The sequence below is a fragment of the Artemia sp. Qi Xiang Cuo genome, chromosome 3, assembly GCF_049724085.1.
Source record: "Artemia sp. Qi Xiang Cuo chromosome 3, ASM4972408v1, whole genome shotgun sequence".
In the NCBI taxonomy this organism is placed as follows: Eukaryota; Metazoa; Arthropoda; class Branchiopoda; order Anostraca; family Artemiidae; genus Artemia; species Artemia sp. Qi Xiang Cuo.
In genome coordinates this window covers 83,814,996-83,922,711 of record NC_142796.1, presented here as the reverse complement: position 1 = coordinate 83,922,711, position 107,716 = coordinate 83,814,996, and the positions used below count along the sequence as shown (strand labels likewise).

General features: G+C 35.3%; 2 protein-coding genes across 2 annotated transcripts; both read left to right on the top strand.

The window, feature by feature from the left end:
- Nucleotides 1–11,871: 11,871 nt before the first annotated feature.
- On the top strand, nt 11,872–57,774 carry STUB1 (STIP1 homology and U-box containing protein 1). The gene is made up of 6 exons (XM_089086671.1): nt 11,872–12,104; nt 25,655–25,853; nt 38,255–38,382; nt 44,744–44,857; nt 48,073–48,246; nt 57,558–57,774. The coding sequence occupies exons 1-6, from the start codon at nt 11,961–11,963 to the stop codon at nt 57,681–57,683; spliced, it is 885 nt and encodes a 294-aa protein (XP_088942797.1). The 5' UTR covers nt 11,872–11,960; the 3' UTR covers nt 57,684–57,774.
- An 8,142-nt stretch (nt 57,775–65,916) lies between these two features.
- viaf (viral IAP-associated factor) lies at nt 65,917–92,276 on the top strand. The gene is made up of 5 exons (XM_089087182.1): nt 65,917–65,953; nt 66,091–66,174; nt 79,578–79,939; nt 88,570–88,778; nt 92,015–92,276. Exons 2-5 carry the CDS (start codon nt 66,169–66,171, stop codon nt 92,149–92,151), a joined length of 714 nt encoding a protein of 237 aa, XP_088943308.1. The 5' UTR covers nt 65,917–65,953; nt 66,091–66,168; the 3' UTR covers nt 92,152–92,276.
- The last annotated feature ends 15,440 nt before the right edge of the window (nt 92,277–107,716 follow it).

Genomic DNA, 107,716 nt, shown 5'->3' with positions numbered 1-107,716 from the left:
GAAAGTATAAACACAAATTAAATATTTGATATATAATGATATTAATTGTTGAAGGATCTAATAGTTCAAGATTTTATTTCACTGTAATTTCATCTTCATTTTCAGTGCTATAAGAACTGGAAAAGAAAATATTTGTAATATAATTCCTTTTCAGTGAAGTGCCAATAACCCAGTAGGCCTTAGGTTTTTGAAATTAAGTAAGGGGGCAGTATCCAAACTCTTCTTTATAGTGAAAATATATTCGTCTTGAACACTCTTAGAAAGAACTAATAAATTAAACTGAATATTTGATGTATAATGATATTAATTGCAGAAAGTTCATCTGTACAAAATTTTGCTGTAATTTTAATGTTTATTTTCAATATTAAGTACAAAAGAAAATATTTGTAATATAATTTGTTTTCAGTAAAGTGCCAATGACGCAGTAGTTTTTAGACTTTTACTGTGAATAAAGGAGGAGATACCTAAACTCTTGTTTGTAGTGATTTTTGTTCATTTCAAGATTGATATGCATACTCAGCTTAAGTGTCACTCGTTCTAAGAATTACTTATTCATTTATGTTAGTATCTATTAAATGTTTGTTTACATTGATTGTTTATTTAATTGCTGTTTGTTTTGGGTTTTATTTATGCTTCAATAGCAAAATATTTTTTTCTGTTTTAAGCTTGATTTCCATATTCAATTTAAGCATTGCTCGCTTTATGATTTGATTATTCATTTATATTATAACTTGTTGTATGTTTTTTTGCTATGATTGTTTATTTAATACTTCGGTAGCAAAATATTTTTTCAGTTTTAAGCTTGATTTGCATGTTCAATTTAAGCATTGCTTGCTTTGAGATTTATTTATTCATTTATATTATTACTTGTTGCATGTTTTTTTGCTATGATTGTTTATATAATTTTTGCCTGTTTTGGGTTTCATTTATTCTTTAATAGTAATTTCCAGTCGTTTTGAATATGAATTTTAACATGTATTTGTATCTGTTGACCTTAAGTTTAAAATGGTCTTTATTTTTCTTTGAAAAATTTCTTTTTCAGAAAGTTTTTTAATTAGTGTTTCCTCGTATTTGATTGCAAAAAATTCCAAGTTTTTAAATATTCCTTATTTCAAAATCAAACTTTTTTTTCAACATCAAACGTTCATCAAAGCATCAAAACTACTAGCAAAGTAACAATGTCAAAGTAAAAAAATAACAAAGTAAACAAAGTATCAAAGTAACAATAAGCAACTTGCATAACTTACAGCCCTTGCACCATAAATCGATGTCGCCACATAAATCACAAAATCCAAGTATTGACGCAAACAAAGTGTCAAATCAACCATAAGCAAATTCTGTTACTCAGAATCATTTCCCCAGGGCTGGGGGCGGATGGTTCAACCCTTGAAGCATAGCTATTTGGCCTTTGAACTTTTTGAAAAAATGGCAATCTCAATATTTTGATCTGATGCCCTTTGAAAAAGTGGGACTTGGGATAGTTGCCCATTGATCACTTTGACTCTTAAAAAAGAAGTAGAAGTTTCATTTTACGATCAAATGAGCCCCCTCAAAAGTTAATACGACTGTCCTTTCACAAAAACCTTATATTCTACAGTAGAAGCTTTATTATGTAAACGATGGGCAGCTAGTCTAACTTACAAACCATTCTACCAGGATGGGGGGGGGTATTCAAGCCTGGAACGTTAGCTGTTTGAGATTTAACTCAAAATAACTCAAAATTTTGATCGGAAGCATTTAGAAAAAAAACGGCGTGGGAGGGGGTTGCCTACCGTCCGATTACTCTTGACTCTTAAAAACGGAGCTAAAATTTTCAATTTAAACCTAATGGGCCTTTTTCAAAGTCTACGATTACCCCTTTGATAGAACCACCTCTGGAGGGAAAATAAAAAATATTTGAGCTATATGAGATTTATTCATTCATCTATGTTTGCACCTGTTATCCTTATGTTTGTAAGATAGTTAATTTTATTTTATATTCGTTTGGGGTTTTGTTTATTCTTTATAAGTAATTTCTGGTCTTCTTGAGTTTTAAGTATAATAGGGATTAATTTCTTTTGGTCCTAAGTTCGTTATGGCTCTTCATTTTTTTCAGAAAACTTCTTTTTATTCAAGGTTTTCTTAATTAACAATAATAAAACATTGAAGCCTTATGGCCTTTGCTATAAGCAAAGTGAATACATGCCTCTGATAAATCATACTTGATTTATTCACGCAACGTTGAATGGAACGAAAGAATAGCTTAAAAAAAAGAGTGGTTAGACTATTTCAATTGTTGACTCAGAGACAACAAGATCATTTTGATTTGACCATTATCGGATTTTTTGTGCCACAGCAATTTAGCATCTATCGCAAAGTATGTATTCCAACCTTATTTTAAATATGGCAGTAATTTTGAGCATTTTAGAATTTTCAGTTTGACAGAATTTCTGGGAGTAATTCGATAGCCAATTCTTTAGCTAGTTCTTATTAAATTATGATTAAACTTATTAACTTTATTCTAGTTATTACAAGACTTTACCTTGTTAAAGTCTTTTGGGTAGGGGGGGGTCCCCAGTGTAATTGGCATAAAGTAGAAAAATTTATTTTATACAGTGGGAGGGGGGGAGAGGAAGAGGTTGGAGACCCATCCCGGAGCGGAACTTCACTTATCTTCCTTGTTTCCGATTTAGGAGATTAGACACTCTTCGGGCTGTAGAATTTTAGACCGCTCGAGTTCTGGAAGACGTTAAGATGCTCGAAAATACTTCTTTTAATTATTGCAGGATTGATTTAATAGATTGCGGAATAGTGAGCCCTCTGACCCATGATTTGGGTGAGCCCTAATTCATAATATGCAATTTTGATTAATTTGTCCGTGTTCAGTGCTTTTATTATTCTATATATTTATACTTTTATACTTTTATCGCATTGCGTTCAATTTTGAGCATTGCGATAAAAACTGAAACCTTACCGTAGTCACTGGTGGGGGAAATCCCCCCCCCCTTACATGGATAATTAAGCAGCCACAGAGAAATTAATACAAATAAAAATAATGAAACAAGAGTAAATTTTGATATATTCTACCAAGGATAGCCAGAATATGTGATAAGGAATACCTTATAGTGTTTATTTTTATATTTTGTTTTGTTTTAATTTTCTTGTGTGCTTTTCGGGGGGCGTAATATTTTTCTGGGGGCTCATCTATAATAGCAAGGTAAGATAAAATTTAGCATTGGGGCTGTGAGGGAGTAGACAATACGGAATTGGACCAGTTAAAGATAGAAATAGGGCCACAACTAGCGATAAGGAAAGAATTAAAGAGAGATGGGCAGAACATTTTGAGAATTTGCTAAACAAAGATAGAGTTGCAGGTAAAGATATAGAGGAAAATGAAAAAGTTTGTGATACTTTGGATGTGAAGGAAGATTTGTTTTGCAAGGAAGAATTAACAACAGTACTAAAAGGATTGAAAAATAATAAGGCTCCAGGTGCTGATAGGGTAGTAAATGAGTTTCTTAAATATGGTGGCTCTGAGGTTAGAAATAAGTTACAGAAGATTATGAATATGATTTTTGAAAAAGGGGAAGTACCAAATGATTTTGGGAAAACCTTAATTAAGCCAATTTACAAGAAAGGTGATTATCAAGGCATTAGTCTGGTCTCTGTAGGTAGCAAATTACTTAGTAATATGATACTTTTTTGACTGAGACATGCCGCAGACAAAGTTTTAAGAAAAGAACAGTGCGGTTTTAGAAAAGATAGAGGATCCTTCGACCAGATTTTCACTCTTAAGATAATAATTGTTAGGTGCCTGAGTTGTCAAACACCTTTGGTCCTTAGTTCTATAGATTATGAGCAAGCGTCGATTCTGTTGATAAAAGAGCTTTAGCAAAGGTTTCATCCTTGTATGGTATACCAGACAAATACATTAAAGTGATTAGTGCTATGTACGAGAATAGCACTGCTGTGGTTCAGGTAGAAAATGAGGTCAGCAGCTGGTTTTGTATTAAATCAGGAGTTAAGCAGGGGTGTATTCTATCTCCCTTTATATGTATTATTTTGATGGATTTTGTATTAAGGAGCACTGGAAAGGCAATGGGAGACCACGGAATCAAATGAGGAGGAAAAAGTCTCCTTGACTTAGATTATGCTGATGATTTAAGCATCGTAGAGGAAAGTATGAGCAAAATGAATGAACTTTTAGAGGTTTTGCGAGTTCGTGGTGCTAGAATAGGTTTGAAAACTAATATTAAGAAGACTAAGTCACTAAGGCTAGGAATAAGTGAAGATGAAAAGGTGACGTTGGGTAATGAAAATATTGATCAAATGGGTAGCTTCCCTTATCTTGGTAGTATTATTAGTAAAGATGGTGGGAGCAGTGAAAATGTTAAAAGTAGATAGCCAAGGCTCAGGGTGTTTTTTCACAATTAAAAAAAGTTTGGAAGAATAGGAAGACAAGTCTACAAACCAAGATTAGAATAACCAAGATGACAGTAGTTAAATATGGCTCTCAAGCATGGGCGCTTCGAAAAGCGGATGAAGATTTGCTAGACGTTTTCCAGAGAAATTGCTTAAGGAATGTTCTGGGTATTAGGCTGACTGACTGTATTTCAAACGATAGGCTGTACGAAAAATGTGGTTCAATACCGCTCTTTAGGGCTATAATGAAAGAAAGGTTGAGATAGCAAGGGCACGTTGTGCGGATGAAGGATGGCAGATTGCCGAAAATTTTTCTTTTCGGCCAAGCGTTTAGGGCTGAACGGAAAGCAGGTCGTCCTCGTCTGGGGTGGGAGGACGTCATAAAAAAAGATTTAAAGGAAATGGGAACTTCGTGAGAGGGTTTAAAAAGGGAGGCTTTGAATAGATTGGGATAGAGGAAGAGCGTGCGGAGCTGTGTTGACCTCAGGCGGCTTGGTGCTGTGGTGAGATGTTTGTAGTAGTAGTAGTAGTGTGAGGTGATGTGAACTCCACAGGCAAACTTATTAGATATTTCAAAGTTTTTGAACAAAAAAGATACATCAAAATTTGACTCGATATCAGAGGGGTTAAAGAAGTACAGAATAGCAGAAATTTAATCAAGAGGGAAGCTGACTACCTTCCAGTACCTTTTGGCCTTTATAAGGAAACAAGAGCTTTCAATTTACTGTCGAATGAGTCTCCTCCCGAGTTTGTAAGTTTGGAGTTCTTTCATGTGATATACCTTTCCAAAAGTACCGAGGGACTAACTATACATTAGAGACCTAATTTTGATTAGCCCCTTCCATTTGAAGAGGGTGGTAAAAAGGCGTTTGGCAGTTTTTTTGTCCTTTTTGGGCTGCATTACATGGGAAACAACTTTTTTTCTGCATTGGGGTCCTCTTATTGCAAAGTTTCATATAATTCTCAGGCCATTCAAAAAATATCGCCCTTTTTTTAGCCCCTTTTGTTACAGGAGGCACCAATTTCAAAGAGACAAATTTTGAAATAATGTTTTTCACATTATTCCCCTTGGCCCAAGGACTAACGGGTGTGTTTTAAATTGATCAGGGAAAAAGAGTTGATGGCTTATTTCAGGACCCCTAGGCCCTCCCTCTTTCCACAACAAAACGCTTATGATTGTTTTTACCATTTAATTTATCCTTGTAATTGTCACGCTACTGGACTCCCAAAATCATGCCCCCCCTTTTCACTTTTAACATCTATAATAACGTATATAATTGACAGTTCGTACAATTTACGGCCCTTATCAGAGAAACTATAGGTTTTTGTTATCCTTGGAAGCAAATTTATTCATATTTTCAGCTATTCGGAACAAAATGGGTACATCAAACGTTGATCAGATGTCCTACACTGGTAACAAAAACACTGGATGTAAACAAAAGATTCTAGGATGGGAGCTGGTTGCCCACCAATCACCTTTTATTTAAAAAAAAGTTACTAGAAATCTTAGTTTCCAAAAAAAATAAAAAATTAGGATCGGTGCTTGTGAATATGTTACCGTAAATGTCCGAATTTTGTGAATGTCGACATTCACCGATGAATGTCCGAAATACATTTTTATTCTCCTTAGGTTTAGTTGGCGTTGCCAGTCAACTTTTTCAGTTTTATGCAAGGTTTGATGGTGACAGGTTAAGTTAGGTTTGTAACCCATTTCCGAGATTTATAACCTAATTTAATTTAACGTAACTTTAACTTTTATCGTCAAAGATGGTACAAAACTGAGAAAGCTAATTGAATCCAAGCGGAGAAAAGAGAATTTCTGACATTCACCGAAGAATGTCAACATGAATCAGATTTCGGACATTCACAGTAACAAATATACTGTCTCTTTTGGCCTTTAAAATAAGCACTAAAACTCTCAATTTCCGGTCGATTGGCCATTTTCGAAAATTCTAAGACCACAAGAAGGGGGATCGGTTGAGGAGGGGGAACCCTACTATTCGAAAAAAAATACTTGTTTTAGGGTTAAGAGTTAGTTTTAACTGTCATAATAAAAGAGTACACCAGAAATATATCTTAAATAAAGATGAATTCAATATCAATTTTTACTCAACCCCCCTCTCACTTGCTTAGAACTTACTCTATACTTATCTGGAGGCTGAACGAGATTTAAGGTGTTTTGGCTTTAAAATACATTCTTTGAGGCATCTGCCCCCTCCCCCAGAAATATGATACACCACTGGACTGCCAAGATAGAAATCCTTTTTTTTCACTTTTAATAGCCATATATCTTTGATTCTTAAAAAATGAACTAGACCTTTCAATTTCTAGTCAAATGAGCCCTGTCTGAAGTTTATACGAGTATATCTTCCATAAGAACCCTATATGCCCCCAGGGCGTAACTTGCAAAGACTTTCCCCAGACTCTGGGGGGTTGTGCTGACACCAGAGTTTTTGTTATCTGCCTTTTAACTATTTATAACAAAATAGCTACCTCAAAATTTTTAACTGGTGCATTTGGGAAAAATGGGCGTAAAGGGGGGGGGTAGTTGTCCTCTGATCTCTTTTGACCCTTAAAAATTGAGGAGGAATTTTCACTTTTCAAACAAATTTGCCCTCTATCAAGTATATACGACCATCCCTTCCATAAGAACCATAATTATATACCCCCAGGGCATAACTTACAACGCCTTCCCCCGTTCCCTGGGGGGTTGTGTCGACATCAGACTTTTATTAACTAACCTTTTAACTATTTCTATCAAAATGGAAATCTCAAATTTGTATTGAATGCGTTTGGGGCGTGGAAGGAGGGAGGCTATTTGCCCTTCGATCTCTTTTGACTCTTAAAAAGTGAACTAGAGCTTTCACTTTCCAAACAAATGAGCCCTCTCTGAAGTATATACGAGGATCCCACTCATAAGAACCATATATACCTCCAGGGCATAACTTACAACGCCTGCCCCCGGGCCCTGGGGGTTGTGTCGACGCAGGAAATTTTATCTGACCCTTGCACTATTTTTAATAAAATGACTATCTCAAAATTTTTATCGGATATATTTGGGGGGAAAAGGATGTGGGCGGCTAGTTGCCCTCTGATCACTTTTGATTCTTAAAAAGTGAGCTAGAACTTTCAGCTAGAACAATCAGCTAGAACTTGAGCTAGAACAATCAAGCGAGCCCTCTCTGAAGTTTTTACGAGGATCCCTTCTATAGGAACCATATTTGCCCCCAGGACATAACTTACCAAGCCTTTCCCCGGGCCCTGGGGGCTTTTGTCGACCCCTGAGTTTGCGTTATATGATCTTTGAACTATTTTTAACAAAATGGCAACTTCAAAATTTTTATCGGATGTATTTGGGGGAAAAGGGCGTGAGTTTAAGGCCTATAGGCTGGCCGGTACCTATCAATCTCTTCCCACTTACTCCTACTCTCTTCTGCCCATTCCAATTCATTTGATGAATCAGTCCCTTTTCTATCGATATCTTCATTGTGCTTTAGTGATCACTAATCAATTCTTCTCTTCTTTAATATATCAATAGACGCCTTAAACACCTTTCTATCAATGTGCCAAGACAGATTAGAATTCAGGATTTCAGTGTAGGTATTTGGTATGTTAGCCGTCTAGCAGAGGCACTTAAGGGAAATAGTCTCCACAGTCAGTGGCTGACAATCAAATAATACATGCTGGATAGCTTTCTCAGTTGAGAAGCAGACACGGCGTAGAGGGGAATGATATAAACTTCCAATTAAATATCAAACTATTGAGAAGAGGGGCACCTTATTTCAGACGGTAATATAGCATTGTATGCAATCTAGTTTGAAAGAGAGACAAAAACAATTTACTTTGATTAACATTAAATCTTTGCTTAATAATGTCTCGTGGACTGAAGTCAGAGGGAGGACTTCTGTTTAACAAAGAAGCCTTGGCTGCTAGTAAATCAGCGGCATCAACATATTGATGTCTTTATGGCTTGGAACATCTTGGAAATAAATCTGGTTGCCTTTGGCCTGAAGGTTCCGAAGCTGTCTAATAATATTGAATAAGTCTTTATCATTGGCAATTCTATTAGTTTCTTTGAGCAATAGTATTGCGGATTTGAATTCAGAAAGGCATAGAATATTTTCAGCTACAATGCTATAATTTATAAGAACATCTAGGGCCAGGCGAATGGTACATAATTTGGCGGACAAAATAGAAGATCCCAATAGAAGGGGTGAATAAAGGTTAGGGTCCAGTGATGGGATAACAACTCCTGCTCTAGTTCTCTCACCCTGGAAAGATCCATCACAATCGATTTTTCCGTGATTAGGGTACAACTTTGAAATCCGTTCAGCCAAAATAGTCTGGATCTCGTGATTGGGAATTAGGTTTTTAATAATCGGAATAAGTTCTGCTTGACTGATAGGTGAATTCATCTCCCAAGGCGGAGTGTCGGTATAGGGATATGCGTAAAGGAAATATTGACTCCAATTTGAGACTTGCTGATTCCAAGATGAATGGGCATTAGTGCAAGCTGACTTCAAAGCAAAGGTATGTTTATACACAACATGCTTGATTCCATAAGCCTGAATTCACGAGAAGTATTTCTTCCTTTGACCGAATGTTCTTTCACTTAGGGAGATCAAACCAGACAATTGTTTTAATTTAGAACGAAGAGTATGCTTATGCAAACTTAGAGCAATTTAAATAGCAAAATTTTGTAAATATTCCAGTGTCTTAAATCCAGATGGGGGACGAATTGAAAAAATTGGATACCGTATCCTAGATTAGAATGGATGTATAATTTAGTAAAAGCCCAAGATATCTTTAGGGCGGTATTCCCATTTACTTCCAGCAATTCTCTTTAGAACGCAATGTCTCTGAATGATCATGGGTTTAAAAAAACTAATAAATACATTTATGTCATAGCATTTTTGAATTTATCCATAGGCCAAGTAGCTTCACTGAGTTGCAATATGGGATCTCACTAGAAGAAATTTGAAGTGGATTGGGGGGTATCTCTTGAACAATTAGTAAATATGACGGCTTTGGTTTTACCAATTAAAATTGGGAAACTAAAAGCTGAAAATATTCTCTGAAATCCTTTCCAGTCTTCCAAATAATCAAATCATCTGCATAAAGGCCAAACAATGAATGAAATAATTGAAAATCTGAGAGATACAAATTGAACAGAAGGGGACTCAAAATTGCTCCTTAAGGAAGACCTCTGGTGATGGGACTAATCTCTCCTCTAGTCTAATTAACTTGAACACAAAAACTTCTATCACTTAAAAAAGACTTCATAAAACTTATGAAAAGGTAAGGAAAATCAAGGTTAATTAAAAGATCATACAGTTTATCGTGGACTACATTTCCATTTGCATCTGACCAGTCAAAGAGAACTGCCATTGTGACATATCTGGTTTTAAGAGAGTTACAAACATTAATTTCAAGGCAGGAGATGTTATCTACAGAGCTGTGTCCTTTTCTAAAGCCTGTTTGTTCACTTGGAAAGAGATTATTAGTTTCAGCAAACCATTCAAGTCTTGATGGGATAAGCTTCTCAGGGACTTGCCTACTGAATTATAGTGATGTGTTGATTATTAATGCATTTTAGTTTTACTTTCGTTTGTCCTTTTTTTCTTTCTGTTTATTTTTCTTCTTTTTCTTTACTTGGGACATTTTTTTTTTAATTAATCCAGCCTAACAAGTGGATGCTTATATTTTTTTCTTAAAAATGGGAAAAACTATAAATTGCTTTCACGCGACAAAATTAACTAGTCGTCTCTGACGAATCGTCTCTTACTAGTCTTAAAATCTCAACTAGTCGTCTCTATGACAAAAAAATCAATAGGAGAATAAACAATTGACTCATTCTGAAGATGTGCACTACATAACTAAATCCCAAGCCATCTTTTGTCGGAAAATAGAAGTAAATACCATTTAAGACTCTTTCCACATCAAAGACTTCTTAGTTGATCTTTTGGGAGAAGTCGTTTGCGCTGAGACAACTTAACAAGATAAATTATAAAAAAGTTTAGTGTGACAAAACTCATAAAGGCAAGCTTTGGATTTAAACCCGAGGGCTCTGAGATAAGAAACTTTCACTGGGAGGATTTAAAAACAAATTTTGTAAAGATTAAAACGGTAATCCTCATAATTTGTGGCTTGGCCTATGCTCTTTTGTTTTTAGTTTACAGAGGGTTCTTATTAACTAAGATTCTTCTATGGAACCGGTTCAGTAAGGTTTCAAATAATAATAATGATATAATATTAGCCTCTGTACATAACAGAAACACACTAAGAGGAGTGTGAACAAAAAGGAAAACGAAAAGAACACTGATAAAAATTACACACAAATACTGACAACTTAACTTCTAACTTCAGTTCATCCAAGTTTTGAGAAATCTCAAAGAACACCGTACTGTCCGAAAATATAAATATTGCATTTTAAGATACCGATAAAATGTTTGCAGAACCAAAAGAACAACGATCGGATTGGCTTCTTTATCAAAGGCGGAGAAAAGTTTCCAAAAAGTTTCCCAGAACTTTCAACTAAGCTCAATAAAATGGCTATCTCAAATTTTGATTGGATGTGTTTGGGGAAGTTTCCAAAAAGGTGTCAAAACAAAACATGTGGCGCAAAAAAAGCGTTTCTTGTATAATTATACAAGTAAACTGCATCATCAGTCTGGGTTGGGATTTGAATGAGTCCTTTTTGAAGTTTTTACGACAATACTTTCTATAAAAACATTATGTGCCCCCGGGGCAAAACTTACAACCTTAGCCTTGAGGGCTGTGGGGGGGGGTGTCATCCTCCAAGACCTAATTCCCAGAACTTTCAACTAAGCTAAATAAAATGGCTATCTAAAAAATTTTATTGGATGTGTTTGGGGAAGTTTCCAAAAAGGTGTCAAGACAAAACATGTGGTGCAAAAAAGCGTTATATAGCCGCGTTATAATTGTGCAAAATGGTTCCTGATTAGGGATTTATTTTTATATAACCAAGTATAAACCTATTTCTATCGTTTCGTCAAGTAGTTTACTTGACGAAAGGGGGGGGGCAAAATAGGCTGATCCAAAAAAAATTATTAGGGGGGGACGCAAAATAGGTTAATCCGATAAACTTGCAGTAGGAGCATGTTTAATTAACGCAAACTTGAGTTAATTAGCTAAATTACACCACTTTAGACTATGCTAGGGGCCCCCCCTCTGGATCAGCCACTGCTTTACGCCATTATCTTCCCCAACTCTTGACATATGGTCATCCCTGTTTCTAATTTTTGATTACCTATTGTAAAAAAACTGTACTTTAATAATTATTAAAATACATTCATTTTTTCTTTTTTTAAAACAGTGACCGAAATAATAATAGAAAAGCAACACAATCATTCATTTGGCAGTCAAGGATTTTTTCTCCCTTATTGAATTTTAGAATTTTATTTACACATTCTCCTTCGTTTCCTATAAAAATAAACTTCCAGAAATGCACCAAAAAAGAAAATGTTTATTTTATTTATAATTGACAGTTTTCGCAAAATATTTGAACGAATCATGTCAAAACCCTGAAGCATAATATCATGAAAGAAAAGGGTCCCAAAAGTGAATCACCTAAAAGAAAAAATGTTAAAGATATGAGTGACAAGGACTTGAAAGAACAAGGGAACAGATATTTCCAGCAGAGAAAATATGAGGATGCTATTTCCTGCTACTCAAAGGCTATTGTAAGGAACTAGGCCTAGGCTATATCCCAGTTTTTCATTGCATTATGCCCTGTTTTTGTTTCAGTTCTCAGGAAAAAATGGCAGAGATAAGTTTTAGGTGGGGTAATTTTCTTTAATTTACAAATTTGTACATATCCTCATAGGCCAAATTTATCTAGGAAGAAAGTGAATACATCACTTTTTGCAGTTTAACATTGACTTATGATTAAAGTGAATATACTACTTGATGCCTCTTTTACGCTCTTTACAAATAAAATAAGCCTAATAACTTCTGTCACAAATTCAAATTTACCCACCCCCACCCCCTAATGTGCAAATATATACCCTGAGTTGTAGCCATAAAAAAAGTTATCAGTACTAGTTAACTTACAGGAACAGTGCCTCTTACTAGGATATCATATCCTGTTGTGGTACTCTCTAATCTTGGCTCAACATAGCCTAGTGCACCTTATGCACAAAGTCATAGCCTAACACTTTTGTATGTTATTTATTATGAATAAACACTTCTTTCTGTAGATGCTTGTCAAGATGGTTTTTGAAGCTGTTTAGAGTTGGTGCTGAAACTACTTCTTTGGGTGACAAGTTTCAGTCTTTAACTGCTCTAACTGACCAGAAAGAAGATCTCTGTCTAGTTGATGCTGTTTGTTTCTGGATTTTTTCAGAATTACCCCTAGTATAGACATTAGTCTGACTACAGAAGAATTTGCTTTGTTCTATCTAGGTCCTTTCTTGATTTGTAAATCTGGATCAGGTACCCTCTTTTTCTTCTATAGTTTAGGCTTGGCTGCTTCATTTGTTTCAGGCACTCTTCATATGGCATTTCTTTTAGTCCAGGGAGTTGTTTGGAGGCATGTCTCTGCACCTTCTTGATTTTGATAGTATTGCCAATGTACAAGGGACCCCAGACTATGTTTCCATACTCAATGGTTGGTTGCACAGGGGCTTTGTAGAGTCTGGTGAAGGTTTTAGTGTCTAAATACCAGATTATACCAACCAGCCTGCTTGCCTTATTTGCAAAGAGATCTGTGTGTTGGTGGAATTTCAGCCCTGAGTCTATAAAGATCCCCAAGTCTCTTTCACAATCAGAGTTGTGATGTGACTAAGACAGTGTTTGGTTTTGATAATGTAAGGTTGTCATCAATGTCATGGATAGATGGCTCTTGTGCCGTTGAGGCTGCAAGTCATTCTATCCTAGTTTAACTTGTTCAGTGCCTTGAAATACTCCTCCCTTTGCAATGAAAGTGGTATTAATCAAAACTGTATTAATAGTGCTATTCTTTGTGACTGAGGCTGCTGCTGAAAACTGGATTGATCAATGCAAAAAAGGTACTTTCATTTCTTTTGCTGTTTTGGCGCCATCTGTCATAGCCACACTTGTCACACTGAGAATTTATAAAAATATAGATGACGTTCCCTTTGTTTGCAAGCGAACAAAAAGAGGATGCAGAGGTGGCAGAAAGAAATTTAAGATTGACATGTTAGTCACCTACAGATGATTGGCCAGCCAAAAGTCTAAGGGTGAGAGTTGTTTAGTCTCAATCCTGCGAGTGAGCCTACTGCCCCAGCTGATTCCTGACAACAATGCTCCTACCAATGATTTTGGGTCTGATTGTCCTCCAGTATTATTGCTGCAGGTTCTCTCTTATAAACACCAACTTCCAAACTTACTTCTGAGCAACATCCACTCACTAACAAATAAAGTAGATGAGTTAGATGTCATTCTACATGAGAATAACATCCATATCGCTGCAATTACTGAAACATGGCAGCTCAATTAAACAAGTGGAAGGTCGGCTGGTTACAAGGTTTTCTTGAACACTAGAACAGACAGGATTGGCAGAGGTGTTGCCCTGTATGTATGCAATGATATCCCCTGCAAATATTTAGATAACTTCAATGACCCTAACCATGAAGCAATCTGGGCATTATGCAAGCCAAAACATTTACCACGAGATGTCTCTTGCATCATTATTGCAAGTATCTACTATCCTGAAAGTGCCAAGAACAGAGAGCTGTTGGTATCCTACCGTCAGTCTATATTAGACACATTACATCAGCAGTATAGCTGCCTGGGCTTCATAATAGCTGGTGACTTCAACCAAACAAAGAAACAATGGCTTGCTAATACTCTGGGTATGTCACAAGTGGTCAAGATACCCACCCATGTGACCAGGAGCACCCTTGACCTTATTCTTACAAACCTTGCTCCATATTACAAAGATGTGTCTTCAAATGGGCCATTGGGCAAATCGGACCATCACACTCTGCTGATGAAGGCAAAAAGTGAAATCAGGAAGCTTAAGAAAATAAAAGTACTCCAGAGACCTATTACAAAGTCTGCTATTAATACGTATGGAATGTGGGTTGGTACTCACTGCTTCAGCAAAGTATACAATGAAAGCGATGTCAACAGGAAAGCAGAAATATTTCAGTCCCTACTCTATGACAAATACTTAGAAGTTTTCCCGGAAAAGCAATTTGTCATGAGCAAATCTGACAAGCCCTGGATCACTCCAAAAATAAAACAGCTGATTCGCAAAAAAAAACACTGTAAGGCAGTCAAGTGGTGATGCAACGTTGTTATGATTATTAAGAAACAAAATCGTTAGCCTTTGTCGCGAGGCAAGAAAGTCCTTTGGAAAATCCCTTTCAGACCCTGAAATAAAAAAGGATCCCTGTAAATGGCACCATCTAGTAAGGCAGATTGCTGGAAAAACAGTATCATCCAGTATCTGTATTCTGAATGATGATGGGTCACTTGTGAGTGCAAATGATGTCAACAATTACTTCACTGACATTTGTACATCCTGCCCCAACTAACACTGAAATAGAGAATCTACTGTCAATATGCCCTGACAAAGGTGAAATCAAAATAGTTGAGTATCAAGTTTTCAAAGAGCTGAACAAGTTGAGTCCATCCAGTAGCTCTTTTCCTGAAGAGCTGCCTATAAGGTTAATACGAGAGTTCTCTCTCTTCCTGGCCAAGCCACTTGGACACATCATCAGAGAATGTTTTGCCCAGTCAACTTTCCCGTCATGCTGGAAATGTGCATTTGTGTGTGTTATACCAAAGATTAAAACACCCAAATCTTGCAATGAGTTATGACTGATATCAATCACATCTACCTTTGCAAAAGTCACCGAGTCATTCATCCTGCGTGAATTGCTCAAGCAAACGTGGGAAAACATAGACCATTACCAGTATGGCGGCCTCAAAGGTTGCAATACCTTGATATACCTCGTGCCCCTAGTTGACATTATCTTTAAGTGGCTTGACAAGGGCAGTACCTTCATCGACCTAGCTCTCGCCAATTTCAGGAAGGCATTTGACCTGATTTGTCATCTTATGGCAGCAAAAAAATGCAAGCAATGGGTGGACAGAAGCGGTCACTTGCATTAGTGATGAGCTTCTTTCAGGACAGAATGCAGTGTGTATTTCCATTGTTTGAAGGTGACTTGATCTCATACTGGTCTAAACTTACCTGTGGAGCCCCTCAGGGTACAAGACTTGCTGGTTTCATATTTATCTCCCTCATCAACTTCCTCCTTCAGAATTTCGAAGAGCAACTCAAATTCGTCGATGATTTATCATTTGTCCTCAAATACCTCGTGAGAGAAGGTGTAATTGAACGTCAGTTCAGCGAGACCCTTCTGACATCCTTCTCTGAGGACTGTGAATGTTACAAGCTGACACTGAATGCAGATAAATCAATGATCCTCAGGTTTTGCCCCTTAAAATGTGATCTGGAATTCCTGCAAGTCCCTTTCCCTGTTGTTTCATCTGCAAAAATCCTCAGAGTCACATTATCGATGGACTGCACATTCACTGAACACATGGAGAAGGTTATTAAGGCTGGCAATGCATCACTTCAGACCCTAGTCCTGATGTGCAGGTTTGGCTGCGACACTTAAACCCAAAAAAATGCCTATATTACGTATGTGAGACCTCTACTCAAATACGCCATTGCTGTCTGGGGACCTTTTGTCCAGAGCACCCACTACCTTTGCGATGACCTTGAATCTTTGCAGAAACGAGCTGTTAACATAATTGTTGGTAACAGAAGTGACGACTACAACAAACTCTTGCAAGAACTGAACCTTGAATCTCTCAGCAACAGGCAATTATCACTGATCATGTCCCTCGGCAAGTCACTGCTATCTTCGCCCCATCACAGACTGATCCTCCCACCCGATGCTCCTGTTAACCAAAGAACCAGGTCCCAGTCAAAGCTACAACCCCCGGTCTGCAGGACCAACCGCTACAAAAACATGTTTGTCCCCTTTTTTGTAGAAGCATACAACAAGACTTAGTGTTATTTGTATTCACGTGTTAGTGTTATTTGTATTTTTTTTCCGTATTGTTGTAAAGACGACATAAATTAGCCATGGCTACGCTGTTCGATCTTAATAAACCTATGTCTATGTCTATCTTTTTTGGTTTGGGTCCAATCCATAATGTCTTACACTTTTTAGCATTGAAGCTTAATCCTAGGCTCTCAAGATTCCTATTCAACATGTTAATATTGCTCTACAGGATGGTTACATCTTCTGGTTTTGCCACTGGCCTGAAAAGCTTTGTGTCATCTGCAAAGAGCTTGACGCGGCTGATGATACCCTCAGTTATGCTATTTATGTGGAGGATGAAGAGTAGTGGCCCTATTACGCTCCCCTGGACAATACTACTTGGTACACTAGCTTTTGATGACAATGTGTCTTCCACTTTAACAATCTGGCTATGGTCAAGTAGAAAGGAAGATATCCTCAAAATCATCTGCTCACTTATATTGAAGGTACAAAGTTGTGAGAGTAGAGTGCTATGGGGGACTTTGTCAAAGGCCTTTTCAAGGTCAAACAAAACCACCAGAATACTCATGCCACTTTCCAGGGCTGTTGTCCGCTCATCCAAAACTTCCAGGAGCTGGTTTGTGCAGTTGCTTCTTGGCATGAAGCCAAACTGTTCTGCACTAATCAGTTGGTTTTCATATACAAAATTCATAATCTCATCACTGACTAATTTTTTCCATAATCTTGAAGAGCTGGGAAGTTAGGCCTATTGGCCTGTAGTTGGAGGCACTGCATTTGTCCCCCTTCTTATGTGTGGGAACAACATTAGCTTGTTTTCATTTAGCTGAGACTATACCATGCTGTAGGGATGTATCAAACAGGTGAGTAAGTGGCTCTGCAAGTTCTTCAGCAGCAATCTTCAGCCACCTGGCTGCTATACCATCAGGCCTGGATGATTTGTTTGGATTCCATTTCCCTGAGTAGTTTGAGCACATCACCTTGCCCAACCTTGGTTTCCTCCATCTGGGGTCGATTTGTTGGACTTACAGGGTTGTCAGTAGTAGTGATGGCTGCTAAGGATTTGGTAGTGTATACTGAGCTAAAGAACTGGCTCAGTGCTTCTGCTTTTTCAGCTGGGGTGGTGGCTTTATTGCCATTTTCTTGCTTCATGTCAGGGATTCCAGTTCTACTTGTGAGCTTTTTGTTGACATGTTTCCAAAAAAAATTTGGGTTAGTTTTCCCATACTGGCAACATGCTGTTCCTGCTCCTTTTCAACTTTTCTGGATTCACTGCAGACTTTATTGCTAGCTTGTCAGTATGCTTTTTTGTTCTCCTTGCTCCTGAATTTTCTTAATTGCTTAAACTTCCCTTGTTTAATGTTATGTTTAATGTTGCTTCATATTGGGGTCTGATTTTGGTAGAATTTTGGGGACTGTTTTCTTGCTAGTGACTGAGCAGCAAGCAAATGCTGTTTTGATGATGTCAGTGACTAGTTGTAGCTGATTGTTCACATCATCTTCAAGCCTCATGCATTCCCAGTCTACACTTTGCATCATGCTCTTGTGCTTAGCTGCATCTAACCTGGTTATGGTCTTCTGTGTATATTTATTTGGCTTTGCTGAGTTTAGTCTAATCTCTGCTGATATGCTGCAGTGGTCAATCCTCCCCAGGGGTGCTGTGACTGCTATTTCAATAATTGTCTCAGGCTGGTTGGTTAGGAACAAATCAAGAATATTTTCTTTTTGGCCATCTCTGGAATGTGTTGGCTCTTGGATTAATTGGGACAGGTGGCACTCATTTAGCACATCTTTAAAGAGATGGGTGTCCACATCTGCAGCAGTCCATGTTAATTCTGGCAGATCAAAGTCACCCACAATGTACACTGCTTGTTCTGGAATTTCCGCTTGCCTGGTCAATTCTGCTCTTATTTCCTCAATGGCAAGTTATTATAAAGTGGTTAAAAACATATCACTAGTTAATAAACAAGTTGTTCAAGAGTAACATATTCCGAAAATACTAATTTATAGTAATTCAAACCTCATTTATTAGACAACTTGGTACTTGTGTATTATATCCCACACACAAAAGAAGTAAATTTTGGTTAATGCTAATGAAATAAAATAGAATGAAAATATCAAAGTTTAGCAACAAATTTGGGCTATATATATGCACATTAGGAGGGGGTGAGGGGTAAAGCACTGCATATATTAAATATGTAACCTAACCTAGGTACCTTTCCCTCCCCCCTAAATCCACAAAAACAACAGTTTAAATATTGTAAACACAATAAGAAATCACACTTTGCAATCCATTTATCCATTGCAAATACCTGTTTGACTGGTTTCCTGTAGTACTTCCTTGTACAGTCTATAGTGCTGTATAAGATATAATGCACAAGTACCAGCAACTCAAATATAAAACGTTTCAACCATTTCGTACCATTTCAAGCTTTTCAAATACCATCAACAAAAATAGCACTAAATTTTGCTATTTAAATCTTTACTGTTGACAATTCATGGTATATTCCAATTCAGGGTATATATTTGCACATTAGGGGGGTGGGTGTGGATAAATTTGAATTTGCAATTAAATTGATTTTTATATTTGTAAAGAGCATAAAAAGGCATCAAGTGGTATGTTCAATTTATTCATAAGTCAATAATATGAACTGCAAAAAATTTACCCTTTTTGCCTTTTTTTGGTCAAGGTCTAGAATAGGGTCTATTGAAAAGGGAATATGTTAATAAACAAATTTGTACTTTATAGTATACATAATAATTGTAGCACATGCATTATGACTACAGCTACACTATACTTGAATCCCAACCTCCTCTAATGTGCAAATGTGTAGCCCAAGTTATATATTTCCCATGCATTCTGCCAAAGCTTATCTTTTCTGTTTCAACCCATATACCCATAAATTGAATCATTTATGACAAAATAAGAACAAGAAAAACAAGAGAGACACATTGGTGTATGTGTTGGAAATATATGATTTGGGCTATATATTTGCACATTAGATTGGTCAGGGTAAAGTATAGTAGAGCTGTAGTCAAAATGTACTATCTACAATTGTTCTGCATATTAGCCTATGCAGTATGAATTGAATTCCTAACATGTTCTCTTCTCAATAGCCCCTACTCTAGACCTCTAGCCCTTTTATTGCACTCTTTTCAAATTCAGTAATCACCTCTGAAGAAAATTTTAATTTGAGCTCTTCAGCCTTAAAGGGGATCAAAACAGCTTATTATACCTAATGGCAACATTATAGAGTTATGGCTCTTCCAAAAAAAAATATTATAGACAAAATTAGTGTTAACCTACCATTTGATTCCTTATTTTAGCCTATGCTCTTTACAAACATATGCCTTAAGCCATAAGGCCTGTTCTATTGAGAAAGCTTTTTTCCAGTTCTTCCTTCACTTTCTAATTTTGCAGATGTTTACTAGGGATTGATGTTACCTTTAGTTAAATGTAAAGAAATAGCATAGGCAAACTCTTCTTGTTTTATTAAGGAATGATTCTAGTTGAAGAATGATAAGAACTTACCTTAAATTGCAGTTTGAAGGCATCTAGCCTTTGGTTAAAAACATCAATGGATTCAGCAGTAACTGTTACATTAGGTATTTTTTCCAACTGCTGACAAATCATGATAACTAGAATTGATTGCAAATTCTAGATATTGTAGAATGCTTGACAAGTTTCAGGTGACATGTAGTCCATAAACTGGGTCCAAAAGTAGGGAATAATGCTGGGAGAGTATTATCCCTCAATAAATTGTAGACTAAAATGGCATCCCCTCTGTTTCTCCTGTAAACAAGTGTAGAGGGATTGAGCTTTGATAGTCTTACAGGGTAGGAAAGCTCCCACATGCCAAATATTGATTTAGTGACATGTCTCTGCACATCTTCAAGACCTTTTATGTCTTTCTTTAAAATACAGGGAGACAAGAGACATTTCAACTTTAAGCTCAGGATGCACAAGTCTCTTATATAAAACACTGATGACTTTAGAGGAATGAGTGGAAATAGTATGCTCAATTAGTTCCATGGTTGAACTAGCCCCAGCAGTAGATCTCTTAGCATGAGTGCTGAATTTTAGTTTATTGTCAATAGTGACACCAATATCCTGCTCATTATTGACAGAGGAGAGTGGGTGGCCTAGGAATAAAATAAGAGCAGCAAGGATTCAGTTTGCCAAAGTAAATGATATGGCACTTGGCAATATTGAATTCAAGAAGCCAGACCTCAGCCCATTGACCCAGCAGTTAAAGATTATTTTGTAACAGGACAAAGCTGAGAAGCTTCAGGAAGCTCCAAGAAGCTTCAGGCTGTCGCATAAAGAGTTGATTTGCTGCTGATAATGGAAGGAGCATCATTGATGAAGATATTAAATAGTGTAAGACCCAAAACACTTCCTTGAGGAACTCCACTCAGAACATATGTAGAGGAAGAAAGAATGATTACCAGAATCATCAAATAACTGAACACACTGAGATCACAAATAAAGAAAATCAAAGATCCAGAGCAGGGATTTCTCTTCATTGACTGCATGTAGTTTAGTTGCAAGTTGCTTGTGACACACTTTATCAAAAGCTTTAGAAAAGTCAAGCAGAATCATGTCAGCACTCAGCAGGCACCCCCATATCAAGCAACCTGGTGATGTTATCATACAATTCAAGGAGTTTGGTGTCAACAGATCTTCCTAAATGAAAACCATGTTTTGAACTGTGTAAAACATTATTTGCTTCAAGGTGTTTGACAACTACATAATTGATTATTCTTTCAAGAACTTGTAACAACTGCAGATATTATGCCAATGGGTCAATAATTTTCAGCAAGGTCCTTTCTACATTTTTTAAATATAGGAATGATATGTGCGGTTTTCGAATCCAGAGGTAGTCTGGAAAGATTTAACAATAACTTGAACAGCTGGGAAAAAGGTTGACACAAAACTGTATGACATTCATGTATGTTACATGGGTGAATGCCATCTGGACCAGCAGATTTATTCAGCTTGAGGGATGTAAGTTGTTTTAGAACCAGTGTGTCAGTAGTCAGAATTGATTCCATTTTATTTGATATATCATATAAAGGAGGTGTGGGATAAACAATACTGGAATTGGAGGAAAAAACAGATGAGAAATATTGGTTGAAACTTTCAACTTTTAGCTCAGGATCAGCAACTGATTGACTATTGTGCAGGATGTCTGGGACTGTGCATCTGCTGCTACATTTTTGAGTGGCATAATGCCAGAAATATTTAGGGTTATCCAACTCCTTTATTTGGTTGGTTGTTTGATTACAGAAAGATTTGATAATTTTCTGTGGTCTTATTTTTTCTATAGCAATTCTATGCTTGATGTTTTTTGTTGATTAGCTTACTTACTTTGGAAGTTAAAAAAGGTAAAGTTTTTGCCTGAAAATTTCTGGTGTAAGACTTTTCAATATTCAGAATTTCCATTTTTACATTTGACCAACTCTCATCAATATCATCAGTAATAAGCTTTTCCAGTTGCAAGTTTTTCAGAGTCTAGTTTATAGTTTACATATTTTTGTTGCTTAGAAGAAGGTTGTTTGGTAGGCTGACAAAACTCAGAAATAATTACTACATGGTTGCTCTTACCAACAGGTGTGGCTATTACATTCTTAATAAGAAGGTCAAGGTTACTTTGAGTAACCAGATCAAGAGTGTTGGAGACTTGACCTTCCCTGAAACAAGTTGGTTGTGATATTGTTTGACAGAGGGAATTATCAGAGAGGGCAGACAAAAAAGGAGAATCTCTATTACAAAAAAAAGATCCATCAGTCCATTGGATTTCAGGAAGGTTAAAGTCACCCAAAAAGACAAGATCATAGCTGGCAAAATTGGACATCACATGAGATAACATGGCAGCCAAATTAGGTTCAGAGTCCAAAACACAGTGAACACTGGGGCTTCTATAAACAACTCCAACTACAATTGAGATTGTTTGATTGTTTGTTTTTATCCACACAGATTCAATTCAATCAGTAGTTAAAGAATTAAAATGAATGAGACTTACCTTTAGTCCATCTCTTACACATAAGCACACTCCTCTGTGGCAAAGTAAGGAATTCAGATTAGAAAAGAATTGGTAACCATTGTTTGTGATTTTGTCAGGAGATAAGACTGACGAGGTGTTTTTGGTGAAACTTCTGTAATTGCTTCAATATCTACTTCTTCTGATATCATACAAAAGGAAAGTTCAGAGAGCTTATTAGGGAGGCTATCAGCATTAGAGCTAAGGAACCTCATTCCTTGTTAGGTAGGAATCTGAGAGGATGCAGGACTGGTAAAGTTGTTGGATACAGCATTATGATATCACAAAGAAGAAACAGCAGGTGAGCAAGTTGTTGCAGAATAAAGAAGAGAAATGTCAGCATCAGACAAGGTAACATTATTGTGAACACTACTAGACAGTTGAGGGACAAAATTTGGTAATGCAAGTCCATAAACATTTAAACAACTAACAGGGGTAGAAGGAGGAACATACATTAGTGGGACCTTGGAGCAGTCAGGGGGGTTGCTCCAACTAGCAAGTTTTTTTTAATGATGGCACCCTTATGAATTATCAAATCTGCCTCTCTATTAGCTTTTCTGTGTTTCAGCTCCTCAACTAGAGTCTGTGCTTTATTTGATCTTCCTTTGGACTATCACCATAGAAACTGATTGGTCTTTTTGTTTCAAAAAATGTCTGTATTATTTTCTTTCTAAATTCAGTTGATGGTACTGAGGAAAGGATAGGAGGGGGGCAGCTAACAGAGGGTTTCTGGCTATTTGAAAGTCTTTTTACTTTGGCTGGGGGGTACCAGTGTCAACTCCATAAGTGTGTAACAGATAATTATACAAGAAAACTGCATCATCAGTCTGGGTGGGGATTTGAATGAGTCCTTTTTGAAATTTTTACAACAATGCTTTCTATAAAAACATTATGTTCCCCTGGGGCAAAATTTACAACCTTAGCCTTGAGGATTGTGGGGGGGGGTGTCATCCTCCAAGACCTAATTCCCAGAACTTTCAACTAAGCTCAATAAAATGGCTATCTCAAAATTTTGATTGGATGTGTTTGGGGAAATGGTACATGCAAGAGTGGGGTTAGTTACCCTCCAATCACTTTCGACTATTGAAAAGGGCACTAGCCTTTTCAATTTCCAATTGGATGAGCTCCTTTTGAAGTTTCTACAACAACGATATCTAAACATGATGTTCCCCCTGGGCATAACTTACAACCTTTGCCATGGGGACTCTTGGGGGTTTGTCATCCTCAAATACATAATTTCTAGCCTTCTCAACTATGTTGAACAAAATGGCTATCTCAAAACTTTGATTGGATCTGTTTGGGGAAAGGGTGGGCGTGAGAGGGGGGTTAGTTGTCCTTCAATCACTTTCGACTATTACAAAGGGCACTAGCCCTTTGAATTTCCAATCAAATGGGCCCTTTTTGAAGTTTCTACAACATCACTTTCTATAAAAACATTATATGCCCCCAGGGCATAACTTAAAACCATTGCCCTGAGGGCTGTGGGGGGGGGGGTCGTCATCCACAAAGACCTTGTTTTCCAAAATTTTCAAACAAAAACTTTGATTGGATGTATTTGGGGGAAAGGTGGGCATGAGAGGGAGGTTAGTTGCCCTTACATCTCTTTTGACTATTAAAAAGGGCACTGGCCCTTCAATTTCCAATTGAATGAGCTCCTTTTGAAGTTTCCACAACAACGCTATCTATACAAACCTGATATGCCCCCTGGGCATAACTTACAACCTTTGCCATGGGGACTCTTGGGTGTTTGTCATCCTCAAATACATAATTTCTAGACTTCTCAACTATGTTGAACAAAATGGCTATCTAAAAACTTTGATTGGATGTGTTTGGGGAAAAGATGGGCATGAGAGGGGGATTAGTTGCCCTTAAATCACTTTTGACTATTAAAAAGGGCACTAGCCTTTTGAATTTCCAATCAAATGAGTTCCTTTTTAAGTTTCTATGACAAAGCTTTCAATAAAACTCTATATGCCCCCAGGGCATAACTTATAACCCTAGCTTTGAAGACTGTGGGGGGAGTGCCTGCTTGAAGACATAATGTCTGGAACTTTCAACTGCGTTAAACACAATGGCTATATCAAAATTTTGATTGGGTGTGTTTGGGGAAATATTGGGCTTGGAAGGGGTGTTAGCTGCCTTCCAATCACTGTTGACTATTAAAAAGGGCACTAGCCATTTCAATTTCCAATCGAATGAGCACTTTTTGAAGTTTCTACGACAATGCTTTCTATAAAAACCTTATATGCCCCCAGGGCATAACTTACAACCTTAGCCCTGAGGGCTGGGAGGGGGATTGTCATCCTCAAAGACCTAATTTCCAGAACTTTCAACTACGTTGAACAAAATGGCTATCTCAAACTTTTGATTGTTTGAGATAGCCTCAAATCAAAATTTTGAGTTGAAAATCAACTATGTTGAACAAAATGGCTATCTCAAAATTTTGATTGGATGTGTTTGGGGAAATGGTGGGCATGGAAAAGGTGTTACTTGCCTTCCAATCACTGTTGACTATTAAAAAGGGCACTAACCATTCCAATTTCCAATCGAATGAGCCCTTTTCGAAGTTTCTACAACAACTCCTTTAATATGAAGTGCCCTGGTATGGAAAAAAATAATACATTGTGCCAACATTGTTCTTTACTTAGGCAGTGCTATTGCGCTGCCTATAATACTTTTTCTGTTGCAGGAGGATGGCCTAAAGGAGGACTCAAGTATTGCCTTATGGGTGTGAAATTCTCTGTTTTAATGTATAAATACTACAGGTTGACCAAACATACTTTTTTTTTTAAGTCATAGGCAAAGAATAACCTTTCCCACCTTATTTCATAAATCGAGCACTTTCTAACTTGAAGCTTGAGAGGCGGATTGCAGTAAGTCAGTACTGCAGACAAGCACTAGAATTAAATTTTGACATTTTAGCCCCCCCCCCCTGATAAATCGTTTGAATCATTAGCTTAATTATGGGGGTTTAGGGGTTGGCTAGTATATACCGGGTTTGGTGGGAATGTTGCATCCATCAAATTCATCAAGCATTACATTTATAGATATCAAATTTCACTTTTCTTGAGGGAAGGGGGGGGATTTCTGGCTAGAATTTTTTCTCTTTTCAAGTATTATTTCATCAGTGTAAAGTTTTTCTTTTTCTTAATGTGTAGGTGCTTCAAGTCAAATAACCTTATTTTTATTTTATTAATGTTTTAGGCAAAGAATAACCAGTTTCCACCTTATTTCACAAATCGAGCGCTTTGTAACTTGAAACTTGGGAAGTGGATTGCAGCAAGTCAAGACTGCAGGCAGGCACTGGAATTAGATTCACTCTTTGTTAAGGGTCATGTGTTTCTAGGTCAGGCCCTTATGGAACTTGAACAATTTGATGAAGCTATCAATCATTTTCAAACTGGTAAGTCACTCATTTGAGCTTTTCAGAACAGATGAAATAACTTCACTTTTATATTTTTCCATTGTCATAGCACTTGGTAATCTTTAATGTATATAAAGAAAAGCATCTGAGATAATACCCTGTTATTTAATTAATATCAAAAGCCGAAATAAATTTTGGCTTTTGAATGGTATGAATTTCTACCTGAATTATTGTTTTTTTTAAAAGCAGTCCCAGGTCAAATAAAAATACTTGCTCATTCTTGGTTACTTAAAAATGAAAAAAATATGAACATTAAGCAAAGTGAATCTTGCAATCACTTTGCTACCATATATGTGGATAAGCTATGTAAGCAAAAAAAATCAATAGATAGAAAAACAGCAGAACTTTGAAAACGAAATATACTTTAAAAGAAAATATAAAATAAAACAAAATGTAAATATAAATTAAGTGGAATAATGTAAAATATCAATAAAGTTAGTATAATTTTTCATATGTTTGTTAAATTAAGAGAAAATTACCAGTTATTCATTCTTCTTAAAAATTAATGGTGGTTTCAATTTCTAATTGGGACTTGTTAAAGGTCGTACAAAATTGTACAAAAATTGCTTGTACAAAAGCTTAGTTTTAAAAGTTTATTTGTGCGAGATAAGATAAGAAACTTGTTAAGAAAAAAAGGCTATAGCAATAAAGGAATGTCTAATTTGCGCTTTTTAGTATATATAAAGGAAAAGAAAAAAAGTGATTGTCACCAACCAAACACTGTTGCTAATGTAATAAACACTAAATAAAACCCTAAAATATTAGAATACACAAAAATAAAATCATTTTCAACATAATAGCAATGACATAGTGACAATCGACATGTCCTTGTGCACTTTTATTTGATATTTAGATTTTGCATCCTCATCGTACAGAAAAGAAGGTCGTAGAAACTTGGGAAAGGGTTCATTCGATCATAAATCAACAGTTTTAGGGCTCAATTTATGGCACAGACCAAACAAAGGATAACCTTATGCCCTTTAAACGGCAGAAAGAACTCCGAAGCCATGGGATCTCACATCACATAGAATCTCATCAAGATAGCCATTTTGATCGAAACACTTAAAAAGTCCAAAGCATGGGTGTTTGGGGTGGTGATCTAATTCCAGAAGGGAAGGGCGGCCACAAAATTATGCACATAGTCCGTGTAAAACAGAGGCTTCATTGATAAATTTCTTGTGCTTTTTAACAGATGAATGGTACATATTCCACTGCGTTGAGCTCAGAAACACACAAAGATTTTCATTTGGTATGACTGGAGAGTCCAATGTGAGGCTATACCCGGCTTACGCCCAATCCCCATCCCCTTTGACTAACAGTGCATACGTTATATGTCTGATCTCCTGAGGCCACAGGGCAATACGCTCTGTCATCACCTTCTTTTGATCAATGGTGTGTCCACTCTGTCTCCAAACATTTTTGGCCAACAATGTATACGCTCCATCTCTGACACCCTTTGGTCACGGTACAAAAACTCCATCTCCAACTCTCTTTGGTCAACTAGGCTTGCGCTCTGTCTCTAACCCCCTTATTCAACCGTGTATGTGCTCCGTCTCTGATCGTTTTGATAAACGGTGCGTACGCTCCACCTCCAACGCCCTTTGGTCAACAGCGCTTACGAGCTGTTTATTATTCAAGGTAGTCGGGAACAAGGAAATCAGGTTAAGTTTGCATTGTTTATTTTGCAAAAATAATGATTTTGTTCTATAACACGGAAAGATTTACTGAAAATAGATTGCAAGATTTTCCATCCACAAAGAGAAAAAGTGCTTATTTTGGAAAGTCTAAAAACTACTCAGCGTCTTGACAATCTAATCAGATGGTGGAAAGCTTCCTGTATGGAGCATTCAGTGATTCAGTGATACCTTGAGTGATTCAATATCAACATGATTGAACATTCTTAGGCTTCATATTATTGAGCATTCTCTAGGGCGTAAAAATATAAAGCAACAATATTAGTACATATAATTATTACTCCGTCCAATATTGCTGGTAAATAATCAAAGTACTAAGCTGTATGAGGCCTAAACAGCTGCCCCTTCTTCTCTATCCCACTTTCCATAGCTTCACTCTCTATTATCTCCTGAAGTTGCCTCTAATATCCTTGTTTATTTCTGTTGCGTATATTCCTCTTCTTCTAATAGAATAGAATATGATTTATTGGCTAAAATAGCACAAAAGCTAGCATAAGCACGTCAGAATTACCATAACAAAACAAATGTTACGGGATAAACATAAAACAAAAAATTGAATCAATAATAAAACAGATGTCAAGGGAAAAGTTATATCAATTATTAAAATAGGAAACAAAATAGGGGACAAAAGAGTTTTTGTATCTCATGGTCAACATTTGGGGATACAGGTCCAGTTGGGTATTTGGAGCTCTAAGAGCATTGCGCCTTGTATTAGTAAGGGTTGGGGGATTTTCTTTAAAAGGAGGGAGAAAACGTCAATGATAGTCAGAACTAAGGCAATTGTGACCAAAGTTCATGGTAAGGATGTGACGTTGTGATTCCAATGTAATAAGTTCAAGTCTAGCCAAACCTTCATCGTATGTAGCATAGGCCGTCCCCAGTATAATTTTTATTGCTCTTTTTTGAGTACTTTTAATTTTAGAACATTGGTCTTTGGTCAACCCAGGGTGCCAGACAGGGCAAGTGTATTCCAGACAGGGTCTTATATAAGAACAGTAAATTATTTTAAGGTTTTGGATTGATATGGAGAAACGTTTGAGAAGAGAGAAAGATTTAAGGAGAAAACAACCTGACTTAAATAAGTGGGAAATGTGGGAATTCCATTTAAGGTCATTGTCCAACTGCACACCAAGCAGTTTAACAGTATTTAAATTTGGTATGCAAAGGTAATTATTGGTAGGGGGTATATTTATTAAAAAAGAGAATAACATGAAACTGCTTTTGGGTATGCTTAAGTTGAGTTTAACAGTGTCCAGATCATTTTTTAAATTGTTAATTAGTGAATCGAGTGTATAATTCAAAGTATTAGATGTTTGACAAAGGTTCAGCAATGTCAAATCATCCGCAAATTTAAAAGTGTTGTCAAAACTTGGTAAAAAATTATTAAAAACTATTAAAAAAGCTAAGGGACCTAACATAGTCCCTTGAGGTGCTCCACAGGAAATCGAGGAAAAATCTGATGAATCCCCGTTAGGGAGGACTAAACATTGCTCACGGCCTGACAAAAATCTAGCTAACATACGTAAAACAAAATCTCTTGCCCCTAAAGCCCTTGCATTATCTATAAATGTCTGATGATCCAAATTGTCGAAGGCTTTGCTAATATCAGCAAAAACAGCCTCAACGTATGAACTATTCAACCCAAGATGCTTGAAAATAGTATCAAGTATATAAATTAAGCAATGCGTGGTGCTATGATTCGGCCTAAAGCCAAACTGATTTGGGTTGATTTTAGCATGAATATCGTAAAAAAGGAAACGGTAAATAAAACTTTCAAAGATTTTAGAGAAAATGGGGGTTTTTGATATTGGTCTTAAGTTAGAGGGAACTTTTAGGGGCTTAGTTTTTGATATAGGAGATATAATAGCTCGTTTAAAACAAACTGGGAAAATACCATCTACAAAACATTGGTTAAAAATAGCAGGTAGAGGTACACTTAAATACTGGGCACATTCCACAATCAATTTAGTAGGGATATCACCTGGGTATACTGACTTATTTGTATCAAGAGTTTCGAGTTTAAGTTGAGTCTGATGAATTCCAATCACAGGAATGTCATTCACTGCACTCTTGGCCGGCATATGCTGGAGTGGTGGGTAAATTTGACAAATTGAAGCAAAATGATCATTTATGACATCCGCACCCACTGGGTCACCATTGCTGTCCAGTAAGAAAAATTTTGAAGAGACCTTTCCCATGAGATCTTGGACACTTTTGTGGAATTTCTTAGGGTCCGAATACAATAATTATTGAGCACGTGCGCACCATGCTCCGTTCTTGCTTTACGGATTTCGCTAACAACGATGTTTCTAAGCTTTCGAGATTCTTGGAAAAATCCTTCCTTAAAGAGTTTATCTCGTTCATTTATTAGGTACAAAATTTTTTATTTATCCACGGGTTCCAGTTAGATTTGCGAGTAACATTTTTCACTGGAAAGGTGTCACAATATAACTGGAAAAGTTCCGCTGAAAACTTAGAAGCCATTTCATTACCACTGGTAAGACATAGGATATTGGCCCAAGATTTGGAACTAAGTTTTAATTTGAAATGGGCAACCTTCTCGTCAGTAATGGGTCTATAAGAGTAACTGATAAATTGCTTAGGGGGAAAGGAAGATAAGGGGGTCCAAAAGATGCATAGATGGTCACTTGCTCCTAATGGAGGGGCCACTTTGGGGACACAGTAGTAATCTTCAATGTTGGTAAAAATTAAGTCTAGGGTTTTATCACCGCGAGTAGGCGACTTGACCACTTGATCAAGGCTAAGAGCAGAGCTAAGCCACTTTTGGTTTAGCTCATTAAAATCACCACATAATGTAATTGCAGCATAAGGATACTTGCAGCAAATTCTGTCAGTATAAAGTTGCAGATATGCCGTCAGCTCCTTCTTAAATCCACTACGCGGAGGGTAATAAATAATACAAAAAATCATGCAAGATACTTCTTTTGGGAGGTTTTCGGGCCTGGTCAAAAGCAATATAAATTTGTTTTTGGTTTTTTTAAATATTTCGTAAAATCAAATAACCCTATTCGGAAGGGCGGACTGGCAAAAAAAAGCTACTTCCCCATCATGAGATAGAGGGATACCATTTTTGTCTAACCTAGGTTTAAAATGGGAACCATAACTTGTAATCGATCAAAGTTCTTCAGTTGCAGACCATGTTTCAGTAAGGCAAGCAATATCTATCTGGTTTTTATCAAGATTAATTTGAAATTCCTTCATTTTATTTACCAGTGACCTTACATTTGCTAGAAGGATTCTGGGAAAGGTGTAGGAGGAGCAGCTATGTATCAAACCAGGGTTTCTTGATTTGTTATTGTAGACTTGTTGTAAGTTCTTGGGTTCATTTGATGTAAATAACGGGACTGAGGAGATGGACTGATTTGGCAATTTAAATGGGAGGGAGCTGGAACGTAACATGGAGGTCTTCTGATTGGGTTTGTTCAGTGCTTTTGATAATTCGGATTTCTGTTGCTTTTGAGGGCTGGTGGGAACAGTGGGCTGGTGTGGCGAACTTCGTTTTTTGGCTGCTCAATATTCATAGTGATAATACACGGGAGAGAGTTTGACAGTTGATTATAACTCTTTCCGTTATTATTAAAAAGTTTTTTGAATACACCATAGCCATGATTCAAATGAATTCGGTCACAACCAAAACAACAACCACTTCAAAACTTAAAACTATCTTTCTGGTGTAATAGTTGGCAGTTAGAGATTTTACTCTCACCCCAAAAATTAAAACTCTTGCAAACAAGTAGATATTTCCATTTTTTGCCTTTTTTGCAAATATCATTCCAGGCGAATTTGCATGCACCCTTATGTGCAGTCAGTTCATGACCGCTTATCTTGATTGACTTGACCTTTAGTTCGCATTCATTAGTATTCAACTTCATGTTTTCAAGGTCAGATGAAATCTTAATTATGTTATCTCCAAGATAACTGATTTTTTGAAAAATACTAGTTTGCCTCATCACTTCTTTGTTACTGGAAACAATTGCGTATTTATCCGGGTGGGATTTGTTAATGATAGTTTCCTGATTTTGCTCCTCATTAACATCAGACGACTTTGGAGGGATTTCATTTGGACGTGACTTAAGGTCCATGATTGCAGATATTTCCTTGCTTATTAATTCTAATTTATCTCTCATTGCTATAAGGGAAAGAAGTGATAAGTCCGATAGGGGATTAGAACAACAATTGTCACAAATAGTAGTTTCCGTCTGGCAGGAGGCATTAGATTTGTTGGCTTCGAGGTGGTCATTATTACTTGAAAGGTTTGGAGCTAGAGGGGGCGATCGAATTTCTATCACAATGTTTGCCAGGTCATTGCTCGATAGACGATGAGGGGGAGTAATTGGGAGATGCTGGGGTTGACTGGAACAAGTATCAGCAAAATTATCTTTTTTGGACTATCCTCGTTTAAACTATCCTTTTTCGCAGAACAATCTAGGCTTAGTCAACTTTTAGTCCATTGGAAACGTTCAATTCCAGCACATTGTTCGTGGAAGTATGATCCAAAGTCGTTGCATATCAAACAGTTTAAAGTTGCCCTGCAGCGGCATTCGGGGCATACCCTCCTAGTCATTCTTGGGGTTTAGGATAAAATGAAGTTTAGTTTCTAATTAAGTTCGAACATAATCCTTTTAATTCACACCTGTTCAAAAACTGGGATTTAATCCTTTTAAAGAATAAATATGTCTTAACAGGTCAGAGACTGAATAGCAACTGAGTTAATAAACAAGGATGTTTATTTCTATGTCTATCTTTAATGCGTATATTCCTCTTCTTCCAAGTCCTTTTTGACTGCGAACAAAACCCACGCATTGGTTACTCTACTCCTTATATCTTCAGTATACCCGCCTTCCTTGCTAATAATTTTACTTTGGAACATGCATCTAGAACGATTTTTGCTTTCCTTCACTTTTTTTTCTAAGTGTTGCTGTAACTTGTGTTTGTTTTTATGATGAAGTCAATATTTTCGACCTACAATCCTCATCTCCCTCCTCTTTCTCTCAACAAATGCGTTTTTATCCTAAAGAAAAAAGGGGTTCTGTAGGTAATTGCGTTAAAAAAAACCCTGAAAAATCCGCCCTTAGTGTGGAGAGGGGGGAGCCTGAAGTGTCCCCTTTTTACGTGCATGTGTTCCTGTTCAAGGAACGCGTGGACAAAGAGTCAACACCAATAATTGCTTGCGCCAACAGCTAGACACATCTTTGATCAATCATTCAAGGGAATCGGTATGTTCTGTCCAACGATTTTGTTATAAACGAGGTGTAGCTCTGCCCAATCCCTCTGTAATCCCTTGATCCAGGTATTGTGTCCGTAAAGTTACTACAAATAACTGGTAAGTGTCCGTAACTCTAAGCCAGTCACTAATCTGGCAGCAGTCGCGTTATTTCATACCACGAGTACCTGCAGCCAAAATTTCTCCATTTCTGAATCAGAGAAAGTAGGTTTCCGATCCTAATAAGAGGGTACTTGTTTTTATGAGTGGATCCTCAAGACAAGTGACTCTCCCTTCGTTCAAATTGATGTGATTTTTTTCAAAACGCAAAACGGTTCACTTATAGCGGATGCAGGGAAATCGGGAAAATGTTCCACAGAAACCGCCGTTGCCACAGCAACGTGGCAACGCCGTTGCCATAGCAAAAATGTTCACAGCAGCCGTTGAAACGCATAATATATTATGCAATATTTATACAGTATATGCATTGGAATAGGCTAAATTAAGTTAAATAAAGAAACTTATTAACAATTCTTATCTTCTATATTCGTTTCCCTGGAAATATCCCCCCCCCCAGGCCTTGAGGATTAAAATCTGGTATTAATAGAATCTGAACCTCATATTCTTTGTCAAATATTGAAGGAAACTTCTGATAGAAATGATTAGTTTCTCAGTTACTTGGAGCTTACGATTTTAAAAAGCTTTCAATTCAAAATAACAGGTGTGGTTTTCAACAGCTCAGTGGAAATATTTCAGCGCAGCCATTGTGACGCATGAACTTGCAGCAGAAAAAGGGAGGAAGTTTGACGAATCAGGCTAAAACGGCCGGTTTTACATAGAATCGTATCAGTGGGAACCCAGGCTATTTCTTATTATAGAAATTACAGTCATAGATTAATTTAGAAAATGATGAATTTTGATTAGGTCGGCCATGCGGCACACTCTTTGGCTACTTTATAATAAATTTACGTGATCTGCCCATTTTGTTGTTGTTGTGAATTTAACCCAAGAAAATCCTGTGCATCTGCCTGAGTATACATTATATTTATATAGTTATATATATTTATATATATGATATATATATATATATATATATATATATATATATATATATATATATATATATATATATATATATATATATATATATATATATATATATATATATATATATATATATATATATATATATATATATATATATATATATATATATATATTTATATATCTTTTGTTGTTGATTATGTATATATATATATATATATATATATATATATATATATATATATATATATATATATATCTATATACTGTTGGATTGGATATATGATATATATATATATATATATATATATATATATATATATATATATATATGTATGTATATATATCTGATGTATATATTTCTGAAGTTGCTGAAGGTGTATTAGGGAAGAAAGCTAGAACTGCAGCTAAGAATATTAGTAAAAAAGCTTTATGTTTAATAGAAAGGTGAAAGGACTTGTACAAGAATTATCTGAGTGATAGATCGCATGAAAACAAAAGAAATGTAAAGAAAGTGGAGAAAGTATTGAAATATGAACTAAGGAGCTGTGAAGTGGAGGCCATGGATAAAATTGCCGAGGATTTAGAAGATGCAGCTAGACGGCATAATAGTAAAATATTGTACTGGCACGTTAACAAATTGAGAGGTAGCAGTCAATCCGGACTTGTCCCAGTTAAAGATAGGAATGGGGTGGCAATTAGCGATAAGGAAAAAGCTAAAGCGAGATGGGCCGAACATTTTGAGAATTTGCTTAACCGAGATAGAGTTGCAGGAAAAATATAGAGGAAAATTAAAAAGTTTGTGATGCCTTGGATGTGAAGGAAGATTTATTTTGTGAGGAGGAATTAGCAACAGTACTAAAAGGATTAAAAAATAATAAGGCTCCAGATGCTGATAGGGTAGTAAATGAGTTTCTTAAATATGGCGGCTCTGAGGTTAGAAATAAGTTACTGAAGATTATGAATATGATTATTGAGAAAGGGGAAGTACCAAACGATTTTAGGAAAACCTTAATTAAGCCACTTTACAAGAAAGGTGATAAAAGTGAGTGTGGTAATTATTGAGGCATTAGTATGGTCCCTGTATGTAGCAAATCACTTAGTAATATGACACTTTTTAGACTGAGAGATGCAATAGAAAAAGTTTTAAGAGAAGAGCAGTGTGGTTTTAGAAAAGGTAGAGGATGTTTCGACCAAATTTTCACTCTTAGGTTAATAATTGAGAAGTGCCTAAGTTTTCAAACACCTTTGGTCCTCAGTTCTATAGATTATGAGCAAGCGTTCGATTCTGTTGATAGAGGAGCTTTAGTAAAGGATTTATCCTTGTATGGTATACCAGATAAATACATTTAAGTGATTAGTGCTATGTACGAAAATAACACTGCTGCGGTTAAGGTAGGAAATGAGGTTAGCAGCTGGTTTTGTATTAAATCAGGAGTTAAGCAGGATTGTGTTCTATCCCACTTTATATGAATTATTTTGATGGACTTTGTGTTAAGGAGAACAGGAAATGCAATGGGAGACAACGGAATCAAATTGAGAGGAAAAAGTCTCATGGACTTGGATTATGCTGATGATGTAATCATCCTAAATGAAAGTTCGAGCAAATTGAATGAAGTTTTAGAGGTTTTGCGAGTTCAGGGTGCTAGTATTGGTTTGAAAATTAATGTTAGAAAGACTAAGTCACTAAGGCTAGGAATAAGTGAAGATGAAAAGGTGACGTTGGGTAATGAAAAGATTGATCAGGTGGGAAGCTTCACTTACCTTGGTAGTATTATTAGCAAAGATGGTGGGAGCAGTGAAGATGTTAAAAATAGAATAGCCAAGGCTCAGAGTGTTTTTTCACACTTAAAAAAAGTATGAAAGAATAGGAAGATAAGTCTGCAAACCAAGATGAGAATATTAGAAGCTACTGTGATAACAGAGGTCAAATATGGCTCTGAAGAATGGACGCTCCGAAAAGAGGATGAAGATTTGCTAGATGTTTTCAAGAGAAATTGCTTAAGGATTGTTCTGGGTACCCGGCTGACTGACCGAATTTCAAACAATAGGCTATACGAAAAATGTGGTTCAATACCGCTTTCTAGGTCTATAATGAAAGAAATGTTGAGGTGGTTAGGGCATGTTGTGCGGATGAAGGATGACAGACTGCCTAAGATTGTTCTTTTCGGCCAACCATTTAGGGCTAAACGGAAAGCACGTCGTCCCCGTCTGGGGTGGGAGGACGTCATAAAGAAAGATTTAAGGGAAATGGGAACTTCGTGGGCGGGTGTAAAAAGGAGGCTTTGAATAGATTGGGGTGGAGGAGGATCGTGCGTAGCTGTGTTGGCCTCAGGCGGCTTGGTGCTGCGATGAGTTGTTAGCAGTATATATATATATATATATATATATATATATATATATATATATATATATATATATATATATATATATATATATATATATATATATATATATATATATATATATATATATATATATATATACATATATATATACATACATATAAATATATATATATATATATATATATATATATATATATATATATATATATATATATATGTAGATATATATATATACGTATACATATAAAATTTATATAATTAAAAATCGTATATATTACCGTGATAGTCCGAAATCGGTGAATGTCGACACTCACCAGCGAATGTTGACATTCACTGGTGAATGTCCGAAATATTTTTTTTCTCCCTTGGATTTAGTCAATGTTGCCAGTCAATTTTTTCTGGTTTGATGCAAGGTTTGATGGTGACAGGTTGGGTTAGGTTAGGTTTCTAACCCCTTTCTGATATCCCCGTGCTTTTCCAAAGTGTTTGAAGGCTTTATCTGTGAATATTTATATGGAGATATTGAAGCTAATTTAGACCCTCGGCAATTTGCTTTCAGGCCTGGACATAATACTACCCACTATCTCGTTTGTTATCTTGACGACCTGATGAAACCTCTCGAGAAGGAAGGGACACATGCAGAAATCCTTCTCAGCGATATAGTAAAGGCGCTTGACAGCATCCAACACCTGATAGCTATTAACCGAGCAAAACAAATGGGTGCTCGACATTTTCTTCTGAGAATGGTTGCAAGCTTCCATCACAAACAAAACGAATATGTTTCGCTCATGCAGGATGAAGCATCCAAATCCATAGACATATGGTGCGGAGCACTCCAAAAGATAGAATTAGGACCATTTATGTTTTCTATTGTTTTTAACCACGTCCTAGAACAAATACAAAGTCGCTGCAAGTTTTCTGACGACCTGTCAAGCTTATCATTCCCCGCATTAGCATCCCCAGCAGAGAAAATCATCACCTCATCAATATATTCCCAAATAAAGCATAATCCTGAAAATCTAATTCTTACATTTAGTGAAGCCAAGATCGATATTCTACGTATTAGCTTTTTAAAATCTATAATTCCGTCCCAAGAAGACACTGGACTTACAACTAAAGATAAAATAAAAATCCAAGGAGTAATTTACAGAAGCAACCTGAAATGGGGTCCACATATATAGTTTATCCTCCAAAAGGCTTCCCTATGCCTAAAATCCTTTGCTTGCCTAACGCGGTTCAATATCCGAGTTTCCATTATGCGCAGTCTATGCTGTATGCATGTCCGATGGCAAACCCAGTATGCTTATCCCGTTTAGCACCCAGGTCTAACGGCCATCCTAACCGAAAAGCTTGAAAAGATTCAAAATCGGGCTCGCCAAATAATGCTTGGGGAAAATTATACATCCTTTGAGGACGGCCTGCAGAAACTGAGGCTTCAGAAACTATCTGAAGGGCGCCACGATCTCACGATGCGTTTCGGAAAAAAATGCCTAAGCTGTGATGTCCATCGCAAAATATTACCAGATTTCCAGGAATCACAGATCAGTCGGCCAAAAACACGCAGAGGAGCCCTCACTTCGTCGTGCAAACTCCTTTGTCCCCCACCCTGAAAGGCATCAAAAAGGTTCCTATCATCGTTTGTTCCATACTTTGTGAACCACTATAATGAGGAACTAGTTGAAAAGGAAATCTATAAAAAGTTGTGAAAAAGTTTATTTATTTTTATATTTATTTATTTGATCTCATGTGTTATATTTTCTTGTTGTTTGACGTCCGCTGCTAGCTATAAGCTATTATGGAAATAAAGAGTTATATATATATTTATACCCTAATTTAACCTAACCTAACTTTAACTTTTACCATCAAAGCTTGCGTAATACTTAAAAAAGCTGATTCGCCAAGCCAATTGAATCCAAGCAGAAAAAAAAAAAATCGGCCATTCACCAGCTAATGTCGAAATTAACCATATTCCGGACATTCACAGTGGCATGTATAATAAAAAGTAAAATATATAATATTATAAAAAGCAGTCAAAAGCCGTGTTTATTCTAACCTTTTTTGTGCTTTTAGCTCAAGATTTAGCACGTGATCAAAAGCTTCTGTTTGGTGATGATATTACGTCGCTTATTAGAGAAGCGAGAAAACGAAGATGGAATGTGTTAGAATGCAAACGGGTTTCACAAGAAATTGAACTTCAGGTAAATTGTCCAACTCCTTGTTTTCCAAAATGCTGATTTGTACATAACATCAATTGTTACTTTCTATAAGAAGATGATAGAAATCAGCGACCTAGTAAGGTCTTCTGATACACATGGTGGAATTTCAACTTGTCATCTACCCCCTTTTTTGGATTCATTTTTACTAATTGTTAAATATACAATTAACAAAACTCATTTGGAGTGTTTTATTATGATAAAATATTATTATTATATTATGAAAACAAAGAAGTGAAAGGAAAAGTAAATTGTGCATTTTAAAGAATTTGATAAAGAAAATAGACGGTTTTATTTATAAGGTAACCTTTATTTATTTTTCTTTACAAAGGTAACCTTTTAAATTTAAAAGTTACTTATTTTAAAAGGTAACCTTTATTTATTAGTTTATTTTTATGACAAAGGTTTTTATTATAAGGGTAAAATAATTAAATAAGAAGTTTGCAAACAAAAAATTGAATTGTAAAAAAGTAATTCTATTTTTTGTATAATACATTTTTTATTAATTTTGTTATATAAGTCTTGTAAAATTGTAATTAACTTAGCATATATTGTAAGCTTTATTAATAAGGATTTAAAAATAGACCCCATTTCAAATAACCTGCAACAAAAAAAAAAACCTGTTCTAATGAGCAAAATATTATGCAGCTTTTTTTTTTTTTTTTTTTTTTTTTTTTTTTTTTTTTTTTTTTTTTTTTTTAAGAGGAAGGGCAGAAGTTTAAAAGGAGAACTTGAAGATAGCTTGACTTTTTTTTTAGATGTTTCCTATTTTTCCAAAGTCAGACAAATTTCCTCAGGATCATAGCTTTACATGGGTTTCGTTATACTTAATAAATTTTGTTCAAATTTTATTAAATTTATAAATAACGTTATAGATTTTGTATATTTGGAATCACCATAAAACGTCAATTCCCTTTATATAATGATAGTTTTCAAAATTCTGTTTTTTTAGAGTTTTTGGTTCATATTTGACCAAGTTGCTCCTTACTTACAGTCCGTTACCATGAAGTATCTACCTGAAGATCAACTTTACTTTTAAATTCCTATGCCAAGGACATTGACAACAAAATCTGGTCATTAGAACAGGTTAAGGGAAACATATGCAACCTTGAGCATTAAAAACTTTTGGGTAGCAGTGGACACAAAGCCAAAAAAAGAAGCGTGTTCCAAGAATTTAAAAAAAGTTAAAAGCATACGTCACAAAACAACTTAAGAAGGTATCTTCTTTTAAGGTGTAGCTACCTTTAGAATCAACAGAGCGTTGATGTTTGAATTTTTACGCACTAAAAGCGTTGCCAGATTTAACGAATAAGCTTTATTTATACATTTTCACCATTCAACGTGGCAACACTGACAAAATGTGAAACTGCACTTAAAACTTCATAATCCGGATCAAGCAAAAGGAAAACCTTGCAGTTTTGAGGTATTAATAATGCTAAATAGAAGGTTTACTGATCAAGTGAGAAAAGAATTCGATTCATATTTATTATTTTCTTTTTCCGAATTTTCGGAAAGTTTGGAAATCGAAATTGGTTCTGTCTAATGTTGTTGTCTTCTCTTAAGCTGTGGCTAAAAGATATATTAAATAAGAAATTCTTATTTAAAAACACTATCGTAAGCAAAGAATAGTGTGTAAAAATTACGAAAAAAGTCAACACTGCAGTAAATCAACTTTATAGTATCATTTCATGAATCAACTTTACGGACAATGTAATAAAACAAAACTGTAAAAATGTTTCGAAAAGAGTAATGAAGTCCTACTATCTGAATATTCTTCCGTACCAAGAATAAGAAATACGTGTCTTTTTCTTCCCAAAAGTATCAAGGAATGATACGACTATATTAATATACTCACTTGAAGTTAATAAAAAATTACTAATGAAATAACACGTTCAAAGTTCGTGTAGCCTTTTGTCCAATCTAGATAACTAGATATCTAAATCACTATTCTCTACCATATATAGCTGGGTTGACTCTGGCTGAGCTTACAGAGTCACGCCACTGACTCCCGTCTTAAATCAAATACCTGGCTATGACACCAGGAATATAGATATATATATATATATATATATATATATATATATATATATATATATATATATATATATATATATATATATATATATATATATATATATATATATATATATATATATATATATATATATATATATATATATCCACAGTTTCCATTGTTCAAATTGAGATTTAAATATCTAGTATACTTAGGTCATGACTTTGGGAAAATTTTTCTAGTGCCTTATTTCGATTTTTTTTTTTTTTTTTTTTTTATGACGTCACATTCATATGGCATAATGGCTTAAGAAAATATAGTTTTCCTTATAGTTTGGTCATGCCTTTTATTTTTGAGGGTTATAAAATAAATTATTTAATTTAATTAAAAATAATAATAATAATTGCCAACAAAGTTTATAAATAAAGTTTGGCAATGATGAAAAGTCAAACTTTAGCGTAAAAAGCGAGGGCCGAAAGAGGGAAAGCTCCCCTCATATGTGAAATAATTTCTGTTTTTATTTTTTTAACATTTTTCTTTACTTGGTATCTATTGTTTTCAATTTTTTTTTTCAGTTTTGGTTACTGCTTGCGTATTGTGCAATTGTGCAACGTAATTGTGCAACAACAATTCTTTTTTGTCTCCATTTTAGCAAAGATTTTCAATCTAATAAATTTAGTATTATGTGAAGAATATACAAAATTATCAAGTTGAAAGAGTTTTCTAAAGCCCTTTCTTTCTCTTTCTAATTAATGTTTAAAAGATTACTAATAAGCATTTTTCTTGCTTTAGGACATGAACAGAGAGAGAGCAGTTGGGAATAGGGGAAGATAAGAGCTCCCCTCGTATGTGGGAATCGTAGTTCGGAATCGGGGAAGTAACTTTCGATAGTAGCCTGTACCTTAAAAAATAAAAGTGGGCGGAAAATCAGTTAACAGTAAGCTAAAAACATGGCATCAAAGAGCCTAATAAAATATAGTTTTCCTTATAATTTCGTCATGCCTTGTATTTTTGAGGGGTTTTGAAATAAATAAATTAAATTCATTAAAAATAACAATGTACATAGGGAATTTTCAAAGGGAATGGATCTACTTTTTATTTCGCTATTTTAGCAGTTTGACCCTTAAAGTTAGAATGCGTGTTTCTGGTCATTCTGTTTCCTCTGTTTGTGTTTACAAGCCTGCTTAGCGCAATCAGACCTCTTAACTGAAGGGCTGGGCACACGTGGCTGATTTCGGGAACTGATTTCCAAATCAGCGCCGATTTTAAAGGAAAGCGGCGTCGATTTGAGCTTGAAAAATTTTCTAGTTATCGGCGCCGATTTACAAATCGGCGCTGATTTTCATCATGATCATCACAAAAAAAAATAGAGATACAAATAAATAGTCAGCCAGAGGTATATGTGGTGAAAGACCCCACTACTGAGCTTAGAATCAAACTGAGAACTAAGCTGAGATCAATCAAGTAACTATTAATAAACTTGAGTTGACTATTTGTGTCCATGATTTTTTGTTTTGAAAATTTTGCGCAATAAATGTTTCTTTCAACGACATTTTTCTTACCGCTATCGTTTGTCCACTGATGCTCAGGGTTGCCACCAGACCAAAAAATTTCGTACCGTCCAAACTCTTAAAACGTAACTTTTTCGTAACTTTTGATAGGAAAGTCTCTTTTCAAGGCTGGGTGCACTAACTTTGTTATGAAAGGTGGTACTTAAGGGGGGGGGACATTTTCTGCCTGTATAATTTTAAAAATATACTTTCCCGTAATCTCATTAAAAATCCCCCCTCATAAACAATAAGTAGAACAATAGGAACATTTTTATATAAGACACTGGAACGCAACTTTAAATGAATATTTCGACCCTATATCCAATGGCCGTCCTCAGCAAAACAAATGAAGAAAAACCAATATAAAAGAAACTCACATTAAAATTCGAATATATTAAAAGAAATCAACCAATCAAATTCTTACTTTACAATATAAAAGAAAATGAAAGAATATTACAAGTGAGGATGCCATCACAAGATTCGACACAACGATGAAATATATTTATACAGTTATATATGGGACCTCAGAATGTGTGGGGGGTAAAGTGTCAAAAAAGTGACCATGATACTTGGAAAAATTCTAGCATGAAATCAAAAATTCCCGCTCAACTAATCCACCCCCTCCTCAATGCTTGGATATAGCCTTTGTTAAAACCAAAAAATGGCTCATTTTTACAGCTTCATATATTTTTTTAATATAATCCGTTCATAATCACCTGTAATGAGACAACAATGTGTCTCTGATCCGAGCTTATGTCCAACCACTCAGAAGGGGAGAGAAAACGCCGTACCCAGAGGGGGGAGGGGGGGGTTCACCCCCCCCCCCCGAAATTTTTTTTTCTCTTTTAAAAACGTAAAAAAAATGGATTTAAAAAAATTTTTTATGCGGTTTTTAATTTTTTTTTTTCAAACCCCCCCCCCGAAAAAAAATATTGTGTAAAAACCCATCCAAAAAAATCCGGGGTACGGCCTGGGAGGGGGGGGGGTGAGGTTTTTAGTGTTGTTACCCGAAGAATAATACATATAGCCTATAATCACATATTTAAAAAGAAATTATGAAGAAAATAGCTTCATCCATTATTTACCTGTTTTTATGAAAAATTTTCCTTCCTGGCTTCAGTTTGTTAATTTTCAATATAATTTCAATATCACTGCTTGCAGAACAAGAGTCAAGTTCAAAACCAACTGATGAAAGTTGGTGACTAACTGAATTTTGGCACTTGTCTCTAAGCGAATGATAATCTTTGCTCGAGAGAGAATGTTCTTAACTTAGTATCCAAAGTGGGTATTTTCTCATTCGAATAGCCGAGTGATTGTGTGATAAGACTAAATGACCGCGATTTGAAAGAATGTCAATACTCATATCAGTGTAATTAAAATAGGAACAGCGAATTTTTTCACAGGGGGAAAAATAGATTACTCAGAAAATGTGAAATTTTTTCATCATTAATTAAAAGTGTAACATAATTGTACCATAAATTCATAAGCATAACAAAAATGTAACGTTTTTAGGACCGTAACGTAAAACGTACCATAATATTTAAAACGTACCAAAAATGGTACGAACTTAACCTTGGTGGCAACCCTGCTGATGCTGAAATCAGTTCCCGAAATCAGCTACGTGTGCCTAGCCCTTGAAGGTCACTGGCTAGACTCTTGCAGTCATTGAATTTGTCATTTGAATATCTTTCCCTAGTCGAATTTTTCCTACGTTGTTCATATGAATGGCGTAACAAATACTTTTTACAGTTATAGTAAATTTTGGTGTTTGTGCTAAACATTTGAAAAAGCACATTAAAATGATTTGCCGATAGTATAGAATGATTTGTCGGTATAAATATGAAAAAGGCTTGCTGAATAAAATAAATTAAAATTACATGTCATGACAGCACTGTTCACAATTCGTTTGTTTTGAAAAAAAAACTGTCATTCTAATCATCGAGTGAAGCTTGGTCTCATGTTACTATTAACTACGAGCTACGAAGCTTGGAAGTCCTATTTAGTCTTTACCCTTCTAACTCTGTCCATCCTGAGTGTCTACTTTTACAGACATAATTTACAAAACAAACGAATTGTGAACAGTGTTGTCAACAGCAATACCATTGTGCAAGGAAGAAGAACTTGGATCGGATATCCGTTTTCTAACGTTCCGTTATTGTGTTAAATTAAAAATTGACTTTCTGCACACCGCTTTTACCAATTACATATGTAGACAATAATATATTTACATAATATACCTTTTTAGAGCTAATCTCAACATATATATGCGTATCCCAAGATCCTAATCTTAGGGCCGAAACCCCAAGGAGAGGAAGGCCTGTTTTGTATTCTGCCTTCTAACCCGGCACTCCCGAGTATTCACAATTACAGACATAATTTATAAAGCAATAAAAGAAAAGGTATCAACAGCAAAGTCATTGTACTATTGAGAAACATTTACTTCAGGTACCCGTTGTTGAGCGTCACATGAGGGTTTTAAGTAAGGGATTGACTTTATGTTAATAACATTACTAATTCCATCGGTAGTATATTCATTTGATATACTTTTAGGGGCGATGTTTAATACGGGTAATGTACTTTTCCCAAAGGGCAAGTTTCAGGATTGAGCTTCCAAGATTTTGGGGAGCGGCAGACCAAGGTTCTCTCCTTTTTTGATACCAACGACCTTTTGAAAATATGCCTTCTAACCCGTGTGGCACTCCTGGGTGTTCAGAATTACAATTCACTATTGATTCATGTTATAGTTTGCTAAAATGCATTTTAACCTTTTACTTTTTTTCAGACATATTTGAATCGCTTGATTCTTGAAGATAAGGATAGGCAGATTGAGAATATTCATAATGGAAGAGACTATAGTGAAGTCCAAGATGAAATTGCCTCAATGGAAGAAAAAAGTGTAAGTTTTCCACTCAAATTACATTAAATTTTAATTAATTCGTTTCCCTCAAGTCACCGACTTTTTTGTATTTTCTTCAAAATTACAAGATTTGATAGGGAAGCGGTAAAAACACTTGCCTGTGGTAACCTAGGTTCTAATCTTAGATAAGACACATTTTTTAAGGAACTAAAAATGGAATTTGAAATCAAAATGATTGCAATTGGAAACCGAGGGGGCATAGTAGTCAGATATTTAAAGTGTATAAGTGTGTGCATAAGAACTAATATTATTTGATGTTCACACGCTGACAGATACTTGCGTCTATAGCCGTCAAAGTGGAGTTCACTATGTTGCATGACGGCAAAAGCTGTCCAAAATGAAATGGTCGTTTTTAGATTCTACGGCTATTGCAGCACAAATGTGCATTTATCACCGTACAAGTAGAACCTCAGTGTCATGTTTTGAAAACTTTTTTTTAGGTTGAAGCTCCTTTAGGTTGAAACCCTGTTATACCCACGTGGTTGCTTTCCACCAGCTTCATTGTGCACGTGCTTATAAAACCAAGTGCAAAACACGTGCGACCAGATTTTTTATTGAATTTGTAGTTGTTATTGATGTATTTTTTGTGTATATAATTACAATAGTAAGTATTTGTTTATTATTGATGTTACACATTCAACAGAACAAAAAATATAACAAAATCCATTCTAGGTTACATTGCGGTTCTGGCCTAAAAGATGTGGTTCTGGTCTCTTTTGCATACGGTGTAAAATCTTGGTTAGCCCTCTCCCCTGTCTCCCAAAACTTTTCAGGCCAAATTTTACCAAAATCTCGTTTATTGACAAAATTTGCATTTATTAATAAAATTTTCTATTTAGCTAAATCTGACTTTTGTAGAGGGAAAGAGGCAAGGCTAAGACGCAAAATTAAATTAATAATTTGTAGCAAAATTTAATTAATAATTAAATTATTAATGATTTAATTAATAAATAATTAATAATTTAATTAATATTTTCGTTTTTCTTAAATATGGTGGCTCTGAGGTTAGAAATAAGTTACTGAAGATAATGAATATTTTTTTTTGAAAAAGGGGAAGTACCTAAAGATTTTAGGAAAACCTTAATCAAGCCACTTTATAAGAAAGGTAATAAAAGTGAGTTTCGTAATTATCGAGGCATTAGTCTGGTCTCTGTAGGTAGTAAATTGCTTAGTAAAATGATACTTTTTAGACTGAGAGATGCCGTAGACAAAGTTTTAAGAGAAGAACAGTGCGGTTTTAGAAAAGGTAGAGGATCCGTCGACCAGATTTTCACTATTAGGTTAATAATTGAGAAGTGCCTGAGTTATCAACACCTTTGGTGCTCGGTTTTAAAGATTATGAGCAAGCGTTCGATTCTATTGATAGAAGAGCTTTAGCAAAAGTCTTGCCCTTGTATGGTATACCAGACAAATATATTAAAGTGATTAGTGCTATGTACGAGAATAACACTGCTGTGGTTAAGGTAGGAAATGAGGTTAGCTGCTGGTTTTGTATTAAATCAGGAGTTAAGCAGGGTTGTGTTAAGAGTTAAGCAGGCTCATCATCATTTTGACAGGATTTTTTTCTTTGGGGGGGGGGGCATTGGATTTTCCTAATCATGATTTACCGCGGGCCTATAGTCGCCAGAGCCGCTACTGCCCCCCCCCTAAAAACCAAACAAAAGTAAAACAAGTTGAACAGCTGAGATCGCTTTTTTTTCCTGGGGGTGATTGTATCAAACAAGTACATGTACTAAGAGGGCCCATTGAACGAACATTTAAATATCAAGAACACTTTAAGTTAAAAAGAAATAATATGTCTCAGAAAAATGCCACATTTTTTTCCCTTTTCAAAAATAATAATTTGGTGTAATTCATAAAATAATGCTTACATTGCAACAAAGTCCAGAGGCTATATCCTGTAAGGAACTAAACACAATGTAGCAAAAACAGTTCAAGTAAAATAAGAAGAGAAGTGGAAGGGGGGAAGGGAAGAGAAAGGAGATTAACTTACACGGCCACAGGCACTTAAGCCGCGCAAAAACGTCAAAACATTCAGGCAAACACACTGCCAGATGCCCCACCCCCCTCCCTACAAAAAAAAAAAAAAACAACTTGAACAATGTATCAAATTCATAAATATCAAAACAGTGCAATTCCAACAATTACCGGAATTCTGGTCGGATATATTAGACGTTTTAGCCTATTCGGTAAATCAACCCATTCTAAAGAGGCTCTACATACTTAATTCTAAGTCTTGATTTAGCCTAGTAGTAATAACCAGTGGTTTATATATCAAAACACAATGTATAATTACGTAATAATAAAGATGATGCACAAGTAAAAACAATAAAAAACACAGGCAATAACCTGTGATAATGATTATCAAAGCTGTATCAAGGAAGGGAGGGGGGGGTACCAGGTTCTAACCCCTCCCCCCCCCTGCCGTAATTTTTATCTGGTTTGTAAAAACATAACAAAATTACATATAAACACATTTTTGGTGTGGTTTGAAGTTTTTTTGTACCCCCCCCCCACCACCACCAATTCGACTGTAAAACCTATCTGAAGTGGTAATACTTGTGTCCTAAGTGTATTCGCGTCCTAGATTCAGTTGGTTTCCTAAAGTTTAAGATTGTGTGGTAATTTTTTCAGGATTGATATTTCGGAGGACTTATATCCCAAGCTAAAGAAAAATTATAGGAGCCATATTTATACATCCTTAAAATACTGTAGCTTCTAATAGCCACTATAATGGCATAATCCATCCCCCTCTCCACACTCTTTTAACAAACTAAACAATTATTTACTTCAACAATACTAGTCAAATAATTTAGGGCCCACCTTCGACTAAAGCCCCATTGATCAAACTGTTATCCGAAATGTGATCAAATACTTCTTTACTAATTCAGCTGTAGAGCTAATTTTAGCCGCAGCCAAAGGTGGTAACGCCTGTGTCCAGAATTTGCTCGCATTTTTTTTTTTTTTTTTTTTTTTTTTTTTTTCAATTTTGCTATAAAACGAATTTTAGCCAATAGGTAACAAATAGGTAACACTGTGACCGAAATGTGGTCGTATTGTTTTTACTAATTCTACTATAAAACCAATTTTAGTCTTAATCCGAAGAGTTAACACTCGAATCCGGAATGTAGTCGCATCCTAAATTCGCTTTTGTCCCTAAACTATTCTGAAGATTTTGTGGCAATTTTTTTCAGGATAGATATGTTGGGGAACTTGAGGCATTGTTCAGCAAGGTCGATGAACGTCGAATGAAAAGGGATGTTCCCGACTTTTTGTGTGGAAAGATAAGTTTCGAAATTCTTAAAGACCCGGTGATAACCCCGTCGGGTATCACTTATGACAGGAAGGATATTGAAGAACACTTACAGGTAAGGGGGTTTCCTTTATCATGCTAGTAAAGAGCATACTACATATTATAGTAACCGTGAATTTGAAAAGGCCTTTAAAAAAAACGTCAATTGAGAAAAAGTTTTTATTTAAATGTGATTCAGTAGTGATAATTATGATGTTGGTTTATCTCAAAAGAAAAAAATTATTGTGAAAATTATTTTTGAGAAAAAAGCTTTTAATTTCTCAAAAATGGCGGCAGATGAAAAGCGCACCATTGGAATCACCATGTAAAAAATTAGGGACTTTGAGACCGCATCTTGAAAAACAAGGAGGATCGCTTTTTGTATGGGCAGTGGTGTCCCCCTGTCCCCGTTTTTTTTTTCTCTATTTTTTGCTATGTCAAAAAAAGCTAAGACGGCCAAGGAGGTGTCAAGGTCAGTTAAAGTTAAATCCAATTGGTTGAATTGGTTAAGTGGAACCTTATGTATTCAGTTATACAGTTTTGCCAAATAAAAAAATGTGAGGGAAAATTAGCAATAAATAACCGACATATGGCACCAAACAGCTTTAGGAGGTGTATCTTTCTTTGGCAGGGTTGTTGTTTTTGGGAATTAACAGGTTGTTAGTATCTGAGTTTTTGCGGCTGAAAAGCGTTGTCAAATTAAATAAATTAGTTTTGATTATTTAGTTTCACGGTTCAACGTGGCAACACCGATAAAATGTGGTAGTGCCCTAAAAATTTCCTTACTTTGAAGCAACCAAAAGAAAAATCCCGTTTTTCCAGTATGAATAGACCTAAGATAGACCAAAGGTGCAAAACATGTTTTATTTTATGTCCTTCTATAGAACTGGCCTTCCAAGCTTGAACTCTTCACTAAATTTGTAACTAAAATTAGCTCAGCTCTTAGTAGCTCAGCACAATTGTTACTTTCACCTTTTCGGTTCACTGGTGAGCACAGAATTGGGGTTACTAATATTTAGCGGAAACGTATTGATTGGGTGAGAAATTTTAAAATAAGATTATAATTGATTAATAGTAATTAATATAATAATTAATTAATAGATTATAGACAATATTTAAAGGACATCGTTAGTGCGTTTGAACATACCGATGCCACTATTTGATGTACCACTGTTGGATTTCAATTGAACACGTGTTTGATTTCATGTACAAGTTAACATTTTTGGAAACAAGCACTGCATTTGAACATTCCAAGACTACTTATCCGGCAAGCCTGATTACTTATCCTTAGCGTTTCGTGAGACTTAAATGACGTGAGGAAATAAATCTGGAAACGACAAACGTCTATGGCGTTTCTTTTTTTTTTTTTTTTTTTTTTTTTTTTTTTTTTTTTTTTTTTTTTTGATTGGAGGACCAGGACAAAATCGAGAACAGAAGATATCAGAATCTCGAAATTCCTCCAGAAGAACCTTTGAAAGGTGGAAGCACAGTATATAAATAATAGACAGTATGATCGTTCTCTATCTCACCCATTATAAAAACCCGGACCGAGGTGCGAGTGCTCCGGAGAACGTAGAAACATAAGCGACATTAGATCTTTTCACGGGTAGACAAGTCAGATTTCTCTTGAACGCGAAACTTGGTTTCAACGTTGTAACACTGTATTTTAAAGAATCTAATTTTAAATTGATTTATTCCAATACATATATGAAAATCGGTAATTAGAAGTGCAATGTTATTATTAGATATTTTTAGGAATTACAAGTATGTTTCGAAGTCTCGAGTTGGTTTCAAAGGCATTTTGAGAAATTTTCTGGCGCGCCGTGCCGCCGGAAAGATGTCGGCGGTGTGCCGTCGGCGTGATCATTGTTGACCGCAAACACTAATGTTATCATTAGTCTTTCTCAAATCACAGCTTAAATTTACAACAGATTCGAGCCTATTCATGAGTTCGAAAATTCACAAGTCGCTGGCTGGACACTGGTCTTCTTCGTTATTCATCAAGAGAAGTATAAATCTGGTAGAAACGAAATGGCTGTGGCGTTTCAGAACTCTTGCTTGCATAATACGAGTAGTTGAAGTATCTATTAGCTATGTATTCTTAACATAAATAATTATCAAAATTAGTAGTTTTTTTCATCGAGCATTGCTGCATACAAAACTTCAAATACCGTATCACAAAATTAGTCAGTTATCTGGATAAAAACTCTGAATATAAGTTGTGAACTTAGAAGCTTAATTTTTTCATAACGCCCTTTGCCTATATCTGTTTTGTCACCTTTAAAACAGTTGAAATGGGCGACTTTGAGATTGATTGTTTTGTTTTTTTTGCTCTTTTGGATTCTGAAAAGCCTTCTTGTATTAAAACCTGGTTTTTAAGAACAATTAAAAAAAATACATTTTAAACTTTTTTTGGCTTCTTTATAGAATATATGTCATGTAGGCTAACGCTGAATTGCTGCTTTTTTATTGCTTTTGGTTGCTCTTTTGGATATTATTCATTTTTTCTTCTGGGAATTCTTTCCAAATTATAAACTGATAAATACCTAATATCAGTTAAATTATAAACTGCATCTTAAAGAAGTAAATTTATCAAATTGAAAAATACATTATGAACACTTCACATGAGAACACTTCCAATTACAATGAAACAAAAAACACTTAATGGTTTATTCGGTATGAAGAAAAATGAAGTACCAGCTATTTTCTTAGGTAAAGAATGAAAAGCTCATCTGTTTTAAATGTAACTAAATGAAATAATATGCAGACTGAAGTAGCTCCAGGAACATTTTGAGATTTTCATCCTAGTTCGTCACTTTTAATCCAAGCAAAATGTTAGGACACTTAGTATCAGTTATTGAGTTTAAGCTTTGATTTCCAAATGCTCACAAAAATTACCAAATTTAAGAAAGTCGCAACAATAAGTCACCTGTGGTCAGAATACTCAAAGACTCCTTTTTGATCCCCACCCAGGCTCAAAGCTTCTGCTATGGTCATTTCCATGGAAATTTCCAAATAGTTTCTTTTTAAAATAGCTTTCAAGCTTAGTTAGGGCTATTTAGCATTTTTTGCTTTTCTTCAAAACTTTCTTCAACACCAATTCGTTTTAGTGTGAATCTGCCTGGTACTTATGAATGAATATGTTCAAAGTAAACCCATTCCATCAATAAGAAAAAACCGGGTTGGACGCATATTTCCCTTTCCCTTTGGAGAATAAAACCATGCAAGTGCTGTATCAAGTATAAATCTTGTTAATTTTTGTCAACTTTTGAACTTTTTGGGATCCCTGCTTTCAATAAAAAAAAATCAAGGTAATATCACTTAAATATAATAACTCCCTTTGCACCCGCTCTGGATACCATCTTGACAGGATACCGTCTCTGCTTTAAATAAAAAAAACTAATTAACTTATTGGCACCCCTGCTTTTAAAATAAAAATCGAGGTATTATCATTTAAATATGATAGCTCACTACCCCCCCCCCTCTGGACACCACCTTGATGGGATGCCGTTTCTTATTTAAAAAAAAAAATAACTTTTTGGGATCCCTGCTTTCAATAAAAAAAAAAATTCGAGATATTATCATTATAAATGTAATACCCACCTACCCCCCCCCCTCTGGATAACACCTTGATAGGATACCATCTCAGCTTTCATTAGAAAAATTATTTACTTGATAATTAACTAGGTCACTATATGGTTCAAACAAACACGCAAAATAACGTGAAACAGCTTAGTGTTCCTTGAAAAAAAAATGAGGGTATGAGTAAAGGGGTACAAAGACAACAACAAAAAAGGCGAAATTATTCAGATATGCCTCAAATTATTGGAAAACTGAGTCATAGATTCGCCGTGGCATTCAATAAGATCCAAAGAATCTAATTAAACGGGAGCACACACAAAAGCCAAATTAGGCCAGTAACCTTTGGGAAATCGCAAAATACCCAAGACAATGAACAAGTCCTAATGGGGGGCCCTGGGTGTATCAAAATATTTCAATACTTTCCCAGGGTATTTGATATCCTTTTCTTCTGTCTCCACTTTAAATAAAAAAAAAATAATTATCTTTTTGGAATCCCTGCTTTCAATAATAAAAAATGAGGTATTATCATTTAAAAATTATAGCCCCCTGTAGGCAATAATTTATAATTTATTTATGAATCATATTTTTGGGGTAACTTCCGGTTCAATCTTTAATTCCCCAACCTTGTACATAGCTTAGTCTATAGCTAAATTCCGTCTCAATAGAAGTTTTTTTTGTGTGGGGGGGGGGGTAAAAAGGTTTCAGAAAGAATATTGTATTTTCTATCAGGCGTTCAACAATTGAGAATTAAACATTAAGAAAATCTTATCTAAAAACAGCAACAAAAAAAAACCTGTAAACTTACAATTCAGCTGTAGAAACAAACTGTCGGCTGTCAATTTCAAAATCCAACTTAAGGCTGAAGCTGTATAGTAGTGAATGCGTTCTATAATTCTATTCAACTTGAAAATAAAATTCTTGACTGCGAATGATGTAAGAAATAGCGATTGGGAAATTGCATTCGGAATGATTTGAACTCATTTCATAAAGACGATACTTTTTTTTAATCAACATATGAAGAACTGTGTATATTGCAATATTTGCAATTGCATATTGCATCTGTCTGGTTTTTATGCAAAGTATAAATGCGCCACCGGCACCGCCTCTGCCGGTGGCGTCGCGCCGGTGGCGTTACGACACTTCGGCGGCGTTCGACCGGGCCTCTCGTCGGTGGCGTTCGGTCGATCCACCGGCACGGTGCCGGGGTCTATATATATATATATATATATATATATATATATATATATATATATATATATATATATATATATATATATATATATATATATATATATATATATATATATATATATATATATATATATGTATTATAATTATATATTATAATTTAATATATATTATATATTATATTATATAATTATATATTATAAGTATTATTATTATATATTATATTTATATAATATTATATATAAATTTTAAAGGATAACTTGAAATTTAAAAGAACTATATATATATATATATATATATATATATATATATATATATATATATATATATATATATATATATATATATATATATATATATATATATATATATATATATATATATATATATATATATATATATATATATATATATATATATCTATATATATATATATATATATATATATATATATATATATATATATATATGTATATATATTCACAAAGTGCAAAGATTTTCAAACAGAGGTGTTTATTCTTTAACGTTCAGGAAACGTCTAAGAATTTGGTACAAAAAACTTTCGTACACCCCCAAACTAGCTCTAATCTCGGCTCTCCGACAAAACAGGTAATTAGCCTTTTTCAAGTCACACACGAACTACAATCTGAGAAAATATATATCACGACGTGAAAATATAAAAAAAAATGAGAAGCCATCACAGCTGTCTGTGGCGGATCCAGGATTTTTTCAGGGGGGGGTGCAAAATAGGTTGATCCGATAAACTTGCATTAGGAGCAAGTTTAATTAACGCAAACTTCTGTTGATTAAGTAAATTACACTACTTTAGACTATGTTAGAGGGGGTGCACGCATCCCTCGCCCCTCCCCTGGATCCGCCACTGACAGCTATTCCACCATTTATTACAAATGAAACTAAGAAAGGAAAGAAAATAACAAAATGAAAAATAAAATAAGAAAGGTGAAAAACGAGGATTTTGTCAGCCAGTGGCGAACCATGAAGAAGAAGAACTAAGCAAATATTTCGACAAGGACCTCCGCCGAGTCGTCCTCAGTGCTAAAAAACAGAAGAAAAAGAAACCAACGAAAATCAAAACTTTCGGAGTTTACCTCACAACGCCAGAACAAAAACTAAATAAGAACCAGGTTGGAATCAATGAAAAAGAAATCTATCAAGATGATTGTGCAATACTCCTTTGTTTTGCTACAGCGTTAGCTGGCCTACAAACTCGTTCCTCATTTGATGTGCAAATAGGTTCTCTCAAGTTATACCGGGCGAAAGTATTGATTGAGTCCTTCAAAATTAAACTGTCATAAATTGGGCTTAATGAAAATTCTCCAGTATCTCTTTTTATTGCTAAATTTCGGTTTACGTATTTTTTTTATCTCATTTACCTCTTTAAAAGTTTGTGGTAGGCCATTTACGGTAGATATTAAGGTTGCCTCGTCAAAAAGAACCAGGTGGGTCGGATTTTCGAAAATATGCAGGGCCAATGCCGAATCAAAGTTGTCATTGTTATTTTTTAATCTCAGGGACTTATCTATTGAAATTTTGTGCTCATGCAAACGTTCACCTAGTTGTTGATGGGTCATACCAATTTAAAATTTCCCACATGAACAGGGGATTGTGTAGACACCACTAACCAGTACAGGGTCAGTTTTATCCTTTCCTGAGTCGAAAAATGTTTAAATTTTTGTTCATTTCTGAAAGAAACAGGAAGAATGTTTTTTTTTTTTAATTTTTCCAAGTTTATCGCTAATTTTTGGGGTGTGTGGTAAAGTAGTGAAAGTTTTTTTCTCAATTGCTGGAGTAACTATGAATCAAAGGAGACAAGATTCCCTATTTTCTTGTTTTATCGTTTTTAATCGTCTATCTATGATATTTTCAATAAGTTTGATTGGGTAACCATTGCAGAATAGAATATTCTTGACATAGTTTAATTCAGAATTTATATGATTACGGGAACAGATTTTTAAAACTCTGTCGACCAAAGAGATTATTACCCCTCTTTTCACAGAAGGAGGGTGATATGAAGAGAAATGTAAATATCGATCATTATGGGTCGGCTTTCTATATATAGAAAATTCAAGGCTAGGAGCAGTTTTTATAATCAAAACATCCAAGAAAGGCAGCTTGCCTGAATCTTCGAGTTCCATTGTGAACTGAATATTCGAATCAAAAGAGTTCAAATGTGCCAAAAAATCTCTTAGAGAGTCCTGTCCATGTCCCCAAACAGAAAGGATATCATCAACGAAACGGAAACCAGATAGAGTGTTTTAAGTGGAAACTATTCAAAGCAGACTGTTCTATGAAATTCATGTAAAAAATTGCCAAAAAAGAAGACAAAACAGTGCCCTTGGATAGGCCCATGGTTTGAAGGAAATTTGTTTTTCGGAATTTAAAGTACGAGGAAAACTTGTTGCAAAGACGAACAAGGGTCATTATTGTATCAATTTCTAACGTTTTGTAATCCGACCAAGCTGAATTTTCCTCTAATTTTCTTTGTAAGGCCTGCTCACATTTATGGACATCGCATGAAGTGTACATAGAAACTGCATCAAAACTAGATAAAATAGTTTTTCTGTTGTACTTCGATTTTTTTAACTTCTCAACAAGAACTATGGAATTTTTTATATAGGATTTCTGTGTGCTTAAAAGAGGCTTAAAAATGGTGGCTAAGAAACTTCCTATACCCGTAGCTGGAGAACTATAACATGCTACAATAGGACGTAAAGGAATATCTTTTTTATGGATTTTAGGCAGACCATAAAATTTTGGGGCTGAACATTTTTTGGGGTAAAATTTTTTTGTACATTTGAGGAGTAATTAGTTTACTGTCTTTTAAAATTCCTAGTTCTTTTCTCAACTGCTGTGTGCATTTGGCCGTGGGATCAATTTTTATTTCTTTGTAAGTATTTTTATCCATTTAAAGGGTGTATTTGCACCATTTATCAGAAGAAAAACAAAGATCCTCCATCAAATTTCCAATGACATTTCTATGGCCCTAAAAAGAGCATAAACGAGGAAAAATTAAATGAAAATCAACCGAAATTAAAAGGAAAACGAAATAAAATGGAAATTAAAGGGAACATTTTTCCTTACCAATAAAAAAAAAAAAAAACAATAAGAAAAAGTTTTCACGCTCCATGGCGGAATATTACTATCTAAAACCACAGACTATGGTGAAACCTAATAGATAATCTGTGCTAAAACTGTTAGGTTGCCCCTTTGTTGTAAAAAATTTTGTGGCAAATTTCAAATACTCCCGCCACTTCGTGGATCCCCCTCCACTATGAAATTCCGGCTATTTCCCTGTTGTAGTATTGAGTAGAAGTTAACACTAGAAATTTACTTATTTTTACAATTTTCAATTGCCTGAATTATCCTCTCCACTCATTATTATTAAAAATTTTGTCTCTTCATTTTCTGCAAACTATTATTAATAATAGTTATTAATTATTTTTTTTATTAATTATTAACATTAGTTTATTATTAATTATTAATAATAAACAGTTATTGTTCATTTAGTCATTACTTTCAAATCTCTTCTAGTTATATACGTAGATCCGTTTGATTATAGTTTTGAAAGAATACCCTGATGTTGTTGTTCTTTTTAATATCATATCAAAGTTATTTTTTATTCATTTTATTTGCTATGTATGTATTTATTTTACAATTAATGTTTAATAATATATTAATTAAAAAATAATATTATATGTAAATATTAAAAATTAATATTTACCATTTTCAGAGAGTTGGTCACTTCGGCCTAGTTATCCTAGTTTCATTGACTTAGGATCGTCTGGTAGCCAGTTTTGCCTGACATATTAGAGTAATTGTGCTACTACTACTACTACTAACAACTCACCACAGCACCAAGCCGCCTTAGGCCAAGACATCTACACACGTTCCTCCTCCATCCCAACCTATTCATTTCCTTTAAATCTTTTCATTATTACATCTTCCCAACCCATCCGCGAAGTACCTGCTTTCTGTTTAGCCCTAGACGGTTGGTTGAAATGGACAATCTTCGGCAATCTCTCATCCTTCATCCGCAGAACCTGTTCTAGCCATCTCAACCTTTCTCTCATTATAGTCCTGAAAAGCGGGACTGAACCACACTTTTCGTACAGCCTGCTTTTTGAAATACGGTCAGTCAGACGTACCCAGATCATTCCGTAGACATTTTCTCTGGAAAATATCTAGCAAATCTTCATTCGCTTTTCGGAGCCCCCAGGCTTCAGAACCATATTTGACAATTTTCATCACTGCAGCTTCCAATATTCTAATCTTAAAATCATAATTTCAATATTTAACAGTATAATAGCTGAAAAGTAAGTATTTTTTTAAAGATATTTATTAAGAGAGTTTCAGCGCAAAGAATATTAACAAAAGCTTTTTCTCCTAAAGTCTATTTTGCGCCACCGTGTTTCAAACTTTATCGTCTGCAAAGGGGAAAAACAAAATATGCAAACGTATTAATTCATTTCATAGAAAAATGCCAATAAAATGATAGCTAAGTTAATAGAATGTATCTAGATAATTAAACGTCGGCTTTACTTTCACCTCCGTTCTCTCTTTATTTATTATTTTCGTTATATGTATTCCCTTTTTCAGAGAGTTGGTCACTTCGACCCAGTAACCCGAGTTCCATTGACTCAGGATCAGCTGATACCCAATTTTGCTATGAAGGAAGTTGTTGATGCCTTCTTAAGTGAGAACGAGTGGGCCATTGACTACTGATGAATCCGAAACTGGCATCGGTTTTCCCCCGCTTTTTTTGTTATCTGTTTATGTCCGATTAATTTAATATCCGTTATTTTACTAAAGCTACTGTTTTTTTAATCACGAATAAAGTTTTTTCAAGAGCGACGTGATTCTGCATGAATTTGCAAAATTTTAGAGGGGGAGGGGCGAGGTTTCTTTTATGATTATGCAAAAAAAACGTATTTTTGACAACTAGGTTTTTTTTAGTGATAATACTAAAAAATGGCATTTTTCAAAATCTCAGGGGAGGGGGCATAGATAAGATAAGGTTTGGATAGATAAGATTTTTAATTTTATAAATGGATTATCGTTAGCTCACATTGACAAAGCAAATTCGTATTTTGAAGTAAAAAAAACAATAACCCGAGAAAGAGGAAAACAATTTGACACCATAAACTTTAGGTGGTTTAAAACAAAATTCATGTAAAATTGCTAAAAATTATATAAACAAATAATATCATAGACACAGACTAAATAATCATTCTTTGAATGTTAGGTAAAATCTTCAATTTGATGAATTTGATAAAGAAAAATATGTATATTTTAAAATTGAGAATTATAAAAATCTTCAAGATTTTAAACCCTGTCGGATGAAACTTGTAATTCCCCAAAATACAAAATTCTAGATCCCAGTACCCCCCCCCCCTAAAAAAAATCTTGAAACTTATAACGTAATTCTTCAGCCGTGAGAAAAAAACGGGACGCACTTACTAAAATAAAATTACGCCATTTTTAATAAAGCCTACTGACTGTATGCAATCCATTTAATAAAAAAATACTTCCTTGCCCTAAGGCTTCAGGTACCTGGCACTTGTTGTACAGCTTCACGTGGGTATTTTCATATTAATGATTGTCTGGGACTCGTAGACAATTGGGGGCTACACAAGGCCGTACCTAGAGGGGAGGCTAGAGGGGTTTGAACCCCCCCCCCCCGAAATGCTTGTTTGACTCATAAAAACGTAACAAAAATGGATATACGAAAATTTTGTATGTGTTTTTAGTTTTTTGTGTACCCCCCCTCCCCCGAAAATTAAAAAATCCTGGGTACGACCTTGGGGCTACATACAGTAAGATAATAGAATTACAAGGTGTGGAATCACGTTCCTTCTTGCTCTTAGCTGGAAATACTACTGTTAGGATGAATTGTTTATTCAAATTTAGTTTGTTTTATTCTGTTATAAAAGCCTAAGTAAGAATATAAGTATATTATACTTGATTAGAAACGCAAAAATATATTTAAAATATAATTATCTTCAAAATTTAATTATAATGTAACAGAATGAATGGGTCACTGACTGTTGAAGAAGCTGGAACTGCCTGAAATCCCCACCCCCTTCTTTTTTTTAGTATTTAACGTTCAGTTAGCTTAATAGCCCAGTTCAAGTTGTATGGTAGCTAATTTTAGGTAGTTAGGGTTATGTAGAAAAGTAACCAACTCATTCGAAGCTTAAAGTGGAGAAAACTTCATAGTGATTTTTGTCCCAAATTTGACTTGAATGTTCGAAATTTTTTTGTATTGAAATGTGCAAATAAATGTGAGATAAAATTTTTAAAATTAAGTTAATTGAGTCCAAGCCATGAAGAGCAGTAAGTCATTTTTATTGCAGAACACTTTTTTGTTCACTTGACCCGACACTACATAACGATTAAATAACAATTTTATTTTCAAAGGCCATAAAACGGTCATGCCGATCAGCAGCAGTTCTTGTCAAACGGTTCGTGGTAACGAACTGTAAGTAAGGAACGACCCGGCTCAATAGTAACTGAAACTCTAAAAACAGAATTTTGATACCAATTAGATACATCAAAAGAATCAAATTTTTATGCTGATTTCAAATATATAAGTTTCATCAAGTTTAGTCTTACCTATCAAAAGTTACGCGCCTAAGAAAATTTGCCTTATTTTCGAGAAAAGGGGGAAACACCCCCTAAAGGTCATAGAACTTTAGACACCATCAGATTCAGCGTATCAGAGAACCCTACTATAGAAGTTTCAAGCTCCCATCTGCAAAAATGTGGAATTTTGTATTTTTTGCCAGAAGAAAGATCACGCATGTTTTTTTTTCCAGGGGTGATCGTATCGATCCAGTAGTCCTAGAATATCGTAAGAGGGCTCATTGGAACGAAAATTAAAAGTTTTAGTGCCCTTTTTAAGTGATCAAAAACATTGGAGGGCAACTTGGCCCCCTCCCACGCTCATTTTTTCCCGAAGTCAGCCGATCAAAATTTTGAGATGGGCATTTTGTTCAGCATAGTCGAAAATCTAATAAATATATCTTTGAGGATGACTTAATCCCCCACAGTTCCTGCGGGAAGGGCTGCAAGTTATGAACTTTGCCCATTGTTTACATATAGTATTGGTTAATGGGAAGCATACAGACGTTTTCAGGGGGGATTTTTTTCCAGGGAGGGGGTTATGGGGAGGATCTTTCCATGGAGGATGTTTCCTTGGGGGAAGGGACATTTCTATGAAGAGGGCGCCGGATTTCCCAGCATTATTTTAAAAAACGATCAGAAATTAAATAAAAAAACAAGTTTTTTTCAATTGAAAGTAAGGAGCAACATTAAAACTTAAAACGAACAGAAATTACTACGTATATGGGGGAGTTCGCCCCCTAGTCAATACCTCGCTCTTTACGCTAAAGTTTTTTGTTGTTCTTTCAAAAGAGCTATCTATTCTAATTACCCGGCCTTTGTGATACAGGGGTTTGTGATTCGAACTTTAGCGTAAAGAGCGAGGTATCGACCAGGGGGGGGGGGCAAACTCCCTAATATACGGAATAAAAAAATACGAATATAGAAGTTCGATACATAAGTTAATTCATATGTTAAGTCAGAAAAAAAATTTCGAGAAAGCCATTAGCCAAAAAAAGTACAATTATTACGCGAATTTCTTTTTAATTATTCGCGCACGGTGAGCAAAAATCAAAGCTGCATTAAATCAAAAACGTTCAGAAATTAAATTAAAAAACACAAGTGTTTTTTTTAACTGAAAGTAAGGAGCGACATTAAAACTTAAAACGAACAGAAATTATTCCGTTTATGAAAGGGACTGTCCCCCCTCAAAGCCTCGTTCTTTACGCTATAGTTTGACTTTCTCTCACAACTTTATTTTTTAAAACAATAAACTTTAGCGTAAAGAGCGAGGCTTTGAGGAGGGGATATTTTCATCAGTTTTACTTTTCAAAAAGTTTCACTTTTTTAACACAAACATTTGTAAAAGTCATCAAAGATCAGTGCCCTCTAGAGGAGGAAGAAGTTGAGGTAGGTGCTTTAAAATAGCTTTACCAGACTTTACCAGAGCATTTATTTGGTAAACTGGTCTATTGTTATTGTTGGTTGGGTTTAGTTAATTTTGAGAACCGCACCCGACTTCAAATAAATCTCTTATATGGGATGATTCCAATGGTGCAGTTTTCATTTTAATCTGACATCGTATTCGTGGATTTCAGGCAATTTTTCGAAATTTTAACAATTTTTTTTTACAAAAAAAAATGTTAATATAATAAAACTAATAATAAAACTAATGGAAATAATAGTTACCAATTTCGAATCAGCTTTAAGTGGCGAAGGGCTTGACAGCTTTTTTTTTTTTCAAAACGTGTTTTTAGATTTTTGGTTGCTATGGGCAACTCGTTTCTTGCTAAGTTTTGGTGGATACTGCATCAATGATTTATCACTTGTCGATATTGCTGTACCAGATATGCGTCTATCCCTCATCTTCTGCAGTGGGAAGAAGAGGAGGATAATTTTTCTAACATTTCTTTATTTTTTACTGGATAAATGATTTAAATTTGTATTATCATTTTTAATATGTGTAGATGTTAAGGAAGGCTTCTATTTCTAAGGGTCGAAAGTGATCGGAGGGCAACTAGCCCCCTCCCCCCACCGCCCTTTTCCCCCCAAATGCATCCAATACAATTTTGAGATAGCCATTTTGTTAAAAATAGTTCAAAATCATTTAGAAAAACTCTGGGGTCGACACAAGCTCCCAGGGCCCGGGGGCAGGTTATTTACTTGTAAGTTATGCCCTGGGGGCAAATATGGTTCTTATAGAAAGGATGCTCGTAAAACTTTTTATAAGTCAAAAGAGATCAGAAGGCAATTAGTGCCCCCTCCCCCTTACGCCCTTTTTCCCCAATTGCATCAGATAAAAATTTTGACATAGCCATTTTGTTAAAAATAATAAAAAGGTCAGATAACAAAACTCCGATGTCGATGTCGATGTCGATGAGATCGGAGGGCAAATACCAGACCCCCCCCCCCCCACGCCCTTTTTCCCCAAATGTATCAAATTAAAATTTTGAGATAGCCATTTTGTTAAAAATAGTTAAAAGGTTAGATAACAAAAACTCTGGTGTCGACAAAAAACCCCAGGGCCCAAGGGCAGGAGTTGTAAGTTATGCCTTGGGGGCCTATGTGGTTCTTATGGAAGGGATGCTCGTGTATACTTCAGAGACCGCTAATTTGTTTGGAAAGTGATAGTTGTTGTTAGTAAAGGCCATACGGCTCCAATGTTTATTATTTATTATATTTATTAATCTAATAATTATGTTTATTTGTGTTTATTATGTTTATTATTTATTTTATTAGTTATATTATGTATATTGTTTCTGTTTCTGATTAAAATAAAAAAAATTTCCCAGGGGCACTTCATATGGAAGGGGTCGTCGCATAATCTTCGGAGGGGGCTCATTTGATTGGAAATAGAAAGTTCTAGTTCACTTTTTAAGAGTCCAAAGAGATCGGAGGGCTAGTAGCCCCCCCCCCCGCCACGCCCTTTTTTGCTCAAACCCATTCGATAAGAACTTTGAGATAACAATTTTTTAAAAATAGTTCAAAAGTCATATAACGAAAACTCCGGGGTTGACACAACCCCTAGGGCCGGAGGGCAGGCGTTTCAAGTTATGCCCTGGAGGAATATATGGTTCTTATGGAAGGGATGCTCGTGAAAACTTCAGAGAGGGATCATTTAACTGGAAATTGAAAGAGTCAAAGATATTGGTGGGCAACTAGCCCCCGCCCCCCACCCGACGCCCCTTTTTCCTTAAATGCATCCGATAAAAATTTTGAGATAGCTATTTTGTTAAAAATAGTTCAAAAGTCAGATAACAAAAACTCGGGTGTTTGACACAACCCCCAAGGGCCCATGGGCAGGCGTTATAAGTTATGCCGTGGGGGCATATATCGTTCTTATGAGAGGGATGTTCGTATAAACTTTAGAGAGGGCTCATTTGATTGGATGTTGAAAGTTCAAGTTCACTTTTTAAGAGTGAAAAGAGATCCGAGGGCAACTAGCCTCCTCCCCCATGCCTTTTTTTCCAAGTCCATCCGATGAAAATTTTAAGATAACTATTTGGTTAAAATAGTTCAAAGGTCGGATAAGAAAAATCCGGTGTGGATACACCCCCCCCCCAGGGCCTGGGGACAGGAGTTCTAAGTTATGCCCTGAGGGCATGTATGGTTCTTATGGAAGGGAATCTCGTATAAACTTCAGAGAGGGCTCATTTGATCTGAAATCGAAAGTTCTAGTTCACGTTTAAAGAGTCAAAAGAGATCTGAGGGCAACAAGCCCCCCTCCATGCCATTTTTTCCTCAAACCCATCCGATAAGAACTTTGAGATTGCGTTTTTGTTTAAAATATTTCAAAGATAATATAAAAAAACTTTGGGGTCAACACAACCCCCAGGGCCCGAGGGTAGGCGTTGTAAGTTATGCCCTGGGGGAATGTGTGGTTCTAATGGAAGGGATGCTTGTAAAAACTTCATAGAGGGCTCTTTTGTTTAGAAATGGAAAGTTCTAGTTCAGTTTTTGAGCGTCAAATAGATTGGAGGGCAACTAGCCCCCCCCCCACACTGCGTTTTCCCCAAATGTATCTGATAAAAGTTTTGAGATAGCCATTTTGTTAAAAATAGTTAAAAAGTAAGATAACAAAACTCCGGTGTCCACACAACCCCCCAGGGCCCAGGGGTAGGCATTGTAAGTTATACCCTTGGAGCATATATGTTTCTTATGAAAGAGATGCTTGTATAAACTTCAGAGAGGGCTCATTTGATTAGAAATTGAAAGTTTGAGTTTACTTTTCAAGAGTCAAAAGAGATCCGAGACTACTAGCCCCCCCCCCCCGCCTTTTTTTCCAAACCCACCTGATGAAAATTTTGAGATAGCCATTTTGTTCAAAATAGTTCAAAGGCGGGATAAGAAAAACTCTGGTGTTGATACAATCCCCCAGGCCGTTCTAAGTTGTGCCCTGAGGGCATGTAGGGTTCTTATAAAAGGGATGTTTGTATAAACTTCAAAGAGGGCTCATTTGATTGGAAATTAAAATTTCTAGTTCACTTTTTAAGAGTCAAGAAATCAGAGGGCAACTAGCCCCCCCCCCCCAGCCCTTTTCCCCCAAACCTGTCCACTACAAATTTTGAGATAGCATTTTTTAAAAATAATTCAAAAAATAAATAACAAAAACTCCAGTGTCAACACAACCCCCAGGACACGGGGGTAGGCCTTGTAAGTGTTGTCTTGGGGGCGTTTATGGTGCTTATGAAAGGGATGCTTGTATAAACTTTAGAAAGGGTTCATTTTATTGGAAATATGAAGTTCTAGTTCGCTTTTTAAGAGTTAAAAGATATCCGAGAGCAACTAGCCCCCCCCCCCCCCACACACACACACACACCCTCTTTTCCTGAATCCCATCCGATAAAAATTTTGAGATAGCCATTTCGGTAAAAACAGTTCAAAGGCCATATAAGAAAACTCCTGTATCGACGCAACCCCCCCCCCCCCCAGGACCCGGGGGCAGGTGTTTTAAGTAGTGCTCTGGGAACATATATGGCTCTTATGGAAGGGATGCTCGTATGAATTTCGGAGAGGGCTCATTCGATTGGAAATTGAAAGTTCATGTTCACTCTTTAACAGTCAAAAGAGATCGGAGGGCAACTAGCCCCCCCCCTCTTCACGCTCTATTTTCCTCAAGCCAATCCCCATCCGATAAGAACTTTGAGATAGCCAGTTTGTTAAAAATAATTCAAACACCAGATAATAAAAACTCCAACGATGTCACAAACCCATTTTTTACTTTGAATGTGTTACTTTGATATTAGTTTTGATACTTTGATGAACATTTGATTTGGAAAAAACTTTTGAATTTGAAATAAGGAATTTTTATAAACTTGAAACGTTTTGCAATGAAAACCAAACAAAAATTAGCTTAAACAATCTTTCCGAAAAAGAAGTTTTTCAAAGAAAAGTAAAGGCCATTTTAAACTTAAGATCAGCACATACAAATACCTGTTAAAATTCAAACTTAAAACGACCAGAAATTACTATTAAATGATAAATAAAACCCAAAACAAACAGAAATTAAATAAACAATCCTAGCAAAAAAAACATACAACAAGTAATAATTAAATGAATAAATTTACTTAAAGCAAGTAAAGCTTAAATTTAATATGCAAATCAAGCTTAAAACGAAAAAAAATGCCATTGAAGTATAAATGAAACCCAAAACACGCAGAAATTAAATAAGCAATCAGTGCAAACAAACATACAGTAGATACTAATGTAAATGAATAAATAAACCTTGAAACGAGTGAAACTTAATTTGAATGTGCAAATCAAGATTGAAACGAACGAAAATTACAGAATATTGGGTATCCGTCCTTATTTCATGCCTTTCATTATTTCACCAACTATCTGCCCTTATTAATAACATTTCGTACAGTAATAGACTCAACACTAACTTTAGAAACATCTATGCCATCAAACTCTACAAAGTCAAATTCAAACATATTCACATAACAAGTTTGTTCCAGGGGCAATTTGTGCTAAATTTGTATTTAATTCAAACAATCTCCGAATTAAGGGCAAACCTGGAGTGGTTTATAAAATAATACCTTAACATGCATTACAATAGATTAGTAAAATATGAGCAATGAGCATAATATGAAAAATATGAGTAGGGATGTCTTGGTGCTTCTTAAGTTTCATTACGACTGTTTATTTGCCTCCGTTCTTACCAATCGCATTGTGAAGAAATTATTATATCAATAATGTGAGTTAACAGTATTCACAAAATATAAATAGAAAATTTAATAAAGTTCTTAGTAATTTGCTCTCATCTGGAGCGGAGAATTTAAAGTTTACTTAATATTATTAGATTTTTGACAACCCCTGGAACACGCCTACAACGCTGAAGCCTGAGGTCTTAAGAAGAAGAAGAAAAACTGTTTAATTCCACAATTAAATAATAATAGTCTAATATAATAGTCTAATCTCTATATTTGATTTCCCAGGACACCCCTGACATAATCATACAATACGAAAAAGGTTAAATGGATTCATCCGAAGCCTATAATTGAAGAAGAAGAAGAAGAAGAAGAAATAAATAAAAAAGTTAGCCTACCTGAAGTCCGACAAGCCACCCAAAAACAGTATTTACAACCAAAGCAACTGCCTTCTAACCATGCAAGTAAGCTACATTATGTCTTAACCAGTAAAAGTTAGGAAAGGGATATTACATGGTAGAAATCAGACAGAAAATATAGCCCACCTTTAGATTCTCCATCCAATGCTCTCTTAAAATTTAGTGATTGCTGCTGCTTGGAGCTTCACCAAGGGGCTTGGTGGTGCTAGTTTTAATCACTTCTCCTTAGAAGGAGACACCAGCCTAGGCTATAAAATTATGCAAACAATTTAAAAAATATGAAAATACTTAGCCTGCTTGGTAGCCTAAATTTTTACCAAATCATATTATTGACTGAAGAATAAAGTGAATATGCCACTTGATGCTTTGGTAAAATTCTACTTTAGCTACTTTTGGCTATCTTGGAATGGGGTTAGGTTAGAAAAATGAAACTTTCAGGGATTGGTCTACAGGCTATAATATGTCCTAGGAAGGTGTTTTGAAGTACCTACCTCGGTAAAATTCTACTTTAGCTACTTTTGACTATCTTGGAAAAGGGGTTAGGTTAAGAAAATGAAACTTTCAGGGATAGGTCTACAGGCTATAGTATGTCCTGGGAAGATATTTTGAAGTACTCACCTCCACTCCTTCTCCCTCTAGAGGGTCCTGACCTTTGATGACCTTTAAAAATATGTGAGGTATAGAAGTGAAACCTTGCAAAATAGATCTTCTGCTTAAATGAAGTACAATAAAATTGTTTTCAGCTTCACAACTTTGCTCAATCCCAATTCATAAGGTTTTAAAGATATGCAAATATATTTCCTAAATTTTGAAAATAAACTATTTATATGTCTTAAAATTCTGCTCAAAGAACTGAAATTGCATTTTCAGAGCTAAAACCAGAGAAAAAGAAACTGATAACTGAAAATTAAGGTAAAATGTTGTTTTGTCAAAATTTCAATGGGTATAGACCTGTCATATAGGCAAATTTCATGACCCTTTAGAGGGAGAAGGAGTGGAGGTAGGTACTTCAAAATACCTTCCCGGGACATATTTTAGCCTGTAGACCCATCCCTGAAAGTTTCATTTTCCTAACCTAACCCCTTTCCAAGATAGTCAAAAGTAGCTAAAGTAGAATTTTACCCCTACCTCCACTCCTTCTCCCTTTAGAGGGTCCTGACATTTTGCTACATGACAGGTCTATAGGCCTACCTATTGAAATTTTGACAAAACAACATTTTACATTAATTTTCAGTTATCAGTTTCTTTTTCTCTGGCTTCAGCTCTGAAAATGCAATTTCAGTTATTTGAGCAGAATTTTAAGCCATATAAATAGTTTATTTCAAAAATTTAGGAAATGTATTGGCATATCTTTAAAACCATATAAATTGGGATTGAGCAAAGTTGTGAAGCTGAAAAAAATTTTGTTGTACTTCATTTAAGCAGAAGATCTATCTTGCAAGGTTTCACTTCTATAACTCACATATTTTTAAAGGTCATCAAAGGTCAGGACCCTCTAGAGGGAGAAGGAGTGGAGGTGGGTACTTCAAAATATCTTCCCGGGACATACTTTAGCCTGTAGAACCATCCCTGAAAGTTTCATTTTCTTAACCTAACCCCTTTCCAAGATAGTCAAAAGTAGCTAAAGTAGAATTTTACCGATGCTTTTTTAGGCCTATGCTCTTTCCAAATATAATAATCATTTTTGCTGGAAATGAATTTTACCCTCACCCCTATATACCAATTCAGCGTACATATTAAAACTTAAAAACATTAAAACTTAAAAAAAACAGAAATTATTCTGTATATGAAAAGGGTTGTCCCCTCCTCAAAACCTTGCTCTTTATGCTAAAGTTTGACTCTGTCTCACAACTTTATTTTTTAAAACAATAAAAAACTTTAGTGTAGAGAGTGAGGCGTTGAGGAGGGGACAGCCCCTTTCATATACAAAATGATTTCTGTTCATTTTAAGTTTTAATGTTGCTCCTTACTTTCAGTTAAAAAAGCTTGTTTTTTTCTACTTAGCCTAATAAAGGTACACAGGTTGAAATAAGGTTATCCTATTTTCGTTTTTTGATTCTATAGCATAGGAAATATACAAATTGGGCTATATTATTGTACATTAGGGAGTGAGTAGGATTGGGTGATGGTACTGCTTTTTAGTTATAATGTTTCCCATTGATGGTTCTAGACCTGGGCAGGGAGGTGAAGTACCCTTCCTCCTCCTTATTTTTTCTGATATCTGAAATTAAATGCCATTTATTTTATATTTTTACACAAATATTAAAGTACTCAATTGACTAAAAAATTGTTGGAATTGTAATTTTGTATTTCTTGCCCCCTCTCCTCCCCATGTTTTTGAGGCCTAAAACCATTACTGGTGTTTTCTTTAGAAGAATCTATAGAGAATAAAGGGTAAATTTGCAGCTGACAACAGAATTTAGCAAGGATGAAGGTGAGTACATAAATTAAGGCCTTTTTTTATCCTCTTAAATAATTGCTTCTGGGCAAAATTGTATTTTGAAACCCTTGATGCTTTACCTTTCAACCCCCAAAAGGTAAGGCAAGGCAGTGTTTTAAAGGTAAGCCAGTGTTTTAAAATATAAATTTTAAAACATGTTTCTAAAAACTAAACTTTCTAGTCAGAAGAACATGCCATTTGTAGCTGATTCAGGAATGATAATTCTTATTTTCTTTAGTCTTAATAATAAAATGTTGTTTTCAAACAAATTTGCAGGAATTTTTAAAAAGAGCTACAAACCCCTCATAAATGATGTCATAGCAAAATTGATGCCATTTTGAGAGGTGCCTGGCTCTTTTTGAAATTACCTTTTTGAATTGGCTCTTTTTGAATGGTAATTTTAATTACCATTCCTGTAACTGCCACTAATGGTAATTTTTCCTCACACACTAGTTTACTTTTTAAAACACATTTTTGAACTTTTGGTTACACTGGAAGTCAAAAGAGATGAGAAGGCAACTAGCCCCTCATATGCCCTTTTTTCCCCTAGCCCATCTGATAAAAATTTCGAGATAGCAATTTTGTTAAAATAGTTAAAAAAAAAATCAGATAATAAAAACTCCAGATTCAAGACAATCCCCCAGAGCGTGGGGCAAGTGTTTTTAGTTATTTCCAGGGGCATATAAGGTTTTTATGCAAGGGGAGATTGTATAAACTTCAGAGGGTGGCTCATTTAATTGAAAATTGAAAGTTCTAGTTATCTATTTATGATTCAAAAGGGATTGGAGGGTATCTACCCCCCGCCACACACACACGCACCCTCTTTTCTGCAAATGTATCCGATCACAATTTTGAGATATGCCAGTTTGCTTGAAATAGTCCAACAATCAGATAACAAAACTTTGGAGTCAACATAATCCCCATAGCCCAGGGGAAGGGTTGTAACTTATGCCCTGGGGGCATGAAAGTTTGTATGGAAGAATTGGTTGTATAAAGAGTCAAAAGTGATCCGATTGCAACTAGTCCCCCCCCCTCTTCCAACCCTCTTTTCCCCAAATGTGTCTGATTGAATTTTCTGTATAGGCATTTTATTCAAAATAGACCAAAGATCATATAACAAAGACTCCAGGGATAACACAGCCCACTGAAACCTGGGGGCAAGTATTGCTAATTATGCCCCTGGGGTATAAGCCTTTAGGTTTTTATGAAAGGGATGGCAGTATAAACTGCGGAGGGGGTCCATTTGATTGTAAATTTGAATTTCTTGTGCCTTTTTTAAGAGTCAAAAGTGATTGGAGGCCAAATAGCCACCCCCGCCCCTCACAGCCCCCTTTTCCCGAAATGCCTCTGATCAAAATTTTGAGATAGACATTTTGTTCCTAATAGTTTAAAGATCAAATACCAAAAACTCAGTGTCAACACAGCCCCACAGAGCCTGGGGAAAGTGTTGTACATTATGCCCCAAGTGCAGATAAGTTTTTTTTGCATGGGGTGGTTGTATAAACATCAGAGGTGGGTCATTTGATTGGAAATTGAAATCTCTATTTACCTTTTTAAGTCATCAAAAGTGATTGGTATCAGTTATAGTAGTATACGCCCCTGTAGAAGCGACTGACGGAGATACTAGGGACTCAGATGAATTTTATTTACAGTTACAGGAGCAAATAGACAAGGTCCCAGGTAGAAATATGATGTTATTACTAGGATATTTTAAAGCCCAAGTCGGTAGAAATAGGAATAGATGGCTTCCTAGCCTAGGTAAACTTAATGTAGGTAAAGAAAAATTTAATAAATAAAAACTTTTGTAGTTCTGTATGTACAATAATCTAGTTATACCTAATACGTTGTTTGAACGTGAGATAGCTCATAATTTAAGAGGGTCTTCACATGATGGTAAGACATCCAGCCTGATTGATTATATTATAGTAAAACGAAGACTGACATGATCGATAGAAGATACTAGGGTATGCAGGAGCGCTGTTATAGATGTTAAAAGTAAAGACCACCATCTAGTAGTGTCAAGGGTTAATTTAAAGCTGAAATTTCGGAAGGGTAACTACCTCCTGGGAAGTTATGATGTTGGTAGACTCCAGGATGAAAATTTGAGAGAAACTTTCCAGGAACAGTTGAATACTAAACTTGAGAGTTTAAAATTTTATAATGTGGATGATGGCTGGAATAATTTTAGAAAATTAATTTGTGAAGTTGCTGAAGGTGTATTAGGGAAGAAAGCTAGAACTGCAGCTAAGAATATTAGTGAAAAAGCTTTATGTTTAATAGAAAGGATAAAGGACTTGTACAAGAACTATCTGAGTGATAAATCGTATGAAAACAAAAGAAATGTAAAGAAAGTGGAGAAAGCATTAAAATATGAACTAAGGAGGTGTGAAGTGGGGGCCATGGATAAAATTGCCAAGGATCTGGAAGATGCAGCTAGACGGCATAATATTAAAGTTTTGTACTGGCACGTTAACAAATTGAGAGGCAGTAGTCAATCTGAACTTGTCCCAGTTAAAGATAGAAATGGGGTCGCAATTAGCGATAAGGAAAAAACTAAAGAGAGATGGGCCAAACATTTTGAGAACTTGCTTAACCGAGTTAGAGTTGCAGAAAAAATATAGAGGAAAATGAAAAAGTTTGTGATACTTTGGAATGTGAAGGAAGATTTGTTTTGTGAGGAGGAATTAGCAACAGTATTAAAAGGATTAAAGAATAATAAGGCTACAGGTGCTGATAGGGTGGTAAATGAGTTTCTTAAATATGGTGGCTCTGAGGTTAGAAATAAGTTACTGAAGGTTATTAACATGATTTTTGAAAAAGGGGAAGTACCTTACGATTTTAGGAAAGCCTTAATTAAGCCGCTTTATAAGAAAGGTGAAAAAAGGGAGTGTGGTAATTATCGAGGCATTAGTCAATTATCGAGGCATTAGTCTGGTCTCTGTAAGTAGTAAATTACTTAGTAATATGATACTTTTTATATTGAGAATTGCCGTAGACAAAGTTTTAAGAGAAGAGCAGTGCGGTTTTAGAAAAGGTAGAGGATGTTTTAATCAAATTTTCACTCTTAGGATAATAATTGAGAAGTGCCTGAGTTTTCAAACACCTTTGGGCCTCAGTTTTATGGATTACCAGCAAGTGCTCGTTTATGTTGATAGAAATGGTTCCGCAAATGTTTTATCCTTGCATGGTATACCAGACAAACACATTGAACTGATTAGTGCTATGTAGGAGAATAATACTGTAGCAGTTCAGGCAGGGAAAGAGGTCAGTATCTGATTTTGTATTAAATCAGGAATTAAGCAGGGCTGTGTTCTATCCCCCTTTATATAGATTATTTTGATGGACTTTGTTTTAAGGAGCACAGGAAAGGCAATGGGAGACCACGGAATCAAATGGAGAGGAAAAAGTCTCCTGGACTTGGATTATGCTGATGATTTAAGCATCCTAGATGAAAGTGTGAGCAAAATGAATGAAGTTTTAGAGGTTTTGCGAATTCAGGGTGCTAGAAATGGTTTGAAAATTAATGTTAGGAAGACTAAGTCACAAAGGCTAGGAATAAGTGAAGATGAAAAGGTGACGTTGGGTAATGAAAAGATTGATCAGGTGGGCAGCTTCACTTACCTTGGTAGTATTATTAGTAAAGATGGTGGGAGCAGTGATGATGTTAAAAGTAGAATAGCCAAGGCTCTGGGTGTTTTTTCAAGCTAAAAAAGAGTTTGTAAGAATAGGAAGATAAGTCTCCAAACCAAGATTAGAATATTAGAAGCTACAGTGATGACAATGGTCAAATATGGCTTTAAAGAATGGGCGCTCCGAAAAGCGGATGAAGATTTTCTAGATGTTTTCCAGAGAAATTGTTTAAGGATTGTTCTGGGTAGCCGGCTCACTGACCGTATTTCAAACAATAGGCTATACGAAAAATGGGGTTCAATACCGCTCTCTAGGGGTATAATGAAAGAAAGGTTGAGGTGGTTAGGGCACGTTGTGCAAATGAAGGATGACAGATTGCCGAAGGTTGCTCTTTTCTGCCAACCATCTAGGGCTAAACGGAAAGCAGGTCGTCCCCGTCTGGGGTGGCAGGACGTCATAAAGAAAGATTTAAAGGAAATGGGAACTTCGTGGGCGGGTGTAAAAAGGGAATCTTTGAATAGATTGGGGTGGAGGAGGATCGTGCGTAGCTGTGTTGGCCTCAGGCGGCTTGGTGCTGCGGTGAGTTGTTAGTAGTAGTAGTAAAAGTGATTGGTGGACATATACCCCCCCCCCCTACCCTATTTTCCTCAAATGCAAACACAATTTTGAGATAACCATTTTGTTTCAAATATTCCAACAATCAGACAACAAAATTTCGGGGTCCACATACCCCCCCCTCCCACCCCAACCATGGAGAAGGCTTGTAACTTATGTCCTGGGGCATATAAAGTTTTTATGGAAAAGGTGGTCGAATAAACTTCAGAGGGGACTCGAATGATTAGAAATTGAAAGTCCTAGTTCCCTTTCTAGTTCTAGTTCCGAGTCAAAGTGACCCGATGGCAACTAGCCCTCCCCCCCCACCAACCCCAAGGCCATAAGGCTCCAATTTTTTTCTCCAGAGGCACTTCTTATGCAAGGGGTGATGTTATAAACTTCGGAGGAGGCTCATTCAATTGTAAATAATAATTTCTAGTGCCTTTTTTTATAGTCAAACTTTAGAGTGAATGGAGGGCATCGAGCCCCCCCCTTGCCCTTTCAACGCCCTCTTTTCCCCAAACGCATCCAATCAAAATTTTGAGATGGCCATCATGTCCGAAATAGTCAAGATCTCAATTAATTAAAATAATTATTCCTCACGGTTTACAGAACCTCCCACTGCCCCAAGGTAAGGACTGCAATTTATGCAAGCTGCCCATTGATCACATATAAGGTTTGTATCGAAGGGGTAATTGTATAAACTTGGGAAAGCCTCATTCGATTTAAATTGAAAGTTCTATCTTCATTTTTAAAAGTCAAGAGTAATCAGATGGTAGGCAACTCCCCCCCCCCACGCCTTTTTTCTATATGCTTTCGATTTAAATTTTGAATTAGCCAACATCTATGGTAACGGGTTTGAACGACCCCCCCCCCCAATCCCGGGGGAAAGGGCTGTAAGTTATACTAGTAGCCCTTTGTTGACATATAAAGCTTCTATGGAAGGCTGGTCGTATTAACTTTGGAGGAAGTTCATTCGATCGGAAATCGAAGTTTACTGTGCCCTTTTTAAGAAACGAAAATGATCAAAAAGTAACAAGTCCCCCCCCCTGAGTCTTTTCCCCCAAATGCATCTTATAAAATTTTTGAAAATTTTTGGTTCAAAATAGTCCTAAATTCAAATTGCTATAACGTAGGGGTTGAGAAATCCTCCATAGCCCCCAGGGAAAGGATTTAACCTAAATAAGTTGCCCATTATTAAAATAAAGTTTTTTATGGAAGGGGTGGCCGTATTAACTTTGGAGGGGGCTCATTTGATCGGAAGAAACTTAGTTTATTCAGAATACATCAAAGGCCAAATAAATATGTTTATGGGTTTGAACCTCTCCCCCCCTCTCCCGAGTCCCGGAGAAATGGCTCTGAGTTGCGGAACTTGCTTATTGTTACTTTAATTACCTTTATACCTTGTTTACTTAAATGCTTTCTTTAGTTTGATACTTTGGTACCTTGATACCTTGGGAACCTTGATTTGGTACCTTGAGGTTTTTATCAAAGAGGTAATCGTATAGACTTTGACAAAAGCCTCATTCAATTTCAATTGAAAGTTCTAGATCCGTTTTTTAAAGTCAAGAATAATCGGACAGTAAGCAACCCCCCCCCCCACGCCATAAAAACTTGGAACTTTTTGCAATCAAAAACGAGCAGAAACTAATTTAAAAAAACTTTCAGAAAAAGAAGTTTTTCAAAGAAAAGTAAAGGCCATTTTAAACTTAAGATCAGCATGTACAAATACCTGCTAAAATTCAAACTAGAAACGACAAGAAGTTACTAGGCTATTAGAGAATAAATGAAACCCAAAACGAAGAGAAATTAAATAAATGATCATAACATAAAACATACAAGTACTAATATAAATGAATAAATTACGATAAATTACTAAAAAAGATTAAATGAAACCAAAAACGAACAGCAATTAAATAAACAATCATAAAAAAACAAACATATAATTGGTGCTAATATAAATAAATAAATGCATCTTAAAACGAGTGAAGCTTAAATTGAATATGCAAGTCAGGCTTGAAACGAACAAAAATCACTACAAACAAGAGTTTGGGTTTTGCCTCCTTCTCTCACTGTAAAAGTCTAAAACCTACTGCGTCATTGGCGATTTACTGTTAACTATATGTGTCTTGAACAGTCTTGGAAAGTCCAAATATAATCAAACTGAGATATCAACTGTTGAAAGATAATCAGTTCAAGGTTTTATTTCGCTTTAATTTTTTTTTTCATTTTCAATGCTGTAATAACTGGAAAAGAAAATATTTGTAATGCAATTCGTTTCCAATGAAATGGTAATGACTGAGTAGGCCTTAGACTTTTACAGCTAAGGAAGGGGGCAATATCCAAACCCTTGTTTGTAGTGAAACTATATTTGTCTTAAACAGTCCGGAAAAGAACTAATAAAATTAAACTGAATATTTGACATATAATGACATTAATTGCTGAAAGCTCATCGTTTCAAAATTTAATTTTACTCTAATTTTTATGTTTATTTTTGGTGTTGTAATAAGTTCAAAATAAATCATTTCTAATATAATTCGTTTTCAGTAAAGCGCCAGTGACGCAGTAGATTTTAGACTTTCACAGTGGGAGAAGGAGGCAAAAACCAAACTCTAGTTTGTAGTGATTTTTGTTCGTTTCAAGTTCGATTTGCATATTCGATTGAAGTTTCACTCGTTTTAAGATCTATTTATTCATTTATATTAATGCCTATTGAATGTTTGTTTGCTATGATTGTTTATATAGTTTCTGTTCGTGTTTGCTTTCATTTATTCTTTAATAGTAATTTTTTATAATTTATTCATTTTTATTAGTACTTGCTGTCTGTTATTTTTGCTATGGCTGTTAATTTTTGTTTGTGTTGGGTTTCATTTATTCTTTAATAGTAATTCCTGTTTTGTCGTTTTTAGTTTGAATTTTAACAGCTATTTTTATCTACTGATCTTAAGTTTAATGTGGTCTTTACTTTTCTCTGAAAAATTTTGTTTTTCGGAAAGTTTTTAAAATTAATTCTAATTAAACTACTATTTTGTTTCAGGAATCGTTCTTAAAGATTTAGGACAAAAAGTCAAAACTTTAGCGTAAAGAGCAAGGTCTTGTGGAAGGAGTAACTCCTTTCATAAACGTGATAATTTGTTTTCCTTTTAAGTTTTGATGTTGCTCCTTGCTTTCTGTTGAAAAAACTTGTTTTATTTTTAAAAATAACGGGAAATCCGGCTCTCTCTCCATGAAAAATTTCTGCACTTGTGTATTATACACCACTCACTCAAGTTTACGATGTGTAAAACTTAAAAACAAACCGGTTTCTTCGTTAGTTTCTTTGGTACTTTAGAAACAAATTTGGGCTACATATTTGCACATTAGGCGTTGGGGGTAGGGGTTGGTAAAGTATAGCGGGTCTACATGCAAAATGTGTTAGGTACAATCATTCTGCATATTATGAAGTAATAATTGTTTTTTGACTTCATACTGTCCAAATACCCCCCCCCCCCTTATCTATCTATATATAGCCGAAATTATACATTTCCTATCTATTCTGTCACTTGTCATTGTCTTGTCTCAAGTTAAGCTGAAAGAAACTAACGATGAAACCAGTTTGTTCTCGACTTTTACACAGCGTAAACTTGAGTGAGTAGCGTATAATTACAAATTCCAAAATTCCTTTCCCCTGCGGAAAATAAAAAAATTAAACTCAAATAAAGTTCTGAGATTTAGAAAATCTTTTTCCCACGAGAGGGGGGGTATTTTCCGTGGGGAGGATATTTTCCACGCGGGGGATATTTTCCAGGGGGTAAACGCCGCTACCGTTTCTTCATGTGAAGCAGTAGGCTATCTGTAATTCTTATCTCTGAGGTTGGTTTTTGTTATAATTCTGTGTATTTTTATGTTCATTTATTCTTTGATAGTAATTTCTCTTCCTTTTAAGTTTGAATTATTGTGTGAATTTATTTCTGCTCATCTTAGGTTTTAAGATGGCTCTTTACTTTCCTTTAAATAGCTTCAGTTTTTGGAAAACATTAAAAAAACTAGTTTCTGTTTGTCTTAATTCACATAGTTCTATTATTGTTAAGCATTAAAAATATCTGTGAAGCGTTTTTTTTAGTTCTTCTGCTTCAGTATTATGACTCTTTGAATATGTATGTTTTTAAATCCACCGTTTTTTGTTTTTTTAAAGGAATTGAAATCAACTTTGTAGAGGTGATGAAAAACTTGAGAGCCATGGCTAATTGGAGTAAAGCAGAGACAGATAGTCTCAATGTGAGGCAAAGCTGGCATAACCTTTTTTTGAATTGTGTAGAAATAATTCATTTCACTTGTTGATAGATAGTCTATTATCCCTCCTAGGGCAGAACTAAGGTAGATAGACATGGAGTGAGGGTAATTTAAATAGTAATTTAGTTTAAAATCAACTTGGTGGAAGTGATGAACAACTTGCCAGCCATGGCTAATTGGAATAAAGCCAAGACAGATAGTCTCAGTGAGAGGCAAAGCTGGCAGTCTGGCATAATCCTTTTTCAGAACTTTATAAAAATGATGGCCATGGATTTATTACTTTTATGCTGCGTTTGTTTGTTTAAATATATATATGTTGAGGTTGTTTCCTTCCCAGAAAAACAGTGATGCCTAAGTAAAGAGTAATAGGGCATGGTCAACGTAATATTATTTTTGATTTTGATTAGGCTGCTTTGTGTGGAAACAGTGATTGTAGAAACATCATAGGGGACTCTTTTGACTAGAAATTCATTACTCTAGTGCCCTGCCAAGAGTGTTAAGTGATAGGAAGGGACCCAGCTCCCTAATCTCTAGTAACATATGAAAATTTTGAGATTATGACATTTAGGATTTTTTCTCTAAATAGCGACAAGGTCAAATAAATATGTCTATATAAATAACATGATCCTCTACAGTCTCTGTGGCAAAAGTTATAAATTTGACAAGTTGTCTGTCGTTTACATATAGGCGTTATTATTAGGAAAAGTTGTTTCAATTTCAGATGTTCCGCGGCCCCATCATCACTAACTGGCATACACTGGCTTCGTCCATCTCGCTAGCAAGTAAGGTTTAGGTAATTTAAGGTAAAGGGGGTCGTTTGCGATACTGGGTGTACAAAAAAGTAAAGTATATTAAGGTAAAACTTTCAGGGAATTTTGAGTTAAATAAAAAGGCACTCAGCTCATCCAGTTTTTCAAAATAGCATATCTGCAATATCTCAAGACCGGCTTAGGGTGCTAAGATGGAACTCTCAGAGAATATTGAAGGGATGTTGAACTAAATCTAAAGACACTATGTGCATTCAGGTAGTCAAAATGGTGCATCTGCAATATTTCACGAGTTGCTAAGGGTATGAAGTTCAAACTTTAGCATGTGTGTAAAAGACAATATGTGGGGACATCTACATCCCAGGAACAGAAGTAATTCATTGAAATGGGAAGTTCAAAGTTTTAGTTTCCTTTTTAATTGTCAAAAGCGATTGGAGGGTAACCAGCCCCTCTCTTTTGGCCTGTCTTCCTACCCAGTTGTTGGACCAAAATAATTATGCCTTTTGTTTGGGAGGGAGTTGTATTTAAATGAACTCTCACAGAATGTCTCATAGGCCAAGATCGCCCAACTTTTCTAGAAGTGTACTCTGGAAACAACATGCATATTTTAGTAAGGCAAAAGATGCTATGTGCTTCTTATTTTTGATTTTTTTTTTTTTTTTGTAGTATTTTGGGGATGACCTAAGGGATCGAGTAGGAACTTTGAGGGAGTGTTGGAATCTCAAGTAGGCTGTTAATTTTGACGTGGGGAGGGGTAGGAGGTAAATTTAAATATATTATGTGTATCCAATTCTTTAAAAATGTATGTCGGCAACTTCTTCAGATTGGCTTGGAAATGGAGTTGAAAATTCCAGACTCAGTTGGAGAAAAAAGGGGAAGGTTGGGCAAAGGGAATTTCAAGTTTTGGGGGTTGGGGAAGGGGGAAAGAATTAACCAATTTTCGTCTCAGAGTATGGCTATAGCCGTGGATGCAACTTAGTAAAGAGCAAACCACAGCATCCAGTAACCAAAATCTTGTTTTCCAAAAAATTGCGCCGTGAGAAAAAATTGCCATTTAGTGCTGACTCAGGAATGGTTGCTTTTATGACTAATCTTAATGGTGGAATGTAAATGTGAAGGGAAGTTTATAGGATTCCAAAAAGTGTCTAAAACCCCTTGAAAATACCTCTGGATCAAAGAGATAAATGTACCATTGGAATGGCCATGGTTGAAACCCCATACTGCAGTTATTGGGGAAAATATAAATCAACAAATAATGCATGGGACATTTTTTCTTTACAGTACTGTAGCACTCCCTATGATGTTTATGCCCCAAACCAACATTTAATCAACACAAAAATGATTTATTAAAGGTTTGGAATTTTGAATGGAACCAAAGGAACCAACTATAGATGAAGTTCAAAAAAAAATATTATTCTTATGTTGGAATAGGAATTGTAAATTTAAAACTAGCATATACTTTGTAGCCATAGCTTTTACAAAGGTTGTGAATTGCTATACAAACTATCTGGACTCCTGCTAAGTTGAAGGGAATTTAAGGGAAGTTTATCTCCTATCCCCTACCCCTTCACTATATAAAGGTATGAATATAAGCATGAAGAAAGTGGTGGCAGAATTACTAGGCTGTGAATGTATTGAAACAACTACAGACAAATCAGACAAAAGTTTTGTGATAGTTTCAAAACCCATTATCTATTGCAGTGTTTCAGATTTAGATTTTATCTCTGATATTAAATTTTTTACAGGATGCAAATCAAGATACTGAGTGGAGTGATGCTCTAAGGAAACACGGTATCATATCTCAGAAAAAGGAGGCTGAAGTCACTGAAGAACAGATTGTCAACTTAATTGACCAAGCAGCATCCAAACATTCAAATGGCCAAAGCAATATGTCTCATTTAGGTTTAGATGAGCTTGACCTTCTTGAAGACGAAGAAGATGAAAGAATACTTTTGGAATATAGGAACAAGAGAATAGCTGAAATCAAAGCATTAATGGAAAAATCAAAGTTTGGTGATGTCAAAGAAATATCTGCACCAGAATATAAAGAAGAAGTGAATAATGCAGGGGAAGAAGTCTGGGTGGTTTTGCATCTCTATCAACATAGGTACTTTTATTCTATATGGTCATATAATTTTTCAACCACCCTCTTCTGTTTGTACCCTAGGCGAAAACATGTCTAACCTTTTGTTACGTTTCTGACTGCTAGAGATGTACATATGTCCAGTGCTTAGGTATGATGAAATAAAACAAAAACAAGTTTTTTCAACTGAAAGTAAGGAGAAATATCAAAACTTAAAACAAACAGAAATTATTACTTATATGAGGGGATGGGGTGCCCTCTCCTCAATACCTCGTTTTTTACGCTAAAGTTTTTTTTTTGAAAATTTAAAAATCCTTATTCTTCTAATAAAACGGCCCGTGTGTTTCAAGAGTCGTTCTTAATGAATTGGGACAAAGTCAAACCTTAGCGCAAAGAGTGAGGTATTGAGGAGTGGGCAGCCCCCCTTATATAAGTAAAAGCTTCTGTTCGTTTTAAGTTTTAATGTTGCTCCTTACTTTCAGTTGAAATTAACTTGTTTTTTTTTTATTCAATTTATGATCGTTTTTAAATAATGCTGGGAAATTGACTTCCATGTAAAATACCCCCCGCCTGGAAAATTCCTCTCACACAATTCCATTCTAGCTGAAAATTACCCCCCCCCCCCTCCCCGAAAAATATCTTTTGGACGGTTCAAGGTGAAAACTGTTTCTTAGCGCACTTTCATTTGAAAAAAATATTTTTAAAATCATGCCGAAAATCCTCTCCTCCGTGGAAAAGTTTTCCTGCAAATAACCCGCCCCTCAGTAGAAAGTTACTTCCAAAGAAAATTCCCTCTGGAGAATTTATCTCGTGAAAAATCCCACCTCCTACGGAAAGATACTCTAGACTACTCCAACCCGGTAAAAATCCCCCCCCCCCGGGAGATCACCCTTAATATCGCCACATGTTAAATTGAGTCGGCAAAGAGAAAGTAAGACTAATAAAAAGAAATTCGTATAGGAATTCTGGTAAATTCAGGAATTCTCCCCCAGTGTAATGCATACTTCCCACTAACAAATACTATGCGTAAACGTGCGTGAGCAAAATTTATAACTTAAAGATGTTTCCCAAGGGACTATGGGCGGTCATGTTATCATCAAAGGGATAGATATTGGGCCTTTCAGCTATGCTGAACAAAATGGCTATCTATAAAATTTTGATCAGACGACTTTGAGAAGTAGGAAGGTGGGAGGGGGCTAGTTGCCCTCCAATCTTTTTGGTCACTTAAAAAGGGTGCTAGAACTTTCAATTTCCGTTCAAATGAGCCCTCTCCCGATATTCTAGGACAATTGACTCGATACGATTACCCCTGGAAAAAAAAAAAAAATAAATACGCATCCGTGATCTTTCTTTGGGCAAAAAATACAAAATTCTACGTTTTTGCAGATGGGAGCTTGAAACTTCTACAAGAGGGTTCTCATATACGCTGAATCTGATGATGTGATTTTCATAAAGATGCCTTGACTTTTAGAGTGTTTCTCCCTTTTTTCAAAAATCAGGCAAATTTTCTCAGGCGCATATCTTTTGATCGGTAACACTAAACTTAGATTAGTGTTAGATTAGATATCTAGAATCAACATAACAAGCCGATTATTTGATGTATCTATTGATATCAAAATTCTGTTTTTTAGAGTTTTGGTTACTATTGAGCCGTGTCGCTCCTTACTTTCAGTTCTTCCCCACGAACTATTTTATGAAGGGATGCCAAGAGGTTTTTCTGAGGGATGAAAGTGGGATTGTGCTCTAAAGAGACGAGTGTTTTAAACCCAAAGTGAAACGTCTTTAATTCAAAGCTGAGAACAGTACTGTTATTTATAGTATCGAACTATTTTCATTTTATGGGAAAAAGAAATTTTTTTATAACTCCCTTTTCTGTTTGCACCCTAGGTGAGTGCAATTATGTCTAAGCCTTAGGCATGTTTGTGTCGTCCTGCCAGGCAGAGGTGCACATTGGTCCATTGCTTAGGTTTGATGAAAGGATGCCAAGAGATTTATCTGAGTTAGGCTAGAAGAGGGATTGAACAAAATAAAGTATGTTGTAAACCTAAAGTCAAGTGTCTTAAAATTCAAACCTAAAGTCAACTATCTTTCATTCACAGCTAAGTCGGCTAGATAGTTGCGTTTGGAGATCTTTTTTTTTTTTTTTTTTTTTTTTTTTTTTTTTTTTTTAATGGAAATGTATTTTTTCGAAAACTATATAAACTACCCTTTATAGTTATTGAATTAAATATTTTCTTATTCAGGATTTATAACATGTGTTTCCCTCGTTAATTGCTGGAAAGTCTCTTTTGTTTATATTGTTTCTGTAGATCCCTGTTGTTGTTGATAGGCTGTTGAAATATGTCGCCTATTAAGCCATTAAGGCATCCTGAGCAAAAAAGAATAGGCTACTGTAAATCTAAAAATTCATATTTTTGACTAACAATTTGTCTTAATCCGTTTTATTGATTAATCGAGATGATGATATATCTCAAAATAGAGGTCAGTCGACTTCTGTGTCACCCTTTTCTGCATATAGTCACCCTTTAATAGTGTCATAGGTTTTTTTGCGACCCCCCCCCCAAGATTTTAAAGAACCTTTTTTATATTTTAATTGAAAAATGCCTATTTTGACCTCTAATGAAGGTCACCATCTTGTGCATATATTCCGTCTCAGATCTTTAATTTTTCCTCTTATTGTAAAGTTATATTTCTAAAACTTATGGATTATCATGGCTAATTTGTATGAGGAACCATAATGTTGGGTGTTTAAATCCCATTGATGGTGTATTCTTTGGAACTGAAACGGGCCTGTGATGGCAAAGTGGATTTATATCGGCCTGGTAACATGTTTTTTTTTTGGGGGGGGGGAAGGGCTGTTTCAAAATTATGAAGCTATTGATGCAGTATCGCATTTTCGTCAGTGTTGTCAAAAACAATAAGAGATTGAAATCTCAAAATGAAGAAAACAAACGGGACTACGGCCCATAGAAGGAAAAAACAAAACTAAAGTGATGCGGATATTTTGCCTGAATAAAACAAAGCCCCTTCAACTTTAAGAAACAGAGATAAAAACTAAAATAACCTAAAATCATATAAAATCGAAAACAAAAAATAAAAACAACAAATATCTATATATACAAATGTCGATACTATGGCTAAGCACCGCTGAAGCTAAATAGAGTTACTTCAGTGAGAACACTAAAGCAACTGGATAAAATAAAATTAATATGAAATTAATTATTATGTTGCGAAATAATCCTCTTGTTTGCTACTACTGCTGCAATTCTCCTAGGTCAGTGTTGTCATGTTGAAACGGAAAAACAAATAAGCAGAACAATATTATTCTTTTCGTCTATAAAAGTTCAAAATATGGTGATGCCCAAAGACAACTACACCTTCGAAAGAAGACAACTACACCTTCGAAAGAACCTTCTTAAGCTTCTTCTTCTTCGAACCTTATTAAGCTGTTTGGTACCATATATTTATAGTTTCCCTTTTTTTGATTTTAACCCATGTTTTTTATATTAATGTTGTATTTAAACATTATAATATATTATGATTATAATATTATATTTTTATATTAATTTCTATCAAAAACTGCATAACTACATGTGGAGGTTTTTTTTATTAAAATGGAATTCTCAACTTTTCTCAGTATTGCAAGATGTATTTGGTTATATCTCTTACTACTTGTCTCTTATCGTCGTTCATAATAATAACTCGACGCAGAATATAGCCTGTATATTCATTATTGTAGTTGTATTCATCCTAGAGCTTAGAAAAAGCAGCTTCACATCCCGAAAAAGAACAACTTAAATTCAGCATGTCATCCCCAGACGTAAATTAAGACAGGTTAGGTTATTTACAAATACAAGTGGATATATTATATCATGTAGCTTAGAAATTCATCCTGCAGCTGTATTTATCCTGTAGCTTGGAAAAAGTAGCTCCAAATCCAGAGAAAGAGTAACCTAAATTAAGTATGTCATCCGCAAAGGTAAATTAAGAGAGGTCAATTCCTTTACAAAAACTATAAATATTCATTCTATAGCTTAGAATTTCATTGTGTAGCTGCATCCAGTAACTTCACCTCCTGACAAAGAGCAAATAAAATTCAGTATGTCATCCGCAAAGGTATCTAAGGCTGGTCAAGTCCTTTACACAAAACAAGTATATATATTCATTCTGTAGCTTATAAATTCGTCCTTTAGCTGTGTTTTTTCTTTAACTTAGAAAAAATAGTGTTCTTTGGGAGCAATAGATTGTAGTGAAACTTCATTACTGTGTTTTGCATATTTATTTTGACGGTTCAGTGTGGCAACACTGGCTAAAATGTGTTTCTGACTTCATGTTTATGTTCTCTGTATGTTTTTGGTATGTTGTTTTTTTTCTCTCATATAATTTTAATATATGAACAAAAGGCAACAATATCGTTGTAATTTTATGGCTTGAGATTCGACTGTATTCGTCTACCGAATCTTCAAATTGCCATAATCTAAGCAGTGGAATTGCCCACAAAGTTTCACTGGATGATAGGTTAGCATCTCCTTTGACAGCCTTAAAGGATTATGTATTACATCACCAATAGAGCAATCCTCAAAGGGCAACACAGGTCAATGTTGTTACATGATCCATGGGAGTCCGTATAAATTCATTCGTACAATCAAGTGGATCAACCCACACTATTTATTCTTCTTCTTTAATAGTTTCTAGCTCTGGAGGCTTTAAGTTTAAAATTTCTTCTGAGTTCCAGTATTCAGTAAAGCTTGATTCCACGACTTCAAAACTGCCATAACCTAAGCAGTGAAATTGCAGCACACAAAGTTTCACCGGATAATAGGTTAGCAATTCCTTTGACAGCCTTAAAGGATTATATATCACACCACCACTAGAGCAATCTTCAAAGGGTGGATAAACCCGTGCTATTAATTCTTCCTCTTTAATAGTTCTAGCTCTAAAGGCTTTAAGTTTAAATTTTCTTCCGAGTTCCAGTATCCAGTAAAGCTTGATTCCACGACAATGGCATCCTCTTGTCCTATTGTTTTGGGCTTAGGAAAATCTAGTTAAGACAGATTTTAATAACCTTTCGCCTTGGCGGTCCGCTTCTGTTTGATGATCATTCTCTCCTCCAGTGACCTTTGTATAACGCCAAGCTATCCTTTGTAAATAATATCTATTAAGATTTCCTCGATCTGTATGTCTTCTGTGACAAAAAGATAAAAGGTTTGACACGCCTGCTTTATTTATGACATCTAGGATCACGTTTGAAAAATACGTGACTCTTGACCCATGACGCCACGTTGTTCATAGTTTGTGACTCCTGATGGAGGAGCTAGATTTGATTGTGTCCTCATCTACCTTATTTAGTTGAAGATTGTGTCCTCATCTAGTTGTAGATTGTGTCCTCGTCTACCTTATTAGATTTGATTGTGTAGTCATCTACCTATTATCCTCATCTACCTTATTTAGTTGTAGAGTTTGTCCTCATCTACCTATTATCCTCATCTACCTTATTTAGTTGTGCTCATGGGCCTGCTGTGGCTCCTCATCATTCTTAGAAGTTGTATGATCGTCATAACAGATAGATAGTGTCGTATCTAACAGATAGATAGCCATCGCCTGTTTTATGTTTTGCCCTACTTCTTTTGAGATTCCCACGAAAAAAGACAATATTCTATCAACCACATGCATATTCCTTCTTTATTTACTGTTCAGGTAACCTCGCTGAATTTTTTGAAAAAGATTTTAAGTAGTTTTTTATGTTGTTATACAACATAATTTCTGTTATACAACATATTTTTGTTATACAACAAATTTTAACAACATATGTTATACAATATGTATTTTATACAGCATATGTTATACAACATATAATTTTGTTATACAACATCATTTTTGTTATGTTATACAACATACTTCTTTTTATGTGGTTATACAACGAATATCTGAAAGTTGATTTCATTTGATCACTATATTATTATGATACGGCCATTTTTGTGTATAGTAATTATTTTAGGGGATTTTTTTTCATCTGTTATAGGCTGAAGTTAAAGAAATTAATGATCATCGATTTCCAGAAGACACTTTTGTCTGTAAACCTTGTGTAACGTCACACATTTGGTAGCTTCATCTATCTTGCCAAGCGGGTTATTGTGTGCGTAATCATGGTTGTAGCGTCCACCGCAACCTAGTACAGAACGAACTTGAGCACTTGGTAACCGACAATTAAAATTTTTTACTGTAAGTTCCATGAAGATTGTGATGAATTTTTAAGGACGTACGAATTAAGCCAGTGGAGGGAGGTGACAAAAGGTCAGGAAAACCATCTTTGTATGCTGGCTCATTCATAACCGACCAAGAACAATATTGATCGCTGCGGCATTTGATTCCAGTGATGAGATTATACGAAAAAGTCTCCATAAAAATCCAAAAAGAAGGTAGAGTACGCATATGTGGTTTTGATAGACTACCCGTAGTGGGATTCATCTCAGCTTGGTAATACGGGAGCCAGAGTTCTAACTCAGCTGTAGCAATACACTGCAGTTTCGAAGTTTGATTCCGATGACGAGATATGCTAAAGCGTTTCCATAACAATCCAAACAAGAAGAAGAGCAGCGGTTTAATTTCGTCAAACCCTGGAAGGGGGGGGGGGGCAAAGTTGCAACCAGTTTTTCCAAATCAAGGGAAAATTACAGTGAAAACTTAAAAACTGGTCATATATTACCATAAAGGCAAAGATATACTAAAGAAAACTGGCCTATTTCTCTGGATGCGTGAATTATGCACGATTATCTTAGTTTTGACAATATTTTTTGCAGAAACTAAATTTCAGCTGGGGAGAGGGCAACCTGAGGTCTGGGGGGCAAAATTCGGTCTGGAGGGGGCAGTCCCTGCGATATAAAACACCCCTCGTAATATTTCCATTCTGTTTCAAGCCTGAATTAAAGGGTTTGTCAATTAATAGTCTAAGCTTAACTTGGATCCTCTTGAAAATGATGAATTATCACTTCAATACTTTAGCTAATAAATTTCCAGATGCAGAATTTCTGAAAAGAATTTCTGAATCACTCATTTCTTTTCTTTCTCGTCGTTTTCCTTTGGTTGTAAATTTCTGACTGCAGAATTTCTGAAGAATATCGCTTAAAAAGCAATTTTATTCTTTTCAGTGTTTTCCTTTGGCGAAAAATTTTCGAATGCAGAATTTCTGAATAATTTATCACTCATTTCTTTTCTTTCTCATCGTTTTCCTTTGGCTATAAATTTCTGACTGTAGAATTTTTGAAGAATATCGCTTAATAAGCAATTTTTTTCTTTTCAGCGTTTTCCTTTTTCTGTTGGCGAAAAATTTCTGATTGTAGAATTTCTGAAGAATATCACTTAAAAAACATCTTTTCTTTTCAGCGTTTTACTTTTTCCTTTGGCGAAAAATTTCTGATTGCAGAATTTCTGAAGAGTATATCACCCATATCTTTTCTTTCTCATCGTTTTCCTTTGGCTATAAATTTCTGAAGAATATCGCTTAAAAAGCATTTTTTTTCTTTTTAGCGTTTTCCTTTTTCTTTGGCGAAAAATTTCCAAATGCAGAATTTCTGAAGAGTAGATCACTCATTTCTTGTCTTTCTAATCGTTTATCTTTGGCTGTAAATTTCTGACTGCAGAATTTCTGAAGAATATCGCTTAAAAAGTTTTTTTTTTTTCTTTTCAGCGTTTTCCTTTTTCCTTTGGCGAAAAATTTCTGAATACAGAATTTTTGAAGAGTATATCACTCATTTCTTTTCTTTCTCATCGTTTTCCTTTGGCTATAAATTTCTGACTGCAGAATTTCCGAAGAATATCGCTTAAAAAGCATTTTTTTTCTTTTCAGCGTTTTCCTTTTTCCTTTTATGAAAAATTTCTGATTGCAGAATTTCTGAAGAATATCACTTAAAAAGTATCTTTTTCTTTTCAGCGTTTTACTTTTTCCTTTGGCTAAAAAATTTCTGACTGCAGTCTGAAGAATATTACTTAAAAAGCATCTTTTCTTTTTCATCGTTTTACTTTTTCCTTTGGCTATCACTCATTTTTTTTTCTTTCTCATGGTTTTCCTTTGGCTATAAATTTCTGACTGCAGAATTTCATAAGAATATTGCTTAAAAAGCATTTTGTTTTTCTTTTCAGCGTTTTCCTTTTTCCTTTGGCGAAAAAATTTCTGACTGCACAATTTCTGAAGAATATCACTTAAAAAGCATCTTTTCTTTTTCAGCGTTTTACTTTTTCCTTTGGCTAAAAAGTTTCTGACTGCAGAATTTCTGAAGAATATCACTTAAAAAGCATCTTTTCTTTTTCAGCGTTTTACTTTTTCCTTTGGCTAAAAAATTTCTGACTGCAGAATTTCTGAAGAATATCAGTTACAAAGCATCTTTTCTTTTTCAGCGTTTTACTTTTTCCTTTGGCGAAAAAATTTCTGACTGCACAATTTCTGAAGAATATCACTTAAAAAGCATCTTTTCTTTTTCAGCGTTTTACTTTTTCCTTTGGCTAAAAAATTTCTGACTGCAGAATTTCTGAAGAATATCACTTAAAAAGCATCTTTTCTTTTTCAGCGTTTTACTTTTCCGTTGGCTAAAAAATTTCTGACTGCAGAATTTTTGAAAATTATCACTTAAGTGTCGCTTATACCCTTCCTTTTTCAGCGTGCCCCTCTGCAAAATGATGAATCATCATCTGAATACTTTAGCTAAAAAATTTCCTACCACAAAGTTTCTTAAGAGTGTTGCCACAAACTGTATACCCAACTATCCTGAACGTCACGTCCCAACTATATTTATTTACAACAATGGACAAATGAAAAGACGATTTATTGGACCACAAGAATTTGGAGGAAATAGCATCACCTGTGATGGTGAGTTATTTATTCTTTTTCTCTCCTAAAGATTTCGTAAAGGTCCTCTCTTGATTAAAAAAGTCTTTTTTTGCCGTTGTTTCAATTTTAAGGTTCTAAGGTTAATTAACAAGGGTGCTTTAGACATATAAAGTTATTAAGGTGCTATCCCATTATGCGGGCCTCTCTAAAAATCAAGTTTGGTTAATGCTAATGAAATAAAATAAAATAGGATGAATATATAATAGTTTAGAAACAAATTTAGGCTATATATTTGCACATTGGGGAGGTGGGGGGGGGTAAAGCATTGCATATATTAAATACGTAACCTAACCTAGGTACCTCCCCCCCCTAAACCCCAAAAAAACACATTTTAATATCGTATAAGCAATGAAAACCTTGCTATCATTGGCTGCTCTATTACAGTTAATACGTCAAAAACGGGTTTTATCATTGCCTACTCTATAGTGATTAACCCGAGAGGCCCGCGTAATGGGATAGTACCGTTATTAATAACGTTAGAGAAATGTTACTTATAACGTTATACATCCAATGTTAGACATATTTACATTATATTAACCGATCTCTTATCGTCTTTTCTTTCTGCGCTGGATGATTTTTATGCCATCTACTAAGATCTTTCGAAAATGTAAAACAGAGACCGTAATTATGAAAATCAAAATACAGCTAGATGTTTTCCCCCTCGCTTTTAATTATATCTAATTAGTTGTATTGTATATAGTTATCATATTTTGACCAACTTTCTTTTTCGATATTTGCTATTTATCTGTTTTATCTAAATTATTTATATGTCTGATGATTTTTCTATCTTAAAGTTTATGTCCCCTGGGAAAAGTTTAGGTATGATGTTTTTCTGCTTTCCTGGGGCTTTAAAATACCTTTAAGACATTTAAGACATAAATTAAATAAAAGACATAAATTTTATTATCATTCCACAGCTGAGGTTCAGTTCTACCGAATTTTTGAAATTAGATTTAGGCCTATAGGCATTTTTAGACTGAAAAAAAACTTGGAAAATTGGTCGAAAATCGTTGAAAAGAGGACAGTTAAGTTTTCCTATTTTTTCAGCAATTTTAGATCCTTCTCTTAGAAAAGTCCGAGTAACGTCATAATTCTGGCCCTATGAATGGATAGATCGGAGACTTTTTGTTGTAACAATCTTTACTCTTTGTACTTTGTTCTTTTAGTGCAATTTACAGCTTGGTATAAAATTGCTTCTTTTAGAGGGAACATACACATTAATAAGTTAATAATTGGTCTGGTCTTAATAAAAAAAAACCTATTGGGCACTGCAATCAGCTCTAAAGCACCACGAGTGCTTTAGAGTTTATAGTACTTTTTTTATTTTTTTTTATTTTTTTATTTATTTTTTTTTAATAGAGTTTTTAGTGCTTTTTTTCAACAATGCCTAATTCTCATTATTAGTTTTTCATATTCTTCTTTTTTCGATCAGGTTTCCATGATTTCAGAATTTGGCACTTCAAAAACTAAATATTCCCCCCACCCCTCTGGAATAGTTAGTCTTTATCAGTCATATCGTATAATTTTGAGGTCTAAATTAGGTTTCGTCTATTAAAAAACGAGATTTCCCTTAAGAGTTTTGGGAAATGGAAGCTTCCTGGGGGGTGTAAAAAGGTAGGCTTTGAATAGAATGGGATGGAAGAGGGGCGTGCGCAGCTGTGTTGGCCTCAGGCGGCTTGGTGCTGCGGTGAGTTTGTTAGTAGTAGTAGTAATATACATGTTTATACATGAAAAACAACTTTTTTTAACGAAACCTTCTAGCCTGCCCATGAACTCGCACAAACAAGTTATCATAGGGGCATGCCAGGAATAAAAATTTCCTCAAGAAGCTTAAAGATGGTAAAAGAGCTTAAAGATGGCCCTTGAAGATGGTAAAGATGGTAAAAGATTCCCTGAAGAAGTTCATAAGCGTGAGCTAACTACACAACCAAAGCTGATAGTTCAAATCAATACATATATCTTTTCACGCCGAGCATAGAATTACCGTGATAATAAGAATAATAATAAGGAATGTATATCCAAGAATTCTACAATAGTCCTCCATACACCTCAAACATCCATAAAAGAAAAAATTGAAATAATAAATTAAAATTTCTAATGGAAAATACAATTTTTTCCTAACTTTCCTTAATTATCCAAAAATTCCATAATACTCTTCCACATACCTCAAACAACCCTCAAAAAAAAATATTTCAAATAATAAATTGAAACTCATAGTGAGAATGCATTTTTCCCATAACTTTAATCCTAAATTCTTCAAACCTTTTTATGTCACTAATTTTGTTGCCATTACTATGCCATGCTTTTATTCCTCAATTAAATAAAAAAAAGTTTTTTTCAACTAGAAGTAAGGAGCAACATTAAAACTTAAAACCAACAGAAATTATTACGAATATGAGGGGGTTGACCCCTCCTCTGTACCTCGCTCTTTACGCCAAATTTTGACTTTTTCTTCCAATTATTTATGAATGACTCCTGATACACAAGGACCGTTTAAGTAGAATCTTAATCTTTTTACAAATTCTAAAAACACTTTAGCGTAAAGAGCGAGCTAATAAGGAGGGGGCAACTCCCTCGTCCAATAGCCAATACTATATGTAAGCAATGGGCAAGGTTCATAATTTGCAGCCACAACCTGGAGGTTGTGGGGGGTCAAGTCATCCTCAAAGACATGGTGATTAGATCTTTCGACCACGCTGAAGAAGATAGCTATCTCAAAATTTTGATCGGACAATTTTGGGCAAAAAAGGGGGATTTCCGATCAAATGAGCCCTCTCCCGATCTTCTAGGGTCACTGTTTCGATACGATCATCCCTGAAAAAAAAAAAAAAAAATCCGTGATCCTGCTTCTGGCCAAAAATTCCACATTTTTTTATATAAGAACTTGAAACCTCTGCGGTAGGGTTCTTTGGTATCCTGAATAATATGATGTGATTTTCATTAAGATCACTTGATTTGTTAGGGGTGTTTTCTCCTTTTTCAAAAATTAGGCAAATTTCCTCAGGCTCGTGACTTTTGATGGGTAACATTAAACTTTGACTATCCGTTACTATTGAGCCGCATAGCTCCTTACTTACTCTTCGTTACTACGAACTGTTTGATAAGGAAAACCTAGATCTCGCAGTGAAGGCAATGAAAACACTAGAAAAAAAAACAGATTTGAACAATAATAAAAAGTACTTATTTTGCATTATTTCTTTGTTATTTCTTTTCAGAGTTGGAATGGATGCTCTCAGAAGTTGGTGCAGTAAAAACAACCTTGGAGTCGAACCCTAGACCCAAAATACAAGATGCTCTGTTTTCGCAGCTGGGAAGAAGTAATAGAAGTGACGAAGACAATAATGATTGGTGAAATACTTTAAAAGTCTCCCGACAAAGAAAAATTGAGATTTTTTGTGCCTTTATTTCTTTTGCTTTAGATGTTTTTAAAGTTTGAACTAACCTAGTCATTTCTTTCAATAAAACTGCTTTTCCTAATGAAGGCGTTGACTCTTGACGTAGCTTTCAGACGTGCATTTTATCCACAGACAAAAGATGCAAGATACAGCTATCTGACTGAGGCATTTTTTGCTAACTGATTAATTTGATGCTTGTCTGTCTTCATTTTATTCCAAAAATGCTCTCACGAAGAATCATTTCGTAAATATTGTTAAGTATTCATGAACTCGTTAAGTGTTCTTTGGCAAGGCCATATCAAGAATTTTTGCTCCGTGGGGTGGGGGAGGGGATAAATACAAAAAAAAATCTAAAAAAAGTATCGAAAATTAGTTTAAATGAATTTTTACTGCTTTTTTATGCTTCGGGCAATTTTTTTGTGGGGGGGGGGGGATAAAATCCCATCCTAGATTCAGTCTTTTTTTAGGGGACAAACCAAGATATTTGCATATTCTCGCAACCTGTATTGGACTTTCCATCTTATATCCATCCACATATTTTCTATTTAATAATATTTTCTTCATTGTATTTTACTTGCTAGATAGTTTTTAGTTTATTATTATTGTCAATAATTCATCATAATAAAATATAAATAATGTACTTACTGAAATCCTGTCCATCCTCGTTTAACATCTTGAGGCCGCTCAATTAATAGGGCATGAACCCGGGCTCGATATGAAGCTCTATCTTATAGTTTTCTGGAGAGTTGTATAGTGTGCTTACGGTCGAAGTTATCCATCCACCGTTTCCGTGGTCTTCCTCGCGGTCGGGGGCCATTCTTTTGACGTGACCAAACTACCGCAGTTGCTGGTGTTTGTTATTTATGCTACCATAATAATTTGGTGTTATTTATAAATTATTTTATTAAATTTTAATTATTATATATTTTCTATTTCATATTTTCATCCACAATCCGCATATTCTCTTCCATAAGAGGAATTCAGAGGTTAGATCCTTACTCATATGAAAAACCACTTGTAGAAATTTAGAAAATGCGGAACTAGAAATGCACTCTAGAGGCGTTAGGTACCCCTTCCCCATAAAAAGCCCTTACTCATATGTAAAACAACTCGCAGAAATTTAGAAAGTGCGGAACTAGAAATGCACTCTAGAGGCATTAGGTACCCATTCCCCATAAAAAGCTCTTACTCGTATGAAAAACCAGTCGTAGAAATTTAGAAAGTGCGGAACAAGAAATGCACTCTAGATGCCTTAACTACCCCTTCCTCCTTATAAAGTTCTTACTCATATGAAAACCCACTCGTAGAAATTTAGAAAGCGCGGAACTAGAAATGCACTCTAGAGGCATTAGGTACCCCTTCCCCATAAAAAGCCCTTACTCATATAAAATACTACTGGTAGAAATTTAGAAAGTGTGGAACTAGAAATGCACTCTAGATGCATTAGGTACCCCTTCCCCATAAAAAGCCCTTACTCATAGAAAAACCACTCGTGGAAATTTAGAAAGTGCGGAACAAGAAATGCACTCTAGATGCCTTAACTACCCCTTCCTCCTTATAAAGTACTTACTCATATGAAAACCCACTCGTAGAAATTTAGAAAGCGCGGAACTAGAAATACACTCTAGAGGCATTAGGTACCCCTTCCCCATAAAAAGCCCTTACTCATATAAAATACTACTGGTAGAAATTTAGAAAGTGTGGAACTAGAAATGCACTCTAGATGCATTAGGTACCCCTTCCCCATAAAAAGCCCTTACTCATAGAAAAACCACTCGTGGAAATTTAGAAAGTGCGGAACAAGAAATGCACTCTAGAGGCCTTAACTACCCTTTCCTCCTTATAAAGTTCTTACTCATATGAAAACCCGCTCGTAGAAATTTAGAACGTGCGGAACTAGAAATGCACCCTAGAGGCATTAGGTACCCCTTCCCCATAAAAAGCCCTTACTCATATGAAAAACCACTCGTAGAAATTTAGAGAGCGCGGAACCAGAAATGCATTCTAGAGGCATTAGGACCCCTTTTCCATAAAAAGTCCGCCGAAGTCGTCCTAATAGTTGGTGCGCTACTATGCAATATTTTGTAACCGTTTTGTGTTGGATAGATGCAGCATATCTCAGGCAAAAAATACAATTGAATAGAATAAAACTTGTAAATTTCTACATTTAAGAAATACCTATGAATGATAATTGGGTTTTACAGTTTTATGTTTTTAATTTCTTTTGAATTTCAAATAGCGTTTTGAGATATTTTCAAACATCCTTAATTTTATATATGAATTTATATATTTTTATAAATGCACATTTGGGTTTTGCTTTATATTCAAAGATCTGGTTTTTAAACATTTTGTGCAGTTCATATTTTCCGATAAATTTTTAATGAAAATTGTTTTTTTTTAATTTTATTCTGTCAGAAAATTGAAAATAATAATTGAGCCGGTGGAACCTGTTTATAATGATTAGTAAAATGTAGACGCGCGTAATAAAGTAACCAAATATAATAAGTAAAATGTGGAGAGGCTGGTTGTCATCGAATTAGAAATTGTCCTTTTGCAGATTCCTCACAGATCATGAACATCCTTCATTTGGCTGTCTAACAAAAAATTTACTTTCGATTTTGTTCTGTTCTTATATCTTCGCTTCAGATGTTTTAAGCTAGCCTAAGGGTTTTCTATAATAAAGGAAACAACTCAAAAAATTGTAATCCCAGAGTAGCAAGGACTTCAAAGTAAAAACTTTTTTCGCCCAATGCACATTTTAAAGATTTTTTGTTTGCTTGATTCAGTTTTTAGGGCAATTCTACATTTTGTTAGTGTTGCCACGCTGAATGGCGAAAATAAACCTAAATTAGTTAAATTTAACAGAGTTTTTTTGCGCGTAAAAATTCAAACATCAACGCTCTGTTGATTCCAAAGGTAACTACACCTTGAAAGAAGATACCTTTTTAAGTTGTTTTGTGATGCATGCTTTTGCTTCTTTTTTTATTTTTTCCCTAGTTTTTTTTTTTTTTTTTTACTTAGCGCCTTCTGCTACCTTCTGCGAGTTTTGGATCTGTCGTTGAAAGGCAGCCTGCAAGTCAGAATTCCTTTGAGTTTGCAAGATATTTGGAACGGGAAGTGGCACGATTCCTGGCTACGATGAAGTCAAGCTCTAGCGGGATTGATGAGTTTTCACTGAAACTCATAAAAGCTGCAAAAACGAGTGTCTTACCTGTCTTGACGCACCTCATCAACCTTTCCCTAGATCTTAGAGTCTTCCCGGAAGCACTAAAGATTGCAAGAGGGGTTCCTCTTCATAAAGGAGGGAAAAAAGATGACCCATCGAATCGAAGACCTATATCTATTCTCCCATTTTTCTCTAAATTATATGAGAAAGTTGTACATGCCCAGTTAAGTTATTATATTGAAAAGAATAAAATTCTAATGGAAAATCAATGTGGATTTAGAAAAAGACTATCGAAGGATATAGCAGTTCTGAAATTGGTTGATTGGATTAGTGATGCATTTGAAGCAACCCTCATACCCGCGGCTGTGTTTTTGGACGCAAAAAAAGTGTTCGATACCGTGGAAAACTCAGAGGTTATTCAAGCTCTTGACTCGATTGAGGTGAAGGGTTTAAGCCTGGAGTGGTTTTCATCGCATCTACACAATCGGTATCAGATAGTTCAGAATGGATCATTTTTATCTTCAAAAAAGAAAATAGAGTGCGGGGTCCCACAAGGGTCAATCCTGGGACCCCTACTTTTCATTATTCTCATTGATCGAGTGAAACACTACCTGTCAGGGGCTGGTGTCATCCTGTTTGCAGATGACACTTTGCTCTTTCTGGCAGCGCCTTCACTTGATGTTTTATATAATTAAATTCATAATGCAGTTTCTGAATATCTAACTTTTTCTCAGCAAAATATGTTAACCCTAAACTTTTCTAAAACTTATTTCATGATATTTTCTAGACTTTCGTCTAGTGCTGGAAATGACCATATCACGGTTCAAGAACATGTGATAAAGAGAGTAGCAACAATGAAGTATTTGGGGTTTTTAATTGATGAAAACCTGTCATGGAAAAACCATTCAAGTGCAATAGCTGAAAAATTAAGCAGAGGCCTTGGGGTGATGCGAAGAATTAAAAATCTAGTCCCAAAAAAAGATCCTGAAAATGATTTATTTTTCTATATTTTACCCATATTAGCTACGGATGCTCTATATGGGCAAGTAATTTTGTAACATGTTTCAAAAGAGTACAAAAACTTCAGAATAGAGCTGTAAAATTATTATCTGAATTTGATGATTCTGATGAGGTTCCTGCTCATGAGCATTTTAAAAAGAATAAGTTAATGGATGTATCCCAAATTCGAGATTACCAAGTCGCGATTTTCGCGTATAAATATTTGAATCAGCTGCTCACCCCTGCCTTTGAAAATCTTTTTACTTTTAATAGAGACCGTCATGATCATAATGCAAGAAAAGCTGATAACTTAACTCATGAGTTTAGGAGTACCACTCGGGTATCTTTTGTGATTCGCTAGTATGGTCCCATGTTTGGAATATATTGCCCGAGCGTGTGAAATATGCGCCTAGTCTTCTGGCTTTCAAGTCACAGACAAAGAAGTTTATTTTATCTCGTAAGTAAATTTGATGTCAACCCCGCCCCGGGCTGTCATTGTAATTAAGGTATTTCCCCAATTTACTTTGCTGTTATTTTTTTTCTATCTTCTTCTTGTCTTTTCCTCTTTCTCTTTTTTTCCTTTATTCCTTCATCAGGTGAGTTTCTTGTTTGTTGAGTATCAAGGTATGAATGTTGATTTAATTATCTGAGAGCGATAAACTCGCTTGCCCTCTCAAGCTTATTGCCTTTCTCGGCAGGCGAAAGGCGAATAGTGTTTATTTTCTTTTTCAATAAATGTATATCTCATATATCTCTATAAACTGTAACTCTGCACATGGAGATCTTTTTCATTAAAAGATGAAGTCCCTATTTTTCTAAATTTTTTAGATCTATTTACGGTTGCATAAGTTTCCCTTATCCAGTTCTAATAACCTTTTTTGTTTGATGTCCTAGGCGTAGGACTTAGAGGCAGAGGCGTCCCGAGAGGGGGGCGGGGAGGGGTACACCGCCCCTCCAACGTTTTTGGTATTCGGTAAAATTTTCGCCGAAGGCGAAAATTTCGGTACATATTTTGTAAAATTGCCCGAAATTTAGAAAAATTCTTGATTTCTGCAGAAAATTCGGCATAAATCAGGTAGCGATTCGGTAAAATTTACGAAGATCGCCTCTCCAATGAAACGAGTCTCAGGACGCCCCTGCTTAGAGGCAAAGTTGATTTTGCGTTATCAGACAGTTTGTGGTAACGAACTGTAAGCAAGGAGCGACTCGGCCCAATGCTAACTGAAACTCCAAAAAAAAATTATATTTTTAATTAAAAAATTAATTTTGATTAAAACTATTAAAAAAATTATGGAATTTTTAATTAAAAAGATTAAATATATTGAGTTTAATTTTACATATTAAATGCTACGAGCCTGAGAAAATTTCTCTGATTTCTGAAAAAGTCAAACATCCCCAAACAGTTAAGTAATCTTAATGAAAATCACAGTACCAGATTCTGTGTATCAGAAAACCCTACTTTTAAAGTTTCAAGTTTCTATCTACGGAAATGTGGAATATTGATTTTTATGCCAGAAGAAAGATTACAAATGCGTATTCATTTGTTTGTTTTTTCCCCAAGGGTGATCGTATCGAACCAATGGTCCTAGGAAATCGGGAGAGGGCTCACTCAAACGAAAAATAAAAGTCCTACCGTCCTTTTACAGTGACAAAAAAGATTAGAAGCCAACTAGCCCCCTTCTCACTCCACTTTTCAGGTTCATTTATTTCTCAATTACATATTATTATTATTATTCATTTATTTCCCGTCAAAAATAAATACACTAAACGGAGTAATCACTAAAGTAACAAAAAGATAGAAAAAAAAACACAAACACACGTCAAAATCCAAATATATCACAAAAAAAAAATCATTACAAACATTACATTAATACAAACAAACTATTGTGAGCAAATTGGTGAGCATGGGTGATTAAACTCACTTTGAAAATGGGATAGAGATTTATTAATTCTAATTTCAGGGTCAGCTAGCTTACACAAATGAATGATTTTACGGTTTCTTGTCCAAGGGGGCAAATGTAAAAGATATTTAGCAAATCCGAAGAAGACTGATCATAGGTGCTTTTTGTCTGTAACTGTAAAGAATTTCCAGAAAGAAACAATGTAAAGCAGATGTGGAAGGGCTGTGGCGTTGTAAATGGATGCTAGAAGGTTGAAACGTAGTTTCCTTTATACGATTCCAGCGTAAGAAATGCTAATCTTACACTCAACGTGATAAATCAGCAAACTACGTGTGTGGCCGATAGATGTGCCAATTGGAAGGCCCAGGTATGTAATATGGTCTGCGGGTTTAACAAGAGAACCGTCCAGATTTTATACAACATACAGATTTTATATATAACATACATAATATTTTTCCCCAAAGACCTCTGATTAAAATTCTGGGATAGCCATTTGGTTCAGCGTAGTTAAAAGATCCACTAACTATGCCTCTGGGGATAACATGACCGCTCAGTCCCTCAGGAAAGAGCTGTAAGTTGTGCAATTTGCCCATTGTTTTTAAATCGTGTTTGTTATTTGGAAATGTACCGAACTTTCTAGGGGGGTGGGGTGGATTTTTGAGTAGAGGATTTCCCATGGGTAGAATTTACACGAGGGGAGAGGGAAGGAGGTCCTAGTATCATTTGAAAATGGTCAGAAATTAAAAAAAAAGCTTTTCGACTCAAAACAGTGAGCAACACTAAAACTTAAAACAAAAAGAAAGTGTGTCGTAAATGAGGAGTGCTGTGTTGTAAAGGTATTCTTAATACATGTTTCGGTAATTCTGGGTTTGATCCGGGCGACCGGGTCAGCTGCCCTGGGCACCACAGCTGGGGGACGGCTAGGGGATTATCCACTTCGATTCGGGTTTTTGATTTATGTTTGAGTCCGGAGGGAGACACTGTGATTAATTTTTTCCCGAGCACCACCAACCCTAGGAACGGCTCTGGTTTCATCCCAGCTGCTTCAAGCTTCGGCGACAGGCTTCCTACCCATCCGTGTAAAAAGACCCAGCAACTGAAACCTCGATAATTGTCGGAACTATGTGCGTCATCTATGGCTCTGGAGGATATTTTTTAAGGTAAATTCCATCATTAAGGGGAAAAGAATGGGGATACGGAAGTAAATTAGTCCGGATGCATTTTGGAGGGTTTAAACATACCATCTATGTTCTGCCTACCATTTAAAATACCCATGGTGTGCTCCTGGTCCTATTATAGGTTGAATTATAAATATAGGTTGGGTTGTATTTGTAGGTTCAGAATGGAAAAAGAACGATAATACTGAAAGAAACTAATCATGATTTAAATCATAAGGTTAAAAACTGCTATCAGAATCTAAGCTGTATCGATTGTCGCAGAGTAAATTTTATTTACAGCAGTTGGCTATTAATATAAGACGCAGGGTTGTAGAATATCTTCTGAATTCATTTTTATACTTTGAAAGTTTATTGAAAATGGAGACGAAAAAATAAAAAAAATATCACTATCTTCAGTAACTCATCTAGGCATAGTGCTTCAGGGTCGTATCATCAGGGAAAATCAAGAAGCTAAAAAAAGAAAATTAATGATAAAACCTGGTTCAGAGTGTTTTTCGTTCAGATTTTTATTTTCAGGGATAATCAATTCTCCAAAATTACAAATTACCAATAGAAACGGGCATAAGACGTTTGACGTTTAGCAGTGAATAGCCAAAACAAATACCTTAATACAAAACGTCAGATCCCAGAAAAGCAACTTTTCAAAACATACGTCTATTATATTGTATTTTTTTTATGAAGATCTAGTTTTTGTTAAAAATAGCATTTTATTTTAATATTATCTTTTTTAGTTACAAAAAAGCGCTAGATATAGTTTCCTTTCAAATGAGCCCTTAAAAATCTTTCTGTGATGTTTCAGTGCCCCAATAGCAGCGAAGGAAAAAAGAAAAACATCACTGCTTCCCATGCGAAAAAGTATTTGCCTTGTAGCCCGAGAAGGGGGAACGAGAATTCCAGGCTATTTTCCGAAATCTCGACAAACTTGTTTCCGCAATAAACTTTTAAATTAAGATTAATCGACATAATAGTAACCATTATTGAATCAAATTCAAATGGCAGTTCTTTCTCGCTTAACAATTTTTTTTTTCAAAATGTGTTTCTAAATTTTTACTTTTGCACTGCAACCATGATTAGCAGCTTAGCAGTCAATTTTTCCAAAATTGAACCTTCACGAAAAACCACTTAGTTTCTTGCACGAATAGTACCTGCTGGAAAACTCAATTATCCAAGAAGTAAAACTCGGAATAAAAACGGGCTCAGATTTTCAAACAGTTTGTGGTAACAAAGTGTAAGTAAGGAGCAATTCGGCCCAATGGTAACCAAAACTCTAAAAAACGAATTTTGACTAGAAATAATAGGCTACATCAAAAGGATATGCTTTTGATGTATCAAAAGGATTATGCTAATTTCCAAATATACAACATTCATTAATGTTAACCATAAAAGGCTACGAGCCTGAGAAAATTTGTCTGATTTTCGAAAAAGGTAGGAAAGAACCCCGAAGTCCCGTGATCTTGCTGAAAAACATATCATCAGATTCAGCATATAAGAGTATCCTACTGCAGAGGTTTCAAGTGCCTCTGTACAAAATGTGGAATTTTGCATTCTTGCCTGAAGAAAGAACACGAATGCATGTTTATTTTGTTATTTTTTCCAGGGGTGACCACATTAGACCAGTGGTCCTAGATTGGCAGAAGGCTTATTTGAACTGAAATTCAAAGTACTAGTTTTTAGGGGGCCAAAAACATTTGAAGGTAACTAGCCTCACTCCCACTGCCCTTTTTTTTCAATGACATGCGATCAAAATTTTGAGATTTAATCCAGCATAGTTGAAAGGTCTGATAACTTTGCCTCTAAGACTGACATGACCCCCCAACCGCACCTAGAGAAGGCGATGTAGGTTATGCAATTTGCCAATTGCACAGTATTCGCTATTTGGAAATAAACAAAAAATTTATCAGGGGGAATTGTTTACTATTGTATATACGTTATCGGGAACGTCCGAAATCGGTGAATGTCGACACTCACGTCCGACTTACTTTTTTTTCCTTTGATTTCGTCAGCGTTGCCAGTCAATTTTTTCAGTTTAATAAAAGGTTTGCTGGTGACAGGTTAAGTTGGATTAGGTTTCGTTTTTAACCCATTTCTGAGATTTATAACCTAATTTAACCCAACCTAACTTTAAGTTGTACCATCAAAGCGTGCATAAGACTGAAAAAGCTGATTCGTAAAGCTAATTGAATTCCAAACGAGAAAAAAGGAATTTTGGACATTCACCGCTGAGTGTCGACATTAAAGATTTTGGACATTCACATTAATATATATATATATATATATATATATATATATATATATATATATATATATATATATATATATATATATATATATATATATATATATATATATATATATGTATATATATATATATCGTACCCTGAACCTGTGAACTTACACCTTATAAGTTCTCCGATAGCGCCGCTTATAGCGCTAAAGATCGTGCAACATGGCCTACGCCACCCTCAATTAATGAGAGAAAATAAAATTTGTAGCCATATAAATGTGACCTCTTCTCCTCGAGCTATCTGGAGATCAGATTCCTTGGGAACGTGCCTTGGAGATATGCGAACTAATTACCTGTCGTTAGGCTAGATACAGACATATAAAATGAAATAAACACAGGTAAAAAGCAATAGATTTATTGAGACTTACATATTTAGGTGAACAGCCGTAAGTCACTTCAAATGACAATAACGGTGACTGAGATACAGTAATGAAAGAATTGCAAAGCTTGAACGTCAAAATAATTCTATCTAAATGGTCCTGAATCTCATTTAAGAATCTTTCAAAAAGCACTTTTACCCCACCATCAAACGTAGTTTTTTTGCCCTGCACTCTAAGAACTGGCTCACAATTGGCTCAAGTGGCCCAAGGATGCGAACCCTTTGTCCTATGAATTGTTTTTAATATTTATGATGATTCAAACGTTTACATGGTTCTTATCATTTAAACTTCCTTAGACATATCGTACGTATCATCTTTTTTATTGCGCACTGTCTTAGCGAAATCCAAAGCTTGGATAGCGCCGTTCTTTGTCTGAACCTAACTGCATTTTTTCTCTCTGCTGATTAAGGACTTTTCTTTCTTTTTTGACACTAGATTTAAACTTAATTAGAGGAAGTCGGAATTATCTTTAGAAAGAAGGAACTTTACTTTGGTATTTTAAATATATCGCATTTGACTCACGGTACATATTACCCTTCCAATCAATTAATAACGTCTCGTCATTAGCATGTGCTCGTCTTTGGGCCTTTGAAATTTTCGCAATTTATTAGCTATTTATTATACATAATTGTTATTGACATTGTATTATTTCATGTTTATATTTTGGCTTGCTCAGGAGTGCTACAACATTTCTGTATTACTCTTCTTATTTTATTCTACGTCCCTATCTAAAATTCATCTACCGGACTAAGATTATTCATGGTTCTAGGCTCGCTACTATACTAAAGATTTTTTTTTCTACATCTAACACTGATTACTTTTACATTTCCAACAAGGTTGGGGCTATTCTACCTTCACATAAGATTTTTTTGAATTCACTTTTTACAAGGCTTTTTTTTATTTTGCTGTCTATATGGCACACTACTTTCTCTCTACACTACATTAAATAAATAGCTCGACAACGCTACACATAACTCTATCTGGACATCTAACACTACATGCAAGAACGATTTAAAACACAAAATATTGGGTTTACCATGTTCACTGGTAACATTAAAACACTTTCACTGGGGATGTTTGCTACACAACGTTAATGATAGGGTATTGGAATTTTTGAGTTATCAAAATTATTAAGGAGTAACATCTATAAATTCTCACCTATATCATAATCTTTGAGTCTCGAATACACTCAATTCTTCAGCTTCAAATTTTTTCTCTCTACCTTGTTCCTTTTGTCAAAAATTTTATGGCACTGAAGTCACTACCTCTTACAGTAACAGCTCAGGAATACTGTTGCTGAACAGACAGGCTATCTTTGATTTTTAACTGTAAAGTAATACTTTCCACTATAGGTGTTTGAATATTCTATCAGAGCTCAGTTTCACCTGCTTTTTGATATTTCATAAGGTGCCTTATCATTAAGGGGCCGAACATTGGGAGTGCGTTTGTTTTCTTCAAAGCATATCATTTTTGGGATCTTTTGAGGCACATAGAGAATGTATTCTCGTACAAAATTGTTCATTTGTGTCACTTATAAAATTGTTAGTTTATGGCTTGCGTCTATTAACCTTTGCGGTAATTCCTAGGTTAATCACGGGGGAATTGAAGTTTGGGTTTGGAACAGGTCGACATCAAACTATAGTGACTCCTTCAAAATATTGTCTTTAACTTGTGGGAGGGGTATATTGTCACTGAGGGGTTGGTCACTAGGGTTAATTTTGGTTTCCAGGTCCATTGTTGAGAAATTATCTCGTAATATTATTAGGGTAACAGTGATATAAGCTGTCCACACAGAGAGAGTAGGATAGATACTGAGTGATGATGGAAAGGAATTCCATGCGTAAGTCTGTGACACATAAATAGTTTTTGGGGTTATGGAAAATCATGACTATACAGTCATATGGTATATGGGTCCATAATGATTATCAAAGGCAATATTTATGTACTCATATCTTGTACTGGTCGATGGGGTCTCAGAATCTATGAGATTATATAGTTCAATTCAGCCCTGTATGCTGAGATTTAGATATAATGTTACCTGATTGGTAATGTGGTTCTTAGTCTAGGAAACAACGATCGAGATTAACTGTTGTTTTGGTAGACGTAGCTTGGATGAAATTTGCCTGGATTCTATGGCGAGTACTCTTCGTTGGTTGAATTATTATGAAAATTTATGCTACAAAGTCGTATCTGCACTTCGCAACTCATTGAAATGGTCTATATCCAATATGTCAATCTGTTTCATGTAATAAAAATAACGAGGCAGAATCACACGTGCTTTAAAGCAAATACTCATAGTGAAAATAAGTCACACATCAATTGGGTACATGATTTTTTCGCTACGAGACAGAGTTAAATAAATACACTAATATCAGTACACAAAACAATATTTGTATCATGTTGGTGGAAATATATGTGTAAAGTTCCCATTGAGAAATTCAATAACTAGAAGTTTTTTCTAGGTTGTAACAGCATAACGACGAAATAAAAGATTAATTCTTTAACTTTAAGTGTGGTCTTGTATTATGCTTTCTAATATACACTACTACATACACTTTATTTGAACTTCTTTTAACACTTAGCTAATTTTAAATTAGATTTAAAATAATCACTTAAACAGAGTTTGTGCTACAAGATTAATTTTGAGGTCTAATTTTACAACATATTTCATGCCTGCATTGTTCACGCACGTCCGTGCTGTTTAAGAAACGCATGTTGCAGCGTCATATCCACACGGTTTTACGTAAACAACCTTACGATGAGGGAACAAGATATAGCAAGAACGAGTGGAAACCTATATACCCGCCTGCTTCTGCATGTCGTTTACATTTTTGCCTTAAGTGTTTTCTGTGGTTTCCAAGCTTGACCTAATTAGGTAGTCCATGTTTCCGTGCGAGCTCTTGGGTTTCTATTGTTTTAGGTTCGGGATTTTTCTATCATCACTCGTTGGCGAGTTTTACGTAGTCTGTAGCTATATAAGTGTAAACCCTAAAGTCAATATTATGTTCCACCAAAAATCGGTCGAGAACAATACCTATCTATTATACACACATATTAATCTCTGGTCTTCATGTGTAGATAGGGTAATCTGCGCATCTAACGCTTCTCTAAATTTTGTATACCCTTATTGTCCCTTTATTCTTTTCTATTTTGGACCATATCGAGGTTTTCATTTCCTCGTTTTCTATATTGGGAATAGTGTATGACAGGTTAATTGCCTTGAAGTTGGTTATTTTGGGACTTATTATCTTTGTGCTCGTGGTAATTAACGGCGTTCGGACAGTTGACTCTTTGGTTACGAGTCGACACCCTTGTTTTATGGTTATCGTACCCACATTTTGTAACAGTAATTCTGTTTTGTAACTTGGGTCTATTCTTTCTGTATTATTATAACAAGACAAAGTTCCAACAGTTTCTCTTGGAACAAAGATCATGATAACATTCATAAATATGAACAGGATCCAAGGGAACGGAATTCATGATCCTTATGATCCTGTTCATGTATACGAACATGATCAGCTCATAATTAGCCGCTTATGTACTGGTTTTTTTTTTTTTTTTTTTTTTTTTTGATGACTTCAATCTTTGTTAGGACCTGGGTCGATTTTTCATAGAAAATCCGACGGGACCGCCAACGCCAAAACCCAACAAATTAAAAGCTGCATGGGCTTTGAGTTCCTCCCCAGGCTTCCCACAAGACGTGGTCCAACGCCAGTTGTCGTACTTAGTAGACCACGAGCTTCCTACCTTTGGTTATTTTCTGTTCCCACCTTTCTCTCTGATCACCAATGTTTTGACATTACTCGTATTATTATTTTTTTTTCATTAATGTTGACTTGGTTAACTTTACTAGCACACTGTTAAATTTATTATGGTGGATCATAAGTTGGTTTTCATAAGGGATTTGAAATTTGTCTTTACATTAATTAGGGATATTTCCATCTGTCAGGCTATTTAACCGTTCTACCAGACTTTGTCGTAATTTTCTCCTCTGTTTATTGCAGTTTTTTTCTTTTTAGGTTTTTCAAGTGTAAAAAGGTCAAATTTTCGTATTTTTTTTTTAAATAATTATTTCCCTTTTAATTTCGTTTGTTTCGCGTGTGCGGCTACTGAAGTCGGTCTTGATTTCCCTATTTCTTTGACTACCATATGGTCTGATTCGCCGTCAGACTCTTCGGAACTAGTTTCTGATGATTCTGTATCATAAGTTTTAGAGGTTGCATCTTGCGTTTTTGAGGTATCACCTCCCCTTCCTTCGTAAGTTTCTACTCCTCTGGAAGTAGAAGGTTTATTTCCTAAGTCCTCGCCTTGAGTTTTCAACTCGGGAGATTTGAAAGATTCTTAAGAGCTTTGGGAGGAATCAAGAGTTTTTTCGGGGTTCCTCCACTGTTTGAATGCCATGTCTTCAGGGGGATGGGGCATTTTTTGCACTAGGGTTTCCCTCCATGAAGTCCACTGTTTAGGCTTTACCTTGGACACAGTTCTATCATGATATTGTCCTTGCTGGTCATCCTTGGGAGTTTTTTTCTCTGGTAATGTACTTTGACTCGTTTTTATGGGAAAATTTATTAAATCTATAGCTTCTCGCAGGTTTGTTTTAGTTGAATCTTTGGGGGGAAGTTTTCTTTTCAGTAATACCAGGGGTTTCTACATCTCTGTTTAATTCTTCCTGCAATGACAGGGGCCTTTCTATTGGTGTTGCAGGGGAAACCATATTGTCTGGAAATCTTTTGGGCGGACAAGGGTTCGAAATTCTATCGGGGAAAAATTGGGTTTTTGGAGATATTGTATAATCTAATTCTCCCGCGCTCTCTGATGATGAACTTTTTGAGCTTTTCGGTGTTTCTACTCTTACTTGTAGTAGGGATTGTATCTTTAGAATACTTAGATTTTTCATAGATAAGCAATCTTCGAAATCTTTCTCATCACTGGCATTATCGAAATAGCCTTGCCTGAAATTAAAGGACTTCAGCTCTTTCAATCTTGATCTAGGGGGCTCATTTTCTGCGTCTGACGAATCTGTAGAGGAGGGATGTGATACCCATCTCTCTGGAAATTTGGCTCTTTTTATTCAACTAACATGCACCTTGTAAGTTCTTCCACTATCAGGGTTTTCCATTTTAAAAGTATAATCGTTATCGTACTTTTTGACTATTCTGTACGGTCCAGAATATTTGTTGGAAAGTTTTTTGCCTTCCGTTTCTGCTTCGGTTCTTTAGGTAGACGCAGTCTCCTACTTTGAAATCTATACTCCCCTTGACTTTGGGTTGGTTTCCTAGCTCTTCGTTTATTTTACATTTTTCCAACTCCTCCCTAACTATTTTATAAGTTTTTCTCATCCTATTTATGAATTCTTGTTTGTAATCTTCCGAGTTATTATAATACTGCCGAGATTCAATAATCTCATTATACGGGATTCTAAAATTGCGACCAAAAAGTAAATAAAATGGATTGTCTTTGGTTGTTTCTTAATAAGCAGTGTTGATTATGTTAGTTAAATAGGGTAAGAATTGATCCCAGTCGTTCCTATTGTCTTTTGTATAAATACTTAATACGTTCGAAAATATTTTATGCCTATTTTCTATTTTACCATTAGCTTGTGGGTGGTACGGAG

Bases quoted from the DNA above. Each gene is read 5' to 3' on its own strand.
- STUB1 (XM_089086671.1), top strand. From the start codon at position 11,961: ATGAAAGAAAAGGGTCCCAAAAGTGAATCACCTAAAAGAAAAAATGTT. The intron at 12,105-25,654 runs GTAAGGAACTAG...TTAATGTTTTAG, and splicing joins CCTGCTACTCAAAGGCTATT to GCAAAGAATAACCAGTTTCC. The intron at 44,858-48,072 runs GTAAGTTTTCCA...AATTTTTTTCAG, and splicing joins CCTCAATGGAAGAAAAAAGT to GATAGATATGTTGGGGAACT.
- viaf (XM_089087182.1), top strand. The intron at 79,940-88,569 runs GTACTTTTATTC...TTCCTTTTTCAG, and splicing joins TTGCATCTCTATCAACATAG to CGTGCCCCTCTGCAAAATGA. The intron at 88,779-92,014 runs GTGAGTTATTTA...ATTTCTTTTCAG, and splicing joins AAATAGCATCACCTGTGATG to AGTTGGAATGGATGCTCTCA.